The sequence below is a fragment of the Oryza brachyantha genome, chromosome 5 (genome assembly GCF_000231095.2).
Source record: "Oryza brachyantha chromosome 5, ObraRS2, whole genome shotgun sequence".
In the NCBI taxonomy this organism is placed as follows: Eukaryota; Viridiplantae; Streptophyta; class Magnoliopsida; order Poales; family Poaceae; genus Oryza; species Oryza brachyantha.
In genome coordinates this window covers 9868601-10010825 of record NC_023167.2, presented here as the reverse complement: position 1 = coordinate 10010825, position 142225 = coordinate 9868601, and the positions used below count along the sequence as shown (strand labels likewise).

The window sequence follows — 142225 nt, the reverse complement described above, 5'->3', positions numbered from 1 at the left end:
CCCTAGCTAGTACTTGAGTACTTGTTGGTAGGCAGCACATATACCTGCACAGGAAGGCAACAGGAGAAAGAGGGGAGGGGAGCTGGTATACCATGGAGCCAGGCGGCGGGGGAGCGGCCGTGTCGGAGGACGCTGAGGCAGGGCCGTTGTCGTCGTCGGCGTCGAGGCAGGCTGAGAAGGCAGAAGGGAAGGAGGGAGAAGGAGGTCAGCAGCCAGCTGCTGCAGGAGGTGTGGTGAGGGGAGCGGCGGCGGTAGTGCAAGAACCGCAGCCGCTGGCGCAGCAGCCGCCGGCGGCGGCGGCGGCGTCGGCAGGGCTGAGCAGGTACGAGTCGCAGAAGCGGCGGGACTGGAACACGTTCCTGCAGTACCTGCGCAACCACAAGCCGCCGCTGACGCTGCCGCGGTGCAGCGGCGCGCACGTCATCGAGTTCCTCAAGTACCTGGACCAGTTCGGCAAGACCAAGGTGCACGCCGACGGCTGCGCCTACTTCGGCCAGCCCAACCCGCCGGCGCCGTGCGCCTGCCCGCTCCGCCAGGCCTGGGGCAGCCTCGACGCCCTCATCGGCCGCCTCCGCGCCGCCTACGAGGAGTCCGGCGGCCGCCCGGAGTCCAACCCCTTCGCCGCGCGCGCCGTCCGCATCTACCTCCGCGAGGTGCGCGAGGCGCAGGCCAAGGCGCGCGGGATCCCCTACGAGAAGAGGAAGCGCAAGCGCGGCAGCGGCGGTGCTGCCCCCTCCGCCGCGCCGCCCGTGGCGCCGCCCCCCGTCGTCACCGCGGACGCCGGGACGTCCGAAGGCGCGGCCGAGGACGACGACCACGACGACGAAGCCACCCAGTCCGGCGAGCATCAGGACACCGCGCCGGCGGCATCTCCTACTACTCCACCAGCAGCAACCGGTGTCAGTGCCAGTCCTAGTACTACTACTACTGCGGCGGCGGTGGCGGCGGCGACGGCGACGGCGAAAAGATCAGCTCCGAGTTCATGATAAGTGTAGAGATCGTCAACCATTGGCACTTTCGATCCCCTCACCTCCAAAATTCTAATCCAGCATCGTCATCATCATCATCTTAATTTTAGTTTCTGTTTAATTATTACCATTATGTTATTATTTGTTGGTATGAGAAGAGAAGCCTAATTAAGGGGGTTTGTAGGATCATGTTAGGATCGAGTACATAAAAAGGCTGCAAATTAACATGCCGAAAAAAGCTTTAATTTGAAGAAATAATTAAGAGGAAGATAAATTTCTCTTCTCCATCGATATGATCTCCAATTTGTTTACAATTCAATATTGTTTGCTTGTTCGTTGATTAACTTTGGTGCAATATATAGGGGGTGCATTGATAATTCAACTTGATTTGTTTGCTAATTAGTCCTAGCTCCTTAGATGGGGCCTGGCTATAGCAAATGATCACGGTTTTCTTAGTGCCTGATCCGGCCATTATTATATTCTCTTAGTTCTCCCTCCATAATTTGCTTGGTCCCATTCGATCATCACCACCCATAATTCAAATTACACTATATATATATATATATATATATATATATATATATATATATATATATATATATATATATCTTGAAGAATGGACATTATTATTTTTGAACAGTGGTTGTTGAGTCTTCAGTTTAATATATGAAGAAAATGACATTTTTTTATATAAGTATTTGTTGTGATGTCCCTGCAAAGGGGAAAAAACAAAAGTTTGTTTTTCTTTTGCTTTGACTTCATTGATAATGAGCAGTACTGTATACGTTTCTTTACTGATTTAATACTCTGGTTGTGATGTACTGTTGTGGTGTACATACATGAACAGAAGGAGATGCAAGCATACACGAAAGTTGCACATCACATGTCGTTATCGATTCAATATATATATGAACTAAAATGTGTAGAACAATGGCTTTTTGAATAGATATAATTGCTTCAGTTGTCGTCTTACTTCTTTTCCAGGTGCAATGCTGTCCCTCTCGTCTTTTTCTTTCGGTTTCGTCTATTTTTGTTTTTGTTTTTTTGTTTTTTGTTTTGGTTTATGGTGATCTCATTGTCTTCTTTTTCATTATGTTTGCCAGTATGACTGGTTTTGTTGCTTGATCAATTATGTAGGAGTACATATTGTTGGAGTGTTTACTGTAATTAATGACTCTTCGAACGGCGTCCTAATGTCATGGATGTATATGTATTAAATTATTTCAGCGCAAAGATATGGCAGAAAACTAGAATTGGTGTATGAATGTTTGACATATTTGAAGATGAAGAAAATACATACCAATATAAATTTCCAAGAAGATAATTTGTTGATGTGTATTTACATAAGGTATATATGCATTTTTCATGAACGATCAATGTTTAGTTACTTTCTTATGATATATATCTAGAGGTAATTTTTATGGTCCGTACGAAATACCTCGAGGTATCAAATTTTTAGGGTGCAATTTTAGTATCTCGAGACACTCAGTTTCTACATTAGAAAATATAAAACCAATGTATCATTTCAAGCATGTAAAAAAATTCATAATCAATATGTAAGTCACATAATTGTCTTAAAGGCGTTTTCCTGATCTGTTTTTCTTTTTTTTTTCCCCGCAAATTCATGTTTGACTGATGAATATAAATATTCTAGATTTTGTTCCTCTCAGACTGTGTTTGACACTCCACAGCTACTGGATTACTTGAGATTTTTATATTGTTCACTATGATTTGTAGGGTACACGCAATGAGTAGAAACGTCGATTAATTGCATACTATGATATGTGTCTGTCAGTAATGCATACATATATAGTATCAGACGTGCATGATATATCGATCTGCTACCTTGCTTTGTTCTTGATTTTATCCCAAATAGTTTATCTAATAAACAAAAGACTACAGGTTATATATGCGTCTGTGCTATGTTGTTAATTTTCCCATTCATATTATCATTTACAGTATGTAATGTACTACACATACTGTTAATTGATGCATGCATGCAATCACCCACCAGCACGGATGCTAGCAATATGAGCAGTACAAGCAGCAGTGGAAAATTTCACTGTAGCCAAATTAACCAGTATTAGAAACAGTAAACACAATCTTCCCTAGACAATGGAGAGATCAATGTCGATGGATGGTCTCTTTAATTGGCCGACCGGCAGTCAGATGCAAAAATTCAGTATGTACTGCAGCACATGGAATGGTTTGAAAACCGAAAATCCGGCCCTCCTTGTACAAGGTCAGATGAACAGTATGATTCTCTCTTCTCGCTTTCTCTCAAAAGACACCAGCAAACGAACACATGCACACAATTATTTTCTTTGAGATAGTATATATATGTTGTAGGAGTTGTCCGTACAAGTGTTTAGCATTCATCCTGTCTCTCATGTCATCCTGTTCAAGAGAGAGAGAGTATAGTTAGTGTACCCTCCTGGTATAGCGCTGAAGTAGCTAGGAGAGGGTGTGTCTTTTTTGATGTTTTTCTCTCTCTTGGTCTACATGGATGAAGTATAGATTTTCTTTAATCATTTTAACCTTTGTTTTTTTTAAAAAAAGTCATCCTTAGAGCAAGTTCAATAGTATAGCCAACTACGTACTAGCTTTAATTCATCTATAGTCAATTGCAATCTACTAGTCAATTCATACAATAGCTAACTATAAAACATATAATACCATGTCTCACCTGTCATATACACATTGTGTTTTGGAGTTCGTGCTGCAGCTGGTTATAAATCTATAGCTCACTACTCTTCTCTCTCTTCTCTTATCTTCTTAAAATATGTTTTTAGCTGGCTTATAGTCTGCTATTGTACTTGCTCTAAGAGACACCATTATTTGCCCCCACTTGGCTGATGTGATAAGATTTTACAAAACAACTAGATCGAAGTGGCTAATAAAACCACTACTGTACGCCCGAGCAACTCACTATGGCCGCGTTCGGCATGGGGAAGAAGTGGTTAGTTATCCGGCGCGAAAAACGTAGTAATAGATTAGCGCATGATTAATTGATTATTAATTATTAAAAAATTAAAAAATAGATTAATATTATTTTTAAAAGCAACTTCGCTATAAAATTTTTTTACAAAAACTACACCATTTAGCAGTTTAGAAAGCGTGCGTATGAAAAACGAGGTAATATGGGGTTAGATAGTGGAGTGCCCACCGCAACCTATGTGGGTTGTGTTCTTCTGTTATACGAAAATAAAAGATTACATGATTTTGGGATATTTATTTAATGAAATGATGAACTAACTTCTATAAATATGAAAAATGTACTTTATAAATGTAAGATAATAAGTTTCTATATAAAACATATTGTTCAGCAATTTAAATGTTTTTGCGTAAAAGGTAAGGAAAAAGCTTAGGGAAAGGGTTGTGTTCTTTTATGGTTGAAGATGAAGGATGAACGGTTATCTTATTTTTTAGGAGCTATTTAACAGTGTTAACGATGGAATAAATTAATAATATATTTTACAAATAAGAGATGATGAACTTATATGTAGAAACTTTTAAAACACTATTTAATGGTCCAGGAACCATGTATGTAAAAACTAATGAAAAACTAACAATAATCGAGGGAGAAGAACACAACCGACTAACAATTAATGTTATTTTATCACCTCAATACAAAATGATGTGGTCAAATAATATAGATTTGAAAATAAAATTTGGAATGATTTATTCAGAAAATAAATATTGTACACTATTTTATCTTCTACTTCATCGTCTTGTGAGGAGTTTGGTATTCCCCGTTCCATATTATAAGATTTTATATACTTATCTATATTTAGTTATATACTAATAAATCTAGATATATATAATATATATATATATCGATACATGAATGAATCTAGACAAATCTAAAATAATCTTATGATATAAAATAGACGACTAATTAATTGTTTGCTGTGCCTGTGCCTGCCTATCTCGTTTTATTTGATGAGGACAGCATGCATATGCATGTACCAACATGGTCACTGGCCTCCTCTGATCTGTCTCTTGCTCCCAACTCAATCTGGCCCTCACTTTCGAACACACGTCACGCCGGCGAAGACGACGGACTTGCACGGCGGACCATCTGCCGGCGGAATTGCCGTTGAATCCTCTGCTTTCGTGACGCTGCGGCGGCAGGCCAGGCATGCTGCTGCAGTTTGCGTCCCTGCACCAATTTAGCTGCCACCCATCTTTTTTCTTTTACTTTTTTTACTTTTGTTTATAAAATTTTTAATTTGAGATTTGGAGTTAATTTTAAGTTTTTTTATCATGGTTTATTTTTCAGCATTGAGTTAAAATCACTAAAAACATATATAGAAAAATTTATTAATAAATTATTTTTTGTTTGTAAATATACCGTTTAGCTTTTGTTTTTCGCAAATGAAAAGATGACCGTATATGTATTCAACTTAAGATTGACTATTCAACCGACGTGACATTTTTGTTCCCTTGATCACACAGAATACGCATCACCCATCGCACACTCACATATTCATTAATAAAAATAATAAATCTCCTGAGTTCTGACATACTGCCTAAGAGAAGGACGCCGGTGACAAATCTACCGGGTCTCACTAATCAAATTCCCAATGATAGTACAGTCCTCTGTGGCCGCGTACGGTAGCATGGAGAGAGGGGCTACTTATCTGACGTGAAACGTACTAATATATTAGTGTATGATTAATTAATTATTAATTATTAAAAAATATAAAATAAATTAATATGATTTTTTAAAACAACTTTTCTATAGAAAATTTTTAGCAAAAAATACATCGTTTAGCCGTTCGGGAAGCGTGCGCGTGGAAAACAAGGAGGTTTAGTTATCATATGGGGTGGCCCAACGCGGCCTATGTGATATTTAGGGTTTGTGTCCAGTAGCGTGCGCAAAGATAATTATAAATCAGGGATTTAAATTGGTAAACTAGAGCTGAATTTTGTCGTAGGCCTTTTGTTTGACAGAGCTAGGGACATATCTACTATTGTAACCACGTGGTGACAAAAGCATAGGCAAGAAACTGGCGGCCAGTGACGCGAGTAGTCAATGTTCGTGAATGGTAAATACGCTGTAATATGTTGGATTCTGGAGGAGCGTACGTGATCAGTAATTGAAGGACGTAGGTTTGGATGAACGTTGTTAATGAATATCGTATATTGGTGTCATTATTATATGGTTAGCTCTATTGAGTAATTTTACATTATTTAAAAAGGTACGGAGCTGTACCGAAATTTCAGTGTAAAATTTTGGTACCTAGGTACTAGAAGGTACCAATTTTTACACCTTTTGGTATCTACTCAAGTAAAATTTATTATGTTGTTCTTTGGCTACGAGGACTACATCAGTGTTGTTGTTTATAACACTATGATTTCAATCTGGATAGTTGAAGTCATACTCCAATAATGTTACCACCACACAGTTGATGCTTATCGTAAGTGTTTTGACATTGATATGTGGATAAACAAAAATGAATAAAGAATAGAATATATAGGATATGGTGGCAAAGCAGAGAGATTGAAAGACACAAGAATGCCATTTCGAGACACAGGGAATTAATGAGCTTATTTTCATTTTCTTTCCAAAAATAGAAATGAATTATGGGGACCACTCCTTGTTTCCAAACACAGAATTAGCAAATGATTTCGATCGTTTGGGATGAGAATCTTTGAAATTCCTCTAATCCAGACAAAGCTTATCTTCCTCGTCTACACTCTTCAGCCATTATCTACAAACCTATGGAATTATTACAAGTACTTCCATTTTGTACTAGTACTTCACATATCAAAATATATATGTTTGGCACAACTCTAATTCTAAATTTTTGAAGCTGAGAATTCCTGCCCAACTTCAAAGATTATATATGACTATTAGGGTTAAACATTTTGTTAGTATTTCACATCAAAACAAAGGATTAGATTAACCACCTTAATTTAATCTACAAACACTATCAATAAATAATCCAAGAATTGCAGCCATGCCGAACAGGACCTTAGTGAGGTAGGAAGGGGAACAAAAGAAAAAAGGTGCGTGAGAGCTATATCTTCTAGTGCTATATAGATTACTGAATAATCGAAATTAATTTGGCTGCAGCTAACATATTTATATTTGCTCTATAGATTTTTTTTATTGACGTATGGATTCAGAAATTTAGCAAAACATATATCTAAAATAAAGTTTTTGGTATTGGATAATAATATGATGGCCACCTAGCTAATATATGCAAGGGCGTGCAAAGCAGGTGTCAAGCACCTATGGTTGGCCCATAACAATAAAAACCGTTAGTTTAAGACTTTGTGTTTGCCAGATAGAAGAAAAGAATAATGACTAAAAGATAATTAGTTTTCTTCTATTTTTTTGTAGATATATACTTGCAATATATTTATGTATGCCTTTTGGATTTGTCTTCTATTTAGAATGATTAATTAATTACATTAGTCTATTTCATTCCATTGGACCTCCTAAAATTTAATCATGCATTTGTCTCTGCACGAAAATGGAGATAGCTACTAGCTAGTGTACTTCATCTAAAGACAATTTCAAAAATCTATCAGTGCATATATAGGGGGAAAAAAAGGAAAGATAGGTGAGTTGCACTCACATTGTTTAAAGAACTGTGTGTATGAGCTTAATTAAAGCTAGTCCACTGCTACTCAGTATCTAGGAGTAATGAGTAAAGAGGAAAATATTATATGCGCTGATCTATTTGGTACGCTAAATGCGTAGGGCGTGTTTAGCTCGCGAAAAGAAAATTTTTAGCTATCACGTTGGACATTCGACGGGATGTCGGAAGGAGTTTTCGGATACGAATAAAAAACGAATTTCATAGCTTGCGTAAAAACCGCGAGACGAATCTTTGAGCTTAACTAATTTATTATTAGCACATATGGTTACTATAGCACTTATTGTTGATCATGGAGTAATTAGGCTCAAAAGATTCATCTCACGATTTTTCCCCTAACCGTACAATTAGTTTTTTCATCTATGTTTAGTGTTTCATTTAAGTGTTCAAAGATTCGATGAGATATTTTTAAAAAAATATTAGGAACTAAACGGGCCCTTAGTAGTAGTACTACTGAGAAAAATGGACTAACTACTGCTGTAGGTGACCAAGAAATAGACGGGTCATGCGATTAGTTCGTTGTTAGCCTGAAACGTGACAGCTTGGCTTTAATGGCGTTGGGATTACGAAGCCCCATATATAAAGTATGGTAAATGATTTGGGAATTTTGAATCAGAGTGAAATTTTAGGTGGCCTAAATGTCCAGGTAATCTGGATGAAAATGACATATCCACCACTTTGTTTAGCCCAAGTTATATAACTCTTTCTTTTCAGGATAGTCGTCCACACTCTAAAGCAACATCCATATAAATTAATCCATCCAAATCTTGCATCGTCACCTGTACACATCTCCTTTATTGGAATTTATCTCTTCGTGATTCTTTCGTCTTTTGCATTAGTGTAGATGATCATCTGTTTTTTTTAACCAATTTGCCCTTCTTTAATTTGTCTTCCAAACACACGTATATATGCCTGACGCTTGTAGTGTTTTTCTTTGTTGCACCTTTACCCCCAAATTAAGAATAACCTTAATTTCTTCGCTATAAAAAAATAATAAGCTAAATTAATTACCAAACTATATTTATTGGTGTGGTGTAATTTTGCGCATTCTTTCTATGTCTCTAAGATTGTTCCATTCCTCGTATATCCTTGTGATTTCATTTATATCTCTTGCATGCTCTTAGTTACCATGAGTTAGCCATTATTTTTTAAAATAACTTTATTGCATTTTGGTAAAATACTAAAAACTATTAATGTTCTATGTAGGATATTTGAGTTGTGAAATTGTAGGAAGTGACTGTGGGTAATACAGATTAGGGGTATTAGTTCACCCTTTATCTATTTGTATACGGTAGAGGGTATAGATAGAGTTAATATCATGTACATATCGCTTTAGGTAAGAGAGGTCTTTGTGTTCTAGTTAAGAGAGGTCTTTGTGTTCTATTGTCGAGCCGTTAGACCCATTCGAGTATTGCCAAGTACCATGGAAACAGTGCTTAGATTGTATGTGCCTCAGCATCCGATGCTTATAACCCTGTCGCTTGGTATATAAAGGGAGGTGGGCACTTCATCGAGGAGATATACAACTCGTAGATATTTTATCCAAATACACAAGACTAAATTCTAGCCAGCAAGACTAGGGTTGTGGGATATCTGTACTAGGGGTATCCGGGATATGTACATGTCTTATAGGTTAGGAGGTACCGAATAGAAAACCAACATTATCTTATATTAGATCGGTTAGAGCTTGGTTACATCTGGGATTGCATGCCGAGATTGCTAGACTCTACCGTATCTAGGTAGGGTAGATCTTAGTCCTATCAGATTATGACTCTATCTGTAAGCCTCATCCCTGCTATATAAAGGGGACAGGAGCACCCCTCAAGGAGCATGTCATATTCAGATTGGCTATTTCCTAGTTGATATGTACATAATTGAATGCAATCGCTAAGTAGGAGTAGGATATTTTCTTGCTAGCCGAGAGCTTGAACCTGGGTAACCCGGTGTCTTCATCTAACCAACGTTCTCTACGCCTCGTTAGCCACCCCATATATTACTGCCTATCCAAATCATCAACAATAAGGGATTGACATCTTCCTATAAATATCAACGAGGCATGTGAAAATTTGAATCTGTATATTTGTTTATTATTTTAAGTTTAACATCCTATTTTTGTGGAAGCTTTGAGTTTAGTTTTAGTGTTAACCTTTCAAGGGAGAAAATTTTAGTTGTAAAGCCCTACTTATTGGTGCATGCCAAGTACAAAGCTAATTTTAACATTGGTCTATGGTTCCGTGGGGCTTGCTAGGATAGGTGTATAACACAAACACATCGTGATAAGTATTAGCTGAGATGTATTAAAAATACATAAAAGCATAACTTAAAAGTGTAGAACAAAAACATATTACAAATGTCACATGTTATAAGTTTTACAAACAAGTTACTGCTATAGTTTTTGTCTTATTACATATCAATTGAATCGACTATGGAGTCAGTTGCATCCTAGGCTTTGTTCGTGAGCGCAAGGGGCTTTTTTGGGCCATAGTCAATGGCAAACCCCTCAAAGATAGCTTGAAAATATGCTTGTTGTTAGAGGAATTTGGTGATACCAAAGGCTTGCTTTTTCCATCCATGTTGTTTCCTTCATCTCCTCTGCCAGCCGAGTGGGTGCGTCTTCTAGCCTTTGGAGGACATCGTTGAGTTCCATCGAGCAAAGACCAACCTCCGAAGGATGGACCATCTCCAACACAAGGATTGCTTTTAACGAGCTTGTCTCGATTGGCTTCCAAAGTGGCTAGTCGGGCTTTAAGAATTGTAACCTCAGTCCTTATTTTCAACTACAACTTTGCTAATATAATAGATCCGATTGTATCAGGAATAGTCTTAAGAAAAGATAAAAGCTTACTTAGGTTTATTTACCTACTAGCTCGACTACTGGTGTATCCTTGGTCTTCTTCCACACGGAGCACTTAGCATCAGGAACTGCCTTTGAGGTTGTCAATTTAGTGCACCCAGCGACCAAACTAGCACTCAGCTTCTTCAGTTGCTCGATTTCTATTGGTTATGTTGTAAGGAAGAGAATATAAGAAATGGTTTAACAGTAAGGTTCAAATAAAATAGAGACGAGTCACTTATGTGAAGCTTACATCCAATGGTGCCCCGAGCTGACATATTAGCCTCTCAGAGATCTTTTATCTCTCCAAAGTGCTTGGCTTCACTAGCTCAGGCTCATTGAAGAATTTTGTTTCTGTATGGACTAATGGATTCCAACTGGATGTCAGTGTACTCGGCTTCGCTGCCCAAAAGACTTGTCGAGTAGTGTTACATTTGCAAGATGTCATTGACGTCGGCAGAGTCATCTACGGTGATCACGTCCTGCATATCATCCCTAAAATCTCACAAGACTTTGAAAGGATTGGATGATTCCTCACTAGGTGTAGGAAGAGTGGGATAGGTCAGGGGCTACCTTGGGGTTTCTTCTATGGTGACATGAGCAACAACAATAGAGGGACTAAAGGAGACTACAGGACTAGAAGAAGGAGATGGAGTGTACCCAGGAGACTCTAGGACGTCTTCAATAGTCAACACGTCATCATCTCGAGTTGCCCATGTCTCGACTATTGGATCCTTGCAAGTCAGCGGATTGACATGGGGAGACGGAGGATGGACTAATTCTTCTTTAGCCGACTAGTTGGTGAACAGATCACCAGTCAACACATCACTGCTTGTAGGGATATTTTTTTGTCCTGAACTAGGGGTTGAGGACCTACGTTGAATTAAACCAAACCTAGTTGGGTCCATATCGCTAGATGCTCTGTAATCAAGCACGTATACGCTTCAAGATGATGAAGTTGTACAAGACAAGAAATTATTGAATACTACAAAATTAACTAGTTGACTTCTGTAACCAGAAGGTTTCACTCGTTTGAGTGGTGGAGGACCCGAAGACCTTGTCGGGTTAGGGATCCTAAGATCATTCAAGGACTCTAGCAGCTCAACTTCTGCGTCTGGGTTGATGACTTCCATTTTATGCAGCCTCGTCGACAAATGGGGAGGAAGGGCTTTGGCATAGAAGTGTGTCCGGGAGGACAGGATAGGACAACATGGCGATCTTGGAGATAGAATGATGGGATCTCCATAGATTCAAACATCGGAGACTCTAGGTATACGGACCAGGTATCTTGCCACACTTGGCCTCTCACAACTTAGAAGATAAGACATATTTAGTTCACATCAGAGGGAACTCCGATTAGTGGACTCTATCAGATAGAGGGAATTTCTGCATACTCTAGTCTCTTATACCATGTACTCCGATATATTTTCTCTGTTGGGACAATGAAATGTCACTAGGGACTCTATTCACTCAGATCGAATACTCCAGTCAATTTTCTGGGTTTGACATAACCAACGGGAAAATTCCAGTGACTTCCAAACCTTCCAAACTCCTTTGCCCATTAAAACCAACAAACCAAGTTAAATATTTAAGGGCATACAATTTTTTTCTGTATATTATAATTAGGAAAAAAATTCTTCGATGGCATTGAGCATTCAATTCTTCCATTTCATATCACTAGGTATGCTCCATAAAAATTTAAGCCTGAAAATTCATATTTTGGTTATAAGTATAAGCCAAAACAAAAAGATGATGCTCTTCAGTTTAGAAATAAATAAATAAAATTTGGGCTCTTCTTCGAAGGGGGATAACCTCTTTCATTATTGGCTTCTTGCGTAAAGCTCCTCGGATCGACATTGTTGGTACCAAAATTCTTATATACTCAAACATGCACACCACCTTAAAAAGGCACAAAAAATGACTTCGACATGGTTGGACTTTAAAAAGCCTGTTTGCAGCAGCTAATCTAGCTTGCAGTAGCACATCTGGAATGATGGAAAGAGGGGGGGCTACAAACAGTGACAAGGAATCATTCCTGCATAACTTTCAGGTTGTCTTGGAACGCAATGTTGTCGATCATCATGACACATACACACTATCTATACGGCACTGCACACTCACACGTCTGAAAAAATCGTACAGCCAGAACTGTACCAGATGCGCAGATATATGTAGGTATAGGTATAGGTATATGTATATGTATATGTACTCCTATTGGTGCGTTGGCACGAAGTGAAATGATGCACATCCTGATTAAAGGCAAAAGAATTGAAACAAGGGGGGGTTGGTAGCTCGATGCCACCTGCGCCTTTCGTGCGCTACAAACGAACCTGTAGCATCATTGTGTGTCCTGTCTACAAAATGCATTTAGGCGGTTATCCACGCACCCAATAAGTAGGCTGCCTTCCGTAAGAGGGGAATGGGTTAGTTATTCGACGCGAGAAACTTATATATGATTAATTAATTGTTAATTATTAAAAAAAATATAAAATAGATTAATATGATTTTTTAAAACAATTTTTCTATAGAAAAATTATGCAAAAAATACACCGTTTATCAGTTCAGGAAGCGTGCGCATGAAAAAAAAAAGAGACATTAGTTAACTTATTATGGTAGCCGAACGCTGCCTTAGTATACTTTCTACTTTCTAGTTCTATTCGTTCCATAATTCCTAACTTATCGTTAACCATAATTTTCTATTATAGCAATAATATATAAAAATAAATGCTTATTTTTATTAAGTATTGTACTTATTAATGAATTGTTTACATATATATATATATATAGTCATAGTATCTTTAACTAAATATTTTAAAATTTATTAATATTTCAAATTTTAAAAGATTGACCCTCTCAATTATATCATAAACCCTATGGAACTATGTAGAACTAGTTGAATTTATATTTATAATTTTTGGTTGAATCTACTAGCCCGTCTAGCTCAGTCCGTAGAGCGCAAGGCTCTTAACCTTGTGGTCGTGGGTTCGAGCCCCACGGTGGGCGTTTGCCATTTTTTTTTACCTTCTTCTCCGTATTTCCTATGTATATATGCGTTATCTTTTCCCTCTCTTTACCACAGTAACAGATTTGCTGGAAGATTTTAGCCACACGGAGCCCAATAAGCCCACGAGCACAACTCTAGGCCCATGAGCTCTACAGAAACGCTAGCCTACAACAAGTCCAAAATCATTCATGCAGTGATGCTGCTGTCTGAATTTGACCGATCATACTTTCTTTTTGGGCTACAAACCACTCTACTGTTCAAAATTAGACAAATTAACCTATATAGGATACACATCTGTATTAAATTTGATATCTAAATTTTTAAAATAACTTTTATATATAACTTGTTTTTTAAAAAAACTATTTAATCATTTGAGGAGCATGCACACGAAGAAATAGAATACAGATCAGCAGTACTGTCCGCAGAATGCGGACTGTCTGTACTTTAGAGCAGGAATCGCAGACTATAAGCCATATATAAGCATATTTTAAAGAGATAAGAGGAGAGAGAATAGAGGTGGGCTACTAATTTATAACCAGCTGCATACGGATTTCAAGACACAGTGGTGTATGACATGTGAGACTATGTAAGAATGTTTTGTAGATAACTATTATATGAATTGGCTATTAGATTGAATATAGATGAATTGGAGCCAGTAGTTGGCTATACTATTAAACTTGCTCTTTAGTAACATGGTAATTATATTTTTGTTTAAAGAGAAAATCTAACAAATGCCATTGACAAACGCTTAATTCTAAGAAATGCCATCGACGAGTGTGAGCTCTAAGACATACGAATTTGTCTAAGAAATGTCATCGCCGTTAGGATTTCATTAACTTTTTCCGTTAGGTGCTATAGTATGAACAATGTTTTTAACGGCGGAAATGGACGGAACCCTAGCGGCGATGACATTTTTTAGACAAATTCGTTTGTACGATATCATTTTTTAGAACTCGCGTTCGTCAGTTCTTAGACTTAAATATTTGTCAATGGCATTTTTTAGATTTTCTCGTAAAATGCCGTTGCAGGCAAGACGGAGAGAGCGAAACCGGTCACCTTGTTTTATTGCCCTCCCGGGCCGGCCCATAGACCGTCGACACCATTGGACCGGTAAAAAACCGGACGGTTCAGTTTTGTAGTAAGACCAGGTGAACCGTTGGAGTCTCGGTTCGCCGTCTCATCTGATCTGCTAACCGTCGGCATCGCCGGCGAGAGGATTCCCCCCATCTACCCACCCCCTCCCCTCCCCCCCTCCATCGGCGGGATCCAGTGGCTGCTGCTCCCCGCCACCGACCCAGCGAGCAGGGCGAGCCACTCACGCTCACCTGGGGCGTGTGTGGTTGTGGCCGAATTGGGAATTCGTGGGGGATGGAGGAGCAGTTCATCCTCCGCGTGCCCCCCTCCGTCGCGGAGCGGATCGAGCGCCTCATGAACGAATCCGCCGCCGCCTCCTCCTCCTCCTCGGAAGACGCGTCCCTAGACCTCTCCTTCTCAGGTGCTCGCCCGCCCCACACGCCCCTGTTTCCCCCCTCTCCAGTTTCACCTTTCCGTCTGCGCCTGTGCTGTTTGGCGAAATGCGTAGAACGATCGTTTCTCCGGGGCAGTTCGAGGATGTCGCTTAGGTCATGGTCCTTTGCTCCAGATTTTGCACTAGCACATGGAATCGTGTTGTATTAGCGGCGCGGCAAGAATTTTGCTTTCTTGCTCATGCAGATTGGTAGATAACCAACCATTAAAGGGCATTGTTTTTCGAAGCTTGTGGTTTTTGTGTGGGCTACCAGTTGCCGTAATCGTCTTTACTTGTAGTGATCTGCGATTTGTGACATAAGGAGTAGTCAATCTTACCTTTCCATGGACAGATGTGAGCAGCTGATGTCGTATTTAAACGATACATGATTAAGGGGATGCTTATGACAGCCACTTCCACACTTTAGGATCTTGGAAATCCTATTTCCTTATATCCTTCTGTTGGCACTTCCTTTCTTCTTCCTAAAATTGTATTATAAGGGTTCCACTCTCTGAATGTTTAACTTGCCATTTAGTCCAACTGCCTAATCACTGTTGGCAATATAAAAGGTCACTAAGTTCAGTAATTATACTTTGAAGAATAGTTGAGGCCTTCTCATGATGACATGCAATGTTCTTACTCGACAGCTTAATACACCTTAGATGCTGAAAAATATGGTCTTTGCTAATATTGTCTAAAGTATTATCCTTAAATGTTCACCTGGATGGCTGCCCAGCCCGCCTAGGTGGCAACTAATCGCTAGTCAGTGGCAAGATGTCCCATTTACACCCTAGTCATTGCATTAATTGTATTGCCGCCTAAATGGTCCTAGTAGATCGTAGGTGGCTTGGATGGGGGTAGAGCTCAGTGTATTCGGACGGCAGAAGGAGCGATTAGGCCCTGACTGGCAATGGGCAGGTGACCAAAATTTGCGGTGCAATGCACTGCGATGAAAAAAGAAAGCATGTGCTCAGCTGCATTATAGAATGGAAGGGGATTAGGGCTGCCTTATCTGCCTGTGAACCAGTGATAACGCCTCCTCTCTCTTCCCCTCTCAGCTCAAGGCAATATTGCCATTGCTGTGCCGCCAAGATCTTCCCCTTCTATGTCTGTTTGTCCAGGTTTCTAGGCAAGTGAAGGTGTGCCACTACCATGCCACCGTGCTCTTCCCCTGCTCATCTGCTGCTTTACCTCCTCGCTATTGATGGAAGGTGCTTGCGAGGGTGGCACTGATTGAAGCCACCCAACCGCCAGGCCTGGGCAGCTCCACTATGATGCTGGCCAGCTCCTCCACTGCTGAGCCCGCACGATCGGATCTACATTCTTCAGCAGTGCCAGCCAGCAGCTCAGACTCTAGCCACTAGGGGTGGGCATTCAGTTCTACCTCTATAGTTTGGTCCGGGTAATTCGTCTAAGAATGTTTCAGTCTCTAAACATTAAACACCAAACTTGCCAACAAGAATTATCTAAGCGACAAGTTGGTTACCCGATAATCAGGTCTCGGTCTTCAGTCCGACCGACTAGACTGAGCACACATTGCAGGCACATGGCGTCTCAGCGTATAGCGATAGCCAAGCCACGGTGTGGAGTAGCGATGGTAGGCTGCAGTATCTCAGTGCATAGCGATGACATCTCTATATGGAGAAATGGCAACCACCGATCTAATGACTGAACACAGAGATTTTGGTTTTTTGGGGCTTGCTCTCGGTTTATTTCAGTTTGGTCTTTGGTTTTTATGCCCGCCCACCCCTACTAGCCACTCCCAGCTCAGCATACATTGGTATTTTCTGTTCAAAATGTGTATTTACATTGGAAAAAGTAGAAAACTCACCTAATCCACCTAGTCGCCTCCAAATCAGCCTAGTCTCTAGTGGGTACCCACCTGATTAGCGACTAGCCCTAGGTGAACACTAGCTTTCAGACAATGTTCTCTTTATGTTTGACTGATACTACTTAAATTATAATACTCTAGTATTGTTATCAGGATATGCAAACTTCATTTATATTTGTTTAACTTGTGGGATGATGGTATTTTTCATGCTATAGAGGATGGAAGAAATGGCACATTTATGATTGGAAATGAAAGCTTTTCTGCATCACTCTTGGATCTCCCAACTGTTGTGGAGTCATATAAGACATATGATGATTCAGTGCTAATTAAAACAGCTGATATTGGTCAGGTAAAAGAACAAGTTTTGTGTGTAAGATTTTTTTTAAAACTTTAGGTACTTAAGAATCTTCTGTTGTGATTTTAACAGATGATTATGGTAAGAGAAGGAAATGATCCTGCTCCAGAAGGAGTTGAATCTAAGCATGGTCTTACTCCACCAATGAGGGATGCACGCAGACGGCGTTTCCGCAGGGAGCCTGACTTAAATGTATTGAATGCCTTCCGTTTATCTCTATTGGTTTCCCGTGTTCATGGAAAGACAAAGACTTTGTCAATCGTAACAGTTATTGTTCTTTTCACTCTGTAGGCAGAACTTGTTCACCGAGTGGAGAAGGATCTCATTCATATTATGCATGGACCATCTAGCAGTATCCTTTCGTTTTGTTTTCTGGTTTGCTAAATTCTACCATATATTCCCTTAACACACATCATTTTCATCATCAGTCTCTAGTTCATTCAATTGAAATAATCATACTGCAACTAGTCATCCATTCTATGCCATGTCTACAAATAAGCATGATTTCTTTTCACTATCTGTGTCCCGATCAGTGTATGCAAAAATTCCTTGATTCAGTTGATAGACCAGAATGCTAGTGCAATTCTAAGGGCAGGAGAAGGTGGTGATCGTAAGAAAGCTGCACCAACTCCAGCAACGAAGCGTAATGTCCAACAACCTGCTGCAAATGGCGAAGAAGCTGAGCCAGAGAGGAGTGACTCTGATGAGTCTGTCGACCCATAGAATTCAAGTGGGCAGGAATGATAAAATAATCCTGCTCCAATGCCCGAGCAGAGCACACACTTGACTTAGCAGTTCATATTAGCAAACGTAAGCTCTTTTAAAGGGCTCGATGTCACTGTTATGGTTTGTTAATATTTACATATCTATAATATTTGATGCGACAAATGTAAAATCCTTTGTGATACTGCAGTAACCAGTGTCTCCGTGGAGTACGGTAACAGTTACCGGCGGTAGCACCCTGTGAATATACACCAAATTCAAAAATTTAGAAATATTTGTGGAAAGAATGGCAAAAATTTCTGGGAAGCGCTTGTAAAGTAGTTTGGTGTTAAAATTTTCTGAAAATAACAATTCCCCTATCAAATTTTAAACTAAAAACCGAATAGGAAAAAATAAATAAAGGTTTGAGGGGAAAGTATTATATTTTATTTCTATTTTTCTATTTTTTAACAATGATCCCACTAGCTTGCGTGGCATGTTGTCATGGATATTTTTTATGCTCTATACATTTATATTCATGACATGGATAATATTTGGCTGTATCACTTATAGTTCTATCATAGACACTACAGTACTTATATAATGGACATTATATACCTCCTACTAATTATATTATATTATATTGTGGTATATACATGAATTTTAAATTTCAATTGTCATTAATAATTATTTGAATATCAGTTAGCAAGGTCATACCAATTTTTCTATTTACAAACCAATATGTCCTACGTGTACCAAATATATCGTAGTATTTATTTCCTGTTTTTTCATATTTCTTTTATTTTTTTAAGATTTTCTTATTTTTATTTTACCAAATAGACCATGGTTTTGAGCTCAAACCACATATTATCTAAAACCGTGGAGCTTGAAGTCAAATTTCATCGAGACGAATTTGTCGTGGTTTTCATGGTAACTGCGGTGCCGACGGACGACGGTAACAGCTCAAATCAAAGTTTCATAAATCCTGGACAATACTATTACCCTTTGGATGAGACCATATGAATGCTACTGGATAAAAAGATGTTAATGCTCCAGGGTGAACCAGGCAATCAGTATAGTTTGTGTTTCTAATTGCCTAGTTGAGTATTGCCTTGATCGACAACATCAATCCCTACCTCTTTTTTCGAACAAGATGGTGGAAGGCGGGCGGGCTCATGGACTATATAATTTGTTGGGCCTCAAGCCCTCAAGGTATTGGGCCAGAAGCAATGATGTTGGAGCTAATACTTCAGGCGGGTAGGACAGGCTAGCATGTCACCTATAACCTTAGGCCCCATTTGTTTTGGAACCATAGCCCATCCGTTCTTTGAATGGAACTGAATCCGACCCTTTAGGTCCGTAGCTGGCCTATTTGGTCTATAGGCCAAGGAAACAGGCCACCGTTGACACATGCCGCAATATTTCTATTCAACTATTTAAGAAGAAGAATACGGGCAATCATTTTATCATTTAATTGAAATTAATTTTCAGTAATGTACAAGTATAGCTCCTTGATTTTATATAAAAATCGCATGTCAAGTAAATATGTTAAAAAAAACCACATCCTTTCATATCTGAAGCATCACATCATCGCTTATGTAGCCTTCCACAAGTGAACATGGCACTAAATAAGTTACAGAAATTTTTGTTGTGCAACGTAAATCAATAACACCAAAATTGCAGCCTTCCAGGATCAAATATCATCCACAAAAATCGAATTGAGCATCACAAAGATATGGGTATCAGATTGAGCTAAAAGTAAATGCAGCCTTATTGGGCCGAACATCGCACCAAACGAGCTAGGTAGCCAAATGTCTTCCATGCAATGATGATTGATGAACAGACAAATCCTCTATTTGGCACTAACAAGCCAACGTCAATTGAATAGTCAAAGTTCTGTAAATAAACATGATAGAGAGATCAAATGGTCGGTATGATCGTATTATCATTTATGACATCACACAATATTATGGGAAATTTAAGCACATTGCAGTGGATTGTTTCAAAGGAAGTATGATAGGATCAGTAGTAATTATCACGAGCACTAGCACAGGACATATAAAAGTGCACCATTGCTTTAATTAACATACGATCATGTTGGATGCTATTATGCCATTTATTTTCACACATATTGGAATCTGGAAACTAGAAGATGCATCATTGCCTTGGTATTGCCTCTTTTTTCACACAAATCTCCACACATTATGTACCATTATATTATAATCAAGTTCAAAAAAAATTAATAATCAAGTTGAAAATATTTATAGGCAATCAGACTGTTGTCAAGAAAAATCTTTCTGTTAATATAAAATGGCCAATTGTGACATCCTGGCCCAATATGACCTGCGTAACCCATGCGAGTTTTGTGTGCATGTTTAGTACCACCTTGCTAGTTTAGTAAGAGTGGAACCAACTTATAAGGCTTCATCCCTCCAACCATATCACTCATGGATGGACCCTTTTACACGAAGCGAGTACAAAAGTGTAAGTGGGGTGGTTGTGTAAGTGGGCCTGCCCGTCGGTTGGACTAGGTTACGCGGTTCTAGAGGATGGGCTTTTACACCAATTAAGAGCACGTACCAATGGAACAAACTTACCGCACTCTCTGTCCATTAATCTAAACTCCAAGATAGATAATGGACGGAGAATTCAGAAACTAAGCCATGGCCGTTTACCTTCTAAGAGCATTCCCAAGAGCTCATGTATCCCATCATGCATATAGAAAATAGATGATATGAAGAGAAAAACTAGCTCCAACACGTCATGCAACCCATCATGCAAAAATAAATGGCCATCCAAATTAGAGAGATGTTATCCAAATTTAGATGTTCTCTCTCCATACATATTTCAAGATCCAATCATATATAAGAGTAGGGAGTAATATCAACATGAGAGTAGGTGGTTGCAAAATATTAATAAAATAAATATGGATGATAAATTATACATGATCTCTTGGAGTGCAAGGGGATATGGATGGGAAATCTTTTTTGCATGGTCATCAAAATGACCATATGCATGACCAAACATGCATGAGCTCTTGGGAATGCTCTAAGACAGGGATCGGAGATGTTGAAACTCCATTCACTCTACTGAATCACCTAGGTTCTGCAGATAAAAATTGATAAACATCAACAATGTCAAAGGAATAATGTAAAATTCCAACATAAATGCTAAAGGATGCTCAAGTTTACATAAATTCTAAAAGTGAAAACTTACTGACCAAGAAATAACCACAGTAGTTGATGCCATTTACCAAGCTCACGTCTATGATAGGAACTAACAATTGAGACATAGAAATAAATCGGTTTTATAAAGATATAAAAGAATTAAAGGGATATAGAGTAGTCGTTTATACCCGCAAAAGCTCGATACCAATCTTGAAGGCAAATGAGTGCCTCAATAGATTCCATTGTGAGGCTACGTCAAAAGTCACTAATAACTCTAGATCTTGTGTTGAATGCTGACTCAGATGCAACCATGGAGGCAAGCCATGCAAGCACATCTCTGAGCAAGAGTTGGATACTTAGAGTAATTAGCTTTCCACTAATTGAGAATATCAAACTCTTTTCGAAATTCATGAATATGAGTTTTTCTTTGAGGTACGCATCCGGTTCATTGTCTATTTGATTAGTTAATTCTTCAATAATGTAGCACACCCAATCAGCTAATGGATTATTTTAGGGATAGCCATCACATGATGAGCTTGAGGATTTGAGTTAGTATTGCTATCCTCATAATAGTCCTTAAACAAAAAGTTTCTTCATTTTTTCACTTTCTCAACCTTGTCCTTAGCACCTTCCCTAAAGGCTTTCCCAAGACAAAACTTGACAAATTTGCATTTGAACCTTAGTTAAAAAACTAGAATGCATAGATATTTGTATGACTTGAACCAGTATGTGTTAACTCCATCATCTTTTTTACCATGGCAGCCACTTCATTGTCACTGTTAGAACGTTTACTTTCCAATATCATCTTGATTTTCCACATCCGATGGAAGTAAGGGTTTGAGGTTGGGTACAAAGAACCTGAGACCACCAAAGTTGTCTCATAAAGCACTTTTAAAATCCTACAGACTATAGATGCCCATTCCCATTCATTGACATAGGGTGCATATTTGTAATTTTGTCTTGTACAGCCAATGACTCAAATACGCTAATGAATGGGAAGGATGCCTCCAGCATCAAATATGTGGAGTTCCATTGAGTATATACATCTATATTAGTGTGCTTATGTCATGTGTTCCTTGCTGTGCAACAATCTCCTCAAATTTTTTGTTTGCGAGATTATGAACCATCAATCAACCACCTTCAAACCATCTTTAGCTATGAGAAGTAACTTCCCCCTTGCAGGTATAGCATTCTTGGTCTTCAAATTGCACTTTAACAATGCAACCATTACATCATTAGTTGAAGCATCATCCAGAGTAAACAGTAAATATCTTATCTGTGATATTCCAATCTTGAATGCAACTGAGCATAGTATTGAACATTTCAAATCCATTATGTGGTGTCTATTGTGAGCTTGAGCATAAGACATTTCATCCTCACGCTCTATCGAGCAAGCCCAATGCTTCTTCTTCTCAATCCTCCTCAACTTCCCAAGCTTCTCCAAAGCTCGAGTCTCCATTCAAGAAGGTGATCAGGGCTCTATTATCTATTTGCACTTACAACTCAATCTCCATCTGTGAGAACTCTCTCTGTATCAACAAAACTGAGATGTGCCAAAAAAGCATACCTTCGCTCCGAAGGTGCTGAGGTATCCTACGATAGGTGCGGAAATCCCAATTTCCGCAATTCACCAAATGATTCTGATGATTATGCCATTCAAGGTGCTACTCAAGGAGAAGCCCAAGATGTCAAAGTCTCTTTCGTTCATGTGTTGAATGAAGACTCTAACTACTCAAGTCTTTAAATTGATTCATAGCACTCCGACATAGAAGAAGAAGCAAGAGATATTGTTATTTTCTATTTTTTGAGTGTATGTCATGTTATGCCATTTGCATTATGCTTTTAATTCCATATAGTTGTAGACATTGCGCCCCACCATTGCTTTGGAATAGGGGATCTCCCATGCTTTATCTAATATGTGCATATGATTTTAACTTCACTAACTTTATAGGCACACATGGGGGTGTTGTCTCTATCTCTCATCAATCAAAATCAAATGTATGTATCTATTGTAAGCCTTATTTGTGTTGTCATCTATCACCAGAAGGCGATATTGAAAGTGCATCTAGGCCCCCTAGTGGGTTTTGGAGAATTGATGGCAAACTAAATGAGGGACTAATAATCTTTGATGAGTTAAGCACATGTTTAGTCTGTAAAATGATTTGTTGTATGCAAGGAGACCAATAGAAAGGAAAAAAGAAGCTTAAGGGCTCAAGGCGGGTAAGTTCTTTTTTAATTTTCTAAGTCATTTGTGTCACGCCCAGAAATTTACACCAAATTTCTGAACAATAGTATGTATTAAATCTCGGTCTAGGAATCAGCCCAAGTACACACTATGACAAATTAATACACAGTTCCACGACTTAAAAACAAAAAAACAATTATCTATCGGAATGCAGCGGAAAAGGAAAACAAGACTAGAACCCTCTAATCTTCAGCTTCAGCTGATGATGACGGCTCCACACCACAGGTATTCTCGACGGCAGACTGAACCTCACTTCTCAACCTTTGGATCTGTCTTCTTCTGACAACGGCTCTAGCACTTTCTCTGGTGGGGGAAAAATTAAGCAAGCCTGAGTACAAACCACCGTACTCAACAAATAACACCCAAGAGAGGAGAATAATGAATACAATAGGGTATCAAGAAATAGGCTAAGGTTACATTGCATAAAAGCAGCAGTAATGTAGCAAAACAATAAATAAAATAGACTGAAAGTAAAAAGTAAAGTAAACATTTAAAATAATCATCCACTGTCCAATGTTACACCACGTTGCAACAGGCCCAAACGACTATCCAACGTTACACCACACTGCAACAGGGTCAACCCTCTGCCCAACATTAAACCACGTTGCGATAGACCCAAACCACTGCCCAATGTTACACCACATTGCGCAGGGTCAAACCAGTTCCAAGATTAATCAAATTATTAAAGGTTCCACTAATCCCAGTGAATCTGTCAGTTTGTCCAATAACCGCGGGCACGGCTATTCGAATAGTTTTACTCTGTAGAGTTATACAACTTTACCCACATGACACAGCTCCACTACACTTGAACGTGCGCCGGTGTATCACCATAATACCACGGAAAGGAAACTATGATAGGACCCGTCACATAACCCTCCCTATTCAATCACACCGTACTTTAGGTTTCACCTCCTCCTTTACACCAAGTCAGGCAGTCCCCTCTTGTGCCTTGATGAATCCGAAAGCAACAGAGGCTTTTGTTACACCACGATTGCCCGTCCATACTCCATCACGCCCACCCTTGCCTTGGTACGTCGAATAGTTTGAAGCCATGCTTCAAATCCCACCTTACCCATTTTGGCTTATGGTAAGTACATGTGAGACTTTCAGGGTTTCCCGAGAACCAGTCCTTAATTGTCATAGGTGCGACTCTCAAAACCATGCACCCACAGTCCACCATAAGCAATATTTTAGTTGTTATTAATCCACAACGGGAGATTAATCATCATCAAGAACTATTACAGTCTAGCATTAATGAAACATTAACCCATGAGCTAGTTTAACTAAGCATGACTAAGCATTGTCTAACCCTAATTCTAGTCAAATTAACCCTGGGATAACAATAATGAAAGGTGGGAATCAACGGATATAAAGGTAAATGCACAATAGATAAATGTAAAGCGGGGAATTTTATAAACATAGATTCAATATGATCAAAGAAGGGTGCCACTTACCTTGCTCAGACCCACGAGGAACTTCGGTGACGACTTCGAGAACGAACGGCACTGCAACGGGGTCAAAACCTATGACAAACAAAGCAAAACAAGCAAAAACAGGCTATAAAACTACTGAAACAGAGAAAGAAACTATTTTTAATGGATTCTTGGTATTTTTATGGATTTAATGAAACTTGAATGGACTAAAACGGAGACTAGATGAATTAGTTATGAATTTTAGAAGATTAATTGTGTTTTTAAACTAAACAGAAAACCTTAATGCATTTATTGTGCAATTAATTAGAGACGATGACGTCAGCAAGGAGAGGCACTCACTGACAAAGGGGACCCACTTGGCAGCGGGGCAAAGAGAATGACAGAGGGTGCCCACGGGGAGAGAGAGAGGGGAGGCCGGTCGGCCGACCGGTGAGCCCAGGGAATAGGGAGAGACGGAGAGTGGAAGGGGAGCAAGAGGCGGCGGTGTGAGGCGGCCGAGGAAAAGGAGGGAGGGGCGGCACACGCTGGACGGGTTGACGGCGCAGCGTGTGCACGGGGAGGCAGAGGAGGCTGGAGGGAAGGGCAAGCCGGGGCGACGGTGGCCGGGGAGTGGCGGCGGTGTCGGTGCGACAACGGCACGACGTCGCGCGGCACGGAGGCAACGCCGAGGGAGAGAGGGAGGGAGAAGGAAGGGGAAGGAGAGCGGGAGCTCACCGTGCAGATGACGTCGGCGGTGATAGCACGAGGACGACGACGCGCGGGCAGCGATCGGTATCCGGCGGCGCGAGGATAACGATGCACGGGCGACGAGGACGTCACTCCGCGGCGGCGATCGGCGACGTCCTGAGGAGGCGGTGTCGGCGCTCGAGGGGCGGCGACGAGAGCCGAGCAACGCTGGGAAGAAGCAGGCGCGGTAATGGCGAAGACAGACAACGAGTGGGATGGCAGAGACGATGGCGAGCGACGGCGGAATTCGGCGCTCGACGGTGGAGAGGCGGAGCGGCGGCGACGACCGAAAGAAGGAAGGTGGCAGCGCAGCCAGTGGGATGGGATTTATAGGTGGCGGCTACCGCGGGAAGGACGGGGAGGTGGTTGGCGGTAGGCGCGGGAAAGGGGACGGCACCAGGATAAGGGGGGTGGTTACGCCAGGCGACGGATTCGGCGGCGACCGGCGAGGGGAAAACGGCGTCAGCCGTTGCACCGGCGCGAGCGACAGGATTGCAGAAGACGGTGCACATTGCGTAGGCGAGCGAGCGAGCTGACGCGGTGGTGCGGCGCGACGTGGGGCTCAGCGATGCGGCGCTGGTGCGACGCGGCGGGCGTGAGGCAGAGCAGCGCTGGCGCGACGCGGCAACGCGAGGCACAGGAGCGGCGGTGTGGCGCGGCTTGGTCGTGGGTGCGATGAGGCGACGTGGCGGCGCGATCCGGCAGCGACGGCGAGGCCAGCGTGGCGGTAAAGCACAGGTAAGACGAGGAGGCAGTGGTCGGCCGCAAGGCCGAGCGGCGGGCGGACGCAGTGTGCACGCGGCACAGACGCGAGGCACAGCGCACGGTGAGGCACAGCAGCGGCAAGGCGCGGCGAGGCGAGGTGGAGGAGCAGCGCGACGGCGCCAACGCGGTGGCAAGGCGGCTCGGCGCACGCGAGCGGTGGCGCAGCTCGGTGGCCAAGGCGTCGCGCGACAGAGGCGGCAAGCGGACGCGGCGCAACGGTGACAGGCGCGGCTCGGCCGGGAACGCAGCGTGGCGCGGTGGAACAGCGGAGGACGGCCGGGACGGGGCAACGGCCGCGGCAAGCGGCGCTGCGCGTCATGCGCGGGCATGTGGCCGGAGGAAGACGACGGTGCTAACAGGTGGGGACCACCTGTCAGTGTCCCAGGAGGAGAGGGGAGACGACCTGGACCTCCGCACGCCAGTGGGCTGCGGTCTAGGCTGGGCCTTGGCTAGGCCGGCCAACGCGGGAGGAGGCCGAAGGGAGAGATAAGAGGGAGAAAGGAGTGGGTCGGTGGTGTTGGACCGGCGAAGAGGAAAGGGGGGGAGAGGAGATAGGCCGAAGGGAAGCGGGCTGGCGGGCTGGGCCGGCGGCCTGCTGGTCGGAAGGAGAGGGAAAAGGAGTTGGCCGAAGGAGGCGATGGACACTTCGGGCGCAGGTTGGGCCACGGCTCGGAAAATTGCGAACAGAACGCGCCTTCGCACGATAGAACCGAAACGTGCACAAATCAGTGATTCGTACGACGAATCGGATCCGAAACGTAAAACCGTGCACTATTAGCGGAATAACGATAGGAATTAACGACCCGTTAAATAGAGATTTAACAACTCACTAAACGTGAAACTAAACGACTTTAACGTTAAACCAATCTACGTGTATGAAATTAAACTCCGTACTGTAGATCAATCTCACGCTAGCTAATTAGATTAGAAAATCTAAGTAGTTACACGGTAGATCAAAGATAGATTGATTCGTATGATTAAAATGTATGCGAACCTGAGTTTTGGTGGAGAGACCAGCAATAGATTGCTGTTGTTCCTCGCTGTTCGGCTAGAAAACCTAAACAATTAAACGGCAGATGAATTTAGATTGATTCGCACGAGGAAAAGACATGCAAACCTAAGATTCGGTGGCGAAAAACCGATTGGGGCTGCTGCGAACTGGGATGCTGCAGGGGAGCAGTACGGCTGCGGCTTGTTGTGCGGCTGCTGGACAGGAGGCGGCGCCTGCGAAGCAGAGCGACGGCGTGGGCGTAGCACGGCTGAAAAAACAGGGAAAATGTGGAGGCTTGGGGTCTATTTATAGGAGAAAGGCTAGAGATAAATCTAACAATCCATCCTCTATTAAAAAGGAATAGATAAAGTTTTAAAGGGATAAGAAATAGAGTCCTAATTAATTGGAATTAGTTTTGCCATGAGGGGGAGAGGTGGGAGCTCACGGCCAGGCAGGGTGGAGATGGGGGCGCGCACAGGGGCAGGTAGGAGAGATGTGCGGTCAGGGAGAGAAGGAGAGATCGCACTAGGGGGAGAGCGGAGCAAGTTCGGCAAGGGGAAAAAGGAAAAGAGAAAAAGAAATGGGAAAAAGGGAGAAAGAAAGAAGGGGAAAAAAGAAAGGGAAAAGGAAGGAGGGAAAAAAAGAAGTTGCCTCCAATTTGCCGATTTTTATTAAGTTTATTAGAGCAAATTTTATTCTCTAAAATTTAAATTTAAATCTGTTTAATAATTTAGAAAGCTTTCAGGACATTTTAGAATATTCGAAAAGCTTCCAATTAATTTAATTAATTTACACAGGATTTTCTCTTGAACTTTAATTAAAAAAATCATTTTTAGTATATTATTTAATTATTTCTTGGCTAGGGTAAAACTCAGGGCGTGACAATATGGGAAGCCATACTATTAGGAAGGCTCATGCATAGCTTGTTATTTTTGTCCAAGTGCTCAAAGATATCCTTGATTCTTAGAATAAGAAATGCAAAACACTACACTTACAAGGGAAAATGGTTGAGATGACGAGAAGTTTTGTTCAACATCCTCTATCAAGTCAAGAGGTTCGATTGAAAGTTCTGACGATGGTCATGAGAAGTTCCAAACATGGCTCTCTACCTAGACAGAAAGGGATGATCAAATGTTCTGATCTAGTTCTTGTGAGAGTTTACATAAGTGTGTTGATTGGAAGTTCCAATGAGTTCAATCGAAAGTCTGATTTAAAAATCTATGAATAACAACTATTAGCAGTTATGATGGGTGCGAGTATTTAACTCCCCTCACCCCATATTTAGCGGCTGGTTGCCAAAGGTAACTTCATTGGAAATTACGCTCGATCTTGGAAGTTGCTAAGTAGACCAAGCTTCATCGGAGATAATAGTTTGTTGCCCTTGCATGCACTGCTTAGGACTGGGTGTCGACTCAATTTGGAAGATGCGCTAGCTCAGCGCTAGACTAAGTGCAAGCTTAGAGGAGGATGGGCGTTGGCCTCTAGCATGGAGGAGGATGACGGTGGCCAGTGTGGAGGCTCAGAGGAGGATGTGCTGGCATGGGCATTACTGTCCACATTGGTGCCTCCTATCTTATCTCCATCGCCTGGTGGCGGTAGTAGTGAGAGTGAACCAATGGGAAATAGGGAATGTGATGAGAGCTAGAGTGAGTTAGGGATATTGGAATTGCTGGGCCGTTGGGCTTAGGCTTCAAAAATCCTACTAGACTATCATCCTCCTCCCCACTTGTGGTCCCACAAAATTAATTTGTAGTGTCCCATCCCCGCTCCCCGTGGGTAGAAAATGCCCCTGCCCCACCCCAACACGGGTGGAACCCTGTCGCGTCCTTGGCCCCAGCAAGGAAATTGCCAACCCTACCAGGGGTGTGAGCACCCACCATTCCTCGACATGGATCAGGTCCCTACCTATAGCATTGGCCAACCTCCCTACATGCTGCTACCTATCACCGAACCACTGGCACAGGTTTGAGTTAGAGATGCCAGATATGGTCAAGCATATTTTGGACTTGGCACCTCACTCAAAAGCCTTTGTGAGCGCACCTAGCCATGGAGTTCGCACCACACATCATTGCCTTGTGCCCCATGGGGACACCTAGCTAGATCTGGTCGTCCCCGCCCGCATCACCATCAACCTCTGTGGAGCTTGAGGAGGAAAGAGGAAAGACCTCGTTGTCAGAAATGAGAAGTAAAAATGTCTTGCCACAGCCATCCGCGCAATCATGTGGGTTCCTATTGGCATGTTCTGATGGCATGACAGTGTGGAAGGAGGTGATTAGGGTTGTGGGACACTACTGTGTGTTTCCATACCTGTCACTCCATAGGGACAACATTGGGCCAAGTTTCTTGCGAGTAGTTTCATTTTGTCTCCCGCCATCAAGTCCATGGATAGTTTGCATATACACATGCATGCCTCGAGCTTTCTTCTCCTCCAACCTACATGCAGTCCAAGTCCAGCCAAGGGATAGATGACCTAAATCTTTGTTTATCTCTCTCAATCCCTCGTTTTCTTTCCCTATATCCTCCTTCAAAGGCCAAAATATCTGATGTTGGAAGAATTAAGTTAATGTTCTCCAAATGTCACATGAATTTGATAGGAGTATTTCTAGGAACGACAATGATGTCACGTGTTATTGGTACGGTCATGGCAACCTTATTAGATAGTTCACCAAATCTCTTTATTTTACGGTTGTTATGGAAAGTTGTATGGATTATTGGGTGAAAACCTTAGTGTGGAGCATATGATAGCATGCACCCACGTAGAAAGCGTAACTAACTATGAAGGGAATGTACGGTGGGCCGGATCTATGAGGCATGAGATATAATCGAACTTGAATAATATGTTGTTTTGTATCCCGAATAGAATGCTAATAAAATTAATAATGCTATATTAAGATAAGAAAACTGGAATTCTATCTAGCTAGGCTCCCTTACTTGTAAGGTTGGCCCTCGAAATACACGAGGTAGTGGGGTGGGGGGCTCAAGGATACGATATTCAACATCCTCAAAATCGGCGAAATACAATCCACCAAAAATAGAAGTATGATATTACCTCACATCCAGACCCTAAACCTATATGAACCTTGTCTTTCTTTTCATCATGCTTTAGATCGTGTGCTATCCCTTTATTTAAAGGTTTAAGCGACTAAATTAACAAATATAAAATAAAGGGCAAAACTTGTTCTACAAGGTTACAAAATTAACTTTTATATAAATTTTTTTTATAGGAAACATGTTGTTTAGGAGCTTAAAGGACGTTCGCACAGTAATCCGATGACTGATATAGAACACGGCCGTGTACAAGAAGGGAATCTCAACATCAACAACTTGCTGTTGGGTGGCCATTAAATTCAGCATTGGAGAATGTGGTCGACGAGCGAAAGATGTCTGTTAAGTTCCATCGATCTCTTCATCGACCGACCGATCGATCACTTGTATGTATGCATATGATATAGTATATATATAATCAGTTTTCTTTGTACGGCAGATCGATCGAGACACAATCTCGTGTTCAGGAATTCCTCCATCGAAATTAGCATTTACCTGATCTTCCATTCGAGAAGAAGCTCAAGCAATGAGAACTGATCAGTAGATTTTCAACGCAACACATGCATGCACAGAGATCAAAACTAGCTAGCTGTGCAGTCCACGTACTGCTATATATTATCAGCGACCAAATTAAGCAGTTATACTAGTACGTACGTAGTACTTATGAATTTTAACTTGCCATGATGTTGGACCGTCATATATATCAGCACAACATATCACTGCCAAAGAAATGATTAATTTTTTGTTCAAAGCCCAAAACAAAAATATACCGACTAAATATGTTTTATTACCGGTTCTAATATTAAATATTAATGGTCAAGTCCCTATAACATCTTTAGTCCTGGTCGGTAAAAACCAATTGAGACTAATGTTGGAGGCATTTTTAGTCCCAGCTGATATTACCAAATAGTACTGAAGATACATCCGGGGTCAGTTTAAAAGGGAAAGCATATATCAACCAAGTTAGACGTGTGGAGCATGTGAGATGATAACATGCGTGAGGTTAGGGCTATAACTAAAAATCAAGATATTTAGTCTCAGTTCTCAAAACCGGTATAAAAAGGATTTGGGATCAGTACTAAAGATCATTTCTTTAGTAGTATATGTATATACTTTAATTACTTGCTCTTTTTGTTAACATGCATGAAAGGCTTTTGTGTATTTTTTTTAAACATAGCATATAAACGCACACAATCTTGTTTGAACCAATCAAAAATTTAATTATCAACCAGACTTAATTTTGTTACTTTCAGTATAACATGTTGCAATGCACGGTTATTTGTCTAGTGTAGCTTAATTTTAATTGGAAAGTAGTTTTGAGGTAGATTTTGTCTTCTTAATTATGAGCTAATCAGGAATATTGGAGAGGTTGGCAGTGAAGAAAATTGTGCAAAAAAATAAAAGTATTCTTTAAATTAATTTATAAAATTTAAAATAATATTTCATTTAATTTGTTACCGCTTTCAAATAGAAGCAAAATTATACTCCAACCGCGCTTGTGTACTTCCGGATATACTCTTGCATGCAGTTCGTTCATGTAGGATATGTGTACATGTTATAATTGTACTTAGTTAAATATGTTTAATTTTAAATATGTTTAATTTTTGTTTACCCCCTTCAAGCAAGGTTTTGTTTTTAAGAGAATCCATACCCTCAGAGTGCATGCATGGAAAGGGGTGTCAGAGTGCAATTAAGAGGGCCAAGACCGTTTGATTCTGTCTGTTCTTCGATTAATGAGTTGTTCGTCGAACCCTATGCCCAACAGCTTAGCTAGCTTGCATCCTGTCCAAACTATATTCTATTTCATCGAGTGCTGCTAATATATATATTTTTCCTGCTTAGGCATAACTACCTGCCAATAATCTTCAAGCAAGTGAACAAATATGGGAACAGCATCTCTCGATTTATCTGGCTTCCTTTTCATCGAAAAACATAGGATGAAATTAAAAAAAAATCCAAGACCAACCCATAAAATTACTGTCTCCAATCAAAAATATTTATCATTTAATACAAGATTTGTTCAATGTCGATGTTTTGTATATTTCGGGTGGTATATAAGACTGAAAGTACATATGTACGATGATATGCAGGAGATAGGAGATTATCTAGGTTCGGGTCTTCTGGTATGAATTAATACCTTACTCCTGCCGGCTAGAGTTTAGCCGTGTGTATTGGCGGGTTGTGAATATCATCACAAAACTTTTTCTGAGGAACCCTATTTCCCCTTATATACCGAGAGATAGATATACCGAGAGATAGGGTTATGAGGTAGGGAACCCAACCAAATACTGCTTTGGTTTCCTCGTCTATACATGCTATTATTTGACTAAAACTATATTTCCTATATACATATTCTAGATCGAGCCTACCCCTATTCGTAGCCGGCTATGCAATCTATATTAGGGTACCAGGTATACATATCATTCATACTCAAACTTTTAAAATTCCGACATGTAATTTAGTATTAAATTTAATTTATAAAATCTAACAAGTTGATGACATGATAGTATAACTTTTGGAGTAAAATCTATGTGTATCGTTCATCTTGTATTTAAATTAACCATTCTATTAATTAGCCATTTAAGAAATTATCCATAGTGAAATTTTAGAAGTTTGATCAAATTTTATCCTAAACGATAAATATTTTTAACCGGAGAAAGTATATACTTAAGAAAATGACTTTTTTATCATCCTTAAAAAGTATCTCAAGATACAAAGAATTTTAATATAAATTTTTGGTATCTCAAGGTATCATACTTTTTACATAAAAAATAATGGTACGTTAAGATACTTTTTCTAGAAAGGTAAAAAAGCTCTTAAGACAAAACATAGAGATTTGCTGTCGACGGAGCATTTCACTAGCTAGCACTACTAAAAATAATTAATGTTCGTACAGTATTAGTTAGCTATCCAAGAGAAACCTGTTTATTTATGGGGTAGGAATAGTACTGATTCTCCTATTTGTTTTATTTTTGTCAATGAAGATGTCATGTCATACACAGGATCTGTTGTTTAGTCACTTCAGTGTACTATACATACGACAATAATATATATATATATGTATATATATATATATATGCATAAGACAAGAAATTATAAATGCTTGAATGTATAATTCAAAGTCCAGTTGAAATGTACTACTAAAATCAAGAAATATATATTGTGAAAAGGATGGGCATGCGGAAACAAGATTCCGTTCTACTATGACAGAGGACTGTCTCCTATACACAAAGATCTTGATTTGACACGTATAATCTATTATCAACATATTTTTATATGTGTATCAAAATTCTTATATTATTTTTAGGAAGAGAAAATACTTGTAAAGGTTATTTGGTTCTTCATGAAATTCGAGCATATTTTTCTAGTTTTTTTAATTAGAGCAAGTATAATAGTAGGTTATAAGTCGGCTAAATTATCAGACGGAGGAGAGATGGGAAGAGAAAAAGGAGAGAAGCGGGTTGTAAGCTTATAGCCAGTTCAGGCACAAGAACAAAGAAACTCTATGAGAGAAACAAGTAGGTCATGTATTACTGATGAACAACTAACTACTATATGGATGGGCTGAGAGAAATCCGCAAGGAGTCTTAGGCCAATCTCAAGGCTCTATTTCAATACACAGTTTTCAAAATAGCTAACTCAATGAAATGATGCATGAAATAACTACTCACAATACAACGTTTCATTGTACCATATCCAAAGCTAAATAAAGCATTTAATTACTGCTGAAAGTTTGATTGCATGCATAAAGTGTTTGATTGCATGAAACGTGTTAAACCCCTCAATGTAAGCTTCACTGTGTTATCAAGGATTTGGTAACGGTGTAAAAATGTTCCATGGCCATGAAACTAATTCCATCTCTCTCCTCATAGTTTCATGCAAATATTCTCTTTTTTTGCTGATATGTCACCTAATTAATGTGCATGACACCTTCATGAAACCTTTATTGAGACCAGCCTTACAGCCGGTTTGATGGCTATATTATTAGCCCTGCTCTTAGGTGGTTTTTAGCTCTGATTCTCATAAAGTCTTAAATGACGAGCAAATATATATGATTGAGATTGTAGTACTTCAATCTTATATGCCCTCTATTCCACATTATACGACTTTCGGTCCTAATCACATTGATCTATGAATTAACATATTTATTTTGTATATGTATCTAGATTTATTATTAGTATCCATATGAATTTAAGCAACGTTAGAAAATCTCGTAATACGGAATGGATGGTGTATGGGCATGTTTTTCATACTGTAAAATTAGCTAGTTTTGTTCTAGACTTTTTTCCTGTAGCTACCAAACAAGAAACTTTTGACGTGAAACAATCGCCAAAGTTAAGGACGATGAGCTCCAATAGAAACAAAAACATGCATGCAACTAGATGGAATAATAGTACCAGTAGTAGCTACTAGGTGAAAAACAGATCATCCACTGAGGACCGAGCTAGCTAGCAAGCTAGCTACGTACAAGATTAAATATTTTTTTAGTTACACTCTTATATACATAAATTAATTAACACGTACACACAGAGTCACACAGGTTCAATTAATTAAGCTCAAATAGCTAGCTAATTAATGGCTGCATAGGAATTTGACCAAACAAGAGAGATCGAAGCTAACACACGATAATTAGGAGACGTAGTGCCCACGTGAATGTCTCCCCAAACAAACATTCACGTCGAGCTAAGCCTCTCCTCGATGGATCGATTATAATCTCGATCGTCTACTCATCGATCGCTTTGTTTCTTAGGGTTAGGTAGCTAGCTAATTAAGCTAGCTAGGGTTTCTTCTCGATTAGTTTAATTTTTTTTATTTTTGATTTGTTTAATTTTCCCCAGCAACGACACACACTATGCTGAGATGATCTCGATTCTCATGCATGCATGCATGTCTCTCCATTTATTGTGTTTTGGACCAGGCCGGTCTCTCATGCACTATCTGCTCGAGAATTGCGCAAACAAATCACGCAGTGGAATCGTGTCAGTCCTGCTTGGTCAAAATGGCGACGTGAGTAGCACACCATGTCAAGCATAAACATTTGCGCAAACATAAATATAAACTCCCTCGATTAAAAAAAACTTCTTAGTATGAATCTGGACATTCGGTTCTTCAAATTTGTCCCTAGAAATCTATTGTTTAGGGAAAGAGAGAATAAATGAATAAGGGTTTGATATTTACAATGTTTTCTTTCTTGATCTATTTGTAAGTTAATCTTTTAACCCTTCAATTTGAAAACATTATGTTTTGGGGCATTGATAATGTAGTTTATAGTAATGTTTTAGATTTGATGCATGAAAATCGGTTGTGTAAAATTATACTTGAAAAACATTTGTGCAACATTATAATTATTGGGCTTTCGAACATTTTTGTAACTACCACATTGCATGTGCGTTGCAACAGGATTTAATTTTAAAAAATATCATAATATGTTATTAACATCATTTTTTTCTATGTCATATTTAATTGTTACATATATTTGTTATTGACATATGGGTCTATTAATGACACGGTTCTTTTCTTCTCATGATGAGTAAAGTTAGTGGGAACGGTTAATATATAGAATCCACCATTATTTTTTCTTTTCAAATAGTGTATAGATAAAAAAAAATACAAGGGGTTGGTGATGGTGGCAGATTCACTGCCACCACCACTATCAATGTTTATAGTAATATAGATATATGTTAACAGTCAAAATTATATTTCGTAAACCATATCAATGTTCAGAATGACATATTTATGACCTGACGAAGAAAGTGGCTATAGCTAGTAATACTAAAATAATTATATATGGAGGCAAACAATATACAAGTCCACAGCCACATATGAAAAGCAGGCATATGTTACACCAGAATAAAATTTAATTTATGTGCAATAATTGTTACAAATGAAAATATCACTCGGATGATCAATGCAATTCTTACTAGTAATAAAGACATGTTCAGTGCCAGATCTGGTGCTGGATTTGAAGTTGGCACTTCCTTCCGAGGATTGAAGACCGGGCTTATAGGTGTTAGATTTAGAAGCTGTTGCTGCTCACCGGATGCCGAAACCAAGGTCACCACCACCGCTTAGACCCATGGGATCATGGCAGATCTAGGGTGCGGGGAGAGATCCGAGATGGTGTCAAGCAAATTTTAGGAATTAATGACAAACCAACTATTATACTAACCATTTGTTTGAGATATAGTATATGAGCTAGGTACATGAGATGGATGCCAAGGATGGGTGACCACCGGTTAAAATTGATGATGGAAAGCTACGAAGCAAAGGTGAAAAGTCTAGCGATTGTATTTGTACCGATTGAAGTGATGGGAAGTCAAATATTTGCTTGACTTATTGTTTAGCTTTGTCAAACTATCAAGTGGGTTGGTACTATTGGTGAACAGATGATCATTATGCCACATTATTGCATATGCACGAGGTGCATTGTATTGGCTCCTGACGTCTATCTAGGGTCAGTCTAACCATGACTTTCAGGCCAACCAGACTGGCAGATGACCCCTAGTCTAACTGCAAACTCCTATCCGATCAGGCCATGTGTGTGTCATCTTTGCTAGCTGTTGATGGCTAACTGTTGGGGGTTGTTCCGACCGCGCCCCTCTTCGCAGTTAGATTTTTGCTGGTTAGACACGTCCTCAACAGATCTAACATGGCCTCAGCTTAGTCGCCTCTTGTTAGAGCAAGCCACCTATGGTCGTCAGGTGCATTAAATGCACCATAATGCTAGTTTTTTGGTTGTTGCCTAGGTGATGTATTTGATCAACCTCCCTATGGCGATAATACCATATATCAAGCAGCTGAGGCTAGGGATTTCTTCCCCTAAATGGCTAGTTGAGCGGCTGGAAGGTATTACCCCCCCCCCCCCCCCGCGCGCCTACTGCAAGGAGGTTTTGCTTGGCACCCCAATTATTTCCATTCATCTCCTTGCATTCACTCTCATTCTTAAGCTCATTTACTCCATTTTGGTTATTGGAGAGTACGTTGTTGCCAAGATAAGTGCATTGCATAATTGACTGAGTTAGTGTGGCACTTGACCATCCACAAACTTGGTTTGCTTCTTTTTACTCTTGGAGGTCGCCACCTCCTAGATGGCTTGGTGGAGTTGCTCAGAGATCTCTCCGAAGGAGTTTGTTGAGGAGGTTTTTTTGTGAGTGGCTTGGCATTCACGATCTCCGATGTGGAAAAAGAATAGCATCAAGGTTTTTATACACCACTTCAAGAACGGCTCTTACCTTGACAATCCCTTGATGAAAGGGTTCAGAAGCTTGGTGATTTGAGCAGTGAAGTTGGGCTCACCTCACTGGTGAGTGGGAAGCCGACGAACTTCCGAACATTAGATAAAAAATTTGGTTATCTTTGTCTCATTTACTTGTTGCAAACTTACCTTTCTAGAGGTAACTTGATCTCATATCGCCCTAGTCTTGCAAAACTAAATTTAGTTGATTATTTCATGTCCACCCATAACCAAGCCTAGTAACATATGATAGAATTTGGTTAGGTTAATTCTTATATTTTCTATTCGCCCTCACTCTAGTCGACATTTTGATCCTAGGTACATAGTGGTACCTATCGAGCCATGTCGTGCCACCTATGTACATAGTTAATGTGTACATAGTAATTTCTTATAGAGTGGTACCTAGTCGACATCTTGATCTCATAGATGTTAATTTCTTATCTTGATCCTATGTGCATGTTAACATGTGCATGGAGCAGGGAAGGAGGAGGAACAGAGGACAAAGCTAGCTGCACGTAGATCTGACCACTGTCGACGCTCAAACTGTAATTGTTAGATCAGGGCAGCTACTACTGTCGAGCTCATCACATCGACCAAATCCAATAGCACTGTCACGTCCAGAAATTCCTCACACGAATTTATAAACTTAATTGTGTATTAAAAATCCCTGTCCAGGACCAGCCAGGATACACAAAAAGACAATGTTGATTACATAACCATCGTTCTTAGAAACAACTAAAAATAACACTTATTCTAACGAAAAAAATGCAGCAGAAAGGAAGATAGACTAGCTCCAGCGGGTACGGCTCCCGTCCACAGGCAAAGCTTCGATGGCAGACCAGCTCACTCCTGAGAGTCACCTCCATCGGATTCCACTTCTAACTTTGGAAGGGGAAATTGGGCAAGGCTGAGCACAAACCACCGTACTCAACAAGTAGCATAGAAAAGAGGGTAATAAATGATGCATAAGGATCACCAAGGACAGGCTTAGGGCTAGTTGCAATAGAGCAGCACTTAAATAAATAACAGAGATTAAACTGAATAAAGGTAATTAAATGCATTAAAGGATAAGTAAATAACAGTTGTAAAATACCATAACACTGTCCAACGTTACACCACGTTGCAACAGGTCCAACCACTACTCAACGTTACACCACGTTGCAGTAGTCCCAAGCGAAAGCCAGTTCACCCAGGTCATTAAAGGTTCAACTAATCCCAGTGAAGCTGGCAGCTCGCCCTTAACCGTGGGCACGGCTATTCGAATAGATTTTTCTCTGATCAGAGATGTAGTACTGTACCCACAAGACATAGTCCCACTACACTTGAACGTGCGCCGACATACCACCATGGCATACCGAAAAGGGAACTATGATAGGACCCGTCGCATAACCCTTCCTATTCAATCGCACCACACTTCAGGCTTCGCCCCCTCCTTTAAACCAAGTCGGGCAGCCCCCTCTTATGCGTAGGTGAATCCGGAAGCAGCATAGGCCATCGTTACACCATGACTCCCATCCATACTCCATCACGCTCAACCTTGTCTGGGTACGTCGAATAGTTCGCAATTACACTCCAAATCCCACTGTTGCCCATTCTGGCTTGTGGTTAGCACGGAAATAACTTCTAGGGTTTCCTACGAACCGGTCCTTAATTGTCATGGGTGCGACTCTCAAAACCAAGCACTCACGACCCACTATTAGCAATATTTTAGTTGGCATTAACCCGAACCGGGTAATGAATCATTATTACAGCTATTCAGAGCTAATCATGATTATTAAATGATCCCATGAGCTACTTGATCTAAGCACGGCTAATCATTAACCTAGGCCTAACTCTAGTCAAGTTACCCCTGGTCTAGCATGAATAAAGTTGGGTAACCAACGGCATAATAATAGGGATTACCCGAAAAATAAATATAGTAAATATTTTAATTAAAACAATGCATATTTGAATAAATAAAGCGGGGAATTTGCAATAATAGGTTCAATATGATCAAAGATGAGTGCCACTGCCTTGCTCTGGCTCCTAGGGTACTTCGGCGACGATCTTGAAAAACCGGCTCTTCGGCGGAGTCCGAATCTAAGCGACAAAGCACAAAAATAAATAAAACAGGCCGAGCGGGGAGATGGGCCGGCTCGGCTGGGCCGGCCTGGGAAGGGAGAGGGGAAAAAGAAAAGGAGATTGGAGGAAAATTGGACTTCTGCCTGATTTGGAGAGGAAGGGAAAATAAAGAAAAAGGAGGGAAAAAGGAAAGCCCCACTTTTACTGAATTTTAAATTAATTTTTGGGCAAAATTTTATACTTCTGCAATTTGAGTTTAAATTCAGTTAATCGATTTGCGAACCTCGATTTAATTAAATTAATCTCTTTAGAGGGATTTTTCCTGAGTTAATTAAGTCAATTATTATTTACGAATTTCTTTTACGAATTTAGGCTTAGGATTAAACTCTGGCTGTGACAAGCACCTAAGCAAGGAGTATGAGTGGTAGTGGCTAACTGGAAAAGCGTGGAAGGGAGACGGAGAGATTGAGCGAGAGGAGCTAAGATACATCAGGGAGATGCGGATAAAGGTGGAGAGAGACAGAGAATTTCACTCCCCGTCTCAGCGCCTCAATTCGGTATCATCAGTGATAGTTCATTTTAAAAGGTGGCACCAATGTCCACATATCAATGTTGGTTTTTCTAATGAACCAGTGAGTATATTATTAGTATCATAATTTTTAAGCATGGGTGATAGTTTTAACAGAAAATCAAAGAAATGTCATTAATAATCACCTAATTCTATAAAATGTCATCGACAAATTGAGTTCTATGAAATGCCATCTCACAAAACGATTGCCTAAGACTCTTAGAGGTTCTATAGTGGTGTCTAGGCTTCTTGCAACCGAAAGATCGAGCATATAGTAAAACAATTGGCATTGAGTTAATTAGATCTGCTGAATCCAAGAAACCCCCAAAATTACATATGAAAAGGTAAATACTTTATCAACAACATTGGCACACGACGACAACCCGCATGGAAGAAAACATGTTGCACTCTACCCCACGGGCTACGTTTCTTAGTCTTAATTAACTCTCTCCAACAACTGATCTCTCTGCGTTAGACTCTTCCAAATTGTAATTAATGTCACTAGAGACAAAGCTAACGTAGCTTTGCTGCACACGCAGAAGATCAGTGCACTGTAGATGTCAACAACATTGCTCTGACGATCGGTTAATTAGGCCCTACAACCACAGCAAATCGCTGTTTTTATTTCTGTTCACATGGATGCTTCATCGATCTCGTGCAGTGCACATGATTGCATGGTTTCTGTAAAAAATAATCGAGCAGAAGAATCTGGTTGCAGTGTGTCTGTCTCACAACTTGAAATTATTTGTGGTCTTGAGTTAATGCGCTCTTCTGAGTGAAGCTGTACTGGTTTGATGCTGTCTTGCAACCCAGTAGTACAAACATTAGGAATTTTTATTATCCGAATATATATAAAATGTGGTAGCGAGAAAAGAAAAACAGCAGCATGTAAAATTAATCTCTGCAAATTCCCATGTTCCAATGGAGAGCCCGTAAATTAAGATCACCTGGGCTTAATTAATTGTTAATAAGTTGACAGTTTACTTTTTGGTAAAGTCCGTATTTGGTATTTCAACTTTAGTGCAAAGTTCATTTTTCAACTTCAACTAAAAAACCGACTGTTTTTCACCTTCGTTAACTTTCAAAACCAGATAGATAATTTAGCATCATCAACCATGTTTTATTGAAAACCACCACATTGTGGTGGTTTTCATTGATATGTATGACATCAGTTTATCACTGACATTGACTTCCGTTTAGCAAGCTGCATGCATGGTTGTGGATAAGTCCTCTATATTTTAGAAATATGCACAGAAAGTAAATGTACTAGCTTGGAAAACCATCTCCATTTCGAACAAAACAACTAAAAAAAGTTCTAAGGTATTACTTCTTCGGTTTTGAAAGTAGAGGGATGAAAAACAATTGGTTTTGTAGTTCAGTGTGATTTTCTGAAATAGACCTGGGCAAAGTTCAATGATCAAAAATAGACTTTATCCATTACACTTAAAGTGACATTTTTTTTCTTATCAATCAATCACTTCTACTTCTATAGTGCACATGTAACAAGTATGATTTTTTTTCTTGGATTGAAAAGATGTTCTATTTACCAATAAGATTAAAAATATGATTTGTTTTTTCTTTGGTAGAAACATAATTAATGTAGGCAAAGCGTAACAGTGCATTAATTGAGATTAATCCAGATAAAAAGAACATTTTGGGCTTTAGCTAGGCGCCTGTAATTTGAAAACAATTAGTCATTTTTCATCCTTCAGATAATAATTCAATGGTTCTCATTACTATCATATTATTATTGATCACCCCGATGGTTCAGTCAATAAGGTATTCTAATTCAACTACATGAGAAACTACAAATTACATGAAAGAAACTTACAAGTCATAAAAGATAATTTACAAAGCTAATCTCTCAACAAAATTATAGGCAAAATTAACTAAAATTACACAATACATGGCATAGCAACTTAATTTAGGATGAACTATGTGCTAGCTGTTTGAAGTGATTGAAACTTTAAATACAAACGTCCCTGAATTCTAGCAAATCCCAAACATTTTTACATGGGAAGTTTACGTGGCGTAAAATTTAGCTTATATGGCAATTCAAAGATACATCAACAGGAAAAACATGGTCTCGGGGGAAGGGAATTCGATCCGGAGGATTCTTGCCACTGCAGCAACTCAAAAAAAAAAAAAAACTATCATGTCTGATCTACAGTTAGCAGCACAGCAGCTGCACGTATACCCTTGGTATCACGCGACGGCCGGGAAGAGGGAGGAGTAAACTCTACACTGCTCCAACGATTCTTTGCTTCAAGTCGACGATGAGTATAGTACTACTAATGCACTACTAATTTGTTTGATTGATTAATCCCTAGCTAGAGCTAATTAATACTCGCTTCATATTTTTATGTATGACACTGTTGACTTTTAGAATCACGTTTGACCATTCATTTTATTCAAAATTTATATCCAAATATACAAAGTTATAATGCATAATTAAAGTTTCTATAATAATAAATCATATTATAACAAAATAATTAATAATTATATAATTTTTTTAATAAGACGAATGTTCAAACGTGTATCTAAAAGTTAACGGCGTCGTATAAAAAAATATGAAGGGAGTAGTACACGTGATCAAGAGTTTTATCACATCTTGCCTGCCTTATTAGTTAAAAAAAACTCGTATCTACAGGAAGCACGAGTCAATCCGACCATGCATCACATGCATGCATGCATATGGTGCATGCTGCAACCAATTAATCTTGCTGTCGATCGATTCGATCCTGGAAGGAAAAATTCGGACAGTAATTAATTTAATTGGTTGGTTTGTACTGATAAAGATTCTTCCTTAATTAGCTAATTGAGGCGGTGACTTTGATGATGCCCTTGTGTCCAATGGAAGCATCACCTGTGTCACCTTGTCTTTTGCTAATCTAATCTATATAATTAGCCGATTTCTGAACCGTACTGCTCCCCTTGTCTTGCAGCTGTCAGTGACAAGAGATTATATGGGAGAGAGAGCAGTATCGTCCAGGTTAAGTTAGGTTAACTTTTACCCTGCCTGTCGAGCTAGACTAATTAACTCTTGTTAGTTTCTTAATTACTAGTAAAATTAATTAATTAATTAACCTCTCCTCTCTCCTGGTCAGGGGGGCATCTCTTGAGAAGCTAACCAACAGCAGCAAGTGATTAATTACCCCCACCTTGCCTCGTGTCTCAACACCAGGCATGCCTTGTCGTCGTCGTCGTCGTCCTCCTGCGTTTCTACCCAATTTTACATGTATGTACATATGAGTCGTTGCTAGGTTATAAATATGGCTCGTTTCACAGTCCCCGGTCGATGACCGTCTTTGATTTCTTGCTAGCTAATTTGATCAAGATCTCGTGTATATTCTCGTCACTGTACACTGCTAGCTTCAGCTCAAGCTCAAGCGGCTACGCGTACGTACAGCTATCCCTTTGTATAGCAGTTGTCTCTTTGCTCGCCGGAGTGGTCTGCCGGCTGCCGGCGGCGAGAAACTGTGTGCAGCACATCATCGCGCGTATAGGGGGAGCTAGGGAGTTAGGCCGGGGATTGAGATGGGCGGCGGGTCGCCGTGCGCGTCGTGCAAGCTGCTGCGGCGGCGGTGCACCAAGGACTGCATATTCGCGCCCTTCTTCCCCGCCGACGACCCCCACAAGTTCGCCATCGTCCACAAGGTCTTCGGCGCCAGCAATGTCAGCAAGATGCTCCAGGTACGTAATAGTTAATGATTTCACATATCTGCATCGTCGTCGATCGATCGTCGCATTGCAAATGCATGCATGGCCACCAATGGCGGACGTTAATTTCTCGTGGTTGCGAATGCAGGAGCTGCCGGCGCAGCAGCGAGGCGACGCGGTGAGCAGCCTGGTGTACGAGGCGAACGCCCGCATGCGCGACCCGGTCTACGGCTGCGTCGGGGCCATCTCCTTCCTGCAGAACCAGGTCTCCCAGCTGCAGATGCAGCTCGCCGTCGCGCAGGCCGAGATCCTCTGCATCCAGATGCAGCAGCGCGACGGCGGTGGCCACCACCAGCTGGACGGCGCCTGCGTCGACGACCACCACCACCAACACCACCCGCTCTTAGACCACCACCAACACCACCAGCAGATGGCCGTCGACGCAGCCGACGCGGCGGCGTTCCTGGTGCAGAACGGCGGCGGCGGCGCAGGCCCGGCGCAGCTGATGAGCAGCTACGGCGGCGCGGCGGCCGCCGGCGGCGGCGTGGTGCACTACGCGGCGGCGCAGGAGCACCTCAAGAGGGAGTCGCTCTGGACGTAGCTCGCCATGGTCAACGACGTAACGTACGTACGTTAGCTTCTTGTCGTGTAGCCATGCCGTGCTAGCTAGCTAGGGCTTAGCTTAGTTTAATTAGCTAGGTAATTAATTCTGATGACTCTTTCTATTCTTCCTTTCTTTTCTCCTCTCCAGTTTCTTGCAGTAGCGTGCAGTGCTGTATTTGTGATCCAGATCGAAGTCGAACTAGCTGGAGATCAATATTTTCTATGTGATCATGTGTGTTTTCCATCGATCAGGATTCAGGATTCTCTGCAATGGAGGTACTAATGCAGACGATGAATAGTGATTTACATAGTGGACTTTTGGTAACCATTTGATTAAGATTAGGGATGAAAACGGTCGGATTGCAGAGAAATGGTAGAAAAAAAATCATATTTTCTGAATATAACTATTTAGTGGTAATATATGTCAATACCATCTTGATACATTTTTTTTAAAAAAATTTAAAAACATAAATAAATATTAGTTTTCAGAAATAATATCAGTATGGCCTGAAAATTTTCATATAATTTACATCTCTAATTAAGATCCAATGGTCCAGATTATGTGTTAAAGCAACCTTGCTACATTAAATTACAGTGTTGCATTTCCATTCTGTATATATCTACGTTGAGTTGGCGCTATTCGTTGCACTGATCTACTATGCTGCTCACGTGAATCTCTGTTTGCCATCGTTAATTTTTTTTTCTTCCTTTTCTCAGTTTATGCCCGAAATATATAGTGATATATATTCTCGTTCGTATAGAAACAATTTTAATCTAAGAAAGATAATATGACGAATTACCTATCACAGCCTAACCACATATTATATTGTTATTCTCGCGATAAAATGGGACAAAAATTAATTGTGAAACGGATGAAATCATAGTATACCCTAGATACGTAAAGTGACCAACACTGTATATAAAGTGTACAAGTGTGACCCTAGATCCTGTCACGCCCAGAAATTCCTCACATGAATTTCTGAACTTAATTGTGTATTAAATCCCTGTCCAGGACACAAAAAGACAATGTTGATTACATAACCATCGTTGTTAGAAACAACTAAAAATTACACTTATTCTAGCGGAAATGCAGCGGAAAGAAAAAAAAACAAAGGGGTAGACTAGCTCCAGCGGGTACGGCTCCAGTCCACAGGCAACGCTTCGATGGCGGAACAGCTCACTCCTGAGAGGCACCTCCATCGGACTCTGCTTCTAGCTCTGGGTTGGGAAAGTTAAGCAAGGCTGAGTACAAACCACCGTACTCAACAAGTAACACGGACAAGGGGGAAACAAATGATGCATAGGGATTAACAAGGACAGGCTAGGGTTAGTTGCAGTAAAGCGGCAATTTAAATAAATAACAGAGATTGAAAGAATAAAGGTAATTTAAATACAGAGAAGCATAAATAAGGTAAACAGTTGTAAAATACCACAACACTGTCCAACGTTACACCACGTTGCAACAGGCCCAACCACTACTCAACGTTACACCACGTTGCAGTAGTCCCGAGAGATAACCAATTTACTCAAGTTATTAGAGTTCACTAATCACAGTGAAGCTGGGAGTTCGCCCGTAACCGTGGGCACGGCTATTCGAATAGTTTATACTCTGATCAGAGGTGTACTACTGTACCCACAAGACACGACTCCACTACACTTGAACGTGCGCCGACATACCACCATGGTATACCGGAAAGGAGACCGTGATAGGACCCGTTACACAACCCTCCCTATTTAATCGTACCACACTTCAGGTTTCACCCCCTCCTTTACACCAAGTCGGGCAGTCCCCTCTTGTGCCTCGGTAGATCCGGAAGCAGGAGAAGCTTTCGTTACACCACGATTACCTGTCCATACTCCATCACGCCTACCCTTGCCTGGGTACGTCAAATAGTTCGAAGTCATGCTTCAAATCCCACCTTACCCATTTCGGCATGTGGTTAGCACTTAATTACTTCCAGGGTTTCCCGTGAACCGGTCCTTAATCGTCATGGGTGCGACTCTCAAAACCATGCACCCACAGCCCACCATTATCAATATTTTAGTTGACATTAACCCGAACCGGGTAGTGAATCAATGTCTCGGCTATTCAGAACTAAGCATAATTATATGTGAGCCCATGAGCTATTTATTCTAAGCATGGCTAAGCATTAACCTAGGCCTGACTCTAATCAAGTTACCCCTGGTCCAGCAATGAATAAAGTTGGATAAACAACGGCATAATAATAAGGTTTACCCGAAAATAACATAAAGTAAGTACTTTAATCAAAACAATGCATATTTGAAATAAACAAACGGGGAATTTGCAATAATGGGTTCAATATGTTCAAGGATGAGTGTCACTTGCCTTGCTCTGGCCCTTGGGGAACTTCGGCGACGATCTCGAAGTAAACCGGCTCTTCGGCGGGGTCCGAATCTAAGCGACAAAGCACAAAAATAAATAAAACAGGCACAAACTCTACTAAAACAGCAAAAGAAACTATTTTTAATGGATTCTTGATAATTTTATGAATTTAATGAAATTTGAATGGACCTAAACGGAGACTAGATGAATTACTTATGAATTTTAGAAGTTTTCTGGGTTTTTTAGCTAAACAGAAAAGTCCTAAATCAATTATTGCGCAATTAATGGGGCTGCTGACGTCAGCGAGGAGAGAGGAAACTGACGGCTGACAGGTGGGGACCACCTGTCGGTGAGAGAGAGAGGGAGAGAGGCGCTGACAGCTGGGCCTGGGAGGAGAGAGACGAGGCGGGCGCGGGGAGCGACTGACGAGTGGGTCCCACTCGTCAGCGAGAGAGGACAGAGAGGAGCGAGGCGCAGAGCGCGGCTCGGGTGGACGGCGGCGACCGGCGGGAGCGGCGGGCGACGCGGCGGCGGCGGCGCACGGCGACGGCGACGCGACGGCGACGGCGCGACGGCGACGACCGGCGAGCGGCGACGGCGCGACGGCGACGATGGCCGGGGCGGCGACGTACGGCGACGGTGGAAGGACAGCGGCGACAGCGACTGGCGAGCGGCGACGGCGCGGCACGCGCGGGCGCAAGGGACGGCGGCCAGACGTCGGCGACGCGGAGGCGACGACGACCACGGTGGCCGGCGGGAGCGGCGGGCTTCGGCCTCGTCCGGCGACGGCGTGCGACTCGGCGGCGGTCGGCCGGAAAGGGGGAGAAAGAGGGGAGGAGGGTGCGGAGGCTCACCGGCGGCGGCGAGGGCGCGGACGGGTCGGCGAGACCAAGGCGAAGGTGGCGACGCGGGCGGGAGCGGGAGATCGGCGGTGGCGGCGGAGATCGATTGGCGGCGGCGACGGGCGAGACGCGGCAGCGGCCGGGCGACGAGGGAACGCGCGGCGCCGAGGAGGCTCCCTGGTGACGGCGAGGGCGGCAACAAGTCGGCGACAGAGAGACGGAGGTGGTGACGCGGCTAGGCGGCGACGACCGGTGACTGGTGGCGAGATTGCGCGGCGGCGGCGAACGGCGGCAGCGCGGCGGCGACTTGAGCGACGATGGAAAACGAGTGACGGCGCGGCGACGGAGGGGATTTATAGGGTGGCGGCGACCGGCTAGGGCGGGCGGAGGTTGGAGACCGAGTCGGCGACGACGCGGTCTCGGCGGCGGCCGTTGCGGCGGCGGCGGTTGCGGCGCGGCGGCGACTCGGACTCGGCCGGCGCGGGCGCGGGCGCGGGCGGCCGAAACGGTCACTGACAGGTGGGCCCCACCTGTCAGTGGCGCGCGAGAGGGGAGGGAGCGGCGATGGACTTCGCGGTGCGGGCGACGGGCGAGCTGGGCCGAAACCGCGGCCCAGGCGGGGGCGCGCGCGGCGGCGGAGGGAGGCCGGTCGGCTGGGCCGGCCGGGGAGGAGGATGGGCCGGCTCGGCTGGGCCGGCCCGGGAAGAAAAAGAAAAAAGAAAAAGGAAAAAAAAGAGAGAGTGAGGAAAATTGGACTTCGGCCCAATTTGAGAAGGAAGGGAAAAAGAGAGGAAAAAGGAGGGAAAAAGGAAAACCCCACTTTTGCCGAGTTTTAAATTAATTTGTTTGGCCGAATTTTATTCTTCTGCAATTTGAATTTAAATCCTGTTAGTCGATTTGCGAGCCTCGATTTAAGTGAATTAATTCCTTTTAGAGGGATTTTTCCTGAGTTAATTAAGCCAATTGTTATTTACGGATTTATTTTTACAATTTAGGCTTAGGACGAAACTCCGGGTGTGACAGATCCCCTCGTGGAAATTAATGGAATATAAGAGAAATTAACTGGAAATTAATGGAATATAAGAGAAATTAATGCCGGAGTCCTTCCTTCCATTAATTCTATCTTAGAAGTTTCATCCAAAACTTAGTGAAACGGAGAGAGGTTGTTAACGCATGACAAATTGTTAATTCGATGGATTTGCTGTAATTAAAATGTGGATTAGGAAGGAGTATCATGCGTGCATGTGACGAATTAAGAGGTCGATCTCATCACACATGGAGTACTTGATTAAATTAGGACACTCTATTAATTAATTGTTTATCACATCTTCCTTATCAGACAAACAACTGTCCCCCACCCTAAAATCTCCAAATGGGTCGTCGTTCATACGTGTTGTTAAGACTGATCGAGTATATAATCTTGATTCGCCCTCATGCAAACCGTGCGGATCAGAGATTAGTTAGATATACCCAGTAATCTAGATTATAATAATCTCGATTGGAAAGAAATATGGCCTAAATATTTCACGTTGTTGACTTTTTTATACACGTTTGACTATTCATTTTATTCAAATATTTTGGGATGGAGGGAGTAATAACTAGGTAGGTAATGTTGGCTAGCCTATTTATTACGTACTCCATCCATGTTCTTTATATGATGTCGTTAACTTTTATATTTACATTTATAATAATTTGACTTCAGTATCCATATGTACACTAAATAATATAGGGATCAACTAATATGAGGATGCAAACAAATCTATCAAGAGAGAAATAGAAACAAATTTTTTATACACGCTCAGGCTCAGACTCCCAAGGTGGGACTTTATCAATACATATATGTTTTCTTTCCATATAAGACTTGGGATATATTATTCCTACCGACATAGGTACACGTACATGTGTGTCTCATATATGTTACACTTAAAAGTTGAAGGCCTAGAGATGTAAGCTTTTTCATATGAAAGAAGTATCTAACAGACCACACCTCATTTCAAATGTAGGATTACGAAAACGTACAAATAGATAAGATATAGGATAGAATTTATGTCCACTCAATTCTTACTGGAATTCCAAACATGAAAAGTTTTAAAGCCGTCTTTTAGTTGACACATGAGAAACACATAGAAATTTATAAATGTAAAAGAAAGCAAAAATACTAGCGGAGGGCAGTATGTTTGGACGGGAGCATCTTCATGCCAGCGGCATCACTCCTCCGTGCCGCCGCCGCTTCTCTTTACATTTTCGTTTTCGTATGGAATCATCAAATACCATGTAAGTGGTATAATCTAGTATCAAATGATATCAACTGATATTATCTACTACTCCCTCCGTTTTATAATATAAAATATTTAATTTTTTGCATGCAATGTTTGACCATTTGTCTTATTCAAAAAATTATAGAAATATCATTTATTTTGCTTGTGACTTACTTTATTATCAAAAAAAACTTTAAGCATGACTTATCATTTTTTATATTTGTACTAAATTTTAGAATAAGATGAATGATCAAATGTTAAAAAAAAGTCAAACATCTAATAATTTATTATGTTTGAATCGGATTCCGTTACACGGTCGGACTGAAAAGAAAAAGGAAATACAGAGGCAGAAACCCGGGCTTACCTTGCCACAAATGGGCCTTGTGGCATGGGCTTCTGTGGCCCGTGGAAAGCCCATCTCCTCCTCATCTGGCGTTGGCCCAACACCGGCCTCTCCCCGTCCGCCGCGGGGAAGGCCTCCGCCTCCGCCTCCGCCGCCGTCCCATGCACTTCTCGCCGCGCCGCCTCCTCCGCCGCCTCCGCGACATGCTCCCCGCCGCCGCCGCCCCCGCCTCCGCGACGGCCGAAGAAAACGACCAGCGGCCGTGGGACCCGCCCTTCGACGCGTCCGCGCCGGCGCCGCCCATCTCCTACCCCATCACCACCCTCCCGGCGCTCGCCTCCCGCGACTACCTCTCCGAGGCCCGCAACTTCCACCTCCCCTTCAACCGCGCCTCCGCGCCGGCGCTCGCCTCCTCGCCCTGGGCCGCCCCGCTCCCGTCCAGGCCCCGCATCCTCGCGTGCCACGACTTCTGCGGCGGGTACCGCGCCGACGCGGCGCCGCAGGGGGGCGCCGACCCGGGTGCCTACGCGCTCTGGCACTGGCACCTCATCGACGTCTTCGTCTACTTCTCCCACTACCTCGTCACGCTCCCGCCGCCGTGCTGGGTCAACGCCGGCCACCTCCATGGCGTGAAGGTGGGTGCCTCACCCTCCTCCAGCCCAGCTTCCAATTGATTGCATTGATCTTGTATCGGCTCAGCTGTACAACTCTTTCCGTCTTGGCCATTGCGAGCGTAGGTTTTGGGAACGTTCATCACGGAGTGGGAGAAAGGTGCAGAAATCTGCGAGGAGATGTTTGCCACCGAGGCTTCTGCCCAAATGTATGCCGAAAGACTCACAGAGCTGGCTGCTTACTTGGGCTTTGATGGCTGGCTGGTAACCATTTTCATGATATCTTGAGTTTGGTTTTGTGTTCTAAGTGATATTTTTTGAGGAAAAAATGCGATATAAAAACTGGGATTTGTTTGACGGCATCCTTTTAATCATCCATGTTGTTCTTGGATATTTGTCTGCTATTGATATTAAATCATCTTTCAGATCAATATCGAGGTTAAACTTGACATACGATTCATCGATAACCTGAAAGAGTTTATCAATCATCTAACCAAGACTATGCATGCTGCTGTTCCTGGATCATTAGTCATATGGTAGGGCTGACAACTTGATATTTCCTACTGTATTATAAGAAGGCCATGTAAAACTTCGTTTGATGTGTTGCTGTGTCGTTGACTTGGCTCTGCAGGTATGATGCAATTACTGTGAAAGGTGACCTTCGCTGGCAGAATAAGCTTAACCAGTATAACAAGCCATTCTTTGACTTGTGTGATGGACTGTTTAGCAATTATACTTGGATGGTAATCCTTTCTTTTCTTGTGTGCCTTCTGCAAACTCAAACTCTGGCCTGATGAAATTTGCTTAACTTCTCCAGAAAAAATATCCACAAGAATCAGCTGCAGTTGCTGGTGAAAGGAAGTATGATGTGTACATGGGTATTGATGTTTACGGACGAAATACTTTCGGTGGTGGTCAATGGAATGTATGTGAAAGGATCTCAACTTTTTGGTCACTCAAAGGGTCTAATATCACCAAAATAATTACATGCAATCTTAATAAAAAAGATGATGCATTCCTTTCTTTTTTTCTTTAAATTAAAATGGCAACAGAATTAGTGAAAGTCTTTTGATGTAACTATAACATTTTCTTGCAAAATCAGCTGTTAAATGAATGCCTATAACACAAGTGCTCATTTTTTTTTTTACCAGATCACATTACTTTATTGGCTTTACTTGAAAATTCGATGATTGCATGTACAGCTGTTAAATGACTTCTACACCAGAGCAGTAGATCATCCTTCTCTCTTTGACTTTTGTTTTCATGTAAAAATTGTAAATGAATTATATTCAGCTTCTCACCTTTTTATTTTTCTGCTTAACTACCTATTTTTCTAGACAAATGTTGCCCTTGATATACTCAAGAAAGATGATGTCTCAGCTGCCATATTTGCACCTGGGTGGGTGTATGAAACTAAGCAGCCACCTAACTTTCTGACTGCACAAAATCGGTATTGTAGTGCTGACTTCCTTCCTTTGCATATTCACATACATATGCTCTTTCTGGTAATTATTCACCAAAAACTGTGCAGTTGGTGGGGTCTCGTTGAAGAATCATGGGGTGTTCTTCAGAGTTATCCAAAACAGTTGCCTTTTTACTCTGATTTTGATCAGGTAGATTCTCAGCATCAACTCATTTGTATAGTGGATGAGTCAGTATATCCATATGTTTATTCCTTAAAGAGAAGACTTGGTGATGGTGTTGGTATACTCATCTTCTGTGGTCGGACTTGTCTAGATGTATCTTGTTTGTAGATTTTTTTTCTAATTATTGTCTGTCCATGTGTATATGGGGATGGCTGGTTGATATAAATAGTTAGTTTTTTATTTTAAGAGCATTAAATTTTTTACTGAATTAAGACCATTAATTTGTTATTTTGAGATTAGAATATATAATATACCTACCTATTTGGAAAAAGTTGCAGCCAGGGGCACTGTGCTATTATACTGAAAACCTTATAGTGATAATCTATGAAGATTAGGCATGTTATGTGACGTAGCAGCTGTCTGCAAAACCCTTACACTCATACATGTAATGTTTAATGCTAACTTATAGAAATAAATAACTATTTAAAGACTTTTCTAGTAATAACACTTTGGTGCTTATCATGAATTGTCCATCTTGAATAGCTTGTGTATGACTATTTTCATGCATTAAAATTCCATTATGCAAACTTTTGTAAGTGTTTTATGTTTTTCCCTCCATGTCACTTCTTTAGATTTTTTTTTGTCTCAAGCATCCATATTTTCGGTCACGTTTTCCTTTTTGTAATGTATTGGCTTCTGCGCATATTCTTTATTTCAGGGTCATGGTTACCAGGTGTCAATTGAAGGGCTCAAAGTCTCCAGTGCTCCATGGAACAATATTTCTTGCCAAAATTTTCAGGTAGAGTGCTATCAATTGGTCCTGTAGAATCGTCCCATCTGCATATTATTGTTTTTAATTTGTATTACACCCTAACATCCTATTGCTCTATCTAAACAATTCCATATATATTCCTATATTGTGTGATTGGCAGTTACCTATTTGACTTATATTGATGATGAATTTGGTATGTTTTCATCCAAAAAAGGTTATATTATGATGCTAAAACTTCTCTTTTGATTGCATCACTGTCATTTATTTGTCTAAACTATGATGCTCTCCCAGGAAATTTCACTTCTCTCAACTTATTCATGTTATTGTGAATTATTTTTCAGCCTATGCTTAAATACGCTATAGATCAAGGTCTGCACACTGTTATCAAGTAAGCACATTTTTAGTTTAACATGTATTAGGGCACACAATAGCCCATTTAGCTTGTTACTGACTACTAGCCTATGTTGCATCATTTGCTTATGAGGTTGTACAGGAGAGGGAAGATGGAGCTTATTGCTTGCATGAGTAGCAATGTAACTCTTTGGTTAAGACATGAATAACAACATAACCAATATTGAAGGATGAACTTGTTAGAGAACATCATGTTTTGTTTGATTGTTTCTTGGAGAATGTGCAGCAATTTATTAATTATGGGGCCCTTTAGTGATTATATTCTCTTCCCTCTAGTAATGTGTTATTGGGTGAATTATCTTGTCTTGATTTCTTATAGTGTGCTCCATCATATTTTCTAATATTTGTTCTTGGAAAGAGAATCGGATTAAAACTTATTTGATAACCAGTCTTGTTATCTTCCTGCATTTTGATTTGCTTATCTTCTATGGCTTTATTATTTGAAAATGAAACCTCTCTAGGTTCATACCTCTCTAGGTTCATAATAAACAAAAAATCAGTATAACATTAGACAAATGTTAGGCTTTTTGTGCATGCCATAATGATATCACAAAATATGAATGAGTTCAATATCATTTGCTGTCTAAACATAATATTTCACACCAAAAGAAAAATGGAAGAATGTCATGTTCACATACCCCTCTTGGGGGTTGAGGCTGCAGGTGCTGGTGTCTTGCAGTTTTTCTCTTTAGGGGCTGATTTAGTTCCCCCCTTAAAATGAATGGCAAAGCTCTTGTGCCCTTAGTCCCTTACTATGTAAACAGAAGGAGAGGAAAAAGTCCATTCTACACTGGGCTCAAGAAGTCTAGAAATCAACCTGGAATCAATCATAGTCTCCTTGTGAAATTGGCACTGATGATAGCTATTGGACAAAATAGTTTAGTTTCAGAGTTACTTTTGAGATCCGGAGGACTTTAATATACTTGAAAGTTGAGTATCAATTTTGTGGAGACCATCTTAAAAGTTAAAAAGGAAGAGAAGCAACCATAGTAACACAATAACACTATTCTCCATATGCTCCAATGATACTGCTTGGATAGTAATATCTTCTTTTCTGGACAAGTGGCTATTAGTGATTTCTAGTGCTACTTGAAATTTCGCTTCCTTTGTGAAATTGACAAGGCAGCAAGCCAATTTTATATCTCTCTGCACTCCATCTAATTGTATGTAGCAGTTCTCTTTTCTGATTTATAATAAAATAGTTTCCACTTGATTCATAGTTTCGAGGATGAACCATACAGTGGAGGGAACTGTGTAACAATTAAAGGAAGTCTCCAGCAGAACGAGATTTTCTCAGAACAGCTTTTTAATGGGGGGCTTTCCATGGATGGTGGATCTCTACATGTGTTTTATTCAGTAAGAAATCTGTCTTTTCATTTATACTATACTCCCTCCATCCCAAAAAGACACATTTTTTTTGGTTTTTGTGTCCAGCATTTGACCATCTATCTTATTTAAAAAATTTATAAATAAATTTAAAAAAAATAGTCACACATAAAGTGCTATTCATGTTTTATCATCTAATAAAAATAAAATTATTAATCATAAAAAAGTTTAAATAAGACGAAGAGTCAAACATTGTATCTAGAAACTGAAAAATTGGGTAATTTTGGGACGGGGGAGTACCATTTAACTTCCACCTCTATCTGAGCCACATGTTCACATAATTTTCTGGAAACACATATGCAAGTGGTGACATTTCTGTTTAGCGATTGTCTATTCTCTGAAAGAACAATACATGTGCAGCTGTACCTTGGCACTCTATTTCTTTTTAGTTAGTGTGCATATTCCTCTTCTGTCAAATGATCTTTCCTTTGGACTGATTTAGGTAAAAGCTGATGCACGCTCTGGTTTAGGATTGACCCTGGATTTGTCACACAGAAACAAGGAGAACAGCTCCATTCTTATTGCAGACGACACAGAAGCATTCACAAGAAAGGAACAACACCGAAAATATGGCTCATACGTTAAAGCTGATAAGGCGGATCCACACATTCCAGCTGGCCAAAATTGGGTCATCTACAAAGCAACAATCCATCCCAGTACCAGCTTCACATTAACTGGAATCAATGTAGTCAGCACAATCAAAACCACTGGCAGATTTGATCCGGAAACAGATGGAGAGGGAAGCTCAGAAGCAGGTGCAAACAGGTCATTGCATTACCATGCATCGCTTGGCCATATTAGCATCCGGAATACTGAAAAAACAGAGTTCCCTCCAGCAAAATCATGGGTGACAGAAGGCGAGAACATTGCATGGTCGAATAGTACAGACAGTTCTAAACTTGTAAGCCTGAAAATCAGTTGGAAGCTGAATAATGAACAACAGGCATCATTCATGAGGTACAATGTCTATGTTGAGAAGTTAACGGCAGGTTCAAATGCTAAGGCTTCCAGAATTTTTCTTGGAGTTGCCAGCGTCCAAGGCTTCTATGTATCTGACCTACAGGTCCCTAACGAAGTCAGTGGTCTGAAATTTGTCATTCAACCGTGTGGGCTTGATGGGAGTTGCCAAGAACTGGGCGAGTGCCCAAAGTTTCTTTTGGTTCCAGTTGATTCTGCCGTGTAGCATTTTCTGCCTACCTATTTGTTTCCACTCATGTATGCTTTCAAACTACTGTATGTTTCAAAAGAATAAATTTCGTTCCAGGCATGAACATGTATGACGGGTACAACTACAACCTAGTACAGGTTTATGCAAAACAAATGCAAAATTTCCGGACACTGAACTAGCTTAGTAGATGCAGACAAGGGCCAAACAGGTGATGGGTCTACATGGATGAATTGTTCCTGACAAACATAAATCACCATTCGAATGTAAAAGCCAAATGTATCATAGGAAATGAGCAAATTATTTTTGCATACAAACATCAATTTTCACAGTGTCCCAAAATGAAGGGTTTAAGGTTTACACTGCTCCGTTCAAAAAAGACTTTATCTGTGGTCTTCTTTGTTTCTTATAAAGATTTCATTTTTAAGCAATCATTGTACTGGGGTTTCGTAAAGTGGGGATAGATGACTTACAATTGTAAAAGTAAAAAATAATTGCATCGAAGTTTGAAAAGTGGACACTTTAGCCTTTGTGTTTTCAGAGCAAGTTTTATAATAGAGGTGGACGTCGTCTAAACTTATTCATATAGAAAACTCATTAATTAAGAGGTGATATATGAACATATCATCTTTACGTTACTCGCTACCTCTAGTGCACTAATTTTAACCATTAATTAGTCAACTTATTTTTTTTCTCTTTCCCTTTTTTTCTTGAAGATTGTGCGGAGTGGCTCATTCTCTCTCATCTACTCTCCACCTCATGATTTAATCCTAAACTACAGTCGTGTTCGGTAGTTAGTTAGGATTAAACTACAGTCGTGTTCGGTAGTTAGTTAGTTAACCAGCATGAAAAACGTAGTAATAGATTAGTATATGATTAATTAATTATTAGTTATAATAAATTAAAAATGGATTAATATGATTTTTTAAAACAACTTTTCTATAAAATATTTTCACAAAAAACGCATCATTTAACAATTCGGAAAGTGTGCGCGTGAAAAACGAGAGAATTTGGATTAGATTTAGGGGAGAAAGAAGGGGGCCTACACTTTAGGATTTATGTCAATAGGTTAATATACTTACTCTTATATTGGTATATGTAAAGTAGGCTAAAAATGATTTTTTTTGGATGGATGAATTATATAACAAGCACGATACATGTTTGAGGTAGTACCTTCCACAAACCTTAGCAAGCATGTCCTCCCTCTTTTTTTCATATTATAAGATGATTTGGCTCTATTTAGACTCGTTTTATGGATCAATAAATATGTTTTTATATATATTCATATTTATTAACACCAGTATGAATCTAGTAAGGATAAAAAAATCTTATGACGTACAATAGAAATAATAAATGATAGGATAATATATTATAAAGCATTACACAACCATAACATAAAAATCACCAACGCACCTGTGATGTACTGGTAGAGTCGTGAGTACATGACTTCTTCATCAATCAGGTTTGAATTCCATGGTGCCCGTGAATATTATATACTCAGACGTGCATATATTTAATTCAAATTTAATGGTGCTAGAGATTTCCTGCTGGTCAAAGCACTTACGGTGTGTAAGCGTATATGTAGTAGTGTGTCTTTCGTATAATTAGAAAAAATGATGTCTTTAATACAAGTGTGTGTACACATACATACACCATGCAACGGAAAGAAAATAGAAAAACGGCCTGCCTTGAAATAGTCACTCTCCCCTTGCTTATTGTCGCCATGGATAGATGGATTACTCTTCTTGCTTACATTGTCTTACTATACCTGCCCTAAAACCAAACCATTTAGGAGATCGACAATCACGAGCAAATAAGCACAAAAATTTTAAGATGCTTTGAAACACTTGTGGGTCATGACAATCAATATTATGGCAATACAATTAATCAGTTAAATAGTAGTAGGTCATAACCGATGTGACAATTGATAGTACATGTTGCAGAGGGAATTCATCTCACTAATTACATCACATTTTTCATGCCAGGTACGAGCTTAGAACTTGTCTATGGTGATACCATCTCTGACCACCTCATATGCGTCGCGGCTGCGGGTCTTCTTCACGCCAGCAGTGAAATGAACCTTCGACCCCTCGGTCTTGATGGCAGTCACCTTGGTCCAAACGAGCACTTTCGTCTTCAGGCCCTCGATGTCAGAGAGCTTTCCCTTCTCCAAGTAGCCGGTCACACAGGTAAAGAATCGCAGAACTGACGAATCCTTGTATCCAACGTCGCAGGTTGAAGGGATGTACACTGTAAGCTTCTTTGTCTCCTCGTTGAACTCATAGTTAGTAGCATCCCTTGGGAAGAGGCCTGCGGGCATGTCATATTCCTTGAGAAGGTCTGGCAATGCTTTCTGCATCTTCCCTGAGACCAATACATGTTATAAGCACAGATAAGTGTATGAGGGGAAAAAAAATGTGATAAACATAATTAAAAGAATGGCTTGCATGCCTTCAGCATGGAATGTGTAGGTAACATGCATGGATGCCATCTTTAACTTTTGTATCTACCGCTGCCCATAACAATATTATTGGAGTTGCCTCACGAGTGATCAAATTTGTTGCATCCAGTTGATGGGATGCAACAGCCGTTTGAGTAAAGAAATAAAGGAAAACAACTAGATATAGAAAAGTGTAAGTTGTATTTTTCTCCTTCTATTGCTCTAAAAACCAGATATTAGCGTATAACCGGTCTCATCTGTATGTTTATGTCTACTATAAAGCATATTGGGGGGTCCATCTATTTGATATATCATATTTTTGTAAAGCTGGACATTGGTGTGTATTGATGGATGTCCATCAGTTTACATGAACCATAAAATACGTTTGTGTCTAGTATAAAGCATATTGGATGGTGCGGCTATTTGCTATATCACATTTTTGTTAGATATTTTATAATTCGGAATACAAATGGTACCTTTGATTTTGTTCACCATCCATTTAGCTCCAGATCCAATGCTAGTGGAGATTGACTGTATTCAACATGTAAACAGTAATGTTAGAACTTACAACTACACATTGAAGATTTGGCTTATCCCTAGCAGAATCTGGAAGTCAGATAGCGAAACACCATAACTTGCCAAAAATGTTATATGCACCACATTTATGATTATAGTAACAGATATCAGAAGAAAGACATTAAATATATGGTATTCCAGAAATAGAAATCCTGACATGCTTCATGTAACTAATAAATGCCAGATAGAAATGACATGCTTCATGTAGCGAGCGTGATTGTTAATAACAGATACGCTGGTTCACAATGCTTTAGCTCAGTTCATTTTGCATGCTCCGGTAAGATTCAAGAATCAAGAATGTGCAATCTAACCAAAAGAAACAAAAAAGATTAAGGCACTCCGATTATGCAATATGTTTTAACTCTTAAGCCAGGTGTAAAATTCATCACATAAAAAATAAGCACAAAAGACTAGCTATTGAATTTGCAGCACAATTGACCAAGGGCCTGCATAGTCTCTCATCGGTGATGGATCTAGAGCATACCAAAATATTCTCCCCCACCCTTTCTACCAGCTAATATGCAGCAACGACCCTTGTATTTTCAAAAATCAAGACTCAGGAGTCCGGAAAAACTAATTTCCTCCAGAATCACCGATTCCCATATAGATATAACAGCAATTGCATACTTCACAAACACCTACAACATTGTAAACATAATCAAATAATCATATCCACTTCACATTCATTCAACATGGACTTGGATGTGATTCTTTCATTGCTGGATATTCAACTTTTTCATTAGATAACATGTAGTTACTCAAAAGTCTAGCCTCTGACTAGTCATCATAGTGCTATTTTATACTAAAAAAATGAACTATGCAATTATAGCTGATGGCCAAGGGCAGTTCGAGAAATATATAACCAATGTTTTATTTTTTTTGGATTGCACACGACAATAACATTAGTAAATTTCTAATGAAATATTCTTTCATAATGTGAAACTTCAGTAACTTCCAAATTATATTTAAGAACTAGCAAATCATGACCAAAGATGGGTTTTTAGACCATGGATAATTGCAGCTCAAAGAGACAGAGGTATATATATATGGAGGAGAGATAGTATCTAAATAGAATCTCTTAACATGTTCAAATGTATTCCTGTACTTGGATTATTTCATTTATTTATTGATGGTTTACGATTAATAAGTCCATCTTCTGACAGGCGAAGTTTTAAGATGTCCCTCTATTCTGCTGTATTACCTGTGTCAAAGTCAATAAATAATCATGCCAAAGTTCTAGACATCTGAAATACTTTTCAATGCAAAGAACAAAAAGTTACTAGTACTTGATTCTAGTTTTGATGTAAGAAAGTATTTAATATTTTTGTTTGTTATGTCGATCTTGCAAGGCCAATTTATATAGATCTATGAGAGGATATACTGGGCACAATTTATATGTTAGTAACCAATTGAGTACAAATATTATGAAGAAGAATCAGGTAGTGTGCATCCTATGTTTCTTGTTTTTGCCATGTTTCCCTTGATTCTGTTAAACATACTAACAGGAAACAGATGAAGGGAGGAGCACACACGTTTAAATACTATAGTCACCTACTAAATCCAGGTAAAATATCAATATCAGCTACTAGATATAATTCATAACATGGTACAGTTTACTATTTTCTTTTTCTTGTACAACTCTTGATTTCATGTACAGTTGTCTGCAGTCTTTCAACGCATATGTACAATTACTGGACTTTGACTTATTTTTCCTCTTTTTTTGCTGACTTTGACTGAATGTTTCAACTAAGAAATTCTCAAAAGAAATCTTATGTCATCAGGTAGAGTGATTACTCTTCAAAAATGGATTAGGGATATTCTCTTCGATAAATGACCAACTAAGACCTAATCTAATACGGAAAGATGCCCTTATATTTTGCATAGAGCATCAAGCATTAGAGCATCCCCAACAACTTATCCAAATTTAGTTATCTATATCTTCATTTAGATGATCATTTAAAATAATTTTATCATTTATATCTCTACTCTAGTAGATCATCCATATATAACATCCTTCCTATTTCTTTGGAGGATGGATTCTTTGGAGGATGGAGACATCCAAATATAGAGTTTCTCTCTCATAATATGGATGAGATCTAACAATAAAAATAGAAGATGGGATAGATATTCTGTTGGAGCTTATTTTTTTATCTCTATTTTCAGGATAGATGAACTGTTAGGATGCTCCTATGCGCCACAGTGACTAAAAGGAATTCATAATCATCAAGACATCCACGGCCTGCACGGCGACGATCTCTAACAACCACAGCCTTGGTTTCCTCTCACTAAAAGCTGCACTACAATCGACGAACCCCCGTCGGCAATCTTTGCCGGTAGATCCCATCAATCCTCTCCACACATTGGACACCAAACACTACACGCGAATCCATCCATCCGGACCACCACCCCCATTAGCCGACGACCAATGCAGACGAGAATCCAACCAAGAGAAGATCTTGTGGGGGGAAAAGGGAAAAGGATCCGAGTAGCAGCAGCAGCAGCAGTAGATTACGCTGAGGTCGTCGCCGATGGAGTCGATCTCCTTGCTCGCCCTCTTGCTGAACCAGTAGCTCCCCACCTTGTTCAGCACCTGGTCCATCTCTCCCTCCTCCCCGGAATCCGCCGCCTCGGCCCTTGCTCCACTCGCTCCTCGAATCGAACCAAATTTGGAGGCGGATCGAATTGGGGGGAGACGAGAAGGGGAAGCGCTCCTGCTGCCTCACCCGCTCGAGTGAGCCGTGCGGCGGGGTGCACTGCGCGTGCGCCCGGTGTATGGACCCGGGGGGGCATCTCGTCCGCTCGTCGGTGCCTCGAGATTCGTGACGCCGGCGGTGGTTCGTGGGCCGGGTCTACCTGCCCACGGATTCGAGGCCAGCTGATGATTTGCGCCGCACGGGAGAGGGGGGAGACGAGAGTGACGTGGCATCTTTTCTTTTTTTTTGTTTTAATTTAATAGGATAGTGACGTGGCGTCTGCTCTCTCGAGGGGATAGCTGGGCTTTGGGCTTTCAAAGGCCACGGCCCAGAAAGGCCCATCGGTGGGGCACCCGTATATAAGGCGGCTGGAACGCAAACCCTAGCGCCCGAGGTGGAGGAGTGCAGTGCGAAGCGAAGCCGCCCCGCCGCCGCCGCCCTGCGCTGCACGGTGCTAGCTCGCCGCCGGCCGTCTCGCGCGAAGAAACGTTGCAAGGTAAAAGGAAAGCTCTGCGCTCTCTTGTGCTAGTCTTGCGGATGAGTCCGTGTTTGCCGTCTCGACGTATTCGCGCGAGACATGAAAATTCCCATCACCCGTTTCTTGGATAGACGATGGATGCGCCTACTAGTGCACGGTCTGTGTTGGGATGGTGCCAGGCGTACGTCGATTTGCTTCCTGCGCTCATGGCTGTGGATTGCGTAGGCTGTGCGAGAGGAGTATTTCTTTGTTTGTTTGTAGCTTGCGAAGAATTAGTTGAAGTGGTGGTACATTTGCTAAGGGCATCCTAGAATTGGGACCCCAAAAGGTGGCAACATCAGTTTGCATATGTGGATGGCTGCCATTAGTACTCCCTCTTATAAGATTTTCCGTGTTTGCCTAGATTCATCCAAATATATATTTTGTATATGGATCTATATTCATTAGCATACAGAAAGTCGGAGCGGATACTAGTTAAATGGGATGGCTGTTGGTAAATTTGTTACTACTGCATATCAGTATTCTTTAAAGGGAAACCATCAACTGTGGGTGCTAGGTGAACGCAAAAGATGCACCTTTTTCAGCTAACATTCCAGGAAACTTTTGAAAATTGGCTCCTTACAAATTTGCATTGTGGTATCCTATTTCACTTGCTGTTTATATGATGTTAGTCATTCAAATGATTAGAATTGTATTTTTAGTATAGTTTGGGCCAGATATTGATTTTCAATTAACCATAGAGTTATCAGAAGATGTATACCGCAAGGAGGAAGATCCAGAAGGACAAGGGTCTGGAGCCAACTGAGTTTGAGGACACTGTTGCTCAGGTTTTTTTTCTTTGAGAAACTTGGTTTGAGTGCCCTATTTTACCTTTTGAAGTCTGGAGTCTTAATTTTCTGTGGTGGTCAGGCATTTTTCGACCTTGAGAATGCGAATCAGGAGCTGAAGAGTGAGTTGAAGGACCTTTACATCAATGGAGCAGTGTATGTGCTTTGCCACAAGTTTATTTGACAATTTTGTGTGAGATTTGTGTAATTTAAGTTTATTTTAAAAAAAACTTGTCCGTTACCGTCCTGGTTGCAGTCAGATGGATATAGCTGGAAACAGGAAGGCTGTTGTGATTCATGTTCCATACAGGCTGCGTAAGGCGTATAAGAAGATCCATGTGAGGCTTGTTAGGGAACTTGAGAAGAAGTTCAGTGGGAAGGTGAGATTATGAATAATAATCCATTATTTGCAGCACTTAATTTGTACAACTATTTCCATTTCTAACATATCATGTGCTGAGCATTTCACTTAGAAAATTAAAAAGTCTGTTCATTTGTCATACGTATTGATGCAGTTTCCTGGACAAATCTCACAATAAGTCAGCACAGTAGGCACTTGCTTTATCCTGGTAAAAAGTACAAAATACAAAAGGAAAAAGCCTATACTTTTCATGTGATTTAGTCTATGCTTAATAGTTAAGACAACATTTTCTATCCAGTATTGAAGTTGAGGAATGAAAAGTAAAACATATAAATTGTTGAGGGACCAAATATATGTTTCTTCAAAATAATATCATTAGAATCAGACAAGAGAACTGCACAAAGGTAAAGGAAACTTCATGCCAGCTGCTGGTTGGTGTACATGGATTGATAACTTAGGTACTCTGCTGTGTAATAAAAAATTTGTGCCAAAGAACCTAACTTCCAACTTTTGTTTCTTATGAAAAGAAACATGTGGGACTTGCTCAAGCATAACTGCTCAGTAAAAAAATTTATTCACCTGTTACTGACTGCAAATTTGTTGTCTAAATAAAGATGTCTATCAAGAAGTGCTAACCTATTAACAGACTTGGGCCGTGTTCGTTTGTACCTCTTAACAACTCAGATTCTCTCGTTTTTCGCGCGCACACTTCTTGAACGGCTAAACGGTGGGTTTTTTGTAAAAAATTTCTATAGGAAAGTTGCTTTAAAAAAATCATATTAATCTAATAATTAATAATTAATAATTAATTAATCATGTACTAATCTATTACTATGGTTTCCGCGCTGGCTAATAACTCAAGTGCTGAACGCGGCCTTGGAGGTTCTGCCAATTATATTCAGAGCTTTATACTTGTGCAAGTGTTTGCCTCGAAGTTAATCCTTGTGCAAGAATAGTTCTTGTAGCTTTCTTATTTATTTATTTTCTGGTAACACTGTTGCTGAACTTTCTTGACTAAATGTTTTTTGAATGCCAATTTGATATAGGATGTGGTTCTGATTGCAACTAGAAGAATAGTGAGGCCCCCGAAGAAAGGATCAGCTGTTGTTCGTCCTCGTACCCGCACACTTACTGCTGTTCATGATGGCATTTTGGAGGATGTTGTGTATCCAGCAGAGATTGTTGGGAAGCGTGTGAGATACCACTTGGATGGCAGAAAAATCATGAAGGTTTGTGCTTATGTTATGAACCAATAGATTTGCTGTTAGACACTAGTTTTTCTGAAGTCCGGATATGTGGCAGTTTATTGTTTGCCTCGTTTCGCGTTACTGCATATTATCTATCAAACATTTCTAGTCCATTTTTAGTTGGTGACTCTTTGTATAAGAAATCAATCTTACTTTAAGTAGTAGTTAAATGAAACATTTTTTTCTTAAGAAATGCATATATGTGTTTCTCAAAACAGTATTTCCTTTGCACCTGATATTTTAGATTGCAGTGTTTTCTAAGTATGATGGATAACTGATTTGTGCTCTTTTCTAAGTGTTTTCTAAGTATGATGGTTATTACGAAAGCCTATTCATTCAATTGGTCCTATACCGACAAGTATTTGTATTTTGTGATTCTTATTAATAGTCGTGATCAAATACTCGATATCGATATCGGCTGGCTTATTTTACCTCTGCTGTATCTCAAGCACAATTATGTTGGTTAAATGATTTTGGATTGATGTCTTGCTGAATTCAGCAATACTGATTGTGTCTAATCTTGTGCTGCAGATTTTCCTGGACCCGAAGGAGCGCAACAACACCGAGTACAAGCTCGACACTTTCAGCTCAGTCTACAGGAGGCTCTGTGGGAAGGATGTTGTGTTTGACTACCCCATGTCCGAGAGCGCGTAAAGCACGTCATAGTTAGTCTGAATGGCTATCCTAGTCCTCAAATCAAATGCTACTCTTCCTAAAACAGATTGCACTGTGGTTAAATGCTAAAAGTTTTGACAGTCCTGTGATCTGCATATCTGGTTGCTAGAACTGATTTAAAATTTCTCAGGTGTTCCCGACTACAGCTGAAGACTTGTTGCTCTGTTCACTGGTAGTATATTTTAACGTGCAAATAATCGCGTTTCAGATGTGTCATTGTTGATTAATGCTGCGTGCTGCCCGTGCTTTGAGAGGGTAAGTCCAGGGTTTTGGGTGCGCTTTGAAAGGCTTCGGTGGCATTTTTTGTTGTGATTGTTAAAACGTTGGGTCTCTTCAAAGAAAAGAAAAGTAAGAATTTTCTAAAGAAAGGTGGAAGGTGGGTAAATGTTGGGTTCGGTTTTTACTGAATCTAGACTCGCAGCGATGATGATGAAAGTGACAAGCCAGATGTAGACTCATAGAACGTTCTATGAAATTAACAAATCAAAATTGGTTGGACTCCCTTTCGAGTTTCGATGATGCTAATGCTGCGAAATTAGGTTAGCCATACCCACACTGTTTGAAAAGTATGGACAATTTCATTGCCTTGTGTTTGCTCCACGCTGGATCGTTAGTCTTATTTAAAAATCTACATAATTATTAATTATTTAATTATAGTTTGTTTCGTTATTACTTTAATCATGCTTATAATTTGATAAATTTGCAACAAAAAAAAAGAACCTTAGAAATGGTAAAATGTGAATCATAAAGTTAAAAGAGTCAAATAAAAAAAGGCAAAATTTGCTATAGGGCATCTAAAAAACACATACTTTTTTTTTATAAAACACGTGAGAAAATTGTCAAAATGTTAAGAATGCCCTGGGTGGCCATCATATTATCCTGACTCGCTCACTGCCTCTATAATATTTTTTATTATATTTAAATTTATTTATAAATTAATAAGTGTGTTTTATGCGAGTGTCCAAATTGTTAGCAAAGATCATGATATCCTCTAACTCTACAGAGCTAACACTAATTACTCTCTTCGATTTATTTTTATTGATGCAATTTGATTTTTATCAAATATATAAAATTATAAACCATACTTTAAACTTCACGGCCCACGGAATACTCACCACTACACTACAATGACTCCTCTGATTGAACATTGTTCCTTGCATACGTGAAGATTTAGTAAACCACATAGCTGTTGTTGCGATTAACATAATTATTTTAATTTTTGAATAATTAATACGAATGGTTAAAGACTTAAATAAAAAATACAGTAACAAATAATGATCTAAGACATGCATGTAGATTTAAATTGTATTTTCTTTTACTTCATCATTCTTGTATTGCGTATGTATCTAGTCCATCCTCATACGAGCCATATTTTTTCATGTCCGTTTTTTTTTCACAACCTTTTTTTACGCGTCACGCATGGTTTGTTCGGTTTTGTTTGTTTGCACGCCTTCATTCTATATTTCGTCCGTTATTTCTTTTTCTTGATCAAATTTTTGGGTCATGATTGCACGAGGTTTCTTCACACACTAACTAAGCCGAATAGGAAAGACAAATATATTCAACTTGGTCTGGTCAGTTGGACCTTTCTTTTGTCCAATAGAAGAGGAGGGTTGGAGTATATACAAGTTCTCACAGTATTGTTGATGCATTTTATCTACTTTTCTGAATCTAAATTCAAAATTTATGAATTTATATATTTTCATGATATTTGGAAGCACATGCAATAGTTTATTATCAATACATACGGTATTCAACCAATCAGATAAAAACACCTTCCCAAATTCAAAAAAGGAAATGATGTTCACTTTTAAAATTACCATTAAATCGATATTTATAATCGGTTCCACAAATATTTTCAACATTCACTACACATATTTAGATATGGATGAAATTTCTAAACTTTAGTTTTTTCTTTTTTAAAATCAGCATTGTATTGAAGTTGACACTAAATAGTTGATTCATTAATATGAAAATTTTTGTACCATTTTCAAAATAAAATAAATTATATTGTTAAAGCCCGTTGCAAAGCATAGATATTTTGCTACTAAATCAAATGCTAACAATAATCAATAATTATATAAGTTTTTAAAATAAGACAAATGGTCCAACGCAGATCCAAAAGTTAATTAAAGAAAAAAAGAGCAAGAGTTAAGCTAATAGCGCGTAATACGAGTTAGCAACCCAAATATTAAATTAAATTAAATATACATGTTAGGCATGCAAGTCGCACGACGAGGACTAGCGTGGAAAAATCGCTTTGCACGGGAAAGTGCTAGTCATCAACTCATCATCTCTCGTTACCACTTGAAAAAGTATATAGTTAAATGCAAAAACTTTCTCGAAACTTCTTTTCGAGGAAGAAGATGCTTTATTGAAATAATTTTATTGGGAACTTATTTGGACAATTTAATTCGCTTGAAAGCCTGAAAATAAAAAAATACGAGTAGCGGCAAATTAATCCAGACATCACCCGGTCCAAATCAAAATCATTACCCGATCATAGAACGAGCACGAATATATGCGGTGTGCATGCAAATATATATATATATGCATTTATATAGCTTGGGTAACATAGGGGTGAACGTTTTAGTTTTCCGCTTAAAATACTAAACGTATATTTACAAATAAAAATAATTTGTAAATAAAATTTAAAAGTAAGCTACGGTAAAAATAACTGTAAAACCAATCCTAATTTTAGGTTTAAAAATTTAATGTAAATAAAAGCGAGATGATACGATAGCGAGTGAGCTAGACGAGAGAATGCATGCATATTGTTTTAGGACAAGTGATTTATTTTTGTCTCTTGTCCATCGAATGTTTGGACGTTTATTTTTAATAGTAAACTTAGATTATTAATAAAACCCATCCATAATTTTGGACTAATTTGCGAGACGAATCTATTGAGCCTAATTAATTCACGATTAGCCTATGTGATGCTACAGTAAACATGCTCTAATTATGAATTAATTAGGCTTTAAAAATTCGTCTCGTGGATTACCACTCATTTATGAAATTAGTTTTTTTATTAATTTATATTTAATACTTTAAATTAGTATTCAAACATCTAATATGACATGAGGCTAAAAAGTTTAGCCCCATCTAAACAAAGATATAACAACACATGGAGGCTAACCATGCAGCATTTTTTTAAAAAAATTGCACTGGAATCCCGGCTACAAACATTTTCGACAAATCTACTAATAGTATACTACTCCTTAATAGTATACTACTCCTTTCTCTTGTCTCTTGGATGTTTAACTTTTTTATAATGTTTAATCGTTTGTTATATTTAAAAAATTATAAAAATATCATTTATTTTGCTTATGATTTACTTTATTATAAAATACTTTAACACACAACTTGTTATTTTTATATTTATACTTACTTAATTTTTAAATAAGACGAATAATCAAACATTTAAAAAAATCAATTACCACGTTATCGAATAATCGCGGAGTACCTTCAACCATTAAAAATAAAGCCAAGAAATAAAAAATGAAACCTCAAACGTAAGTTTGCTTAGGCGCCAAGTCTCGCGAACCTTCTTCGCACCACCGCACGGCTTACGTCACGCGGCACGGGCTCCCCTCCCGCAACCTCCCAGAGCCACGCCCACCGTGAGCCGCGCCACCGGCAGGTGGGCCCCCACGCGGAGATATTTTCCGTCCCGGCCGGATCACGAAGGGTCCAGGACCTTCCTATAAATACCCACCCACACCCACGGGCTCAGAGCTTCTCGATCTCTCTTCCTCTCTCTCACTCTCTCTTCTCCTCTCTCTCACGCGGAAGCGAACTCGCGACGAGCGAAGCGAACGAGACAGCAAACCCTAGAAACTTAGTGGCGACCACGGCCGCCATGACGGTGGATCGGAAGACGGCGATCATGCCGCCGCCGGTGGAGATGCCGCCCGTCCAGCCCGGAAGGTGAGGTGTTATTCTCCTCCTGAATCCGTATCTTTTAAGTCTTCTTTTTCTTTTGCCCCCCCTCTGTGGTTAGTTGGTTACCTTGGGTGGTAGGGTTTGGTGGGAGCTAGGGCTTGGGAATCCCCGCCCCCCCAATTGGTTGGGGGATCGGGCGGTTTTGGGTGTGTCGATTTCGCGGGTTGGGGATTTTAGGTCGGATTGGTTGTGTGGGGAGGTCGGGTGTGCTAGGATTGGTTGAATTTGGGGGCTAGGGTTTCAGGATATGGTTGTTTTTGCCTCAATTGGTTGTCAATTGCTGGTTTAGGTTTGGATTATGGGGTGAACAAGCGTTGTAATGATCATGGAAGATGTTCACTTTGGGGATTTTGTTGGGTTCAGACTTGGGAAAGGTATGCGATTGGGGAAGGTGGGTTCTACTCAAATTGATTGTTCAGGATTTGAACTCTTCGCAAATTTTGATTTTTGTTGTCCCCATAGTGCGGGTGATTTGGGTAGAAGTATTGTTTCCATTGTCCTGTCTAGTAGTATAGATTGTGCTATGCTTGGATGATTCTGTGAGAGGATTCCAAATACTTGTGTCTGAGTAGCATAGTTATATAGTTCTAGACTTCTAGTCAGCACCATCTCCACAGAAACGTGTAGACCCCGAGTCATCTAACTTACTGTCAGTTTTTGTTGCTGTTCGCTTCTTATATTTTTGTAAATTTTTGTCAGTTTAACTTGGTAATCCAGTCTCTGATCCATGTATGTCTATTTATCTTGTCTTTTTGGTAACTAGAACATTTGGAGGCGAGGAAAGTACTGGAAACCTTGATTCCGTCGGAATAATAGGTATGACTGCTTTGATTTGAAAACACTTTCTGTATGCAGGAATTACTGATTGAGATGGGTCCCTTTGTCCAGCAATGAAACGCAAACACAAAATAACTGTGTGTGTGTTTCAGCAGGAGCTGTTCCCTGTAATGAGCATGCACTCTTGGCCCAGCAGACCCCCAAGGGAGATGCGCCATCAGTGGGCTCTAAGATGTGGTGTGTTTGACCGTTCTGATTTATTTGGATGCTCTATTGGAGCATGCTAGCTATGAAACCAGTCGGAACCGCCTTTTAAAGTCTAGAGCCACGATTTAGTGGTTTTGCCTCATCTTTTCAGCAGCTGATTTCTTATCAGCTGTTAATATTAAGTGTATTGTGTACACTGTTGGCTTGGCCCTGTTTAGCTGTTTGCACGTGTGTTGATGGAATAAGTATAACTGAGTGAGTCCAGTTAATAAAATAGCGGAGCTTGTGGAGATGCTATTTTGCTTGAAACACTTAACACCAGCTCAATTAATCAAGTGATAGTACTTCTAGGTGCATATTGTTTGTATATATGAACTTAAGAAAGTTTTTATCAGGATTCATTGAAGTAAGCAACTGGCAAACAATAGTTTAGTTTTGTGTGTGATTAGTGGCAAATACAGTGCCTGTTTCTGTGAAGATGGCTTGTTTGTTGGAGCATAGGAAACTGTTATGTGTTGGTAGAAAACAATTGAGAGCACATGCGTTATTGAACGTGTTTAGTTCCATGTTTCTGTGGAGATGGTCTACCTTGTAGGAAACATTGTGTGGAGATGGTCTACCTTGTAGGAAACATTGTTACGTTCTGCTGCGTCCTTTTCCCTTGACTGTGAATATTTACCTGAATCTGTTGAACAATTACTAACTTGAGGTCCTTGTTCAGCAGGAAAAAGCGACCTCGGAGATCACGCGATGGGCCTACATCAGTTGCTGAGACCATCAAGCGGTGGGCTGAGCTCAACAAACAGCTGGAGCATGGTTCACAGGGTCCAAAGCAGGCAAGGAAGGCACCTGCAAAGGGTTCAAAGAAAGGCTGCATGAAGGGGAAAGGAGGACCGGAGAATACACATTGTGACTTCCGTGGTGTGAGGCAACGAACTTGGGGCAAGTGGGTTGCTGAAATTCGGGAGCCGAATCGGCTCAGTAGACTCTGGTTGGGGACCTTCCCGACTGCTGAAGCTGCAGCACGTGCATATGATGATGCAGCCAGAGCAATGTATGGTCCAATGGCCCGCACTAATTTCCCCCGGCAGCATGTCCCTGCTGCTTCTGCTCAGGTTGCACTAGCCACTGTTAAAGGTGTTTTACCTAGTGGCTTATCAGCATGCGAGTCTGGAACATCTACTCATGTTGCACCTGCAGCTGTTCAAGATGTTCTACCTAGTGGCTTATCAGCATGTGAGTCCACTACAACATCAAATAATCACTCTGACGTTGCCTCTACCTTACATAAGCCCGAGTTTTCTGAGATCTCTAGTCCACTGAGAGCTGCACCAGCTGTCCTGGTGGATGGTTCTCTATATGAAGACAAGGTTGGATCTATTACCTATGATGAGAATATTGTCAGCCAGCAGTGTGCCCCTCCTGAAGCCGAGACTAGTAGTGGCAGGGGTGAGGAGGTCTTTGAGCCACTGGAGCCTATTGCCAGCCTACCAGAGGACCAGGAAGATTGTTTTGATATCGACGAGATGCTGAAAATGATGGAAGATGACCCGATGAACAAGGGATCATGGCAACCGAATGGAGAAGGCCTCACCAATGGAGGTGGAGTTGACCCCATGGGCATGGGGGAGATTGGCCAGGATGAACCTTTGTACCTTGAAGGTGTTGATCCAGCCATGCTGGAAAACATGCTCAAGTCTTTTGATTCGGGACCAGCGTGGTTGTCGGAAGATCCTGCCATGTTCATCTCTGGTGGCTTCGAAGATGCTGAGTTTTTCCAGGGATTTTAATTCACCCCGGCGGCTATGCTAAACTCTTCTTCTGCTGCATATCACCTAGTAGCTATGAGGTGATGTGATAGGAATATTGGACTGATTTGGGTTCGCTGGCGGAACTGGACGAACTTTTAGCCAAGGGAAAAGGAAAAACAAGATCCTTTTGTTTGTATAGTTCTGTAGGGTTCTCCTTTGAGAACTTGTAGTGTTCCTTAATTTGAGAACGCTTGTTTGTGTATATATCGATCTCTTTTGAAGTCGAACAATTCGATCTCGATTGTGTTCCTTTTTTGGTCCGCTAGAGCTTAAGTTTGAATCTGTGTCTGAGTTGTTATTCATGTTCGTTTACTGCTAGCATGTGTTATTTATGCTTACGGGCGATCGATAAAGCTGATTAGAAGATCTGTGAGACTCCACCAAACGTAGAATTATCCATGCTACGGGCCTACGACATTCGCCATGTCAGACAAACACGCTGACTAACAAAAAACTGAGCAAACGATGCGAAATCTATGCATGGACGGCTAAAAACAGTTTACATACTTAATTCTCTAAGTCGCTAAAACTAGAAAATAAATTCTAAATCGCTAAGGCTAGAAAATATATTTTAGCTTATAGCGAAAAGATGGGTGGGTAAATTTGCTAAGCAGTACGCACCATGCAATCGTACCGCAGTATTGACACGACGTGCGCCCTAGTGATATTTGTATAAACGAAAAACAAAGCATGTGTGCGTAATATTTGAACTACGCCAATATATCCTTTAAATAAATGAAAAACAAATTGAATTCGGTCTGTGTTTCTGTTTTGGCCTTGGCCCTCCTAGATTACATTGTACATACATGTACCCAAGTGTACCGCCAACCAAAGGGAGAAGGAAAGCTGAAAAGCTACCACGCCATGTTGTAATCATCAGATCTTCGGGCGGCGTACCCACTCGTTTCCTCTGCAACAGCCTCCCAACCATCCACGATCTTCTCAGCGTATGCAGCCTGTAGGGAAACCAAACACACAGGATTTCAGCCCTCACATTCGTAGTATTATTGTAGGTTTTGTTTAATATAGTAATTGGTTTTAATATTCTGAGATGTGGTTTAGTACTGAATAGCCTATTTTAATTACTTTTAAGTGATGATCTAAATAATGTAGGCACTGAGCAAACTATGGAGCAATGTGCTTTTTATTGGCAAAAAGATAATAAAAAAGCAGAGGCTTGAGAATATACTTGGCTTGTAACATATCCTTTGATCATCTCAAGCATGTCTTCCTTCCTTTCTCGGTCTAGTCTGCTGAGTTCACTTCTGTTATTTTCCTGCAATTGTACAATCACATTGTAAGGCACTCGCTAAGGAAATTGGATAATAGACTGCAGCTAGCTGACAACACTAAGTTTTTGGTAGATGACAGGGTAAGCATAACAAAAATCACAACGCTTACATCGAGCTTACATCGATCGATCTAAACAATTTAGTGAAGCAGTACTGCTACCACACCTAAAATCAATGCAACTATTCTTAACTTATGATCCATGCAAGCAAGTTAATAATTTGCTCATGGGTGATAAGGAGCATGCTCAAGAGTGAATAAAGCCTCACACAATCAATTAATATTTTCTATTCAGATTCTATTTTGATACAATGTGTGGTTAGTCCAGTTGATTAATAAACTTGGCACACCAGGTCAGAGTTACATGTGTAAAACAATTTGAAGATAAAGGAACAGAAAACAACAAAATGGTTTCATGTTATAGATGATGGAAAGTAGTTCTTAATCAGTATAAAAATCTGCACTACATTGGATGCAGCAATTTAAGCCTTTGACAAGGCACTTAGAAAGAAGTGATAAAATACACAAAAGTAGTTAATCCAGTTTTGAATAAAATCAAAGAATTAATGATCTATGGACCTAAAAGACTAGCAATGAAAAAAATTATAGAATGATGCTTGTCTGCTATTGGTTTTAACATTGGTACAGTTCTAGTAATTGTAGTGCTTTTTTTTTTTCAGGACAATTCAGATGGGGGTGGGTCAGTTCTAGGATGAAGGGTTCCCATGTATTTGGATGGTGTTTCTTTCAACTGAACAAATAGAACACAGCAATTACCTTGATTCTCTCATATTCACTTAGTGCGCAGCATTTAGCATCTTCAGTAGCCCTTATTGTTTCCCTCAACTCTTCAACTTTGCGAAGCCTAGATCTATCGCCACCAAATATTTTTGATGCTGCTGCTTCAAGTTTTTCAATCCTCAATTGCAATGATGACAAGTCTGACATGAGCGTTTGTACCGTCAATAATGCGCTTGCTCGGTCAGAAAATGCAGTATGGACAGACAGCATTATCCCTAGATGTTCATGGAGAGTATCCTGCGATAAGGAAAATACTAAGGAATAAGACTACTTCAGAAACAGGAAAGGTAACAACAATAATCAAACAATTTCAAGTGTTACCAGATATTTAACAGTTTGCGTGTTCAAATCTCGACATGCTCTGCTAGCTTTGACAGCTGCTGTGGCTATATGTTTGCTGTCAGCAGCTCTTATCCTCTGAGAGTCATACATTGCCTCCTCCGTCTCAAATTTTGTGAGTTTGATGAATGCCAATCCAAGTGCCCCCATAGTTTCACCCATATCTTGCTGAGCCTTCACAAGTGATTCAGCCTATGGAAAAAGACAGAAATAAGGCAATATTAAGCTATCCTCTAAACAAAAACAGAAAAACTAAATAGCTTACAGATGTACATGTTTCAATACTAGCTTCATCAAAGCAGTTTTTTTGCACTTTACAAAAACGCTCAAATTTGCTTTATTCTCATGTCAACTATTTGATTCCTGGTATCAGGATAACTAGAATTTTGTATTTTCTCTTGGTGTGGTTGATGGTTATGAACCCAACCAGCAACTTCACCTTTGAAACTCAAATGCCATTGAGCAACGAGAAGTCTAGCTAAGTTCCTCAAATGCAGTTAGGCCATTAGCTAGCTAATCAGGCAAACAATACATCCATATTCATGGATAGAAATAAAATCGGCAACAAAAAATTGAATAATCATGGTTTATATAGTTAATGATTAAACATAGCTTATGGTCTTGTGAAAAAACAAAAAACAACAACAAAGAATGCATCTAAACTACACCATTCAAATAGCAACATGCTAAACACCCCCTCAAAAAATGGTAACTAAATACCCCCTCAAAGAATGGTTATCACCAGAAGGAACGATACATATCAGAAGACAGAGCTTGGCACCACAATTGGACTAAGTAGACAAAAACGATCGATTCTAAGGTCTGATAAAAGCAACTCTTAGTAAAATTTTAGTGCAGTTTAACTTAGTACACTAGACCAGCTTTGTCATATGTAAATTATTAGCACACAGCGTTCTTAAAAGCATTTTGCCTTTTATAGTTTAGTAGGAGCCTTTTGTGCATGCTCTTATGATGCTGCTACTAGTCCCTCAACTCATTTTCATTTCATCACTGTCAACAAGAAAGCAAATGTATTCATTCGGACATCTCCAAAAGGTGTGCCAAAGATTGATATATGATGTTCAAATGTTTGCCTTTTTTGGAAATAGCTAGATTCAAGCAAGCATCCTAGCAAAATAATCATTTGACAATGGGTTCTGCCAACACTGGGACTGACTGACTTTATACAGAGATAGAAAAGGCAGCAACCCAAGCTCTTTTTGAATTGGACATTGGATAGGTTAAGCTAGGTGTATCCCGCTTTCTCTATGGTTTTGCTGAGCTTGTCAAGCCTGGGGGGCCTTTAGGGAATTTTGGAGAATGATAGATTCTGAGACCTGGATTTGCAACTGTTACTGCCATCAGAATTTATTGGGAGAAATATTAGCATTTAATTACAGAAGGACATAATTCCAGTGAAGAGGAGTTAATAGGGGCCAGCATAGTCATAGTCAATAGTATTAATTGACCTGGGATTGATTTGTGGCTTATCCAAGACAACAATTTGTTAAGATTGGAGGGATTACCATCAGCAGAATAATACATCCAAAAATTAGATAGGCAAGTGAACAGTGAAGATCGCGTTACGTAATTAATGTTTACTAAATGAAGCGTGAAAGTAATTTCTAGTCTATCTCTGTTCATTGACAAAACCGAGCTGACTACTTAAACACCACTTTAAAACAAGTATTTTTAGCATCTAATCATCACTTCATTATATGCTAATATTTTCCACCATCCTTGTTTGTATGCTCTCAAATCATTAAAACATGCATTTAGACAGCAGTGAACAAAACAAATGTTTGACCAATTAACTGGGTTTGTGATTATTTACCCCTACTAAATACTCTTATTGATTTTTTTATGGTTGCAATTAAATACAAAATTTCCTCTGATCCTCTGTGCTCTCAATCTGAACTTCCTACATGCTGCAAATGTGAGCAGCAAACAATCCGTCATACTACATGCTGATGACCGTTCACTTATGCGACATTACGCTGGTCTAACACATGAGTTTGGCAAGTATGGGATAAAGTATGTTGGAGCAAAGGAAAATGGGACTAAATTTGCAAGATATCGCTTTAATGTACTGGAGTAAGAAAAGGAGAATCACCTTTTCTTCCAAAATAAGTTTATCAAAGCATCCATTCAATTTCAACATGTGCTGACAATACTCATGCTGTATTGAGACAATTTCCATTAAGTTGTGATTTTTCTTTACTTTCTACTTATTGCTAATCTACACAAAACCCTACTACCACATTAGCACACAACACAATGAATGCTACATCCTATGTTTCATATTTTGTACGAGCCATACAAGTTCAGAAATTGTTGACACGAGATTAAAAATGAACGGTAAGACAACTTGGGTTATTGTTACAAGAGAAACATTGATTGCAGGCACAATGTTGCAGTTAATTCAACACTGTTGACACATCGCAAAGTTTTTCCTTGAAAAAATGATAAGAGTGGACAAGAATGTGTTAACATACATGAATCATTTACTATCATGAATTGCATATTTATTTGATTATTGGTAGTTCTCAGGGGGGGGGGGGGGGGGGAGGTAAGGACATATCTGTGGAAAAGTTTATAATTTATCATCTAGAACTGAAATAACTTGGCTCAAGACTGATTTTAGTGGGATAACTACTAAAATGTTGCTTTGCATTGTATCCATAGTTGGCAAAGCTACTAATAGTTCATTGATTTACTTCCACAGCCCCATCAGACAAATCGGATCCAACTAATCAATATATCCAGTAGCATTTGATGAGATTACCTGCTGTGATGCGGTAGTCAGCTGCTGTTCCCAATCCTGTAGCTTCTGTTTTTTGTCTAGGAACTCCTTGTCCTCCTCTACCAGAGGCGGCTTCACGCCGCCCCAGTCGGACACGACCGATTGCTTCAGCTCCTTGAATATCCGCAGCAGGTCCCTCCCGCCCTTGGCCGGCTGCACCACCTCCTGCGGCGCAGCGACTGCCTCCTCACCGAGCAGCTGCCATGGCAGCCTCGCCGCGCCGTCGAGCATCCGCGAAGCCACGTCGGTGCTGCTCGGCAGCGGCATCTTGCCCTCGGCCTGCAGGAAGACGCGCAGCTCGTCGCTGGGCCCGATGGCGGGGTGCTCGGCGAGCCGCCAGAGGTACCTCTCGAGGGCAGCGCGGCGCTGGGCGACGAACTCGTCGCGCTGCATGACCTGGCTCTCGACGGTGTTCTTGTCCGGGCGCGGGGGCACGAAGTGTCCCCGGAAGGCCTCGGCGAGGCGGTCGGCGAGGGTGACGAAGTCGCGGAAGCGGCGGCGGACGGCGTGGCGGCGGTGGTCCCCGCGGCGGGCGCTGGTGACGAGGTAGGAGATGTAGGTCGGGGCGGATCCGGGGACGAGGGAGGTGGCGGCGGGCTCGGCCTCGGGCGCCGGGTCGGAGACGGCGATGAGGGCGTACTCGGACGCCGCGGCGCGCGCGGATCTCGGGGAGGCGGACGAGGACGCGCTGGCGTAGCGCGGGGAGCAGGAGGAGGAGGCGGCCGAGGACGCGGCGGACGCGGCAGCCACGTCGGCGTAGGACGGCGGGTCGACGAACGAGGAGGAGGAAGTCGGGGAGAGCGGGAAGGCGGAGCGGGTGGGAGAGGAGGAGGGCGGCTCGGCGGCGGCGGCGGAGAGGAGAGGATCGAAGGTGGAGGCGACGGAGGCGTACTCGGAGGCGGCGGGGAAGGGGGCGGCGAGGGGGAGCGTCTCCATGTAGCCGTCCCCGTCGCCGGCGGCGGCGAGGTCCGGCGGCGAGGTGGAGGACATCATGGCGGGCGAGGGAGATGGGCGAGACGACGATCTGTCCGTGGGAGGAAGAGGCGTTCTCCGCTGCGGTTAGTTGCGGGGTCCGGTCACCGCGGGGTTCTGGTAAAGCCACCACCACGCCCACGTGGCCTGTCGTGCGCCTGCAGGACACTCAACTAGACTTCCACCGTCGTGTTTATGGCCAGCGAGAGTTGCCGTTAAGTTCACTTGAGAGGTAAATCGATTCCGTGTTTATCAACTTCAACGGTACGTGTGTGTGGGGGGTGGGGGGGGGGGGGGGGGGGGGGGGATTTGGAGTGAGCATCGACAACGGCTTAATTTAATTTAATTTAAGTTCGCCGACGACCAATTTAAGCTCGTCGATGACCAATTTCACTCCCATTCCACGAGCATTGACAACTGCTTCTCTGTCTTCTTCGTATCCCATTTTGCAACGACGATTACCGTAGTTGTTTGTCAGAGTTTCTATCTTAAGCCTAAATAATTAAACAAATCATACGAAAATAGTTGGCTTAAGTCACTTAGAAGAAAAACCATAAAAATAAATAAATTAAATTAAATTTAAGTTCGCCGAAATATTTTAAAATATCTCGGAAACAGAGAAATTATTAACAAGATTTAAACTTGAATGTGCAGAGGTTAAAATTTGCTAAAAAAACTAAATTAAAAATTGGCAAGGTGAAGTTTTTTCCTATTTTTTCTTTTTCCCTCTCATTTCTTTCTTTTTCTTGAATTGGGTCGCAACCCAATTCTCTTCCCTCCCTCCTCCCGACCTCGTCCTCTCCTTTCTCCTTTCTCTGTCTCACGGCCTAGCGCCAATTCCTTCCCTTCCACGTGCGTCGCGCCCTCCTCCTCCTCTGGGCTGAAGCCTAGCGTCGCCTCACGCATGCACCGCCTCCTCCGCCTCTTGAACCACTGACAGGCGGGGCCCGCCTATCAACCTCGCCACCCCACACGCTGGCCAAGTCCTGCCTGCCACCGACTCCACTGCCGATTCTGTCGCGGATCCACGCCGCGGACCCTAACCACCGCCCACCCTAGTTGTGCCTCCCCCGCCCATAAATACCCCGCCGTCGCGCGCCGCCGCCGTCTCCTTTCACCACCCGTGTGCTACCTCGCTCCTGATCTCGCCCCCTATCGCCGAACGACGCTGCCGGTCGCCTCTACCACCTCCGCCTCCTCCTCGCCAACACACTGTCACCTTCGCCGTTGTCGGTGAGCTCCCGAACCCTCTTCTTCCCCTTCGGCCGCTGGAACCAATCCCGATCTCGCTAGCGCGCCTTCGCGCGTTCTCGCCACCGACGCTGCTCGTCTCGGCATCGTCTCCTCGGTGCCACTGCCGCCATGGATCCACCTCTACTTTCGTCGCCGCCATCCTCGGCACCGTCGCCGGTCGACGCCATCGTCTTCGCCGTCTTCCGGGCACCGCGGCACCGTCATGCCCCCTCCCCTCCTCTGTTTTCGTCGCCGACAAGAGGGCCCCGCCCATCGGTCACTCGCCTCGTCGGGCCCACTAGTCAGCCGCACTGCCGCCCTCCCCTCTATGTCGTGGACCCCACCTGTGTAGGATCAAGGAGGCTGACTAGAGGGGGGTGAATAGGTGGTTTTAAAAACTTTTGGCTAAACCGAGATTTATATGCGGAAGCGTAAATCAGAACGGTTTTGCACAAATCAAAAACCTAAAACAACTAGTCTCAACTAAGTGCACCAAGAGACTATCCTATGTTGAGGTTTGCAAGCCTAGGGTGATATTGGCACAAATAATCTCTAGTATATAAACTTGCTCAAAGTAAATACAATAAAGTAAATGAGACAAGAGACAAGGAATTTTTTACCGAGGTTCGGATACTCGTCGGTTTCCTAATCCCCGTTGAGGCGAACCCAACTCCACCGCTCAATCACGAAGCCACCGCACGCCCCCTTCGTCAAGGGGTGGGCAAGGTAGGAGCCAGCCCAAGAAGAGGACTACCCAAGCCACGATCACTAGGGTTGTTCTTCTTCCACTCCGGAGATGGCGAACACCAAACCACTCACAATCAACACCGGGCCTCCTCCACAATCTTCTTTGGAGTGGTCATCGGATAAACTCCTCCAAGTTGTCTAGGAGGTGACAACCTCCAAGAGTAACAAGACTAGGATGCTTGTTGAGGATGATCAAATGCCACACTAACTCTACCAATGAAGCAAATGCACTTTGATTGGCTCAACTCACTCTCCAACACCTCACTAGATAAACTAAGTGCACAAGGGTGTGAGAGTGCTTGCAAGGGCTCAAGATAATGCAATGGAATGCCAAACCTCTTGGCTAGAACATCCTCTAACACACTAAATGGATGAACACAAAGCTCAAATGAGTGTGAGAGAGATGCAAGGGATGTGTGCAAATGAAATGAGGGCCAAGAGAGATCCCTTGCTGCTGGTGGAGGGGTCTTTATACCTCCACACACCAAAACTAGCCGTTGGGGCGAAATCCCCAACTCAGTGCTCTGTCGGTCTGACCGCAGGGTTGTGGCCGGTCAGACCGTGCTACTGTGTAATGGCTAGAAAACTAGCCGTTACAGGCTAATAATTTACCCTTGTCAACCTGGCCGGTCAGACCACAGTTGAGAGGCTAGTCAGACCGGCTCAAGCTCGGTCAGACCGCCATCAGCTCGGTTTGACTGACTATGGCTCTAGCGGCTCTGTATCGGCAACTCCAGGAGAAAAAATATCCCACAGACAAAGGGGCCGGTCAGACCGGAGTTATTCGGGCGGTCAGACCACAGGTCATTTTTCTGCACGACTAACCATTAGTAAAACGATGATATCTCATGGCTCAGGTGTCGGGATTCGATGTTCTTTGGACTATATGGAAAGCTATTTAAAAGGGCTATTTAACCCATGAAGAATCACTCTAAGAATCATAAGTTTTCTCAAGGATATATGGCTTGAACACTAAAGGACACTCAAGTGGACATACACATAAGAGATCACTCATTCCTATTTGATATGCCCATCTCTCTCTATGCATGAGACTTGAGAAAAGTCTTACAACACTTGGCTAGACACTCTCTTTATATACAAGTGAACTAACATGGCAAGATCATCCACATGCTCACATCATAGACTCCTCTTGATAGTACGACGCCTATCTAGCAACCCGGTCTTAACTCCAAACACCGAGACCGGTAAAAGACTAAGAAAAATACTCTTAGCTTCATTATACCTTTGCCTTGCGCCATCCATATCGGGGTTGATGCTTGAGCTATGATCAATACTTGTGCCCATATGGTTGAACAATCTTGTTGTTGGGATCTTGATCCATTCTTTGTCAATGTTTTGTTTTTATCAAAAGCTTGACATCATCCTTGTCGACAGGACGACGCACTTGGCTTGATGACCATCAACCCATGGTGTCATCCATTAGTATCATCACGGTAGGACCTATTTCTTTAGACAACTCAAGGAAAACATTAGCCCAAACAAATCGGTTGTCATTCTCCACTTGATGACCAACCGGTTTTGTATGAATGATATGAGCTAAACTGTTGAATATCTATTAACACCAAATGTCATATACTCACATATATGTTCAATTGTAAATATCCAAAGTGAAATGTATGTGAACAACATGGATGTAGAACATACATGACAAATGTATATGATTTGCTCCCCCTAAATATATGCATATAAAATGAATACGAAAAGCAAGTGTATGCATAATAAAGATGGATCAATGGGAGTTTATCTTATACAAATGTAGAAGGCATGTGATACTGATATGGATGAACATATATGCATACCTTCATGATCTCCATGTTCCTAATGTAAAAGAGACTAAATAGGATATGACTCAAATAATCGTTAGCCTCATACGCATATATCAATAACATGGAAAACATATATAAGAACACCTCAATATGTTTATGGAGATAAGAAGTGAGACATATCACTTGATCTCCATGTATACCATCCTTGTCAAAGTTTAGATCCGCCGCCAAACAATAAATGGCTATCACACCTCATTGTTGAGAAATAACCTAATTGACAACTTATACAAAAGAAAAGGTTAATCTCATAAAACATGATTTATCATCAATCACCAAGGCAACAATTAGACAAATTATCGAGCTAAAATATTTCAATATTTTATCTCTCTGGTGATAGATGATAACCCAATTTAAATATATAGAGATGAGATGAAAGATTCATAAATATCTCATACATTAGTGAAATAAACAATTCATCAACTATATACGAAACAAAATATAGATGAGCTCCCCCTAAAGATGTGCATACATATGAATGATAAAAAAAACAGACACACATCTCAATCAAGATCAAAGAGAGAGGTCACTCTATATTTTGGATCCATGAGAGAGATCAAATGAGAATATAAGGATTTTAGTACATACCTCTCACTATTTTCATTTCCATATCCAAACGAGACTAGTCAAAGATAAGCTCATAATAACATTAGTCTTAAGTAATTAGACTTGTCATTAATCACCAAAAACAACTTAATGGCACTTGAACTTACAACCTGTCACCCCCTCACTCCATTCCTCTCCCTCTCTTTCTCGGGCCAAGGCCCACCTGTCAGCCTCTCCCCTCGATGACAGATGGTCCCCACCTATCGGTGCTAGCCTCCTCTCAGGCTGCCATCATCAACCTCATTAATTGCTCAATTAATTGATTTAAGACTTTTCTGTTTAGTTAAAAATTATAAAAAATTCTAAAATTCTTAACTAATTCATCTTGTCTCCGTTTTAGTCCATTCAAATTTCAATAAATTCAGAAAAATGCTAAGAATCCACTAAAAATGTAATCTTGTGCTTTTTCAAATAGAGTTTAAGTCTATTTTGTTTATTTTTATGCTTTGTTGCTTAGATTCAAAACGCGCTGGTTTACTTCGAGATTGTCGTAGAGGTACCTTAGGGATCTAAACAAGGCAAGTGACATTTATGTTTGATCATATTGCTCCTATTATTGTAAAATTCCCGCTTTATTTACTCGGACTTGTATTATTTATTCAAGTTGTTTATTGTATCTATTTTTCAGGCTTACCTATTATTATGTCATTGTTTATCTATCTTTATTTATGTTATACTAGCGGTAATTGAAGTAGAGTTAGACCTAGGTCATGCTTAGCTTTGCTTAGAACAAGTAGCACATGATATCACACTTTAATCATTGATAGATATGGATAGCTATTGATCATGATTCAATACCCGTAAGGGTTAATGCCAACTAAAATATTGACTAATGGTGGACTGTGGGTGTATGGTTTTAAGAGTCGCACCCATGGCAATTAAGGACTGGTTCACAGGAAACCCTGGAAGTTATTTTAGTGCTACCACAAGCCAGAGTGGGCAACGGTGGGGTCTGAAGTGTTATTGCGAACTATTCGACGTACCCAGGTGTTGACGCTGAAAATAACAATTAACGGTCACACACGTAGGCCTGGGAATCAATCTTAGACCATTCCAATGCAAGACCTAATTCTTAGAAATATCGGGCGTGCCAGTCAGTTTGATCCTGTAACTGACAAGATATAACATAGAAAAGTAGTTAACCCTGAATTCGCTATCGGCCGGATAGCCGATACCGCTCCAGGACCCTAGCGATAGACCAGACGACCGGCTTTACAGGAATTTCATGATAATAGGTAAAAATATGCTCAATCGGCTAAGTCAGAAGCATGATAAATATCAGATAAGTCAACCAACAAATTAATCTCAAAAGATCGGACCCAACGGAGACAGTTTTAAGATTACTCGGTCGATAGGACCGCTCCAACATTTATCATCCGCTAAATTGTTAGCCGATATAAGACTAAACATGGAATTTATACAATATACTGGAATGCTACACTAATTAATCGTATAAAACAATATCAACCAACAACATGTATGCCCATACCAGATCTAGAAGATCGAATCTAATCGAGACAGTATAGGTCTAAGCATAACCACGCATGACATCAGATAAATATTGTAGCACATGAATAATAAGATAGCAAAGCAGCGTAATCCACCGACCAATCTATTAAACTCAGCCGATCGGACAAACCTCCATAAGTAGATCGCACCAAACACATAGATCAGACCTAACCGAGACAGTATGCGACCCAGCGCGATATAACCACAGAGACACGAAGACCAGTAAGGTTAATAAACCGATCAATGAATTACTCAAGATAACGCTGGCTAGAACTCCAGCAGCATACCCTCGCAGGCCCCCAATCCAATCTGATAACATGAATCAAGCAAACCTAATTGATCGGACCAAACCGAGACAAAATTAGATCAGCAAGACTCACGCGAATAAATCAGATAGAAGAACTTATGAGAACTTGATCGAGAACTACCATTACCTTAAACCAAAACAGAATAAAATAATGATAGAGCTCAGCCCGCCGATCAACTAAACAGAAGATCGAATACAACCGAGATAGTTCTGCCTTAATTGATCGATGAGTTTTGACGAACTAGAACTTACATTGCGAAGCTGACAAACCCCGCACCGAAAGCTCGAGCAAGTCGATGATTTGAGGCGATGCGCTAAGTTCAATTGATCGAAAGATATTTTACAAGGATCCCGGGCACCTATATTTATAACCCCGGGAAATAACTTAACCGGATAAGAATCCGCTACCAACTAACTTTATATTATTCGAATTCTAATTAATCAACCGAATCCTAAACAAACTTCGAGATAAATTTAACTAATTTACACGGACTCACGGTTAAATACCGAACTTATCTCCAGGCTCTAGGCCCAATTGGACTCCTATTCTTGTTCAATTCGAACTCTATCGGATGCATCCTCCCCGCGTCCAGCTTCTTATCTCCAGCCGATCTGAGTTTCCTTATCCTATTCGATCTTTAATCGTGTTTCAATCAATAACGCCCATTTGCCAAAATCTGGCGTTAACACATGCCCCCCAATTTCGGAATAATTCATTGTTCCGAAATTTCCTCTTTTGTAACTGATTCCCGCTATCGGCTTACTGTTGTAATAGTACAGTTCAACGGTACCCTTGTTTTGGCGCACTGCGTTAACGGCTCTTTTCTGCCCGCCTGCTTTATAAGATCTCATTTTTCTCCAGAGTGAGGCACTTCCACCACTGCATTTCTCCTGCTTCTCAATCCTTCGCGCCCTGCACCTCTCGCTCGAAGTCACATCTCTCTGCCATCGTTCTTCAAAAAATCATCCTTCTCCCTGTTGCGCCCGATCAAGACCACTTGTCACACCCGGAGTTTTGTCCTAAGCCTTAAATCGTAAAAAAGAATTCGTAAATAACAATTGGCTTAATTAACTCAGGAAAAATCCCTCTAAAGAAATTAACTCAGTTAAATCGAGGCTCGCAAATCGATTAACTGGATTTAAATTCAAATTGCAGAAGTATAAAATTTGATCAAACAAATTAATTTAAAATTCGGCAAAAGTGGGGTTTTCCTTTTCCCTCCTTTTTCCTTTCTTTTTCCTTCCTTCTCAAATTGGGCCGAAGTCCAATTTTCCTCCCTTCCTTTTCTTTTTCCTTTTTCTTTTTCCTCTCCTTCCTTCCCGGGCCGGCCCAGCCGAGCCGGCCCATTTCCCCTCGGCCGGCCCAGCCGACCGGCTCTCTCCTCCTCCCCGCGCGCGCCCTGCCTGGGCCGCTGCCTCGGCGCAGCTCGCTCGCTCGCTCGCGCCGCGAAGTCCGTCGCCGCTCCCTCCTTCCTCGCGCCACTGACAGGTGGGGCCCACCTGTCAGCGACAGTAAACCCCGCCTCCGCGCCAGCCCGCGCGCCCGCGCCGCGCCGAGTCCGAGTCCGCGCCGCCGCCGCAACCGCCGCCGCCGCATCGGCCGCCGCCGAGACCGCGTCGTGCCCGACACGGTCTCCAACCTCCGCCCGCCCTAGCCGGCGCCGCCACCCTATAAATTCCGAGCCACCGCGCGCCGTCGCCCACTTTCCGCCTTCGTCCGAGCCGCCGCCGCGCTGTCGTCGTTCGCCGCCGCCAGTAGATCCAGCCGCCAGCCACCGGTCGTCGCCGTCCAGCTGCGTCACCGCCTCCGCCTCGCTGTCGCCGACCTGCTGTCGCCCTCGTCGCCGCCAGGGAGCCTCCCCAGCGCCACGCACTCCTTCGCCGCCCGGTCACCGTCGCGCCCGGTCTCCTCACCGTCGCCGATCGATCTCTGTCGCCACCGCCGATCTTCCGCTCCTACCCGCGTCGCCCCCTTCGCCTCTATCTCGCCGACTCGCCCGCGTGTTCGCCGCCGCCGGTGAGAATCCCCTTCCTCCTCCCCTCTCTCTCCCCTTCCCGGCAAAACCACACGGTAACCGTGCAAAACCACGCGGTAAGCCACGAAAACCGTGCGAGTTTAAATTCAAATTTTTTTGGATTCAAATTTGTCACGGTTTTTGCGGTTTTCGTGCGGGATCCGCGAGAGCGTGGTTTTGGCGGTTTACGCGGTAAGTGAAACCCTGGTCCGGCTCAAGGACCGGATGGTCCGGTCCCTACTAACCGCTGTTGTTTTGAAGAAATTTTCAGGATACCTATTCATCCCCCTCTAGGCTGTCTCCCTAGGACTTCAATTGGTATCAGAGTCTGTTCTTCTGAAAAGAGTTAAACAGAGTTAAACAGACCTACCAGAGGAGGGTAAATGGTAGAGAAAACCAAAACCCAAAAATCTTTCGCGGAATAAAAGATTACCTCTGGTTAGCCGCTCCTGCGATTACCTCTGGTAACGTCGTCCTATGGCGCCAATCTGGTTACGCCGCTCCTGAAATTAACTTGATCGCGTTGCTCCTGTGCCGTCAATCAGATCATCGAGAAAAACCGGTAGATGAAAGCAGAATCTGTAGATTGAATGCTCTCAACTTTATTGCTTCAACTAGTATTTACAAAGTGCAACAACAGCACTCCTCTCAAAATTGTTGATCTAGAATCAACAACTATTCAACTCTAATTTTCTAATTCTAAATCTCCAAAAGCACACCGGGGGCATACCCCTCGGTACCTATTTATATCAACAAAATCTATCTCTGACTAGGAATCAGACTCCTTATCCTAGTAGGACTCATCTCCAAAAATTATCTCCAATTAGAATCCAACTTTCCAAAATCAAGTCCCGCGCTACAGTACCCGGGTTGCTACAGTGTCCGAACCGGTTTGCTACAGTACCCGCGCCACTGTAGCAATCCGATTCATGTACCGCCTTCCTCTTTTTCTTATCTGATTTACTACGCGATTTTCCGATGCTTACACATGCAACATGTGAAGCCCGTTACGACTCCATCCCACACGGTGTTTCTCCACCATGTGCCATCTCGTATTCAACACTGTCACCCGGCATCCTTGATCGTCCGGACCTCAGCTCCTCCCTGAGCTTAGTCACGATCCCACCGCCGGTGACCGGTATTGACCTCCGAGAATCACGACTCTACTCCAACCATGTCACATGGCATTCCGACCATCCAGACCTCGGTTCCTCCCTAAACTTAGTCATGGTCCGCATCCCGACCATCCAGACCTCAGTTCTTTTCTGAACCTAGTCATGGTCCTTACCAGCCATTGACCACAGTTGACCTCAAGTCACCTGCACACACAGAGACAAACCAACCGCTTCCCGGCACAGATATCACAACCTGACCCACATTAGTCACACACACTCACACCAACACAATAACTGTTTACAAACTAAATCTATCAATTTACAAGCCAATTGTTCATCACAAAATATAGATCATGACTATGATCTTACAATCTCCCCCTTGATGAACACATTGGCAATAACTCCAAAATGCAACTCGAAAAACGCAAATTTGTTTTTAAAAAATAAAGACAAATAAATATGTCAAAAAGCATAAAATCGACTATATTAAAAATCGAAGCAAATTTTTATTTCTCCCCCTTTCAAGATGCATTTTATATATTGCTCCCCCTTTGACAATGATTCATCAAGAATATCAAAAGGAAAAATATAAAACATGTATATGCAATGCAATATTCAAAAACCTTGTCAAAATTTAACTCCTTTTTTTTTCTGAGAGCGTTTGCAATATACCAAAAGTAATTCAAGAGCATGTATTGCAATAACAAGTTAGATAAAATGACTAGTTAGCTAACAAGCATGCATTCAAGTTTAAACATGAATCATATCTATTACAATTAAGATCAAATCAACATTGAAAATTCGTGATTTCAATGATTTATAATGCAACATATCTACTAGCCTAACAAGGAAAGAATGACAATCACATATAGACCAGAAGATTAAAACATTCTTTCTCAAATTGACGTGCTCATTCTCAAGACAAACATATTTTGGGTACGTCCTTGTCGTAAAAACTATTTCCAAGGATTCGGCACCCATTATTTTTTCACATCGAATACGTCCTTGTCGTCAAGACTGTCCAAGGATTCGGTATTCATTTTTTTCTTTTCTTTTTTTTCACCACTTGAGACATTAAAAGAGCATATGAGCAATGTAAAAATCATCAAGCATATATATGAACGCCAATCATCCAAATTAGTGATAGTATCAATATTGCATATTTACTTAATTCAAGTAAAAGAATTATATGTCATGTATCATATCACTTAGATGTAAAAGCAGTGACTCATATCAAAACATGGAAACATACAAGCTAAGCCAGTAGCCACAAAACCTAACAAGTATTGCTAGCAAGCACAAGAATATACTTAAAGCATATAACAAAGCTCTCCTTTTAATTTTTTTTAATTTTTTTGTTTTTTTATATCACACCATGTATGCACAAACAAAATCAAAAGAACAAACAATATACACACTACAAGGAACCAAAAAACTCCCCCTCAATTGATGCCAAAAGGACAAATAACTCCAAATTCTCCATGAAAATAGACAACTGAAAAGCCTACTACAAAAGCAGATGTCGAAGCCTAAGTACTTGGGTTAGACAATAAAAACTTAGGAACCCAGTACTAAGACACACGACCAGAACCAACAGAAGCAAAACCAGTAGAAAATTCAACATGTTTTCGGTTGGAAGAAACTGCCTGAAGCCGGTTTGACCGTGGGTTTGGTCTAACCGATAGTCGGTCTGATCGCTGGTACAAAGTCGGTCTGACCGTCCTTCGAGAAGAAAAACTCGATTTTTGCCATTTTGATTTTGCAAAAGCAATTTCTCTTTGTTTTTTCTGTTTTCGAGTAAGTCTAAAACAAAAACCGACCAAGTGTCCATCTTTTCCACAAAAAGAGCAATTATATTTTTCTTGAGAAATAGATGGTTTTGAACTTTTTGTTTTTGTTTCTTTCAGTGTTTCAGAAGAAGAGGACATAAAACCAGCAGACTTAAAAACTGTTTTTTCATTACTTGGTTTTGTCAAAGTTTTGAAACCAACACCACTATTGCAGCTAGTCACTTTTGATTGATCCAAAATCATGTTAAGTTGTTTCTTACCATCAGAAAATCTTTTCAAAGAACTTTTCAAATAAGAAACCTCTTTTTCAAGATTAGCACAGTTTTTGCAATCAACCTTGACACTTTTGCTATTATAACATTTGGGGCAAGAAAGCACTTCATTAGTTTTCACAATTTCTTTCATGTACTCAACACGAGCTAAAGCATATTTTAACTTCATCTTGTTTGATGTGCATGTCGAGCAATCTAAAATATCACGGTGTTGCTTTAACTTTTTAGCACAAAGCATGTTAAACATCGAACTAGCATAAAAAGCAATTTGATATTTCTTCAACATCTTTTTAGTTAAAAACAACTCATCACAAGTGCGTGTAAGCATGGCAAAACCAAGAGCAAAAGAAGATTTAGTTTTCAGATCATGTGAAATATTAATATCTCTAATTTTTGAAATTTCATGCATCAAAACCTCACAATTTTTGCAATTATCATCATTAGGAATAAGAGATTTTAATCTAGCAATTTCAGCATTAAGAGATTCAATTACAAACTCTTGTTTCTTATACATCTTCTCACATTTTTTATTTTTTGCACTTAAAATAAGAATAGTTTGTTCAAGAGAACTTATCTCATTGTCCTCACTTAATTCTGATTCATCACGCGACATGAGGCAAACACCGGAGATGTGCCTTCCTTTATTTTCATCTTCTTCACTATCTCCATCTACATCGCTTAGTGGCTCAAAGGCGGCGCAGACTTGATCCAATATCTTCCTGAAAGATTCCTTTGACCTCCTTCCTCTAAATGAACTCTTCGGCTTATCATCCTTGAACTTGTCTCCATTGTCGTCCTTCTTCGCTCTCCTGAGCTTGGGACAATGAGATCGGATGTGATCTAGTCCTCCACATGCAAAGCAACGAATTGGACCTCCTCTTTTCTTGAACCTGATATTATTCATAGCTCGAGACAACTTGTTAATAAGCGTAGCCAAGTCCTTCTTCTCGAGTTGCTCGAGTTGATCATCGGACATGGCGTTAAAAGCAGAAAAAGCATTAAGTGCCGATGAAGAAGAGCCATTATCGAAAGAGGATGCAGGAGAACCCAAAGCATTAGACTTAGACTCAACTTTACGGATAGAATATTCATCTCATGAGTTTTGAGTTTAGTGTAAAGCGAATCTAAAGTCAAAGCAGACATGTCCACAGACTCCTGAATAGATGTAACTTTCATCTCCCAAATAGACATATCAAGACCATTCAAAAAGTGTCGAGAAACTTCAGATTGAGAATAGTTTGTTTCAAAAGAAGCATCAACATATCGAAGATTGCTTAAAACTTTATTGAAACGAGCAAGGTAATCATCCAAGGACTCTCTAGATTTCATCTCAAATTTCATGTAATCTTTTTTAAAAACATCTTTGCGAAGTTCCTTGATATTGGAAGTCCCTTGATGAAAATTGTTTAGGGCTGTCCAAATCTCATTCGCAGTTTCAAGATGAGAAACACGATCAAAATCAGAACGAGATATTCCATTAAGTAAAATATTACGAGCTTTGCAATTATTTTAAAATTGAGTTTTTCGAGCAGCGGTATTAATATGATTAGGAATTTCATAGGGATTTTCAACTTTTATCCAAATATCATAATTCTCGGCCATAATATACGATTTCATCTTTTTGCACCAATAGGGAAAATCAGTACCATCCGACACATGGGGCTTAGTTGAAAATTTATTAGCCATAGCAACTGAAGATCAAATAAAAATCCAAAAAGAAGTAAACGAGGCTCTGATACCACTTGTAGGATCGAAACAGAGTTAAACAGACCTACCAGAGGGGGGTGAATGGTAGAGAAAACCAAATCCCAAAAATCTTTCGTGAAATAAAAGATTACCTCTGGTTAGCCGCTCCTGCGATTACCTCTGGTAACGCCATCCTATGCCGCCAATCTGGTTACGCCGCTCCTAAAATTAACTTGATCGCGTTGCTCATGTGCCGTCAATCAGATCGTCGAGAAATACCGGTAGATGAAAGAAGAATCTATAGATTGAATGCTCTCAACTTTATTGCTTCAACTAGTATTTACAAAGTGCAACAACAGCACTCCTCTCAAAATTGTTGATCTAGAATCAACAACTATTCAACTCTAATTTTCTAATTCTAAATCTCCAAAAGCACACCGGGGGCATACCCCTCGGTACCTATTTATATCAACAAAATCTATCTCTGACTAGGAATCAGACTCCTTATCCTAGTAGGACTCATCTCCAAAAATTATCTCCAATTAGAATCCAACTTTCCAAAATCAAGTCCCGCGCTACAGTACCCGGGTTGCTACAGTGTCCGAACCGGTTTGCTACCGTACCCGCGTCACTGTAGCAATCCGATTCATGTACCGCCTTCCTCTTTTTCTTATCCGATTTACTACGCGATTTTCCGATGCTTACACATGCAACATGTGAAGCCCGTTACGACTCCATCTCACACGGTGTTCCTCCACCATGTGCCATCTCGTATTCAACACTGTCACCCGGCATCTTTGATCATCCGGACCTCAGCTCCTCCCTGAGCTTAGTCACGATCCCATCGCCGGTGACCGGTATTGACCTCCGAGAATCACGACTCTACTCCAACCATGTCACATGGCATTCCGACCATCCAGACCTCGGTTCCTCCCTAAAATTAGTCATGGTCCGCATCTCGACCATCCAGACCTCAGTTCTTTCCTGAACCTAGTCATGGTCCTTACCAGCCATTGACCACAGTTGACCTCAAGTCACCTGCACACACAGAGACAAACCAACCGCTTCCGGGCATAGATATCGCAACCTGACCCACATTAGTCACACATTCAAACCAACACAATAATTGTTTACAAACTAAATCTATCAATTTACAAGCCAATTATTCATCACAAAATATAGATCATGACTATGATCTTACACGCACTTTGCGCCTGTCATGCCGGTGAAAGCTCTCGCCCTCACCCTCAACTTCGCCTGCTACCGCTCCAGCGCCTAACGCCGAATGCCGCCACTCCAACCGGCCGGCGCCGGCTCCCGCTCCCACTCCGGCGCTCACCTCTGGCACCCCAACAACGCCCGCGCCCCACGCTCCCGGCTGCCGTCGCGCCCGCGCTTCCGGCCGACGCTGACTCCGTCACCTGCTCCCGCGGTCCCGCCCCAACTAATCCGGTGGTAAACACACGTCTTCTTTCCCTTCCTTCACGCACTTGAAGTTTCGGTGTGCTATGAGTCACTGTATTTTCTTCCCGACTAGAGCACGCTAGCCTAACCTCTATCTCTCTCTCAACTCAGGTCATTAACAGATTTTACTGTATCTTTTTCTATACTGCTTAACACAACTACTCTTTGTGTTCTATTTGAGTGATTGAGTCAATCCTGATGTAAAATTAAGTGCGTGGATTTTTTTGAAGGGTCATTTGATGAATGATGATATATGTTGTTACACAGAGAAGATTTTGCTTCATGCTTACTGGATGATTGTTAACTGATCTGATCCCTCCCATATATAACTAACCCGTCACAGTGTCTCACCAACCTATTTTAATTTTTTATATAGTAATGATTTTTTGGTGAACATATCAATTTTAATTTTATACACATATACATGCTGACTGAATAGGTATAGAATGTATTTAGGAATGTGCAAGTGATAATGTCAAAATACAACTTATTTCTGTTTTAATTGATCAATTGGGGAGTCCCTGAATTGAAGGAAAACCCCATGGTTTTGCAATTTATCGTTAGCATTAAACATTAGATATGATTAAATACTTTTCAAGGCATGTATCATCTTAGTTAAGTTTTGATAGGAGCAGTGCTTATTGGAAAAATATTTTTTCGCAGCACTACTGATGGGAAATGATATTTTTCAGAACAATTTGGAAAGGATTTTACCATAGCATTGCTGATTGGAAAGGTACAGGTATGAAGTTAATTAATTTAATACGTGGTCAGGAACTTACCACTCTGCAATTCGATAGCTGCAATTTTATATTTTTCTTAACAATACAGATAATGCGCACCCAAAGATTAATTGTTCTCTGTGATACATGTGCCACTGAACTTAAATTGCAACTTTTCTCTCTTGACTAAATAATTAGTGACATGTTACCAGCGGCTTGTTGTTTTGCACTCTTTGGAGCCTGCACCAGGTGAAACCCGGCCCCCTTCAAAGTTGCAGCTTATTGTTGAAGCTAAATATTTTACTAAGTTTCATGAAAGCTTCTGGAGTTTGGAAGCAAACATTTCAGTATCCTGTCTCTTGCTTTAGATCACCCTTTTTAAAAATATTTTATTGGACATGATGAAACAAAATATGACCATATCATGATACCATATTTACATGGGATGTCTTTACTTAGTGTGTTGTTTCTGAATTCCGCTGCGTGTAATCTTAGTGAATTTATCCTTGCTATGTACTTCATGTTAGTAAAATAAACCTTGATATATATTATTAATGAAACTCTCTAGCAATACTCGATGGCTATCGTTTAGGCCCGGCCAATCACGCCGAACCCTCTACACGACCCTCTTACAATTTTGCTTTGCACTAAATCAATATGCACCAACTGCTAAATTTTTTGGTACTGTTGTAACAAAATTCGGTTTTGTTCCCACAATTTCCACAGTAGAACACCAACAATGGAGATCATGAGATTTCTTTGTAGCTGTATACCCATCTGAAATTCAGTATGTTTTTTGTAGCTGTTTTTCTTGTTTTAACCGGCATTCACATGTTTTATGACAGAGAACTGAGAACGTCAAGTTTGCACGGGAGACGACAAACACCAATATAATGGCCATGTCGCGCATTGAGAACATAGGAACACCTCACCAGCAATGGTTGTGAGCAAGATGGATTTGCCACGATAAATTTACTAGAATCTATTGAACTTTGAATTTTAATCTAGCTATAGTCCTATACTGGCTCTTTGCTTTCAATTTCTTTCTGTGCTTTTTATTATCCTTCTTTTGTAGATGACAACAAGGCTGGATTTGTTGGACACCATTCTACAATACACTAGATTCTATTATTTTATTGAGGTGGTGATAAATGTATATGCTTGCTGACCATAAGATGTGAGCAGTGTGTCATCTTCTATGCAAATTATGTTTAAGCATTGAGGAATTTTTTTCTTCAATTTAAGGTGTGACCTTGTTAGCTCAAATTATCCTATGTTCCAAATGTTGCAATGGTACACGAGGATATACAAGTTCTTAACCAAATATTTTTAGTTTTATCCAGAGATATTGTGGACTCTTTTTTCCAATCAGATACTTTAGATAGTATAGTTGTTTGAATGCCAAATAGACATATATATGTTACTCTGAGGTTTCTAAAATTTTTTCAAGTTATGATAAATTGTATATATTTGGTATTATTGTTTGTTCTCTATTTTTGTAAATAGGGTAATGGAGAGTTATGTCGTATATTAAATTTCACATTTGTATGTTCCGTGGGATATATGTTTCATAGGAATATTATAATAAACTTAATTGCATCTATATACTTACCATGACATATAGTACAGAAACGTGCCTTGCACGTGCACTACTACTATCCTTTTTTATATATTTTTACGCATAAACTGATTTGCTTTTGAACACTTCTATTTGTCATCATACTTTATATACATGTTTAGATAAGTCAGTTTTCTTAATCACGACAAATTATAGTAACGAATCAACTGAATTGCATGTTTTTGAAGTTCATTGTAATTTTATGGATTAGTATGTGGTGCAGTGGTGCCATATATTTTTTTGAATGAAGTCAATAACATATCAAACTCACACATCTGTTAATAGATACTCCATCCGTTTTATATTATAAAACTTTTTGGGTTTGCCTACATTTATCCATATATCAACATATATGTTTAGATTTATTAGCATATATATGAATTTAATCAAGGCCAGAAAATTGTATAATGTGGACCGGAGGGAATAACATTTGGTTCTCTTATTATGGGTTATGTGCAATTTTAGAAATTCTAAAGAGCAGTTCTGACATAGATGATATTTTATTATGCAGTTTAAAATCATACACATAATTTTGTGCTTATTTCATATGGATCAAAACGTGCCTTGCACGTGCACCATTACTAGTCACTAATCAAAATTAACCTAAGTTGTTAGGCTTGATGCAGAGTAAGACTAAACAAGTAACTAAGTTATATTTTGTAATCCTAGGGTGACAGTGGCTCAATTATATCACTAGGAAAGTAAATCGCACTTTCTAAGTCTAATTTTGCAATCCTAGGTTGAAATGATCACAAGTATGTCTCTAGAAATGTAAATTGCACAAATATAAATGCGGCCAGTAAGAGAGACAATGAGACAAGCAATTTTTCACCGAGGTTCGAAAACTCGCCGGTTTCGGCGAGCCTAACTCCACCGCTCAACCACAAAGCCACCGCACGCCTCCTTCATCAAGGGGTGGGCAAGGCGGCAGCCGGCCCAAGAAGAGGACTACCTAAGCCTCGATCACTAGAGTTGTTCTTTCTCCACTCCGGAGATGGCGAACACCGAGCCACTCACAAACCGGCATCGGACCTCTTTCACAACTTCTTGGACAGATCACCGGGCAACTCCTCCACAAGCCGTCTAGGAGGCGGCAACCTCCAAGAGTAACAAGCGTTGACCCAACATGGAGATGATCAAGTGCCACACTAGCTCTAAAATAAAGCAATGCACTTGACTCTTGGCTAGAACTCCCTCTAACGCACTAAATGGATGAACCCTAAGCTCAAATGAGTGTGGGAGAGATGCAAGGGGTGTGAGCAATTGAAATGGCAGCCAAGAGAGCTCCCTTACTAATGGTGGGGGAGTATCTATACCCCCACCAACAAGTTCTAGCCGTTGGGGTCGAAATGCCCCAACTCTGTGTACTGCCGGTCTGACCGGAGGTATCTGGCTAGTCAGACCGTACTATTGTGCAACGGCTAGAAAACTAGCCATTGGAGCTCTGACAGATGATGTTATCAGCCTGGCTGGTTAGTTCGGAGATGAATGGCCGGTCAGACCGACCTTAGCTCAGTCAGACCGCCATCAGCTCAGTCTGACTGACTGTGGCTCCGTCGACTCTGTATCGGCCAACCCGAGGGGCCAAAAATCCACCTCCAAGGAGCCGGTCAAACCGCCCATAGATGCCCAAGTACCTGTGGTCAGACCAGCCGAACCAGTCGGTCAGACCGCCACTATGTGGCCAGTCAGACCGGCCTGTGGACTACGGTCAGACCGCAATGGCATGCTCGGTCTGACCGAGCTTGGTCTGGCCGACTACAGTGAACTTTGAATGAATGAAAATATGTTTCAAGTGTTTATGTAAATGACCTAACGTGGCAATTAAACTCATCTCTTTGCTAGGTCATTACCCCTCTTAATAGTACGGTAAAGCTAAAAACAAACTATCAAATTCGATCGCCCTTCGCCTCGATCTATTTAAAGTTAATACCCGAGTTTTACCGTTTCTTTTCTTCGCTCCGTGCCTTCAATCTTTTAATCCTTCGATAATCATTCATGTGCATCAAGGACGTGGTACTGAATCAAATATTTAGCGCTTGTCATTAATTATCAAAATTAACAACGGGGCCTTAGATGCTTCACCACCAACACTGGAGGAGGACAAAGACGAGGCAGCGGCTGGAGGACGGCATGGAAATCGTATCGTTCAAACACTGTGCTCTCACCATCGTGCAAAGTCAGTAATAAGCCCCTCTATTTTCGTTCTTGCTCTTGATTTGTTCTTATCTTTAGAAATCTCGGTTGATATTGTTCTAGGTCTCTACAAAGATTTTTGCATAGCCAGCAGCAATTGTATCTAGAGAAGTCGAGCAGGAGCAGACAAACTTTAGTTGATCTTGGGTGAGAGAAGATAATTGACACCATTTTGGCATGAACTTTGCTTATCTCCTCTCATCCAGACAAAGCCAACTAAAATAAGTATCGGCAAAAACCATATTGACATAATTGAGCTTTCAGAAAATAAGTACTAAAATTTGTGTTTTGAGTTAACTATTTCCTTATGAACAAATATACTTTCGTTGTAAAGCACGGATATATACCTAGTTAAGAAAAAAAAAGAGAAAAAACCTGCAGTAAGCAAAAGACTCGCATCATATTGAGACTTCCTCCTGCCTCCCTCTTCTCAACTTCTACGGGCTGGTTGGCTGGCTGGCTGAATATCAATCCTGCATACTCACGCATGCGTACGCTACGCACTAACGCAGAGGCTGCAGCACTCTTGTTCCCGTCCGCCCACAAGCGCACGACGACCAACCTCCTGGCTGGTGGCTCAGCGGCTCCTATTCTCCAAACCTCCGCTCAAGTTTTCCTCCGTTTAATATTATAAGACTTGATTCATCTATATATTAATGTATATGTTTCATGTATATGTCTAGATTCATTAGTATATAAATAAATCTAGAAAATACCATAAGTCTTATAATATAAAACATGGTGATTATGTTCCAAATCCTAACGGTGTGGCGTAGATTTTCATTATGTGAATACAATAGATCAATGAAGCTAGAAGGGAAAAATACCTGGTTACTTTTAAAAACTTAGGCCTGGAACACGACAAGAAAGAATTTAGACTTTGTGAATTTGGAGACATTTATGTGATCTACTTATTTTTTAGATTTGCTCCCATCCAACAAAAAATATCTTAAGGTACCAAATCGTTTCCCACCATTGGATCTAGCTGAGTAGGATGTGTACTTTTAGATCCAATGTTCAAAAATGAGTTGGTACCTCGAGATACTTTTTATTGGACGAATCTTCTGATTTTTTTTAGTCTGAAACAGGAAGAGAAAAAGAATGGCCATGTTTTTAATTTGAGAGGATTTTTGACACATTTAGAGTGCATTTGGTTTGTGGGATTTACGATATGATCACCACTTTTTTCGAGGTTGAAGGAGAAGGCTCAGATTTAGCCACCACCTAGAGAATATTCTCTTCAGATGTTAGAAATCCAACTTCGAGCAAAATGGGTAGAGAAGGCAACTAGGGAAATTCACGCGGGCGCTCACCTCTCCTCGTCTCCTCCCATCACGTTTTTTTTTTCTCACCTTCCTTTTACCTCCTCACCACAGAACCCTAATCCTTATACATGTTGTTGATGATGTGGATTAATACAAAGTATTTTTCTTTACAGGAATGTGTTACAGCTATGTACAAAGAAGGGATTGCAAGAGGAACGACATTGTAGTGGTGAGTTACATGCTCTAATTTAATTCATGCGCGTGTCTTTTTACTGTAGTGATCAACATGCAGAACCGTCTCCCGGATCCAATGGTGCATCATGCACCTAGTAACATACACTCTTCACCTCTGACGTTGATCTTGCTCCTCGTGTGACCGGCAATCTTGGCCAAACTTTTAACACATCAGCATGGCTAGGAAGAGTGCAGAGTACACTGGAAAGAGAGGGAAAGCAACGTGCTATGTCACCTAAACATTCACTAAAACAAATTAACAAGAAAAATTAATATGAGATATATCACTTCCATGAATATGTATATACTAGTTTCGATTTAATTGTGTCTTTTGTTAAAACTTGTAAAAAGCAAATTTGAACTTGTATTGTTGTAGAGTGATACATCTTATATTAATCCATCTTGTTATATTTTTATAACTATTTATGTGACATGCAGTAAATGAATGGATGCTCAACCGAGGAATGAAAATCCAACTCTGAAACTTGGTTCGGTTGTTAAAAGTTATTTTTTTATAGTTAGGTGTAATTGCACCTAAATGCATATACACATGTAACTTATAACTTATAGATAATTGTATAAAATTCGTAGAATTTCACCAGGTAATTTCAGGGGTGGAACCTGAAAATATCAAAGCCTAGGGCTGAGCTAGCATGGTCTTATTTATTTTTAAAATTTATATGATAATTACATGTAATTTGAATGATATTTTGGGCCTAGGTCTAGGGCTGAAGCACTAATTGGCTTGGCCTGGTTCTGCCACCGGGTAAATTGTAATGCCATAAGCCATTACACGAACATTCAAGTCTAAATTGGATCTACACATTGAAAAATGAAAACAATAAATTTGGGGTGGGTATGTGCTACCATTTCTTTTTCCATAACTATTTAGATCAGGTGCGATTACTTGGTGTAAAAAAAGAATCCTTGGTGGCTGCACTCCTGTAGTGTTCAGTGTTGGTTGCATACTCAGGCAGCGAGCAGGCGTGGCATGCCATGGCATGGCATGCGCCCGTTCGACTCGGATCTGAAACGCGCGAATCGGTCCATGGCCGCAGGTTTGTTCGCGCGCGAATCATCATGCATCATCAGTGTTCTCCTCTTGAATAGCAACCTACTCTTCCTCTTTCGATCGTCTCACCTCCACATGGTCATCCGCTCCCGGCCGCCGGCGTCCACCGAAGCCGGCCGCCGCGGTTGTCGCGCGACGAGCTTCCCGGCGGCGAGCTGCTGCTGTGCTGGTCGGCCTTGACATATGAAAGTATAGCTGGTACAGATGGTCGGCAATGGAGGTGTTCGAGGACGCGCACTTCGTCCGGCTCCGGTGCTCCGTCGTCCGCCGCGGCAAATACCTCGCCGCGGAGGACGACGGCCGGCGGGTCTGCCTGTCCGCGCAGCGGGGCGCGCACAACACGGTGTGGGCCGTCGAGCACGTCACGGGCGACGTCCCCGGCGCCGCGCAGGGCCCCTACGTCCGCCTCCGGGGCGCCTACGGGCGGTACCTCGTCGCCACCGACCTCCAGGCGCGGGCGGGCCCCGCCCACGGCGTCACCGCCGAGCAGCGCGACGCCGACCACCACCCGACGCCCCCCGGGTGGGCATGGCAGGCGCTCCCCCGCAGGAGCTCCCTCCTCCTCCGCAACGGCACCGGGCGCTACCTCCGCGGCAACGGCAGGTACCTCCGGTGGCGCACCGCCGTCACCGTCGCCGGCGACAACGCCAGCCCGATGATGCTGTGGACGGTGGAGGTCGTCCCGCCCAAGCCCGGCCGCGTCACCCTCGTCGATCCGCCGGCCCAGGTGACATGACATGACATACAAGTATACAACTGATCCGCCGGCCATTGTACTGTACGTGTATATATAATGAGCAGCTGATCCGGCGGCGGCGAGGTCCGGCGACGGAGCGGGAGACGGAGAGGGTGGTGCGGTTCGTGCGGGCGGACGAGAGCGGCGAGTTCGAGGAGAGCGAGTGGGTGTCGATGCGGGTGAGCAGCAACAGCCTGATGCACCTGCGGCTGACGCTGGCGAACCGGCTAGGGCAGAACAGGGACGCGCTCCACACCACCATCTGCGTCCGCGCCGGCGCCTACGCCCGCCTCTCCCCTCTCCTCGTCGACCTGCCCATCGGCAACGACCGCATCGACGTCGTCGTCGTCTCGCACGGCACACCAGGTCATGGCATCACATGCTCTAGCTCTTGGCTGCGTTCCAAACTAAAGGTTACAAAAGGCAATTAGCCGCGCGGAAAACGATAAATGTCATTAGCACATGATTAATTATATATTATTTATTAAAAATTTGAAAAATAGTGTTATTTGAACTTTTAAAACAATTTCTATATAGAAAGTTTTTTCACGAAATACATTATTTAAAAAACGTGCTAACGGAAAACGAGGAAAACGAGGAAGAGTTTAGCCTAACATGCTAAGTGGCTATTTGGACCGAGGGAATTTTTTTGTCCCTTGTCACATCGGATGTTTGGACGTTAATTAGAAGTATTAAATATAGACTGATAACAAAACTAATTGCATAAATAAAGGTTATTTCATTAGACAAATTTTTTAAGCCTAATTAATCCATAATTAGCAAATGTTTACTGTAGCATCACATTTGTTAATCATGTAATAATTAGGCTAAACAGATTCGTCTCGTGAAATAGTCCAGAGTATGAGATGGATTTTATTAATAATCTATATTTAATATTTCTAATTAGTATCCAAACATTCAATGTGATAGGCACTAAAAAAATCAGGGGAAAACAACCACCCTCTAAAACAAACGCAGCCTTTGACGAATACATGAATGGATTATAATTTTTAATTTATAACCGTATGTTTTCCAAACTTCTAAAGTGTGAGATATTTAAATTTAGAAAACAAAATTAGGTTATAATTACCCTAAAGTTATTCAGCTCGTCAGCATAAAAGAACACACCATACATGCTGATCATATTTTCAGTAGCATTGCTCGTAACAGTTCATCATTCACTTTCATATTACCAATTGCTTACTGATTTGCTGTTCTACTCTATACGGATGAAATTTTCAGTGGATGATGAGTTGAAGTACCCCTGTGTGGATGCTTGATGTAGAACAAGAAGCCAGCAAATCATGGTGCCATGCATGAAAGTAGCTAGGACAGCAACCAGTACTTGAAAATTAATCTGGCATCCTACAGATGGAAGTACAGAAGATTAAGAGACAGGTGTTAGGATTTAATATGTTCTTTTGGCATCACTTGGATCAGTGCTGGGGATTAATTAGTTGGGCTGATAACCACCATTTCTTCAGTGTACGCAGCGTATATTCTCGGTCTGGTAATTGGTCGATATGCATGTACCGGAGACAGGTATTAATTGGAGACGAAGGCATTAGGCCGGGCACAACTTGTCCAAGTGTTTAGCGTATCATAACGTAGAATATGTAGCAATTAATTAAGCAATATATGTACTAGTTTGATAGAAATTGGTGTGTCAGGATAGAAAGGGCCTGTTTAGGGGAGTTTTTCTCAGCTGCAGCTTCTCCCAAAAGCTGCTTCTGTTAGAAGCTGCCCAAAACGGTCCACAGTTTCTGAGATACAGATTCTAAAGATGAACTAACAATCCATTAGCTGAAGAAGCTGTGTTTAGGAGCTTTTTCAGATTGTCAAAAGCTGGCTATCAAACAGCTGCTTCTTAGAATCTAAAGCTCTCTCAAACAGCCCTAAAGGTTCGGTATCCCAGGACAGGATCAGCCATATCGCATGAGTCAGTAGATTGTGTATTAATGAATAGAACAATTAAATTATCCTTTTTATTGTATAATTGTCCGATTGTTGGTGTGTGTCTATATATATATGTCTATTGGAGATGTATTAGACTTGAAAAGGAAATGTCTATTGTGTATAAACACGGTATAAACATAGGCACTTATAATTAACGCATGCACACTTGCTCCTGTGAACACACGCACGCAAGCTCATCCTACTGAATTTTTTAGAGAAATGCTATTATTTTAATGGAAAATCGCAAGATTAGACGGCGGTGACGGGGAATCGCGGGAGTAGCCACCTGTCGAATGGACGAATCGCGACAAGGGGCATGTCGACCGGCGGGAGGTCGACAGGCCTTGCCCATGGCGCTGTCGAACAGCCGAGAGCATATCGAACCGGGGAGGGACGATAAGTCGGACCCTATCGAACGGGGGCAGGTCGACAAGTCCCCCCTCCCCCGGCAGCATCTGCTATGAGCGGCAGCTTTTCAGCTTTTTCAGGGCGACAACTTTTCAGCTTTTTCAGGGAGCATCTGCAGCTTTTGCGCCTGTCGAACGGGGGGAGAACGACAGGCCGGCAACATCTACTTTGTTTTGCTTTCGCTTTTCCAGCTTTTGCTTTTCCTTTCGCTTTCGACCACGCCTTTGCGCAAATTTCTCCACTCAACGTACCAACAACAAAATTTTCGGAGTGTCCACTTCACCTACCGCAACAGCGAAAATTCGATGCCCCTCGCTATATAACAGCACCGAACACACACTAGCGAAATACAGAAACTTAGAACACATTTCCTTCTTCACCGTGAGAAAGGTTCCATATCCGTGAAGCAACCAAGGTTACCAAGCAGACTATGCCGAACAAGTAAGTTAGCATCACCAATCACCCTTTCAGTTTCTTCTAGTCGCTAAATATGCTAGTTTTGTGTATTCGTGAAACGCAAATATAATTATGTACATATTAAATAAATACAATTAATTATCTACTTTAATATTTTACAAATATTCAAGTGTTCAATATTATTTTCATATAATTTATCGGTTGGTATACTTCAATGTAGGGAAAATATTACTGTACAAATTTATATTTGCATGTAAAGAATACATAAATGTACCTTACTCAAGTACTAGAAGAAACTGAAAAGGCATTGATGATCTAATTTACCTGTTTAGCCTAGTCTGCTTATGGAAAGGAGTAAGGATGAATCGTTATTCGACATGTTGTTAAAATAAAATCAGTTTGTAGTTTCGGTTTAATGGTAATATTTGATAAGTTGACACCTAGTCAGAAGAAATGGTACTTACAACGAGATCGTCGTCGACAATGCAAGGGCAAACGAATCATCAAAAATCTTGGAACCATTGATGTAGATTTGGTACGGTGGCCCGCGCACATTGCGCGGTTAGCATCGTTACAAACTATTGCTATATAGAGAATATTATCTTGATAATAATTAGTTTTTAATAGTTAATTTGAATTTAATTTTTTTAAATATATTTTTAAATGGCACCTCATTTACTTGTATTCTTGTACATAAAGTCTTCTCTACAAAATATTTAAATTATAATTACAAATTTATATATTTTTAAATTTTATTTATATATTGACCTTTTCTCTTAATTTTTCCTAATGTTTAAAATTTTAGATCTTTCTAAATTGTATTTATAGATGAACTCTTCCCTCAATATCAATTATTTTAAAAATTTTAGTATAGAGTTTGAAATTTTCTAAACTGTATTTACACATTAACTCATTTTATTTTTCTTTATTTTTAAGTCCTAAATTGTATTTATAGATGGACTCTTCCCTCAATATCAATTATTTTAAAATATTTAATCCAAGATTTATTTGCCCATGGATTTTTTTTCTTTTTTTTCTTTTTTTCTCTTATAGTTGTCTGATTAAAAATATTTTTTCTTTTTTTTTCTTATATGATCCATCCGATTGATTTCCCTTCTTTTACTGCTATTGATTGCTCTGTCCGATTGAATCAAGAATTTATTACCGCGACGTACATGGATGCATGGACTTTTTTCTCAATTGTTCGATTGACGTGTTTTTAATTGCAATTGCTTTTTCTTTTTTCCTATTTTTCTTCGAGTAACCTCAGAATTTCTAGCTCGTGAGAGACAACGTGGATGCTTCTTTTTCTATTACTTTATGTATATAATAAATTGGATTTATGGTTATGGTTTAGGGCAACCATTGTTGTATATAATAGATGTCATTAAAGGTTAAGCATGTCGCGTGCAACAGTGTTTTAACAGATGCAAAAATGAACATACTAGAATAAAAAACATTAATGAAGTGTTTCATACATGTCTTAGAATTAAATAGGAATAGAAAACTCATGGACGGTCGGTGCCCTTCGCACGCTTGCTAGGTCCCGCCTTCTTCCTATGCCTAATTTGCTCATGGGATATGTGAAAGCATCGGGGGATGCCTATCTCCTGGTGCCTGCTGGGGTGTCGTCTCAGGTGACGGAACGACCTCTATCTCCTGCGTCGGCTGTGTCACTGGAGGTGGTGGTGCGTTCTAGTAATCGAACCCTGGGTCCAGAATGGCAAAGAAGTCGGCAACGGCTGTAGTGCGAGGAGTATGAGGGGACTGAGCTGGCATCCCGTAAGTAGGCATCTCATAAGTGGGCATCCCATAAGTAGGCATCCCGTATGTAGGCATCCCATACATTGTCGAGGCCGAACCGTAGTCATCGACTGTTTGCACACGAGGGAGAAACCAAAAAAATACGTAGTTAGTCATGATACAAATAATGACGGCCTAAAGTGTAGAACTGTTTAAAAGGACGTACATGTGTGTTGTGCATGTCCTAGCTCCGGCGCACGCGGAGTGATGTGAAGTCCCCATGCCGGTGCGTTCAACATGTTATCCCCTGTTGGCATGGGAGGGATGTGCGCCGATCCAGATGCTCCCTTCGTAGACTGAACAAATGGATGAGTTTGTTCTCCCTACGGGCGTGGATGCCTCGTGCTTGACGTCGGCACCCCTGATCCAGTTGACCCACTTGTTTAATCCGATTGTGATGTGCGCTGAAAGGAAGGCCGACTGTGAGATGTGCGGGGCTCTTCGTACCCGCGACGTGACGTGGATGGACCACTGTTATCGACGCTGGACCGTCGGGGTAGAGGTGATGGCCCCCTACGGGCCGACGGGGGCACCACATCTACCACGCTACGACATGAGACGCGACGTAGCAGTGCGGCAGCACGGGCGCGGAACCGGCGAAGGACGCTCGCCACGTCGTCAGGGGTGACGACCGTAGGCCGCGGCTCCAACCTTCTCAGCATGACGTCGGACTCCTGATGAACTTGCTCGATAAATTCCGCCTGGTTCCACAAGTAATACAGTCAATTCATACTATTGTAGTAATTGCATCTTAATTAGAGGAAGTGAGCTAGTTGCAAATTTATCAAACACGTACCATTGAGTTGTAGGCCGAGCGTGGCTGAGGGGCAAACGTGTCGGCAATGGTCGCCTGGTGGGGCACACTGCTATCTCCCTGTGGTGGAAAACACCTCCATCAAGTGGCAGTGTGGTACCAACGAAGGTACGGCCCATAGAAACTCCCATCGTCGAGAGCTGTCTCAGGTGTCAAGTTTTCGACTGCGTGCTCCTACTCTTGTACAGTCGGCTGCACTGTAGTGACAACAGTCATCTCATATGACAGCCCGAGCCCCTTTGTAGAGTACCTGCACCCCAGTACATGCATCCCGTACGTAAGAATTTTATGAAGTTGTTTTTTTTCAAAAAGTTCTGGATTCAACTACTTTGATGAGTACTAACCTATGCAGATTTTGAGCCAAACCACGGCCGGCTTGTGGAGGGAAGGGTTGGTACATGCCCATTTGTTTCATCACCCTGTGGATGTTGTGTGGTTCCACATGCACGACCAACATAAGGTGACAGGTAGTCCTCCAGAATTGTGCATCTCGCGTGCAAAGGTCCGCGAGACCATGCGGGGCCCTGTCGTGTACATCGTGTGGGGTGTAAGGAGTCCACAGAACACAGTCAGGCATAAGCTGATCAAAGTCAGCTACAAACTGCGTGTACACACGCTGTGTCGTCCCGCTAACCCACCTCGGCTGCAACCAGAAGAAATTCATTGTATCAAAATAGTATACCAGTAGTACTGAACCGTTCGTAACGACAATACAAAAGAATTGAACTAAGATAACCATGCGGTGCGTCCATAACGATCCCATAGTGGGACGATCGTCGATGTCATCGACACCGGAATGTATACATCTCGGACACCCTATAGCTTGCGTACGAGTCAAGCTGAGGTCTCCCAATGTCGAGCCGCTCGTGCGCCCACAACATAAGCAGCAACGGACATCCTGTTAGTGAACTTTGCTTGCTGTTCCTCACGCAAGCATCGCACAATCCAGCATAAGTTGCCGCAAGTACCGCCGACCCCCAACTATACTGTGGAATATCGTCCACAGGTAATGTTGCAATCTCCTCTGCGTAGTGGATGAAGTGCTTGTCCACGGAGTCAGCATGTGTTCCCGTGAACATCACCCATCCGAACAACCACAGGAGGTAAGCGACTAAGTGCCGTTGCTGTATCCACTCGTCCTGGTCATCAGGGAAGACATCCTGCCGAAACTGATTGAGCCAGGTCTTCGTTGGCCCATGGCCATCCGTGAGATCATTAAGTCCATCGGGTAGCACACCTGCAAAACTGGCAAGGAGGTCGTCGACCCATCCAGCATGTACCACAGTTGGGCCAACTGCTAGCCCAGCTAGCGGCAGCCCCAACAAATAAGACACATCCTGCAAAGTGGGCACCATCTCTCCAACTGTCAGATGGAAAGTGTGGGTCTCCGGCCTCCATCTATCCACAAGAGCACTAAGAAGCTCCACGTCAATTGGGATTCTTTCGGCCCTTCCACGTGAAGGCTCGACCAACCGTGCAAAGGTCAACAGCCCAGCTGCTCTAAACCTACAACATGAAGTACAGTATGTTAGTAATACATCAAGATTTGAAAATAAGATATTACTAAGAAAACTATCTGTAAATTTATGCACCTTGGAATCCAACGAGGATCAATACGCCAATATTGATCCGGTCCTCGCATTTTCAGGGCATTGCAGAAAGTGCATGTACTAAGTCAACGCAATCGGTGGTTCCGATCGGTGTTCGGGTCAATCAGCTGCTGCATTGCAGCCTGATCAGCCATACCTACACATACCATCACATAATAGAAGAATGCACATCTGGTTGGAGTAAAATATAGAATGCAATTAGAGTACTTACCAATTTAAATTTCAAAATCTAACAAAATATACATTGTACCGGTAATACTATAGTGCACGGCAAAATTGAAGTTACAAGTCCACGACACATAATTATGGATATTGAAACTGTACCGCATATCAAAATTATAGGTACATGCCCCCGACATAGAAATTCCATTATTATAGTGAAATGGTGTTCGAAATTAAAATTACAAGGACATGCCACGTACATTTGGATATTCAAAGTACGAGATGGTTCAAATTAAATTTACAGCCGTACGCAACAACAACACCAATATGTAATACGGAACTAAGGATTATTTTTCTTCTTGGACTTCCCCTTTGGAACGTGACGAACATAAACACCTGTGGCGTCTTTCCCTATAGTGTACAGGGGACAATCTATACGGGCATGCTTCCCCCCGCAAAGAATGCAAGCTTTCTTACGACGAGATCCATCGTTCGCTTCAGCTTCGTCCATAAGGTTCTTGTTCTTGCGCGACTTGCGACGACCCTTCGTATCAACTAATTGACCTGAGTCAGGAACCCAAATGGCTTGCCCCGGAGGAGGACGATTGAAATCGCACACGGCACGCCAACCACGCAATTCACCACGCCAAGTTGCCTCCCACGCTTCCTTTGTGAAGTACGGGGAAACAAAAAGGTTTGCATCAACGCCGGCTTTTGCCGTCGCGGCAAACACATGAGAACATGGCCGGTGAAAAAGAGAAGGCTTGTTGCAGTTGCATTTGCAAGCACGATTCTCTGGCCACAATGTGCATTCCAATGTGATATCCGTTGATCCAATGCCGACACCACTCTTGTCATGAAGTCGTATCTCAAATAGCAACTCTCTATTCCCAACAGGCCACACTCTGTGGATTCCTCCCTTCTTACTTTTCTCATCCATATGTTGCGTAATAGCTGGGCTGTACTTAACACCAGGCTTGCTGACGTACAGACAGACCATGGCATATCTTTTGCGGAGATACTTCTGTGTACCCCTCGTGATTCCCTCAAGAATAGCAACCAGTGGAAGAGGTCGTGTATTTTTCATAACCCAGTTGTACACTTCAGCAAGATTTGTTGTCATTAGACCATACCTCGAACCATCTGTATCGTGCAACAACAACCATTTCTCCTTTGGCTCGAATTGTATCCACTCCATGAAGCACTTAGTGGCCCTTCCACGCCTCCTGTGATGAGTAATACTTGGTGCTTCATTAGGGATGGCTTCAAGTCCCTCCGGCTCATCTTGTTTGGCAACTACGGGCCTTTTCCTAATCTCTTCCATGTGTGTGCTGGTCAAACGATCCAATTGTTCCCATATAGCATCAAACTTTCTTTTTTGATTCTGCTTGCATAGCTTCTTGAACAGGTCCATCAATCTCTTACTCCGAAATTGTCTGAAAAAATTAGCCCCCAGATGTCGCATGCACCATCTGCTACGCAAGTCAGGCCAAGGCACATCCTCGGTGACATCTTCTTAAAGCTTTTGTATCGGCGATAGCAAACCGGGGTGTTGGTCATGCAACAGACAGACATGTGGTCTGTTTTGAACAACACCCACTTTGATTTGTCGCAAAAACCAAAGCCAGCTTGATGTGTTTTCGCTTTCAACGAAGGCGAAAGCAACAGGAACGACGTGGTTGTCCGCGTCGACTTCGATTGCAGTTAGAATTGTTCCTCTGTACTTGCCAGTCATGAAAGTGCCATCCACACAAAGGACAGGAATGCAATTTCTAAAGGCCTCTATCATGCACCCAAATGACCAGAAAGCCCGACGAAGAACATTCTCCCCATTTTCATTGACCTCGTCCAGAATAGCTATGTGTGTGCCAGGGTTTCTTGCTTGCATCACCTCCAATAGTGGGGGGAGATTGTAATAAGAATCCTGGTAAGTTCCAAACCTCATCTCCAGTGCCTTCTGTTTTGCCCTCCAAGCCTAGTCGTACGATATCTCATATCCGTACTCTTTCTCTACATCATGCATAATGGTGAAGGGGGACAGTGATGTTTTTCTCACCACCTTTGAATATACCATCTGTGCTACAAATGTAGAGGTCATGTTCCTGTGTTGCAGTACGGTATTGTGCAACAAACATGTATGTTGCTCAACCCTCGAAGCTACCCATAAAGTGTCATGTTGTGGCTTGTACCCATGCACTCTCCAAGGACATCCAGCCTGTGTTGTCACGCCCAGAAATTCCTCACACGAATTTATGAACTTAATTGTGTATTAAATCCCTATCTAGGACCAGCCAGGGTACACAAAAAGACAATGATGATTACATAACCATCGTTCTTAGAAACAACTGAAAATTACACTTATTCTAGCGGAAATGCAGCGGGAAAAAACAAAGGTAGACTAGCTCCAGCGGGTACGGCTCCAGTCCACAGGCAAAGCTTCGACGGCAGATCAGCTCACTCCTGAGAGGCACCTCCATCGGACTCAACTTCCAACTCTGGGGGGGGAAGTTAAGCAAGGCTGAGTACAAACAACCGTACTCAACAAGTGACACGGACAATAGAGCAATAAATGATGCATAGGGATTATCAAGGGTAGGCTAGGGTTAGTTGCAATAAAGCAGCAGTTAAACAAATAACAGAGATTAAAAAGAATAAAGGTAATTGAATACAGTAAAGGATAAGTAAATAACAGTTGTAAAATACCACAACACTGTCCAACGTTACACCACGTTGCAACAGGCCCAAACACTACTCAACGTTACACCACGTTGCAGTAGTCCCGAGTGATAACCAAATTACTCAAGTTATTAAAGGTTCACTAATCACAGTGAAGCTGGGAGCTCGCCCGTAACCGTGGGCACGGCTATTCGAATAGTTTATACTCTGATCAGAGGTGTACTACTGTACCCACAAGACACGACTCCACTACACTTGAACATGCGCCGACATACCACCATGGTATACCGGAAAGGAGACCGTGATAGGACCCGTCACATAACCCTCCCTATTTAATCGCACCACACTTCAGGTTTCACCCCCTCCTTTACACCAAGTCGGACAGTCCCCTCTTGTGCCTTGGTAGATCCGGAAGCGGCAGAGACTTTTGTTACACCACGATTGCCCGTCCATACTCCATCACGCCTACCCTTGCCTCGGTACGTCAAATAGTTCGAAGTCATGCTTCAAATCCCACCTTACCCATTTCGGCATGTGGTTAGCACTTAATTACTTTCAGGGTTTCCCGTGAACCGGTCCTTAATTGCCATGGGTGCGACTCTCAAAACCATGCACCCACAGCCCACCATTATCAATATTTTAGTTGACATTAGCCCGAACCAGGTAATGAATCATTATCTCAGCTATTCAGAACTAAGCATGATTAAATGTGATCCCATGAGCTATTTGTTCAAAGTAGGGCTAAGCATTAACCTAAGCCTAACTCTAATCAAGTTACCCCTGGTCCAGCATGGATAAAGTTGGATAATCAACGGCATAATAATAAGGTTTACCCGAAAATAACATACAGTAAATACTTTAATTAAAACAATGCATATTTGAATAAACAAAGCAGGGAATTTGCAATAATGGGTTCAATATGATCAAAGATGAGTGCCACTTGCCTTGCTCTGGTCCCTGGGGAACTTCGGCGACGATCTCGAAGTAAACTGGCTCTTCGGCGGGGTCTGAATCTAAGCGACAAAGCACAAAAATAAATAAAACATGCACAAACTCTACTGAAACAACAAAAGAAAGTATTTTTACTGGATTCTTGACAATTTTATGAATTTAATGAAATTTGAATGGACCTAAACGGAGACTAGATGAATTACTTATGAATTTTAGAAGTTCTCTGGGTTTTTTTAGCTAAACAGAAAAGTCCTAAATCAATTATTGCGCAATTAATGGGGCTGCTGACGTCAGCGAGGAGAGAGGAGGCACTGACGGGTGGGGACCACTTGTCGGTGGGAGAGAGGGGAGAGGAGAGACTGACTAGTGGGTCCCACGGGAGGAGAGAGGGAGGAGGTCGCGGGGTGACTGACGGGTAGGCCCCGTCGGTCGGCGAGAGGGGAAACAGAGAGGGGAGCAGCGGCTTGGGCAGACGGCGGCAGCCAACGGCGGCGACGGCGGCGGCGCACGGCGACGACCGGCGACCGGCGACGGCGCGCGGCGGACAACCGAGACGGCGGCGCACGTGGCGCAGCCGAGCAAGGCGGCGGCAGCGGACTGGCGCGACGACGACGACCAGGCGATGAGCGCGGACGCGGACGGGCGCGGGTGGCGGCGGCTTGACGACGGCGTCGCGAAGGCGACGACGACAGCAGCGGGCGACGTCGAGGACGAGCTCCGCACACGTCCGGCGACGGCGTGCGGCTCGGCGGCGGTCGGCCGGGAAGGGAGAGAGAGAGGGGAGGAGGACGGAGACGCTCACCGGCGGCGGCGACCATGCGGACGAGTCGGCGAGATCGAGGTGGAGGTGGTGACACAGACGAGCGGCGGCTGGCGACGCACGGTGGCGAATTCCGCGAACGGCGGCGAGGCGACGTGGCGCGGCGGTGGAGAGGATGAAGGGGCGACGAAGGGCGCGGGGTGTCCACCGGCGGCGACGGGAGCCAGAGGAGGGTCGGCGATGCCGAGGCGGAGGCGATGGCGCAGCTGGACGGCGAAGACGGGCGGCCGGCAGCGAGATCGAACGGCGGCGGAGCGACGGGACAGCGTGGCGGCGGCTCGGGCGGAGAGGAAAAAGTGGGCGACGGCGCGGCGGCGGTGGGGATTTATAGGGTGGCGGCGCCGGCTAGGGCGGGGCGGAGGTTGGAGACCGAGTCGGGCGCGGCGAGGTCTCGGCGGCGGCGGTTGCGGCGGCGGCACGGACTCGGACTCGGCGCAGCGCGGCACGGGCGCGCGAGCTGGCGGGGCTCGATCGCTGACAGGTGGGCCCCACCTGTCAGTGGCGCGAGGGTGGAGGGAGCAGCAACGGACTTCGTGGCGCGGCGCGGGCGAGCGAGCTGGGCCGAGGCGGCGGCCCAGGCGGGGGAAGGCAGCGCGCACGCGGGAGAGAGGTCGGTCGGCTGGGCCGGCCGAGGGGAGATGGGCCGGCTCGGCTAGGCCGGCCCGGGAAGGAGAAAAAGAAAAAGGAGAAAAAAAAGAAAAAGGGAGAGGAGGAAAATTGGACTTAGGCCCAATTTGAGAAGGAAGGGAAAAAGAAAGGAAAAAAGGAGGGAAAAAGGAAAGCCCCAGTTTTGCCGAGTTTTAAATTAATTTGTTTGGCCAAATTTTATACTTCTGCAATTTGAATTTAAATCCAATTAATCGATTTGCGAGCCTGGATTTAATTAAATTAGGTTCTTTTAGAGGGATTTTTCCTGAGTTAATTAAGCGGATTGTTAGTTACGGATTTCTTTTACGATTTAAGGCTTAGGACAAAACTCCAGGTGTGACAAACCTACCCCCTTAAACGGAATCTCGACCCCGAGATTCGGAGGCACTGGCGAAGAGGTGCGGATGGGCGGCCTTGAGCTCATCTACTCTTTCCCAAGTCGCTTCTTCTTCTGAGTGGTGACTCCACTGAACTCTGCAGAATCTGATCACACGGTTCCGAGTTTTCCTTTCACTGGTTTCTAGAATCCGTGCTGGTTTCTCCACATACGTTAGATCTTCCTGTAGATTGATGTGCTCGGAGTTGGTCTGTTCTTCAGGCACGCGGAGACACTTCTTGAGCTGCAACACATGGAACACGTCATGGATTCCGGCCATGTTAGCGGGGAGTTCTAACTGATACGCAACTTCTCCCCTGCGTTCCACTATCCGGTATGGTCCCACGAAACGTGGTGCTAACTTTCGTTTGGTCTGAAACCGGTGTACTCCTCGCAAAGGTGTGACACGGAGGTACACATAGTCTCCTGCCTCGAAGGCTAAGTCTCTTCGACGATTTTCTACATAACTCTTCTGTCTGGTTTGGGCTGTTTTCAACCTCTCACGAATTATTCTGACTTTTTCTTCCGCCTGACTTAAAACTTCAGTCCCAAAAACTTGATGTTCTCCTATTTGATCCCAGAAGAGGGGTGTACGACACTTTCGCCCATACAATGCTTCAAAAGGTGCCATCTGCAAACTGGCTTGATAACTGTTGTTGTATGAAAACTCCGCATATGGTAGATTCTTATCCCAAGTTCCACCAAAGTCGAGAGCGCAAGCTCTGAGCATGTCTTCAAGAATCTAATTTACCCTTTCCGTCTGACCATCTGTCTGCGGATGATAAGCTGTACTGAAATTCAGTCGGGTTCCCAATTCTTCCTGCAGCTTCTGCCAAAACTTTGAAGTAAACTGACTCTCTCGATCAGAAACGATCTTTTTAGGTACTCCATGTAGACACATGATCCTAGCCAAGTAAATCTCAGCTAATCTTTTCCCGGAGTAGGTAGTGTGAACTGGTATGAAATGAGCGACCTTTGTCAATCGATCAACGATTACCCAAATCGAGTCGTGACCGGCAACGGTCCTTGGTAAACCAGTGATGAAATCCATCCCGATTTCTTCCCATTTCCATTCTGGAATCTGGAGAGGTTGCAAAAGTCCTGCTGGCCTTTGGTGTTCTGCTTTGACTCGTTGACAAACATCGCACAAGGCGACATACTCTGCGATTTCTCTCTTCATACTGACCCACCAAAACTTTTCTTTGAGGTCCTGATACATCTTGGTACTCCCGGGGTGAATAGAGTACTGGGTTTGATGAGCTTCTTGGAGTATCAAGTCCTTTAACTCCTTGTTATCTGGTACACACAACTTGTTTCCCATCCAGATTGTCCCATGTTTATCTTCTGAAAAGTCTCGAGCTTTACCGACTCGCATATTTTTCTTTAGCTCGGCTATCTCCGGATCATTTGCTTGGGATTGGCGAACTTGATCCACCAATGTGGGCTGCGCTTCTAGGGCTGGCACAAAACCTTCTTCGACTAAACCCAAATTTAGTCGTTCAAACTCCTGTTGTAGCTACTCACAAACTTCCGTTGATACCGTAGCATTGCAGTAATTCTTCCGGCTCAAAGCATCTGCAACTACATTTGCTTTGCCTAGATGGTAATGGATACTTAAATCATTATCCTTGATCAATTCCAACCATCTTCGCTGGCGGAGGTTCAAATCCAGTTGTGTAAAGATATACTTTAAACTCTTATGATCCGTATACACTTCACACTTGTTACCAATTAAGTAGTGTCGCCAAATTTTTAGGGCATGCACCACAGCTGCTAGTTCCAGATCATGAGTCGGGTAGTTACCCTCATGTGGTCTCAACTGACGAGAGGCGTAAGCAACCACCTTCCCTTCTTGCATTAGCACACATCCAAGTCCTGATCTGGATGCATCACAGTAAACCTGGAAGTCTTTCATTTGATCTGGCAAAATCAACACGGGTGCTGAAACCAACCTTTGCTTCAGCTCTTCAAAACTCTTATCGCACTCTTTTGACCATTTGAATTTCTCTTCATTTTTCAACAGCTGTGTCATTGGCTTGGCTATCTTCGAAAAATTCTCAATGAACCGGCGGTAATAGCCCGCACGTCCCAAGAAACTTCTGACCTGGGAAACTGTCTTGGGTGGGGTCCACTTGATTATTGACTCCATATTACTAGGGTCCACTGCTACACCTTGCGCATTGATCACATGGCCAAGGAACTTCACTTCGTGCAGCCAGAAATCACACTTGCTGAACTTGGCATACAACTAATGTTCTCTTAGCTTCTCTAGCACAATCCGCAAATGTTGCTCGTGCTCTTCTTCTGACTTGGAGTAGATAAGAATGTCATCAATGAAAACAACCACAAACTTATCCAGGTATTCCATGAACACCTTATTCATGAGATTCATGAAAAATGCCGGGGCATTAGTAAGTCCAAACGACATTACCGTACATTCATACAAGCCATAGCGAGTAGTGAATGCCGTCTTGGGAATATCTTCTTCCCGAATTCTCAACTGGTGATACCCCGATCTCAAATCGATCTTGGAGAAAACTTTGGCTCCCTTCAACTGATCAAACAGATCATCAATCCTTGGCAAAGGGTACTTATTCTTGATGGTAACATCGTTCAAAGCACGATAGTCCACACACGTTCTCTTAGTTTTGTCCTTCTTCTCAACAAAAATAACCGGGGCACCCCAAGGCGAGGTACTCGGTCGGATGTAACCTTTCTGAAGCTGTTCATCCACTTGCTTCTTCACTTCTGCCATCTCATTAGCTGCCATCCTGTAGGTCCTCTTATAGATTGGTGCGGTTCCTGGTACCAAGTCGATACGGAACTCGATCTCCCTTTCTGGCGGCATTATTGTGAGATCATCTGGAAACACCTCCGGATACTCACGAACCATTGGTATGTCTTCCAACTTCTTCGGAGCTTTACTGTTTCCGAGGGTTGCTCTTCAGCTTCCATCTGATTCAAACAAGTCCTGATTGTTACTGACTCCGGCGACTGATAAGTCACCACTTCACCACCTTCACTGGTCAAGGTGATCGTACACTTGGCACAATCAATCACTCCTTGATGCTTGGTAAGCCAGTCCATTCCCAAAATGACATCTAGGTCTTTAGATTCGAGAAGGATGAGATTGACTAGAAAGGATGTCCCTTGGATTTCTATGGGCACATTAGGGCTATAAAGGTCCGAAAACATACTATGCCCTGGAGGACTAACCCGCATCGGGTTTCTTAACTTTTCCCTTCTGTCACACCCGGAGTTTGTCCCAAGCCATAAATCGTAAAAGAAATTCGTAAACAACAATTGGCTTAATTAACTCAGGAAAAATCCCTCTAAAAGAACCTAATTTAATTAAATCGAGGCTGGCAAATTGATTAACTGGATTTAAATTCAAATTGCAGAAGAATAAAATTTGATCAAACAAATTAATTTAAAACTCGGCAAAAGTGGGGTTTTCCTTTTTCCCTCCTTTTTCCTTTCTTTTTCCCTTCCTTCTCAAATTGGGCCGAAGTCCAATTTTCCTCCCTTTCCTTTTCTTTTTCCTTTTTCATATTCCTCTCCTCCTTCCCGGGCCGGCCCAGCCGAGCCGGCCCATTGGCCGGCCCGGCCCATTTCCCCTCGGCCGGCCCAGCCGAGCCGGCCCATTTCCCCTCGGCCGGCCTAGCCGACCGGCCTCCGGCTTCGTCCCCGCGCGCGCCTCCGCCTGGGCCGCTGCCTCGGCCCAGCTCGCTCGCTCGCCCGCGCCGTGAAGTCCGTTGCCGCTCCCTCCTCCCTCGCGCCACTGACAGGTGGGGCCCACCTGTCAGCGACCAAGCTCCGCCAGCTCGCGCACCCACGCCGCGCCGCGCCGCGCCGAGTCCGAGTCCGCGCCGTCGCCGCAACCGCCGCCACCGCAACCGCCGCTGCCGAGACCGCGTCACGCCCGACTCAGTCTCCAACCTCCGCCCCGCCCTCGCCGGCGCTGTCACCCTATAAATCCCGAGCCGCCGCCCGCCGTCGCCCACTTTTCCTCTCCGCCCAAGTCGCCGTCGCGCCGTCGTTGTTCGCCACCGCCGTTCAATCTCGCTGCCGGACGTCTTCGCCGCCGCTGGTGAGAGTCTCCTTGCTCCTCCCCTCTCTCTCTTCCTTCCCGGCCGTGCGCCGCCGAGCCGCACGCCGTCGCCGGATGGGTGCGGAGCTCGTCCTCGCCGCCACCCGCTGCTGTCGTCGTCGTCTTCGCGATGCCGCCGTCAAGCCGCCGCCACCCGCGCCCGTCCGCGTCCGCGCTCGCCGCCCGGTCGCCGGCGCCGTGCCAGTCCGCTATCGCCGCCTTGCTCGGCTGCGCCGTCGTCTGGGTGGTCCGCCGCACGCCGTCGCCGCACGCCGGTCGTCGCCGTCGCGCCGTCATCGCCGTCGCCGTCCGCCCGAGCCGCTGCTCCCCTCTCTGTTCCCCTCTCGCCGACTGACGGGGCCCACCCCTCAGCCGTCACCCGCGCCCGCCTCCCTCTCTCCCCCCATGGGACCCACTCGTCAGCCTCTCATCCTTCCCTCTCTCCCTCACCGACAGGTGGACCCCACCTGTCAGCGTCACCTCCTCTCTCCTCGCCGACGTCAGCAGCCCTATTAATTGCACAATAATTGATTTAGGACCTTTCTGTTTAGTTTAAAAACCCAGAAAACTTCTAAAATTCATAAGTAATTCATCTAGTCTCCGTTTAGATCCATTCAAATTTCATTAAATTCATAAAATTGTCAAGAATCCATTAAAAATAGTTTCTTTGGCTGTTTCAGTAGAGTTTGTGCCTGTTTTATTTATTTTTGTGCTTTGTCGCTTAGATTCGGACCCCGCCGAAAAGCCGGTTTACTTCGAGATCGTCGCCGAAGTTCCCCAGGGACCAGAGCAAGGCAAGTGACACTCATCTTTAATCATATTGAACCCATTATTGCAAATTCCCCGCTTTATTTATTTAAATATGCATTGTTTTAATTAAAGTATTTACTGTATTTATTTTCTTCGGGTAAACCTTATTATTATGCCGTTGTTTATCCAACTTTATCCATTGATGGACCAGGGGTAACTTGATTAGAGTTAGGCTTAGGTTAATGCTTAGCCCTGCTTAGAACAAATAGCTCATGGAATCACATTTAATCATGCTTAGTTCTGAATAGCTGAGATAATGATCCATTACCCGGTTCGGGCTAATGTCAACTAAAATATTGATAATGGTGGGCTGTGGGTGCATGGTTTTGAGAGTTGCACCCATGGCAATTAAGGACCGGTTCACGGGAAACCCTGGAAGTAATTAAGTGCTAACCACATGCCAAAATGGGTAAGGTGGGATTTGAAGCATGACTTCGAACTATTTGACGTACCGAGGCAAGGGTAGGCGTGATGGAGTATGGACGGGCAATCGTGGTGTAACGAAAGCCTCTACTGCTTCCAGGTCTACCAAGGCACAAGAGGGGACTGCCCGACTTGGTGTAAAGGAGGGGGTGAAACCTGAAGTGTGGTGTGATCAAATAGAGAGGGTTATGTGACGGGTCCTATCACGGTCTCCTTTCCGGTGTACCATGATGGTATGTCGGCGCACGTTCAAGTGTAGTGGAGTCGTGTCTTGTGGGTACAGTAGTACACCTCTGATCAGAGTATAAACTATTCGAATAGTCGTGCCCATGGTTACGGGCGAGCTCCCAGCTTCACTGTGATTAGTGAACCTTTAATAACTTGAGTAAATTGGTTCTCACTCGGGACTACTGCAACGTGGTGTAACGTTGAGTAGTGGTTGGGCCTGTTGCAACGTGGTGTAACGTTGGACAGTGTTGTGGTATTTTTCAACTGTTATGTACTTATGCTTTACTGTATTCAATTACCTTTATTCTTTTAATCTCTGTTATTTGTTTAACTGCTGCTTTACTGCAACTAACCCTAGCCTGCTCTTGATAATCCCTATGCATCATTTATCTTCCCCTTTTCCGTGTTACTTGTTGAGTACGGTGGTTTGTACTCAGCCTTACTTAACTTTCCCCACCAGAGCTAGAAGTTGAGTCCGATGGAGGTGCCTCTCAGGAGTAAGTTGTTCCGCCGTCGAAGCTTTGCCTGTGGACTGGAGCCGTACCCGCTGGAGCTAGTCTACCTTTTTCTTTCCGCTGCATTTCCGCTAGAATAAGTGTAATTTTCAGTTGTTTCTAAGAACGATGGTAATGTAATCAACATTGTCTTTTTGTGTACCCTGGCTGGTCATGGACATGGATTTAATACACAATTAAGTTCAGAAATTCGTGTGAGGAATTTCTGGGCGTGACACCTTCTTAACCCAAGCATTCCCACAAACTTTCTTGAAATAAAAGAGTGTGTAGCACCAGAATCAAAAAGTACTGTAACAGGTACAGAGTTGACAGGAAACGTACCCAATATTACTTCTGGCGCAGCATGTGCTTCTTCTACGGTGACATGGTTCACGCGAGCTTGCACGAACCTCTACCCGCTGCGCTTCGGCTTCGGGCACTTGTCGGCAAAGTGACCTGGGTCACCACAGTTGTAGCACACTCCAGGCTTTGCACCTGCATCCTTCCTGGCCGGAGGAGGTTGAGCTGTTGGTGGAGAAGCATTCTGTTGTCGGGGAGCTGGTGCCGGGAGAGCACGCTGAGGTGGAGCACGCTGGGACGAGCCACCACTGTAGAAGTTGTTGGGGTTGTAGGGACGGTGTTGGCAGACAATAAAGGTCGATTGCCCGTGCTGCTAATTCTGAGGATGGGGGCCGGCATGGAACCGGGGCTTCTGAGGAGGCGGCTGGTTGGACCTGAACTGGGAGGCCTTCCTCTTCTTATCCATCTGGAGATGCTGGTCCTCCTGACGGATGGCCTTGTCCACTAGTCTTTCAAAGTCAGCATAGTCGCCCGAAAGCAACTGCTTCTTCAACTCATCATCCAAACCTCCGAGGAATTTTTCTTGTCTTTCGGCATCAGTACGAACATCCTCGGGGGCATATCGCGCTAGGCGATTGAACTCATGAAGGTACTCTGTCACTGTCTTGGTACCTTGCTGCAGAGCGCGGAACTCACGCTTCTTCTGTGTGACTATCCTATCAGGGATATGGGCCTTGCGGAAGTTAAGGCAGAACTCCGCCCAAGTTACTTCCGTAGTAGCGGTGCGGGTAGCCAGGAAATTATCCCACCAAGCAGAGGCGGGACCCATCAATTGATGTGCGGCGAAGGAGACTTTCTCTTGGTCGGTACACTGCAGTAGATTGAGCTTCTTCTCGATAGCATGGAGCCAATCACTTGCCTCCATGGGGTTGGTAGTACTTGAGAATGTCAGGGGACGAACACGGAGAAACTCTGGCAACTTGGACTGCACTGGGGGTGGTCCATGCTGTTGTTGGTTGTTCTGATTCTGGTTTAAAAGCTGTTGTAACACTTGCTGGTGTTGCTGTTGCTGCTGTTGCATCTGCTGCATCATCCAAGCGAGCATCTGTGTCTAGCTAGCAAGAATCTAGGCGAGTGACAGGTTCTCTGGTGGGGGCGGTGGGGGCGGTCCTCCGGTGCTGGACTGGTCGGTGTCGCGGTTGCCGTGGCGGGTGTTCACCATCTACGGAAGCGGGAGGGAACAGGAAGAGAAAGAAGAAAAAGAAATGGCTAAGCAAACATGGGCTTTATTTAATTAATGAACTGTAATTGTCTTGCTTAAGAAACACACTTAAAACCACACAACTCCTAGCGGTACAACCATAACCCCACTACTGCTATGGTTCACCACTAGCCCTAAGCGAAGCAAACCTAACACACCAAAACTAGCACACAACGACTAAGAACGAAGCTAAAGGCGACGTCTAGGGCACGGAAGGAGAGCGACGATCGACGACAGGGGACGGATCTTCTTCCTCGTCTTCAGAACGGCTCCTAGAGTTGCTGGGGAGACCATCTTCATCTTCACCAGAAGCGGACTCGCTGCTGCTAGAGACTGTGATGGTCCCGTTGCGGTTCCTGGCAGCGTTGAAAGGGGAAACACCTTCCTCGGGCACTGGGGTTGGAGAGGTTGGCACCATCTGCATCAATGGTCTTGGTTCATCCGGGGCACCGGGGTAAGACTGAACTCTTGGCGGCCCACGGGTTCGCTTCCTTGCCGTGGTGCGAAGCCTTGCACCGTCGGGCTTTGGGAGTCCTTTAAGCCTGGCGTTCTCCTTCTTCAACCAGTTGATCTCATCCTGCAGGCGGACGATCTGAGTGAGCTTGGCGTCGTTCAAGGCCTTGGACGCTTCGTGGAGATCGTGATGCATCTGGTCGAGGCCCTGCAGCACCGTGCACATCCTACCGAAGGTAGGGTCTTGCTCACTTCGGGAAGACCGAAACCTACTAACCATGGAATTGGGTCCACGACCAGGGTGATACCGGTATGCCGAATGCCGAAACGTCAGGTCGTGCCTGGCCCTGAGCGTTGTCATCAGACTGTAAGCAGCTTCCTGGCAGGCATGCTCATGCGAGCCTCCGGCTCCTTCTGCTTCCAAGTTAGGGAGGAAACCGGGGATTCCATGTAGCTCCAATCTGACTCGGTGGGGAAACTCGCCTTCAAGAGGGTGGATCGTGGTGTACTCCGGCTCATAGGGGTATCCTGCCGTGAACGAGACTCTTACCAACTCTGCCACGAATACGGCCATTCCGTTTCCACGATGATACAAGGGGTGGTCAGCCATCTAAAGAACACAAGGATTTGGAATCAATAGAAGCAAAATTTTATTTCAAGATAAATAAATCATAAAAGAAACAAAGTAAATAAAGTTTTACCCCCTCCTTCAGGTTTCACCCCCTGCTTTACACCAAGTCGAGCAGTCCCCTCTTGTGCCTTGGTAGATCCGGAAGCAGCAGAGGCTTTCGTTACACCACGATTGCCCGTCCATACTCCATCACGCCTACCCTTGCCTCGGTACGTCAAATAGTTCGAAGTCATGCTTCAAATCCCACCTTACCCATTTCGGCATGTGGTTAGCACTTAATTACTTCCAGGGTTTCCCGTGAACCGGTCCTTAATTGCCATGGGTGCGACTCTCAAAACCATGCACCCACAGCCCACCATTATCAATATTTTAGTTGACATTAGCCCGAACCGGGTAATGAATCATTATCTCAGCTATTCAGAACTAAGCATGATTAAATGTGATCCCATGAGCTATTTGTTCAAAGCAGGGCTTAGCATTAACCTAAGCCTAACTCTAATCAAGTTACCCCTGGTCCAGCGTGGATAAAGTTGGATAATCAACGGCATAATAATAAGGTTTACCCGAAAATAACATACAGTAAATACTTTAATTAAAACTATGCATATTTGAATAAACAAAGCAGGGAATTTGCAATAATGGGTTCAATATGATCAAAGATGAGTGCCACTTGCCTTGCTCTGGTCCCTGGGGAACTTCGGCGACGATCTCGAAGTAAACTGGCTCTTCGGCGGGGTCCGAATCTAAGCGACAAAGCACAAAAATAAATAAAACAGGCACAAACTCTACTGAAACAACAAAAGAAAGTATTTTTACTGGATTCTTGACAATTTTATGAATTTAATGAAATTTGAATGGACCTAAACGGAGACTAGATGATTACTTATGAATTTTAGAAGTTCTCTGGGTTTTTTAGCTAAACAGAAAAGTCCTAAATCAATTATTGCGCAATTAATGGGGCTGCTGACGTCAGCGAGGAGAGAGGAGGCGCTGACGGGTGGGGACCACTTGTCGGTGGGAGAGAGGGCAGAGGAGAGACTGACTAGTGGGTCCCACGGGAGGAGAGAGGGAGGAGGGCGCGGGGTGACTGGCGGGTGGGCCCCGTCGGTCGACGAGAGGGGAAACAGAGAGGGGAGCAGCGGCTCGGGCGGACGGTGGCAGCCGGCGGCGGCGACGGCGGCGGCGCACGGCGACGACCGGCGACCGGCGACGACGCGCGGCGGACAACCGAGACGGCGGCGCACGCGGCGCAGCCGAGCAAGGCGGCGGCAGCGGACTGGCGCGAGGACGACGACCAGGAGACGAGTGCGGACGCGGACGGGCGCGGGTGGCGGCGGCTTGACGACGACGTCGCGAAGGCGACGACGACAGCAGCGGGCGACGGTGAGGACGAGCTCCGCACACGTCCGGCGACGGCGTGCGGCTCGACGGCGGTCGGCCGGGAAGGGAGAGAGAGAGGGGAGGAGGACGGAGACGCTCACCGGCGGCGGCGACCATGCGGACGAGTCGGCGAGATCGAGGCGGAGGTGGTGATGCAGACGAGCGGCGGCTGGCGACGCGCGGTGTCGAATTCCGCGGACGGCGGCGAGGCGACGCGGCGCGGCGGTGGAGAGGATGAAGGGGCGGCGAAGGGCGCGGGGTGTCCACCGGCGGCGACGGGAGCCGGAGGAGGGTCGGCGACGCCGAGGCGGAGGCGATGGCGCAGCTGGACGGCGATGACGGGCGGCCGGCAGCGAGAGATCAAACGGCGGCGGAGCGACGAGACAGCGCGGCGGCGGCTCGGGCGGAGAGGAAAAAGTGGGCGACGGCGCGGCGGCGGTGGGGATTTATAGGGTGGCGGCGCCGGCTAGGGCGGGGCGGAGGTTGGAGACCGAGTCGGGCGCGGCGAGGTCTCGGCGGCGGCCGTTACGGCGGCGGCGGTTGCAGCGGCGGCACGGACTCGGACTCAGCGCGGCACGGCGCAGCGCGGGCGCGCGAGCTGGCGGGGCTCGGTCGTTGACAGGTGGGCCCCACCTGTCAGTGGCGCGAGGGAGGAGGGAGCGGCAACGGACTTCGCGGCACGACGCGGGCGAGCGAGCTGGGCCCAGGAGGGGGAAGGCAGCGCGTGCGCGGGAGAGAGGCCGGTTGGCTGGGCCGGCCGAGGGGAGATGGGCCGGCTCGGCTGGGCCGGCCCGGGAAGGAGAAAAAGAAAAAGGAGAAAAAAAAAGAAAAAGGGAGAGGAGGAAAATTGGACTTCGGCCCAATTTGAGAAGGAATGGAAAAAGAAAGGAAAAAGGAGGGAAAAAGGAAAGCTCCACTTTTGCCGAGTTTTAAATTAATTTGTTTGGCCAAATTTTATACTTCTGCAATTTGAATTTAAATCCAGTTAATCGATTTGCGAGCCTCGATTTAATTAAATTAGGTTCTTTTAGAGCGATTTTTCCTGAGTTTATTAAGCGGATTGTTATTTACGGATTTCTTTTACGATTTAAGGCTTAGGTCAAAACTCCGGGTGTGACATGTGTGCACTTCACGTCATACGTTGTCCTAGTCGAAACATTCACCCTAAACTCACGTTTCTGGTCAAATGGTCACCTCTTCACCGCAACTTGAAGGTAACCTTTGTCGTGAAATGTCTGTCCTACTTGCACCTGCTTGTTGTCATAACGCCAGTGGGCATCTAGACCATCATTAACCTTCATACAACTCATGGATATGGTCGTCCAGTCGTCGGGTATGTCGGTTTCGTTGTCCCACTATGTTGTATCTTCTTCATGCACTATAAGCGCAAGGTATTCCTCGTTTTCCACTTCCATCTGATCGACAACCGCCTCATTCTCCTCCGCCGCGTCAGCACGCATGGGCAAATCTGGTTCTTCATCATCCGAGTCGTTGGCCTCCTGACTATTGTCACGAACAATGACCTCTTCTTGTGTAGTGCCTTGTACTGCTTCTCCCTCTGGAGCTTTCTCGGTCCACCAAACATTTTGCACTTGTCGATCCCCCAATGGAGTTTCTTCGACCACGACATGACTTGCCTCTCCCGATTGATCAACACATGTTGTTTTCTACACTAGTATTGCGAGGCTATACCCTTTCTCCCTTACTTACTAACAAACTTTCTCCAACCTCCAGTTGAGGCAATCTCAACTATTCTCCACTACCATCGTGTTGGCCCCTCACTGGCCACACGGCATTTATCGTAAATTTATCGAGCACTGGATCTACCCCAAACATATTGTACAACCACCCTAACAAGTCGTTGAATCCCATGTGCTCCGGTGAGTTTAGACTAGTATCATGGAAGCCATATATAGTCAAATCCACCCCGCTATCACATAGTTGAATAAGAGCATCGCCATAATACAGACGAATGGGCATATCACCTGACATCCTGATAAAACATGACAAATAGCCTAGCGTTTAACTATGAGTAACCAACGATTGGTTTCGTAATCCAAATAAAATACAATACCTTACGATTAATAACATGTACTAACTAACAAGTAATTTAACCTTGTCATTACCGGGCCAATCCACTACATGTCCCTGTAATTTCACATAATCCCTTCTACGCCACTAAACTATTTGAGTTGTTGAAACAAACAAAAATAATTTAGTCACTATTTGTTTTGAATGTTAAAAAATATTTTTATATGAAATATTATTTCATTATATTTAGCAAGATTTATTGTAAAATGCTTTGCCTCAATTTTGAAAATTACTTTTCAACAAATGTATGTTGCAAAAATATTTGTTTTCACTTATTACTTTTTTTCACAAAATATAAAACATATTTTAATTTTTTAAAAAATATCAAATCAAATTTGATGTATTTGATAACATGTAGTTTTAATTCATAATTTTTCTATTGAAACTTATGTATGGGTTTAATCATATTTTTTAAAATACAAAAATAACAACTGCTATTTTTAAGTTGGTCATGAAATGATTATATCGCTTGTATGTTTGTATAAGTTAATATTGTCATATCAAAATTCATTTCGTCCATACTAGGTATACTACACGAGGGGAAATGTAGTAATATTTAACGCTCAACTAATGGTCAACATTTGCCATGTACTAACTTAAAACTATTTTTTAACCATCTACTGGATTTATAATACAAATAAAAATATAGTACCTTGCGATTAATAACACGTACGTACTAACAACTAATTTAACCTTGTCACTACTTACATACATCTAGCACCATTTACCAATGACACTGCAAACTGCTACATAATTAACAAATTGTCTAACAATTCGCCATTTAATTATTCAATAATTACCCTCCGACAACTTATACTACATTGTCATGTACTAACTTATCACTATTATTAACGAACTAGTGGTATTATAATCCCAATACAATATACAACCTTCTCCCTTATTTTTGTCATAACTAATCTGTAACATGTACTGACCAAGGCTATTTTAAAATTGCTATTATTTCAATTCACTACAAAATATGTACTAACACTGCTAACCAAACAGGTGCTAACAAAACGTACCTACTAACAGTGATATATCCGAAACAATTAAAAAATCAAAAAACATTTTTAATAAACTTTACTCGGGGATTAGTGGTGCATACCTTCACTGCTGTAGGCCGTGGCCACCTCTTTACTATGAGCTAGCAGCTCCTCGCCCTCCTCTCCGGCATGGTAGCTGCTCTAGTCACCCTCCGGCGACTCTCCACGGCGGACAGCGAAAATGGTGTACACCTTCTCGGAGATGTGGTCCAAGAACACCGCCGCGGTTCGGTTTATACGCTGTTAAAAGTGAAAGGAAAAGCAAAAGCAAAAGCAAAAGTAAAAGAAAAGCGAAAGCAAAAGAAAATGCAGGCGTTGCCGGCCGGTTGGGGGGCCTGTCGTTCTCCCCCCTTTCGACAGGCCTGCCCATAGCACTGTGAGCAAAAGCTGCTGCTGAGAACTGTGCATGAGCAAAAGCTGCTGAGCACTGTGATGCTGTCTGGGGGAGCTGTCGACCTGCCCCCGTTCGACAGGTTCAGAGGGCATTCGACAGCGCCGTGGGCAAGGCCTTTCGACCTCCCGCCGGTCGACATCACCTTGTCGCTATTCGGCCGTTCGACAGGCAGCTACTCCCGCGATTCCCCATCGCCGTCGTCTAATCTTTCGATTTTCTATTAAAATAATAATATTTCTCCAAAAAATTCCATCCTACTCATATAGTCATATGAGCACATCGAAATACTAGATCAACCATATCTTTGAATTGACGAAGTCACCATATATAAGGGCATAGTTAATGATGGGTATGTCGTCTCGTTAATAATAGGTCTGTCGTCTCGTCTGTCATTAAAAATGAGCAATTTTACTGTCTTTTAGTAGGTATCCCAGAGGTATCAAAATTTTATTGTCAAATTTAATACCTCCTAGTACCTGAGATACTAAGAGGAAACAAATGGTACGTCCCGGTACCTTCTCAAGGGCTGTAAAGTTGCTCTTAAAAAATAATTAGCATTAGAACCCATGCCAAATCTATGATTTGAACTGAAAACTTGTTTGAAGTATCGGTGCATTATAATGTAGAACAAGTAGCAGGTACTCCATAGCAATGCTGTTACAACTAATTAGTGCGGTTCATTAGTAGTAATGGTTTTGCTTTAGTCCCGTTGTCAGAACTCCTGTGTTAAGTTGTTTATATGGGAATTGAACTATGTCTATGAAAGTCTTAAGAAAAAATCCTGCATTCGAAAGGACCAGTTAGCTTTATAGTCTCATGTAGTTTGCTGTTTTGTGCATGTCAGTTTTTATTAGTATTAGGAAGAAGTTCTAATTACGCGCCCTAAATTATTGGGTGAGCATGAACTACCCCTCTCCCGAACCTTTAAACTGGACATTTTTCATCCTCGGCTCAGCTAGTAATACTGGACAAAGAACCCTTCGAGCATTTTTAGACTAGTTTTGACTTAGATTAATATACGTGGCCGTTTTTCGAGTACCACGTGTACGCTTATATTAGCTAAACAATGCATTACTTTTGCAAAAATATTTCTATATAGAAGTTCATCATTTCATATTTCAAAAATAAAATTCTGAAGTAGTTAATTTTATCGTTTACACCATTAAATATTAAATATGTACTTTTGTCCGTTCAACCCACCGTGTAGATTTTGGGCTGATTTGGCCTGCTAACGTACGAGCGAGGCAAGTGAGGCCGAGGCCCATGATGGCACGTGCGCCCACTCGCATGGCCTAAGAAGCGAAGTCGACGAGAAGCTTTCCTAGGTCACACAATAGAGTGGGCCATTTGGGGTAACGAGGTGGCATTGTTCAGGAGGAGAGCCTATTCGCCCCATGAGACATAATGGACTGCAGCAAGACGTGTTGTTTTGGACTGGATGGCCAACCGTTCTTAGCCCATGTACAGGGGCTAATCCATCTTCTTAATTGCTTTTCCTCGTTTCCATTTCTATACCACTTAAAAAGTACGGACCAAATGTGTGCCAAAAAAATAAACGATATTTTTTTATATAAATACATATGAAGTATATGTTTTTAGGGTTAATTAGATTCATACCATTATAAATTTGCTAGTTTTAAAATATGCCATTACTATTCGACTAATTGTAAGGATGTCATTATAATTTTAGAACTATTTGAAATATGTCACTCTATACCTTTTCGATGTATCTTTTTTAAAAAAATTAGACCATATGCTCCTCTACTGTTCAGTACGGCCTTGTTATGCGCAAAGGGCAATTTGATCTAAAAATGACATACTTGAAATATTTCTACAATTATAATGGCATCCTTACAATTAGTCAAATAGTAATAACATATTTTAAAACTGATAAATTTATAATGGCATGAATCTAATTAACCTATTTGTATGGGACTCAACTGTCCGTTAAATTAGGTATACATGAAATATTTGTATGATATATATTTTAACGAAAGTTTAAAAGATCGCTCTCACATATAAATTTTCTTTGTATGAATCAAATCCACTTTCAAAACATGTATAAAATTTTTCCTTATCTAACTTATTTTTTCTTAACTATTACATTTTCTCCACTACTAATAGTTGTATATATAATAGAAAAGTGTATGTCTTATGCATTTATCCAGCCAACTACATTCAATCTGTATAAACATTAGTACTCATGATGTGTGCACACTTATCTTCTATGAATGCACAAACACACATCTAACCTCTATGAGAATTTTTGAAAACTAAACCTACATATGTTAATATTGACGAAATCACCATGTATGTCTTGCTGGCGATGGATATATCGATTATACCGAAAGAGTAATTAGTTGTAAATACGATGATTTACGTCAGATCTAGGATTTCCACCAAAAGGAATCTAACCAATTGGTCTAGATGCTATTCTATTTCTCATGAGATTTTTTCCTTACAATAAAAATTATTTTTACTCGTAGTAACACAAAAGGACAATTTTCTAGTCAATTTATAACAATTAATCACTACAATAACTTAAAAAAGAATCTTTTAATATCTTCTTAAATATATGCTAAATAATAGATAAATGATTATATTTTGGGTCGGAGACGGCAGCGACCATGGATCAGTGCAGTTGGGCTGTGCAGCTACCATATCAACCTTTCCGTCCGGCTGATGACCTCCGGTTCCACTGCCAGGTGGGCCCCGCACAGCGAGCCAGCTTATCCGGTTCCGTCCACGTCCTTTTCCTACATCCCGACCGCACATCCGGAAACCAACGGTCGTAATCCCACCCTCCCCGACCCTATGGGTTACGGCCATCCTTTCCTCCCTCCCCCTCACCCTACCAGCCGTCCGTCTCGCAGCCGACGGCCCAGATCGTGCCACGTCGCTTCCTCGGACCGCGCGCGCGCACGTGCGTGCGGGCCCCGGGGCGGGGGTCTGACGCGCGCCGCCTCGCCCCCGACGCGATAAACCCTTTCTCTTCCTTCCGCCGCCGCGTCTCTCCCCTCTCCGCTCCTCTCTTCTCTTCTCCGCTCCGCCGCCGCCGCCCGCCCCCCCGAAACCCTAACCACCCTAGATCGCGGGGCCGCGGTTGGTGGCCGGGGGAGGATGGCCAGCAAGTTCGGGCTCGCCGGGGGCATCCCGGAGAGGCGGGTGCGGCCGATCTGGGACGCCGTCGACTCGCGCCAGTACAAGGCGGCGCTCAAGCTCTGCACCGCGCTCCTCGCCAAGCACCCCACCTCCCCTTACGTCCTCGTGAGTTACTCCTCTTCGCTCTGTTTCTGCCGGTCACTCGAGCATTTTTTTTTGTTTTTTGATGAATCTGGCGGGATGGGGCAGGTGGTGGTCGTTTAATCAGTAGCCAGTCGCTGTCGGGGAGCCTTGTTTGCTTAGATGGTTTCAGGGGGTTGTTCTTTTGATCAATGGATATGTTGCTAGTTGTAGGGATGGGAAGCTGGATGATTAGTGTTGCATTGCACCTGATTTATCTCTAGTTGACCTAGTTCTAGTCTTTACCAGCGTGCTTGGACCTTTTTTTAAACTGATTGTAAGGACTTGTGCATCTCACTTTGCTCACATTTCATTTTAGAAGTAGCTGCGTCGAGCATATTTGTCAAGATATTTCTGAAACAACTTTCTTATGCTGCATTGCTTAGATCACTTGGTTTAAGCTACCTGTTAAGTTTATTTATCAAGATGTTTAATTTGTCCCTATAATCAAGTAGATAATCCACAGAATAATCTAAATAAAATGGGCTTTTAACTGTACTATTGAATTATCTAATTTCAGGCTCTCAAGGGTCTTATTTTGGAAAGGATGGGGAAGCCTGATGAAGCACTCAGTGTGTGTTTGAATGCCAAGGAGCTGTTGTGTTCTGACAACATTTTCCATTTTGATGATCTCACTCTTAGCACACTGCAGATAGTCTTTCAAAGACTTGAGCGATGTATGTTTCCACTTGGTCATTTGATTATATATTCTTATCACCATATTTTCCCCTAAATTATGTTATACACATGTTTGTACCAGTGGATCTTGCTACTTCATGCTATGAGTACGCTTGTACGAAGTACCCTAATAACTTGGAATTAATGATGGGCCTTTTTAATTGCTACGTCAGAGAGTACTCGTATGTGAAGCAGCAACAGGTATTATGATTTATCTCTATTGATTAATTCTTTTTGTGCTATCTTGTTCAATTCTTGACCACCCTGTTTTATATCTTCTGCAGACAGCAATAAAAATGTACAAAACTGTTGGAGAAGAAAGATTTTTGCTTTGGGCAGTGTGCAGTATTCAACTGCAGGTGGGGTACTTCACTTTGTCATATCTCTACAAATTATCCGCAACTATAGTTCCAGTACTTTGAAGACAATGTCATGCTTTAATCACTGAAAACTTAGGAACGCTCTAGGTAGAAACTATAATTTGATAATTTCCATGAGGGTAAAATGATTGTTTTAGATCATGGGCGAAGGAGATGCTCTACTGGGAAAGTGAGAGGAGTATAGGGGGAGCAGAGATGGCTGTTTGCACAGGACAAATATGCGTGTGTGTGTGAGAGAGAGAGAGAGAGGTGGGGTGGGGGGTGGGGGGATTTTGGCTTAGGCTTATTGGTGGCTTTTATATTGTTTATAAGAAGTACTTGCAATGCCATAGCTACTAGCTTGAACAATTCAATAGAGAACATGTGTGCTGTATTATTAACCAGGTTATCTTTGTTTGTTGTCTTGCTAGTGTGCTACATTAGGCTTATGCTTTTACCCATGGCAGGTACGCTTTAGCAGTGGAGGTGAGAAGCTATTACCACTGGCTGAAGCATTGCTTAAAAAGCACATAACTTCTCATAGTTTACATGAGCCAGAAGGTATTTCTATTTATCTGAAGTGCTGCCTTCACCATGTTTTTTTTTTGTCATGCATAAGTGCTCTCTATTGACATATTTGAACTTCTTGCAGCTCTAGCTCTGTATATTTCAATTCTGGAACAACAGTCAAAGTATGATGCTGCTTTGGAAGTTCTTTCTGGAGACTTGGGATCTCTCATGGGAAGGGAGGAGGAGAAGCTTCGTCTGCAGGTAACTCGTATTTGTTCTTTTACTATGCCTTATTCTGGTAATTGCTAATCTGGACTACATATTAATTTTAAGTACTTTATTATACACATGCCTTTCCAAATTCAAAACTTTCTTATGTAATTGTAAATTAGAACATGTAGAAACAGCAAGTCGCTGTAGTTCATAACCATATGTATGTCATAGTAATATCTGAATTGCATCCTTAGCCTGCTCAATGCTCTGCCTCTGCTGAAAATATGCGTAAAATCACCATGAACATGAATTGAACTATTAAAGCAATTAATAAAAAATGTTGTTTTTATAAATGGTCACATGCCCAGCTTACTGCTCTGTTTGCATGGAAAATGTAGTCTTTTTTTTTTTTCTTGAGAAGTGGTAGCTACATTGAACATGGGGTTAAAGCTGAATATTAAAATTTATTTTTAGCCAATCATGATCTCTTCTGTTTGCTTGTTGATTTTTGAGCTAAATCAGTCATTTCTCCAGCACAATCATTCTTTATGTGCTTATGTAGAAAATACACCTTCAAATTACAAACTTTTCCTTTTCCCCTACCTGCCCACTTATACTGTTACCTGACTTCAAGTTGACAGGGACGACTTCTTGCTCAAGCATGTAACTATGCTGCTGCTTCTGAGATATATCAAAAGATCCTTGAATCTTGGTAATGTTTCCATAATTGACTATTTACAAAACCAAATTACTCCATATTGCACCATTGACCATGCATTGTTGCTTAGGCCGTCTGTTTCCACTTAGGATTATTGTAATCTTGATTATTATAAATAATCTGAAGCAAACAAAAAGATTATTGTGATAGATTATTATAATCTAGAGCCCACATTAATATAATCTGATGAGCTCCTCCAATGGTGCTTTTTTCAGACTATTGGGTAACTAAAGATCCACCATCCTTGGGTATTTTGAAGTAATTACCCACCTTTCCATCCATTCAGCTTATAGTAATCTGGTCCATTAATCTAGATTACAATAATATTAAGTGGAAACAAACGGTCTAAATTATGGCCTATCATCATGTTCGGAGTTGTGTTGATGTGCATCTCAGATTTGACCCCCACCCACTTGTCAGAAGCACCTTACCAAGTATCAACTGTTTGGTTCACAAGTACATCTTTTTGATGCGTGTAATTACATCAGTGTGCTGCAAGCTCACCCTAGAAACTTTTACATATGTATTTACCCTATTTCAATTATACCACCAGAGATTTGCCCTATTTGACTTATACTGTCAGAGTAGTTGGATCTACTGCAGCTTTTGTTCCTTTAAAAATAATTAAGCTTTGTTTTTTTAAAGGGAAAATTGGTTCTGTGACACCAAAAGATGTCGATTGTTATAAATATACAATCAATAGTTTGTGGTGCACTTTAATACCACCTAAAGTTGACAGGGTTTATATTTTTACCATTCCGTCTAAAACTGCAGTTAAGTCTGTCAAATCAGATCCTTCTGCCCTGCCCTCTTTCACACAGAGAGGATACAAGGCTGTAGGCTGCAGCCCAAGCCTCTGTCTGTGAGCACATTTGCTTGTAAACCTTCAGTTTTGGCTCAAGGCAATGACTGCAGACGGGAGATGGGTTCATTCTTACCTGGTGAGATGGAGCATCTGAGGGCGATGAAAGCACGACATAGCTCCACTTGATTTGCCATGGCATAAGTCATCCTGTGCCCCCACTGGTGTTACAACTTTAAGTGACTCCTCACCATGGATCGGCTTCTTGCCATCATTATAGTTGGTTCAGCCAACAATGTAACTGGAGTCAATTCCCTCTCAGCTGAACTTGATTTCCCACTCCCCAAAATTCCAATTCCACTGGAGTTGATTTCCCTTCCATGTTAGTCGAGTTTGGCGTGGATGTTGAAGGCAGTGGGCTGGCGCGGGATGCTGATGGCAATGCAGGGTCATTGGGGAAATCTGGCTGGTGCTGAGAGCTGACCAGCGCTGATGTCCTTGATTTGTTATTGTGTTGATCCGTTGAAGTCAAGGGCAGGAACGTCTTTTACCATCGCTTGTTTGATGTAAAAGAAATCAAAACATTAAAAAGGTAATTGCAGGTGACAGGAGTGGTGTATATATCTAAAATTTGTGAACTTTGGGTGGTATTACAGTGGACCCTAATTCTTTAATGGTATATAAATGTGTATCTTTGGATGTTATGGAACCAAAATTTTCCTTTTATAAATCAGCTCCTCAGCTTTAGGGCCCAATATTACACTTCAATATCATGTTCTATTTGTTCCTCATTCCTTGATTCATTTAAGCATATTTCATCTGCATTATTCAACCTATGGAAAATTCTTCTTGTGATTAGTTTTTGATATTTTTTGTTTCTTTGACTGGGCAGTCCTGATGACTGGGAGTCCTTTCTCCATTATTTAGGCTGCTTGCTGGAGCATGGCCTGAACTTGCCTAAATCAAGGGCCAGTGAACACACTTCTTTGTTATCTGTAGATTCACCTCTTGCCCTTAAGACTTCTCTGAGCAAGGAGCTGGTACATGCTAAACTTATCAACTTATTTGTAGAGTTTTGTACATATTACTTATGTTATTGATAGCGTGCATGTTATTTACTGAAAACACTTCTATGCAGGTAGAGTCTCGCCTTGCAAATGCATTATCATTTGTGCAAAAGCTACAGGGAAATGACACCAGCGAATGTGTCAGAGGACCTCATTTAGCCAATATTGAAATTGAGCGGCAGCGGCGTCTCAGTGGAAACTCAACTGACAGAAATTTCTTTGAAGCTTTGGTAAACTACTTTCACAGGTATGTTTAACTGCATCTCTGTTTTGTTGAGTGCTATTCAGAATCCCATTATGGTTTACGTAATGTCCAAGCATAGGAAATCACGGTTTTAATTCGAATAATCATTTTGTGTTTTTTATAACCACTACAATGTTAAAATAAACAAATAGCTGTATTAAATTCTCTTATAATATAGTATGTATATCACAGTAGGAGCCTCCCCTTCTGTTTTTCGTAAAAAAAGACTATAAATTGCACATTAGGAATACCTCCAATTTGGCTAACCCTGTCTCTAATATGAGGCAAACTATGAGGCCAAATGGATTCAAATGCCAGACCCTCATCTCATGGTTGGCCAGCCTGATAAACAAGCTGGATAATGGAAATTATTTGGCTTTACTTAAATTAACAACTGTGTGATTTGCCAGTCCCAACTGCTAAACTGCTGGTTGGACCACCAAATCAGTGAGTCAGCAGCATCACCGGCGCAGCAACTGGTCTGGGTTTAATAACTATGGGTGATACCGCTTGTTATGTGCTTATGCCTATCGTGTACTGCCCTTGTAACTATCTACATAACTGAATATTAAGATATATTTCTTGGATGTTTTTGCATTTGTTTATAATCGTTACGTACTTACAAATTATCTTTGGTGCTTGCAGATTTGGTCACTTGTCTTGTGCACCATCAGATGTTGAGATATACCTTCACATGCTATCAAATGATGAAATAACTGAATTGTTAGATACAATCTCTAGATCTTTTGATACATCATCCCTTTCAGTAAAAGGGCTGGGTTTGACCATAACTAGTTTTAAGGTTCAAGAACTCTTGGGAATATTTTTCTCAAAATCAACTACAGGTCCTCATTTGTCAAAATGTCACATTGCCGTGTTTCTGTTTTTATGTTTTAGTGAAAAATTTCTCACTATATGATTTATCTCAATTTATCATAACCTCAAGTTTATTTAACAATCCAGAACTCCAGTCCATTGCAAAAGGAATGGTTGAGACATTTTATAAAAGCTTACCTCTGTCAAGAGACCTTGATCCTCAAGAAAGCATGCATGGTGAAGAATTGCTATGTATGGCCAGCAGTATTCTTGTACAGGTGTGTAACATTAGTACAGATAGTGCAAGCTAGATGGGAAGTCGAGTACTTTAATGTTTCTTCAAGTCTATGTAGCATGGTGTCCAATTTATGGTTGGGATTGGGCCCTTTTTAAATATAGTGTTGGGGTGAAATATTTATATTAAAGTCCAAGTTACTCACAAGCAATAAAATTTTCCTCCACAAGTAGGTTATTCAATACTGCAGTGTAATAAAAATTTCCTCACCATGCATGCTTTGACACTACTTATATTATTCACTTTACAGATTAATCTACCTCTGGTTCTTCCATTATCTGAGTCCACATATTTGTTACTTGCTATCTGCATGACAGTGCATTTGTTCTGTTCAAAATAGTGTTTTATGTTATTTTTATTATATCAAACTACTAGAAGAATTCATGCTTCAATAGTCTTTCATTTGATATTACAATAAAGTACAATGTCAATATCTTGGAACAGCTATTCTGGCGTACCAGAAACTTAGGATACTTAATTGAAGCAATTCTGGTGCTGGAGTTCGGATTGACTGTTCGCAAGTAAGTCTGCTCAACACATCCATCTTGTTTTGGAACTTGAGAACAGAAGTTCCATCGTCAATGATTCTCTGTTATACCTCAATTCTGTATTAGTTCATTTAGTGTCAGTCACACAGTTATTTTTTATGAAGTATTCAATTATGCTATCGAATCAGGCAAAAATTTAATCACACAAGTTCTAAAAGTAGATCTTCTATTGCTCATCTAGAATCAACAACCTCTATCTTCCCATTACTTTTTTTTTTTGCGTTTACTAATGTCACTGGATTAGCTATGCGAAGTTTGCCTTTAGTAATAAATATCTGGCTGCTAAAGAGAATACATGGTCGTTTGTGTTAATGTGACTGGGCACTGAATTCTAACATGTATTTACTCCTGTGCCCCCAGGTATGTCTGGCAATACAAAGTTATTCTGGTGCACCTCTACTCTTACCTGGGAGCACTTCCATTAGCATATCGATGGTAATTATTTTCTTTGTATGTTACTTTATTTGCTGTTTTTAGTAAGATCGTTTCATATATTGTAGGTTTTTGATAGAGTAAATTTCACAAAGATACAGATTTTGGCAAAACTACCATAAAACTAAAATTTAAGCCTCCACATCGCAAACTTTCAAATTTAGTGCCTAATTCATGACAAAACTATGGATTTAAGCAGTATCACCATACTGCATTTAGCGTCAACTTAAATATCAGGTTTTAAAAGTTCCGTGAGGATTCCAATGCTGAGTACTAGACCTCTTAAATGTGTTGTTTCATGATAAATTCAACACAACCCAGTAGTTTTCAAGTAGTATGGCTTAAATATGTACTACCTCTGTCCCAAAATAAGTTCATTTTTCAGTTTTTTGATACAATGTTTTGACTCTTTCGTCTTATTTGAAATTTTTTTGCGATTAATATTTTTATTCTTACTAGACGATAAAACATGAATAGTACTTTATGTGTGACTAATTTTTTTAAATTTTTGTACAAATTTTTCAAATAAGACAAATGATCAAACTTTGGACAAAGTGATCGAAAAATGAAGTTATTATGGGACGGAGGTAGTAGTATTGTGATAAATTCGGTGCAATCTGTAGTTTTGCGATACAATGGATGAAATCTGTGGTTTTGTCAAGTTATCTTCAGTTTTGTGAAAGCTTGTTAATATTTTTGTCTCCAATTCTGAAATATTATCCCTGGATTTCTTTCTTCACGGCACAATGAAGCTTCCACAGAGAACCCCTCTTAAATTTCTCGGAAAAGGCTTGTTCTGATTTAGAGTGCTACTCTGCTAATCATTTATTTCGATTGGTGCTCCTGGCTGTATTCCTTGTGGTTATCCATTGAGATCAGAATATTTCCTTCCTATCCTAAATTTGTGCTATTGCATATAGGTATGTAACCCTGGAGGTGAAAAACATTCTTCTTGAATCCGCCTCACACCACATCCTGCCGCAAATGTTGAGTTCACCTTTATTGCAACAAACTGCTGACCTTGTTAAGGATTATCTAAAATTCATGGATGATCATTTGAAAGAATCTGCTGATCTTACCTGTCTTGCATATAGACACCGTACTTACTCAAAGGCAAGTAACCAAATATTTTTCCCTACAATTTTCTGTAGATATTCTCCCAAGAGAACCTCTTTTCTAATTTTTTTGGTATTTTGTGCTATACTGCTCAGGTAATTGAATTCGTTCAGTTCAAAGAACGTCTGCAACACTCCATGCAGTATCTTTCCATGAGATCTGATTCCATAATATTGAGTCTGAAGCAGAAGGCTGAGTCTCTTGAGGAAGTGGAGGTTAGTCGTGGCTTGTCAAATTAAAATCACAGTTATGATGCATTTTTTATGCCTAAAAGAAATATATCTATTTTCCCTGAGCTTGTAATCATTTTCAACATACCTGTTTTGAAACCACTAGGTATGATTTTGTAAGTTGGACTGGATATGCTGTCATGATAGTATTTCTCTGATGTTGATGACTGCCATTATACAATGATACTGTAAATATCTGGTAGTTTAATCCATACAGTACTTAAGATTTTGATTTTGCTGCCCCCTCCTAATTGCAGTCAATTATTGAGAATGTGAACCATGGATCAAGGCTGGTTGAACTATCGAACAGAGACAATATGGAACAATTTACTTTTAATGAAGATCTTCAGGCACGTCCTTGGTGGACACCAACAACAAATGTTAATTTTCTATCAGGTAAATGGTTACTCCTATTTGTGGAGTTTATCTTGTGCTTAACAGCAGCATCCTCCTGAATGATTGCGGACTCATACAAGATTGGCAATTTATTTTTTTTCTATTCGTTCTCGTGTCTTTCTCAGACATTACAAGTGCAAAAATGCTTACTATTGTTTGAATTTACAGAACCATTTGATGAAGGCTCTTCACCTGCATGCTTTAGAGCCAAAGTGGTATGCCTCATTAGTTCATTTATTCAAGCTCAAGTATATTATTTTATTTTCACTATGATAGTACAATGTTCCATTATTACTGGTAAGGTCTTTTTTGACTAAATTTTTACTTGTAGACAGACATTCTTTTCTCCCAACCTATGCGGACAGTAAACAAGTCAATAGAAGTGACATGGTATTTTTGTCGATGACAAGATATAAACCTTGGGAATCATGTTCATGTAGAATCTTCTAAAAATCCAGTTATGTGACTGCCTAAGTAGTTTGCATGGAAAAAGATTTTGAGCTTGATTGTAAAATGGTTGCTTTACTTGCCACTTTTTGGGAATTATTGTTGGAGCAAATTTTGAGGAAAAGCTATTTGGCATTTCATTCCCGGAAGCTGAAGTTACTGAAACCAATTTTAAATGCAGAAGTAGAGAACACAATTTCAACATTTACTTTTCAATGTACATGCTGCTTAGTGATCTGTTGAATTTCGTAGCATAAATGCCACTTCAAAGTTAGTTTGATTAGGTTTTCTATCAGTTCTACATGAATGCAGATATGCACTTGCATACAAGGTTAATAAAACAAGAAACCTCTTACATGGATAAGTAGTAGCAGGAAAAACCCATCGTTTACATACCATTTCTGATGAAGCCTGCTATTGCTAAATCTACCAAGTATTTTCCCCTGCTCTGAAATAATTGGTTATTTGCAGTTTGAACACAAATCTATTGAGAAGGATGATCCAAAGATAAAAGATGCTGAGAGAAAATCTCTTCTTCCTCGTATTGTTTATCTTTCAATGCACGGTTGTGCATCTTCCTTCAGAGAGACTGAACCCAATGGATCTGGTTTGGGTACTGATGCCGCAGAGATGAAACCATTACTTGAGAAATATGCTAGGAGTATTGGATATTCCATTGATGATGCTCTTAGTGTGATTCTGGGTATGTCGTCTGGCAAGAAGTCTGTCAAGGTACAATTTAGTTGGTTGTATACGTTTCTACCATTTAGCTTTCCTACCATCTAACTTCACTTCCCTCAGCTCCTTTTCTACCATTATATCTATTCTTTTACAGTATTTCTTTTTGATAATAATTTCTTCATTTGTATATTGAATTCACTGTTATAATAAATTTTAGAGTGAATGTGGTAGAAAATTTGACCGTGCTCTTATATATTTTGCTTCTGTTAGGAAAAAGAGTTGAATTCTTTGCTCCTGAAAATCCTAATACCTAAATCCTATATTTACAACTACGATAAAGTATTGCAACCTTTTTGGCAAGAGCCCAGTGGCACTACGACAAAATCTAGTTTCTTGCAGACTATGAAAATATTAATGGTATCGTTTATTCAATTTTACATTACGTGGTATTATGACCTAAAAGTATTTTCAGATGCTTTCTTGACTGGTTCTCCAATTCACTTCGACTTTCTTGAGCATAGGTTTGGGCTATTTCCTTTTTTAGATAAACTTGGGCTATTTCCTATATAGTTTCTTCGGTTGATTAATGGAAAACCTATTTTGATCTCACATAAGAATGACTAATAGGTTGTTTAAACAGAGAAATGTATGAGAGGAAATGTACCGTGTGCCCTTATAATTTGTTTTGTAAGGGATACTTTGTGATGGTTACAAATAAATGCACATCAAAGTATAAATATTAAATACATGGTAGGAAAGATCTATTAAATTATATAGTTACTGACAGCTATTCAAACTGCATTCCTTACTTTTCAATAGAGTATTTAAATTACCAATAGTTCCTTAAAAATAGTAATAGAAATGGGGACATCTTACTTAAAGCAAGAGCTGAAATTTTTTGTTAAATAAACCTTTTTAGCAAGTAATTTTATTACTAAACCACCGGGCAAATTTTTTCTAAACTGAGCCTTTTGGCCACGCCAGTGTTGGTGACGTGGCAAGACAACGCTGCCACGCCGCAAAATCGGCATGGCATGGCGTGGTAGTCTTGTCACACCATTGTCAGTGGCGTGGCAAGACAATGCTGCCACGCCACTGACAATGGCGTGGCAAGCCGTTTCACCATGCCAATGTTGATGGCGTGGCTAAAAGGTTCATAAGGTGGAAATATTTTCCTTGGAGGTTTAGTAATAAAATTATTTATTAAAAATGTTTAAAAAATAAAAAAAATCCGAGTACTTTTGAGTTCTGAACTGCCTATTGGTCATTATTTGGATGTACCCTTCAGCAGTGCCAAGAGGAGCCTATTTAACTTAACTGACAAGAGATGTGTGTTTGCAGGATTTTGCCCCTGATATAGTCAGCTGGATGAGCTTTGCTGTATTTATCAATGCATGGAACTTGTGGTCTAATGAGTCGGTAATCCCCAAAGCTGACCAGAGCAGCCCAAGTTCTTGGCAAATTGTGGATAGCTTGGTCAAAATTTGCATAGAGCAGCTGATTGATGCCAACCGAACCCTTACTTCTCCTGGCAATAGTATTCCAGTCCTAGTGCAGATGATTACAGAACCCATTTCTTGGCATCTTTTGGTAATTCAATCTTGTGTGAGATCGATGGCTCCACAAGGAAAGAAGAAAAAGAAAGGTGGTCCATCAGAGCGACCAAATATACCTCGGCTGCAGGCAACTCAAAGATCTGTGCAGTGCATGATTGAAACACTCCGCAGTGTTCAATCCTGGTTATCTGACCAGACGAGACCAGAGGAGCAAGCTTTGGATATTCTGATGTCATATTTGCAAGGAGGTAGCGACGATGGACCAGGACAAATACCCTGTATCTTGGAGGAGAATTCAGCAAGACATAACCCTGAACTTGGCGAACGGTTTGCTCAATCTCTGGAAACATGGAGTTCTGCAGGTGTGATAAGAAGAATCGTTGGAGCAGAGAAGGAGCTGCTAGTCGAGTTGAAGAAAATATGCGACTCAAAACTAAAGCTGCTTGGCTCAGTATCAGCTTCTCTATCATCAGCCTTACATTGAAATTGAAAAATTTTGCTCGTGAATTTTATTCCATTTGTTGACATGTTGTGAGTGTAAACTGCTTGGCCTTTGCGCCGTCCATTCTTTGTTTCCATGAGATTTTGCTGGAGTGACATCTCACCTCCGTTTTGCGTTCCTTTTTTTTTACTGATGTTGCTGGCCTCACATTCTCACAATTGTTTTGGAAGTGAATGCTTTAATCACCGAGATGTGAACTGGCAACGACGGAGGAGTGTCCACTGATGGAATCCAATGCTGTTTTGTTGCTGTAAGAGTGATGTCTATCCTTCATATTCTTTTTGTACTAGCTGCAATCTTGCTATGCTTGCCCCTTGCAGCAGAGGGCAATTATTCGATGCCCTGACTTTGGAACCTGCCTCCAGTGGGTCATGCTCATGCAGGCCTGTTTGACCAG

General features: G+C 42.1%; 11 protein-coding genes, 1 long non-coding RNA gene and 1 other non-coding gene across 17 annotated transcripts in view; 10 read left to right on the top strand and 3 right to left on the bottom strand.

Annotated features, from left to right (window-relative positions):
- The window catches only part of LOC121054502 (protein G1-like9), a 1666-nt gene extending 177 nt beyond the window's left edge, over positions 1 to 1489 (top strand). The window contains exon 1 of the mRNA XM_040524432.1: positions 1 to 1489. This exon is cut by the window's left edge and continues 177 nt beyond it. Coding sequence (XP_040380366.1) covers positions 93 to 986 — 894 coding nt within the window. The 5' untranslated portion in view covers positions 1 to 92 and the 3' untranslated portion in view covers positions 987 to 1489.
- Positions 1490 to 13342: 11853 nt separating this feature from the next.
- TRNAK-CUU lies at positions 13343 to 13415 on the top strand. Its single transcript has one exon. It is a non-coding gene; the product is annotated as a tRNA-Lys (tRNA).
- Positions 13416 to 14675: 1260 nt separating this feature from the next.
- LOC102716411 (transcription initiation factor TFIID subunit 7-like) lies at positions 14676 to 18096 on the top strand. The gene is made up of 5 exons (XM_006654217.3): positions 14676 to 14911; positions 16970 to 17103; positions 17182 to 17301; positions 17401 to 17461; positions 17675 to 18096. The coding sequence occupies exons 1-5, from the start codon at positions 14785 to 14787 to the stop codon at positions 17830 to 17832; spliced, it is 600 nt and encodes a 199-aa protein (XP_006654280.1). The 5' UTR covers positions 14676 to 14784; the 3' UTR covers positions 17833 to 18096.
- A 25487-nt stretch (positions 18097 to 43583) lies between these two features.
- Positions 43584 to 44307, top strand: LOC107304184 (LOB domain-containing protein 12). The gene is made up of 2 exons (XM_015837071.2): positions 43584 to 43739; positions 43855 to 44307. The coding sequence occupies exons 1-2, from the start codon at positions 43584 to 43586 to the stop codon at positions 44305 to 44307; spliced, it is 609 nt and encodes a 202-aa protein (XP_015692557.2).
- Positions 44308 to 50257: 5950 nt separating this feature from the next.
- On the top strand, positions 50258 to 56392 carry LOC102704525 (cytosolic endo-beta-N-acetylglucosaminidase 1-like). Its single transcript, XM_015837070.2, has 11 exons — positions 50258 to 50731; positions 50834 to 50971; positions 51134 to 51243; positions 51339 to 51450; positions 51525 to 51632; positions 52045 to 52157; positions 52239 to 52320; positions 53012 to 53092; positions 53407 to 53453; positions 54697 to 54832; positions 55305 to 56392. Exons 1-11 carry the CDS (start codon positions 50258 to 50260, stop codon positions 56043 to 56045), a joined length of 2142 nt encoding a protein of 713 aa, XP_015692556.2. The 3' UTR covers positions 56046 to 56392.
- A 1434-nt stretch (positions 56393 to 57826) lies between these two features.
- Positions 57827 to 61762, bottom strand: LOC102716130 (uncharacterized protein At5g01610-like). Its single transcript, XM_006654216.3, has 3 exons — positions 61556 to 61762; positions 58944 to 58998; positions 57827 to 58391 (listed from the first exon to the last, which is right to left on the bottom strand). Exons 1-3 carry the CDS (start codon positions 61640 to 61642, stop codon positions 58021 to 58023), a joined length of 513 nt encoding a protein of 170 aa, XP_006654279.1. The 5' UTR covers positions 61643 to 61762; the 3' UTR covers positions 57827 to 58020.
- Positions 61763 to 62111: 349 nt separating this feature from the next.
- On the top strand, positions 62112 to 65533 carry LOC102715662 (40S ribosomal protein S7). 2 transcript variants are annotated; one of them, XM_006654215.2, is made up of 6 exons: positions 62112 to 62232; positions 62964 to 63041; positions 63124 to 63197; positions 63298 to 63421; positions 64449 to 64631; positions 65181 to 65533. In XM_006654215.2, the coding sequence occupies exons 2-6, from the start codon at positions 62967 to 62969 to the stop codon at positions 65301 to 65303; spliced, it is 579 nt and encodes a 192-aa protein (XP_006654278.1). In that variant the 5' UTR covers positions 62112 to 62232; positions 62964 to 62966; the 3' UTR covers positions 65304 to 65533. The 2 variants fall into 2 exon arrangements, with proteins under 2 accessions (XP_006654278.1, XP_006654277.1); XM_006654214.2 differs by having other exon boundaries at positions 62955 to 63041.
- Positions 65534 to 69074: 3541 nt separating this feature from the next.
- On the top strand, positions 69075 to 72311 carry LOC102715207 (dehydration-responsive element-binding protein 2B-like). 4 transcript variants are annotated; one of them, XM_015837730.1, is made up of 4 exons: positions 69075 to 69251; positions 70030 to 70082; positions 70199 to 70280; positions 70972 to 72311. In XM_015837730.1, the coding sequence occupies exons 1-4, from the start codon at positions 69184 to 69186 to the stop codon at positions 72038 to 72040; spliced, it is 1272 nt and encodes a 423-aa protein (XP_015693216.1). In that variant the 5' UTR covers positions 69075 to 69183; the 3' UTR covers positions 72041 to 72311. The 4 variants fall into 4 exon arrangements, with proteins under 4 accessions (XP_015693216.1, XP_015693215.1, XP_015693218.1 ...); XM_015837729.1 differs by having other exon boundaries at positions 70196 to 70280; XM_015837732.1 differs by lacking the exons at positions 70030 to 70082; positions 70199 to 70280 and having other exon boundaries at positions 70975 to 72311.
- A 454-nt stretch (positions 72312 to 72765) lies between these two features.
- Positions 72766 to 78342, bottom strand: LOC102704249 (sorting nexin 2A). The gene is made up of 5 exons (XM_006655150.2): positions 77277 to 78342; positions 74474 to 74683; positions 74129 to 74389; positions 73251 to 73337; positions 72766 to 73017 (listed from the first exon to the last, which is right to left on the bottom strand). The coding sequence occupies exons 1-5, from the start codon at positions 78285 to 78287 to the stop codon at positions 72916 to 72918; spliced, it is 1671 nt and encodes a 556-aa protein (XP_006655213.2). The 5' UTR covers positions 78288 to 78342; the 3' UTR covers positions 72766 to 72915.
- Positions 78343 to 90160: 11818 nt separating this feature from the next.
- On the bottom strand, positions 90161 to 91798 carry LOC121054432. Its single transcript, XM_040523951.1, has 3 exons — positions 91543 to 91798; positions 90275 to 90594; positions 90161 to 90165 (listed from the first exon to the last, which is right to left on the bottom strand). Exons 1-3 carry the CDS (start codon positions 91581 to 91583, stop codon positions 90161 to 90163), a joined length of 366 nt encoding a protein of 121 aa, XP_040379885.1. The 5' UTR covers positions 91584 to 91798.
- Positions 91799 to 92691: 893 nt separating this feature from the next.
- Positions 92692 to 94835, top strand: LOC121054564. Its single transcript, XR_005811954.1, has 3 exons — positions 92692 to 92845; positions 93518 to 93590; positions 94422 to 94835. It is a non-coding gene; the product is annotated as an uncharacterized LOC121054564 (long non-coding RNA).
- A 5190-nt stretch (positions 94836 to 100025) lies between these two features.
- Positions 100026 to 102778, top strand: LOC107305521. Its single transcript, XM_040524473.1, has 3 exons — positions 100026 to 100688; positions 100763 to 101063; positions 101940 to 102778. The coding sequence occupies exons 1-3, from the start codon at positions 100176 to 100178 to the stop codon at positions 101975 to 101977; spliced, it is 852 nt and encodes a 283-aa protein (XP_040380407.1). The 5' UTR covers positions 100026 to 100175; the 3' UTR covers positions 101978 to 102778.
- Positions 102779 to 129945: 27167 nt separating this feature from the next.
- On the top strand, positions 129946 to 141930 carry LOC102714919 (N-terminal acetyltransferase B complex auxiliary subunit NAA25). The gene is made up of 19 exons (XM_006654212.2): positions 129946 to 130203; positions 130739 to 130895; positions 130979 to 131097; positions 131181 to 131255; positions 131723 to 131816; positions 131908 to 132026; positions 132620 to 132690; positions 134391 to 134538; positions 134637 to 134812; positions 135455 to 135654; positions 135773 to 135903; positions 136365 to 136441; positions 136829 to 136903; positions 137821 to 138013; positions 138112 to 138231; positions 138504 to 138642; positions 138811 to 138857; positions 139561 to 139821; positions 141112 to 141930. The coding sequence occupies exons 1-19, from the start codon at positions 130057 to 130059 to the stop codon at positions 141808 to 141810; spliced, it is 3048 nt and encodes a 1015-aa protein (XP_006654275.2). The 5' UTR covers positions 129946 to 130056; the 3' UTR covers positions 141811 to 141930.
- The last annotated feature ends 295 nt before the right edge of the window (positions 141931 to 142225 follow it).

Bases quoted from the DNA above. Each gene is read 5' to 3' on its own strand.
- LOC102716130 (XM_006654216.3), bottom strand. From the start codon at position 61,642: ATGGACCAGGTGCTGAACAAGGTGGGGAGCTACTGGTTCAGCAAGAGG. The intron at 58,999-61,555 runs GTAATCTACTGC...TGTTGAATACAG, and splicing joins CCATCGGCGACGACCTCAGC to TCAATCTCCACTAGCATTGG. The intron at 58,392-58,943 runs GTACCATTTGTA...TATTGGTCTCAG, and splicing joins GATGGTGAACAAAATCAAAG to GGAAGATGCAGAAAGCATTG.
- LOC102716411 (XM_006654217.3), top strand. From the start codon at position 14,785: ATGGAGGAGCAGTTCATCCTCCGCGTGCCCCCCTCCGTCGCGGAGCGG. The intron at 14,912-16,969 runs GTGCTCGCCCGC...TTCATGCTATAG, and splicing joins CCTAGACCTCTCCTTCTCAG to AGGATGGAAGAAATGGCACA. The intron at 17,302-17,400 runs GTATTGAATGCC...TTCACTCTGTAG, and splicing joins GCAGGGAGCCTGACTTAAAT to GCAGAACTTGTTCACCGAGT.
- LOC102704249 (XM_006655150.2), bottom strand. From the start codon at position 78,287: ATGATGTCCTCCACCTCGCCGCCGGACCTCGCCGCCGCCGGCGACGGG. The intron at 74,684-77,276 runs GTAATCTCATCA...CTTTTTCCATAG, and splicing joins TGACTACCGCATCACAGCAG to GCTGAATCACTTGTGAAGGC. The intron at 74,390-74,473 runs GTAACACTTGAA...TCCTTATCGCAG, and splicing joins CGCAAACTGTTAAATATCTG to GATACTCTCCATGAACATCT.
- LOC107304184 (XM_015837071.2), top strand. From the start codon at position 43,584: ATGGGCGGCGGGTCGCCGTGCGCGTCGTGCAAGCTGCTGCGGCGGCGG. The intron at 43,740-43,854 runs GTACGTAATAGT...TTGCGAATGCAG, and splicing joins ATGTCAGCAAGATGCTCCAG to GAGCTGCCGGCGCAGCAGCG.
- LOC102715662 (XM_006654215.2), top strand. From the start codon at position 62,967: ATGTATACCGCAAGGAGGAAGATCCAGAAGGACAAGGGTCTGGAGCCA. The intron at 63,042-63,123 runs GTTTTTTTTCTT...TGTGGTGGTCAG, and splicing joins TTGAGGACACTGTTGCTCAG to GCATTTTTCGACCTTGAGAA. The intron at 63,198-63,297 runs GTATGTGCTTTG...TCCTGGTTGCAG, and splicing joins CTTTACATCAATGGAGCAGT to TCAGATGGATATAGCTGGAA.
- LOC102714919 (XM_006654212.2), top strand. From the start codon at position 130,057: ATGGCCAGCAAGTTCGGGCTCGCCGGGGGCATCCCGGAGAGGCGGGTG. The intron at 131,817-131,907 runs GTATTTCTATTT...AACTTCTTGCAG, and splicing joins TAGTTTACATGAGCCAGAAG to CTCTAGCTCTGTATATTTCA. The intron at 135,655-135,772 runs GTCCTCATTTGT...TTAACAATCCAG, and splicing joins TTTCTCAAAATCAACTACAG to AACTCCAGTCCATTGCAAAA.
- LOC102704525 (XM_015837070.2), top strand. From the start codon at position 50,258: ATGCACTTCTCGCCGCGCCGCCTCCTCCGCCGCCTCCGCGACATGCTC. The intron at 53,093-53,406 runs GTAGAGTGCTAT...ATTATTTTTCAG, and splicing joins TTTCTTGCCAAAATTTTCAG to CCTATGCTTAAATACGCTAT. The intron at 53,454-54,696 runs GTAAGCACATTT...CTTGATTCATAG, and splicing joins GGTCTGCACACTGTTATCAA to TTTCGAGGATGAACCATACA.
- LOC107305521 (XM_040524473.1), top strand. From the start codon at position 100,176: ATGGAGGTGTTCGAGGACGCGCACTTCGTCCGGCTCCGGTGCTCCGTC. The intron at 100,689-100,762 runs GTGACATGACAT...TATAATGAGCAG, and splicing joins TCGTCGATCCGCCGGCCCAG to CTGATCCGGCGGCGGCGAGG. The intron at 101,064-101,939 runs GTCATGGCATCA...TGAAATTTTCAG, and splicing joins CGTCTCGCACGGCACACCAG to TGGATGATGAGTTGAAGTAC.
- LOC121054432 (XM_040523951.1), bottom strand. From the start codon at position 91,583: ATGGCGTTACCAGAGGTAATCGCAGGAGCGGCTAACCAGAG. The intron at 90,595-91,542 runs GTAATCTTTTAT...GAATAATATCAG, and splicing joins GCAGGAGCGGCTAACCAGAG to GTTCAAGAAAAGAGGAGGTC.
- LOC102715207 (XM_015837729.1), top strand. From the start codon at position 69,184: ATGACGGTGGATCGGAAGACGGCGATCATGCCGCCGCCGGTGGAGATG. The intron at 69,252-70,029 runs GTGAGGTGTTAT...TTTGGTAACTAG, and splicing joins CCGCCCGTCCAGCCCGGAAG to AACATTTGGAGGCGAGGAAA. The intron at 70,083-70,195 runs GTATGACTGCTT...TGTGTGTTTCAG, and splicing joins TGATTCCGTCGGAATAATAG to CAGGAGCTGTTCCCTGTAAT.